Below are 131,139 nucleotides of genomic sequence, written 5' to 3' on the forward strand. Positions count from 1 at the left end.
CTCTGTCTTCTGTAGGAGCAAAGGGCAAACTATGCCAATTGATTATCTAATTTTGCTAGGTGAGTCTTAAATTGTTAAAAAAAAAAATTACATTTCACTTCATTGAGTCAAATCCCGTGCATTTTATTTCTGTTAAGCTACTAAACTGAAAAAGGGGCAATTAAAAAAGCAGTTAAAGCAGTACTGACTTGAACTTTTTGATTTTAGGTTCTTCAGAAGATGATGAGGTCATTCAACCAGGTTACATCAGCCCCAGGTTAGTCGTATTTTTCAATAAAATTTTTTTTGTTGGTTTTGGTTTTTTCAGTTACACCCAGTATTGCTCAAGGCTTATTCCTAGGGATCAGGGATCACTCCTGGTGGGCCTGGATTATATGGGATGAGGGGGATTAAACCCAGGTTTTCTATGTCCAGCACAAACAAGCATCCTACCTGCTGTACTATTGCTCCAACCTCTTCAATTGAGTGTTTTACTTTATCTCTAAAAAAATCGCTAGAAGCATATGGAAAACTTGACAGTCCTAAGGACTGCCAAGAGAATTACTGTATTTGACTGTGCTCTGGATCACTTCATTATAAACTGGTATACCCAACATAGAAGCATGAATTAAATCTTCTAATTCACTTTCTTTCCTCTTGGTTTTGATAGTATTGGACTTTGTAATTCTCTTCTACATTTCAGGCAAAATATGTAATAAATATATAAATGCTCATTGGGATATATGAGAAGTTGTGACTTACTCAATTTTGTAATTCAGACCAAAGTAGGAATTTACAGTACTTGCTGCATTAATTATTCTTTATTTCTTTCTTCATTTGTTTTTGGGCCACTGCTGGCAGTACTCAGGATTTACACCTGGGTATGTGCTCAGGGATCATTCCTGGTGGGCTCAGGGTACTGTATTGGGTACTGGGATTGAACCTGGGTTCACAATGTGCAAAGCAAGTGCCCTATCCACCATACTCTCTCTTCAGCCTCTACTTGTTGAATTAATTTAAAGATTTGGTGCTCTTCATGTGTACATATATGTGTATATACACACACATGCATGTATAGCTAGATAAGTATGCTATATATAAAAATTTATATAGATATATATAACATGGATCATTAACCATTTTTCCAGGGAGTTCTGGAATTTCTCTAATTTGGAAAACTTATTTAAGTTTAATTAAGTTTAATACCCTTAATTTATCTTGCTTTTAATGAATATTTTTGAATTCATTTCTCATTTGACTGCACAGATGAGTTATTTGAACTTTTTGCATTTTTAGTTTTTAAGTAAAACTTTTTTATTTATTCATATTTTGGGGGAGTTTTGGGTCATACCTGACTCTGCTGAGGGACCACTTTTGGCAGTGGTCAGGGACCATATATGGTACCAGGTATCCAGCTGGGGTCAGCAGTGTGCAAGGCAAGTAAGTGCCTTAGCCCAGTATTATCTTTCTGGCTTCAAACAGTTAGCATTTTAAACAGAATTGTTTGGTATACAGATGTGCAATTGTTAAGATATACTGTAAATCCTAGACTTTTTTGCGTATATTCTAATGATAATGAAATTAAGTTATAATACTTATTTTCCTGATAATCTTATTTGATAATGATGTATTACTCCAGCTTTTGACTGGATGAATTTGGCCCTGAAACTATCCAGCTAATATGAAAATACACTTAAAAGTTTTGATCTGACCCAGTTTTACGATCGTTAGCAATTACACATAAACAGATGTCATTATCTTAATAAGCTTATGAAATGTTGAATTATAGAATAGGTGCTAATAGTAAAATAGTAAAGAGCAAAGTTTTGATGAAGCTCTGCCTGATAGGCACTGCCATTTGACATAAGCTACAGTGAATTCTTTGATGTAGAAGGGATGCTCTAATGAGTATCTTGAAAAAGATTCTGAAAAGTTGATACAGTATTTAATAATTTGTTTGGGGGGCCACATTCAGCAGTGCTCAGGAGTTACTTCTGGCTCTGCACTCAGGGATCACAGGGTACATGGGGGACCATTATAATGCTGGGAATTGAACTCAGGTCTGCTGTGTAAGGCAAATGCCTTAACATCTGAACTATCTCTGTGATGTTCTCTCCCCCTGCCCCCAGCCCAACCATCTTTAACGTTGGGTTTTTTTGTTTTGTTTTGTTTTGTTTTGTTTTGCTTTTTTGGATCACACCCAGCGATGCTCAGGGATTACTCCTGGCTCTGCACTTAGGAATTATTTCTGGCAGTGCTCGAAGGACCAAATGGGATGCCAGGGATTAAACGCAGTCAAATGCCCTACCTGCTGTGCTGTTGCTTTGCCCCCACATTTTTAATGCCTTAAAGTAGTTTCTCACTTATCTTTTGCTATCCCCCTGTTCCTTTTCTTCCCTGTTTGCTTCTCCCAAGTAAACCTGAGATAGAACCTGAGAGAGAGCGTAATGAATGCATGCTGGAAGACTTAAGTTTGATCCCTGACACCACATGGTTCTGCATATTTGCAAAGGAAAGCTCTTGAACCCCAAACAAAGAGCCTGGACCACAGAACCTAAGCACCTCTGGGTGTCAACATACCCCTGATACCTCCTCTATTCCCACACTTACCATCCCTCAGCAAAAAGTCAAAATAAATCAAAGTGGAATATTGAAGTAAATACCTGGAGAGATAGCTTAGAGGGCTAGAAGGACTTGAAGAGTGATGTGATCCTGGAGGCTAAGCTCGGATTCCTCCGGCACATCTTGGAGTGACCTTAAGCACTTAAATGGGAATAGCTCCTGAGAGGCATAGCTTCTGAATACACCAGCTATAGTCCCAAAATCAAAATGAATAATTTTTTAAAAGACCTGAATATCTGGGAAGCAGTCTACATTTTTACTTAAATTAATTTTCTTGAGATTTTAAAAAAATTAATCATCCACTTCTTTGGGGAACAGGAAAAGAAATGGGTTTTTATTATTGTGTACAGTTTTTACAGTCTGGGGATATTAGATGCAAAAAAAGCTTTAAATTAGAAAGTATACATGTTAGTATAGGTAAAAATATTTTTTAAGATTCTGATTTATTTTCAAGCAAAACATGAAGCTTTTATTTTGGTGAAATATTATAAATACTTATTGTAAAATGATTGTACTAATCTGTTACTCTGCTAATTAAAATAATTTGAGAAAGTGTTTAGCCACTTCAGAATATATTTAGGATAAGTAATACAATTTTTACTTTACATCTTTATTGGAAAGAAGCTCGTTAAAGAAATTTTTGCTGTTTTAGGTTTTTTTTTTAACAAAAGAAACTACCTACAAAATAATGTTTAAAATAATACCTCCTTTCTAAACTAATTTTGTTGCTTTAAATCTTTGCTGAGACCTGACTGAACAGAAGGAAGTATCTGCATGTTTTTATTTTTTTTAAAATATGGGGACAATATTTCTGGAAATCAAACTATACTGTCTGGATCCTCTAATTTCGTTAATTTTATTTTAAAGTTATGCCTTTGGAAATGCCAAGATAGTTAATAAATTTTGAGTTTTTTCTTTATGTATACTCTTGCCTAAATCTAAATGAATTCTGAAACTTGCTATAAAAATGTTCTAATTGGAAGTTTTAAATGAGAACATTTTACTTTGAGATAAGAAATTAAATGAAAACAAAGTTCTTTTTGAAAGCAAAAACAAAATGTCCCCATGTTTTGAAGTCTATTATAAGTTTAAAAGCACCCAGTCGTGTATTGCTTCAGTTTGGTAATTTCAAAAAAGTTGTTTCACAGTTTACCGAAGTATAGGTCTGGTAGCTTTTAGGCGGGAAACCTCAAGACTTACACTGGAGTGGGTTCCCGAAAACCCGAGTCACCCTTCCCCCTGCCTCTAACCCCCACTGTCTCCCCGACCAGCGGCTTTTCCAGGTTTTCTAGACCCTGCTAAGGGATGTGCAACTTTTGTGTAGCTTCCCGAAGGGAGCAAAGGACAGAGCCTGGGGGTTGCAGACAGCTCAGTTTTGGCATTGATGGGGGAGAATGAGCAAGCAAGTAAGTGAGGAGTGCTAGTGTGTATTCTCATTTCCTCGGGTTTGCATGCGCCTTCATTTTTTGGAGGTTTCAGAGCCTTTGCCATCTCGTAAAAGGATCGAAATGTAAATGATAACACCTAGAAATCCAGTAAAAGCAGAAGATCGTGCCAAGAGGTGCCCACGGAGCTAGAGAAGGCAAGGGTTTCTTTTGTTTGCCGTTCTTAGGCACAGAATGACAGATGTAAAGGTTCTTTAATTCTTGAGACATCTTTAAACAGCTCAGCTTCTAGAGAGAAGGTGGTGATGTGATGAATAAGGGAAAGGTGACAGTAGAGAGAATGAGGAGAGGAAGTCGCTGAGGCGGGAGGTGGAGGGCAAAAACAGCTGGCTCTGGGGTCTTCGTGATTCCGGGTTGTGGGATGTGCTTGAAGATACTGGGCTGCAGAGGCACAGCTGTGGCCGCAAGCCCCCGACCCCCATCCCCCACCCCCTTTTCACCAGTTTATTTTCAGGGAGGCTAGCGCCTTTGGAGTTGCTGGACTCTGTCACAGCCCCTCCTCCTAGTTTTAAGAAGAACCAAAGCATTGTTTCTGCTTTAATAAAAGTCACTAATTACAGTGGAAAACAATCAAGGTGGCTCTGGCACCTCTTCTGAGTCATTACGTGGTTTGGTGTTGGGATAAAAAGGAAAAACGCCAAGAAAATGTAAACTTCGTTGTTTTTTTTTTTGTTGTTGTTTTTCAGTGAAGAAACCTTAGATTGTGATAACCAACAGACATATGATAGGTTATTCTTGATTTCCTCATAGAGTGTTGACTATGCTTTGTAGCTACTTGAACTCATTTTCAAACACATTTTGCATTCACAAGTATAAAACATGCATTTTGAGTCAGTCGCAGACTTTTCTGGCACTAAAAACAAGTAGGAAATGAGAAAAAAATTAAAACCAGAAGACAGGAAGGTGACAAATTGAAAATCATTCAGGGAAATTTAGAGAACCATTTTATGAGAATGAAGCCCTCTGAATTTAAGAGACTGGTAAACTTTTTTTTTTTATAAAAATATTTCGGGATTAATGTGTTGGGAGGAGAGGAGGTAGAAAAGAAATCAAATGGAAACACAAAGTCACGTCCCTGAATTGTTGAGGGATACTGTTTCTGTCTCTTTTCTTCACTTTTTTCCTTCCAAATTTCCTCTCCCTCTCCCTCTTATCATATTCCCTTCCTTTTCCTCCCTGCCTCTGCATGACCTCTCCATAAGTATTTAAATGCACTTCCCTTAAATTCTTCATGAATAAATTTTGGTGAGTTTCTGAGTTCCCAGTTCGAAAAAGCCTTCTCCACAACTTGAAAGGCTGATGTCCCTCTCAGGAAATGAATGAGGCGATAACCTCTGACTCCAGTGACCAGTCCAGTGAACCTTACCTTAATTCCACTAATACTTGAGCCCTCTCCCACCCCCAGATAGGCAAGACTGTGAATTTCATAACCATACCAATCAAATGCAGTTCTTGCATGGTATTTCATACTTTTCATCTATGCATTGATGGGTTTGTTTTCTAATATAGCAATAAAATGAGTGTTTAGAATCTTCTCTGTGGCTTATAAGAAACCAAAACGTTTCCACTAATTAAAATACAAGCTTACAGATAAAATACCGTTTTATAGAAATGTGTCAACTACAAATGAATTGACCCATGAATTTTATGAGAATTACTTTTGCATAAATAAAATTTACATAATTTTATGTTAATTTTTAGTATTTTTCAGATACTTTTGTTACCAAATGTTGCTTTTTAAAATTCTTTAAAATTTTCTAAAACTATATAACTGATTTTAGATTAGTTCCTTTTTAAGTGAAATTATCTGGAATGTCATAATGTCCCATGAATTTTGGTCAATGTGTTTGATTTTTAATATTTTTAAAGATGTCTTGTGAATATAGTTAGTAAATAACAGCTCACTCTTGAGAATCTTGAGCTTTGAAAAATCACTTGGAATTTAACTTTTTTCTACCTGCTGAAACAGTATTTTCCACAAGATAAAGAAAATGAGAAAATTTTGCTGGTTTTCTTGAGAAACAAAAGAAATAAACAGACAACAGATCTTTCCAAACTAATCAGTCTTGACTGGAACTTTTGCCACCAACTACTGAAAATGACGATTCAACCAGTTATTTCAGATTGAAATCAATTAGCATAAATTTATACTTAGTTGTTTAAAATAGGGAGGAGGTTTTTAAAAAAGGTGCAGTTTTTCACAAGTTTTGAGATTAAAAATCTCCACATTTTAGTTTGTATGAAATAGCTGTAAGAAGAGTTCTGAGTTTGGAGTTTGGAGGGATGTTTGGAGAGTTTCGAAGGGTGGTGGGGGAGGGGGTGTTGCGGGTATGGCGGGGAAGGTCAGTTTAGTAACTTTGTTAAAGGGAAGTGGTATCAGTACAGTTTCTTCTTAAACTGCTTGTTTAAGAAAATGGGGGTGGGGTGGTGCAAATAGTGGTGGTGCATTCTGAAGTTGCACAAACCAGTATCTTGCATTTTAAAGGACATAAGCCGTTTTTAGTTGCTCTGTGGTGCATCCTGCCCTATTCCATGAGGGCGGTAATATCGGGGTCATCATCCGAGTAACTGACAATCTTTTGACCACTTTGAAAGGTAGAGGGTTGCAAGCGTTTGAAAGTAAGGGCGGGCCGGGGAAGGAGCGGCAGGAGTCAAACCCATTATTAAATTTTCGTTTTGTTTGCCTCCTCTATCCACCGATAGTGGACTTTTAAAATGAATTTACCTTTTTCCTGCCATTTGCCTCTCTCTCTTCACTCCCTCCTCCCCACTCATCTCCCCCCACCTCTTTCTTTGGCTCCTCAGCCTCTGCCGGCAGCTCCTCTTCACCTCCCCTGCCTGGCGCTCCCCTCCCCCTCCCTGCCCTACATCGTTTTTTGCTCTTGGGGAACAATCGCCACTGATTGAGGTTCACTCTATGTTAGGCTGGAAAACTGGGCTGTTATTTAGGAAGTCATTAATCACATCTCCTCCCCCGGAAAGAGATGGCGGAGAAACCTGTGAAGTGCAATTCCTTGCAGATCCCCTCCGCACTGTTCTGAAATGATAAACCTAAACAGTACAATTTGACTATGTGAAGGTGATAGTGAATTTTCCGGTAGGGTTTTATTTTAAATTTGGAAAGTAAAATTAGGGCATAATTAGGTAATTGTGTGCTTCTTATTGTAGGTGTATGTTGCGTTATCTAAAGTTTCATGGGGATATAATTAGATTTAATTAGGTCTTTTAAAATTATGTATTTTCCTCTAGGAGTTAAAAATTTGTGTTCCGAGCAGGGTTACTGTTACGGGTATTTGAAAGGGGGGAAAAAGCCATAACATCGGTTGCTAGCTTTAAATAGCTTTTCTCCCTAAATGAGATTATTTAGACAGGCTTGTGAGTAAGGCACGCGTGTGCACGTACGACTGCCGGTTTTTTTTCCCCCTGAATCGATTCACTAGGACCCTCCTTTGTGCTTAAGAAGCACGAAATCAGCATTCTGATTTATCGTAAAGAAGCGTCCCAAATTGTCTTTAAGATAACATGTTTGAGTTTTTCGTGTTCATTCATAAATTATTTTGATGTCAGCATAGATGAAATGGCGATTGGTTATCTCTTCCTCCTGCCAGCCCCTTAAGGAACCGAGGTGAAATTAGTAGCAAGAAAGCATGTAATTGACAAAGTCACGTGTGCTCAGGGGGCCAGAAACTGGAGAGAGGAGAGAAAAAAAAAATCAAAAGAGGGAAAGCACATTAGACCATGCGAGCTAAATTTGTGATCGCACAAAATCAAGATGTTAGACTGATGCAGAAGAGCACTCCGTTCCAAAGGGAAAGTTTTCAGCTCACGAGTTTGGAGCAGAGGGCCGTGGGGCAACATGGCCGAAGGTTAATTTTCTTTTCTATTGTTTTACTGTGATTTTCTCTCTTCCTTTCTCTCCCCCCCTCCTCCTCTCCTCTTCTCCTTTGCCTGGTCCCCCTTCCTCTTTTACCCCAATACTGGGCATTACCCCACCCCCCATCGCGCAAGGGGGCTTTCTGCAACCTATTGTTATAGATCTCCAAAAATGTTTTGTACCGCCCACACTGATTCACAACTTGAAAAGCTTTCAGGGGGCTATTGTTTGAATTGTTTGAGTGTGATTAAGCGCAGTTTCAGTTAGTGAGCCCATGAAAACTTTTATACACCTGCCCCTTCCCCCCATTCCATCCCCAACTTTAATTGAAAGTTATGGGGGGGAGGGGTGGGGAACGCACATTGCAAATAACCGGTCGTCACTGCTGCCGCATGTGCATTTACTAGTTCTAACCATCTTCATGATTTCTCTTTCCTTGTGCTTGCCAGAGACTAGTTTCGCTGAAAAATTCTCTTTATAAATGGGATCAGTGTTAAATCAGCAATATGCAAGTAAAGTATTGAAGGCCGTATTATAATAATGCGACTGAAATACGGAGTTTAATGAAAAAGTACCGGAATGTAAAGGAACATGGAAGTTGATGTGATCGATAGAACAGCGCAGCTCCCCCTCTGCTTCCCCTTTTAACCCTTTTCTTTATAGATAATTTCTATTGAAAAGATGGACTCGACCATTTAATAGCTGTTTTTCTGTTTCTGTTTGTCTTTTTTCCCCTTTTTCTCCCACCTCCCTCATTCCCCCACTCCCCACATTTTGTTTCAGTGAATAGTTTGGGAACACAAACTGACTTTTCTGTCCGGTTTTAATCTCAGGCGGGGCTAGCAAAGGTGGTGGAGAAGAGCCTGGGAAGCTGCAGGATCTGGCAGAAGAAGAATCCCAGATTTTGCGCGGAACTGGCCACTGTAAGTGGTTCAATGTGCGAATGGGATTTGGATTCATCTCCATGATAAACCGAGAGGGAAGACCCTTGGATATTCCAGTCGATGTATTCGTACACCAAGTAAGCCGAACTTTCTGTCTATACCCCCCACCCCTACCCTCATCCCCTGCCCCACACACTTATTCCAGCCTTTTTCTATGTGGGGGAATTGATCTTATGTAAATGGACTTGTAATCACATGCCCTTAGGTAACTGAAAGTCTTCATTTTAATATTCAGGTAATTCACTTTTATAGCTGTTCGTATTGGCCTCTTCAAAAATATCATTTGCTACGTAGAAGTGAATAGTTTTGAGATTTTCACTGCTTTGGTACTGGTTGTATTAGCAATTTTCTCTCTTCATTCGACTGCGAAATTGTAGTGTGGCTTCCAATATTACCGTTACAGTATATATGCCTTGTTGCCTGTGTCTGGTGAATGAGTCAGAAACTGAACTAAGAAAAAGTCATCATTAAAAAATAAAAAATAAAAAAAGCTGTTATATGATACATAGGTCCTCTTCATTTAGGTACTTAGTCATGATAGTTTTCCTTATTTTAATCTCTAAAGCATAGTCAATTTTAGATTCAGATTAAAATAATTAGATAATTATTTTCAAAATAATTCCACAGCACAATAAAGTAGAGTGTTGTTTGCTTATTGTGAATTCGAAGAAGAACAAGAGAGTATGTTTGCTACTCAAATGTTTTTGGGATATTCTCATGTAGGGTACAGTTCTAAAGATACTGTCTCTTTAAGAGACTGGACTAAAGCAAAAAAAAACCAAACGGTGGCCAGAGGTAGCTCTAGTTTGTGGTGTTTAAAGTGTGCTAATCTGCTACATGGAGTAAAATTTCACCATTGCTTATTTTGTGTTGTAATATTTTAGGATGCTTAGATACAAAAGCATCAAATATTGCTTCTCATTTTCAAAATTTTAACCCAGAAAAACAAAATCTCTTTTCCAATCATTCTTCTCTCGCTCTGTATTGCTTTGCTGTCTAATACTAAAAATGATATTTTGCTTGACCGTTTGTGTCACTGAATGTAGGTAGATAAATATTTTTAGCAATAAATTCATAAAGTAAAGTGACAAGTTTATTTTGCTTTCACATATAAGAATGAATGAATGGCTAGCAAAGCTACATGTTGACATAGAGGCATGGAGGAAATACTTAATATATTTGCATGAAAATGATGTATTCTGCTTGATACTGCGTTTCATGTTTCCAGTAATATTTACAACCTCCTTTCTCCCTAAGGAGTATCATCTTCAAATTAAGCATATAAACAGTAGAAACACATGAAACCATTCTGTTTTGGTCTGTTGTCCTGTGGTGGTTGGTAGCTTCCTGACCTTGCTGTGTGGTGTGTTTTTTTCCTTTCCTAAAGTCCTGGCCATCATTATTGACTGTTTATATGTAGAAGGATCAGCATAATCTGTGAATTGAAACCGGATTTAAATACATAAATAGAAGTCCTACCAACAGCCTACTGATTTTATGCCATTACATTAAATGACAAATGAAGCCACATTTTCAGCTTTTTTCTTCCTAGACTGACTGAAATTGACTAATTCATTTGTGTTTCCCTGCTTTGAAACTTCTTTAGCTGTTAAATTGTTCTTTACAATCTCATAAATTTGTTTTATAGATAATTAAAAAAATACCTTTTTTCTTTGATCACACCTTTTTGTCAATTTTTTTAATGTTTACTTTTTAATGTATTCAAATTTTAGGCATTTTTGTTTGTCAGTGCTAATGAGGCATCAAATTTAAGCTCTGAGTAATTGTATATTGGTAAATACATACACTGAATTACAAAAAGAGCTTTTTGAGTATAAACAAGCAGTAATATTAGATTTGTTTTAATCTTGTTACATATGTATTCCATAAAAACTTAGAATGTGGCATATGATAAAAAATTATCTTAAAAGATAGAGTCGTATTTTCAGATATCCTGATATATCTTACCATTAAGCATGTAAAAAATCAGTGAAATTTCAGTATTAACATTTTTGTGATGTGAAAAAACAGGACTGTGAAAAGTTCTAAATTCAGAATTAGAAAGTGACATTTTGGGAAATTCCTTGGAATAGTTATAGTTTTAAAAAAATATGTTTCAGTTTGTATCTAGAAAAAAATTACATATTTGTTAATCTTTTTTCTCTAGTTTCTAGGTTAAAGGATTTCTCTCTTATGTAGATTTATATAAATTGCATGTAAATCATGAACAATTGCTTTGAACAAGGCAGTTCTACAGCCAAGCAACTGCAAATAAGATAAATGGTTATAAGTGATATGTGTAGGTATCATATATGCATCACTTTAATAGGTTATAGTCCAGGACAAGTTTTTAAAGTTGTTAAAATATTTTTATGGTCTTAGCTGCTGTTTTTACTGTATGAGCTATTTGGCAATCATATAAGGAATGCTATGTAGTTGTGAATTATATTTTCCCATATTATGTCTATATGGTATTTATATTATGATGGGACAGGCATGTGGATAACTTTGAATTTTTAATGTTTATCTAAACAAGTACTATTCTTTTGACCAATGCTAGTCAAAATTATGACCAGTGCTAGTCATAAGTTTTATATGTTAGAAAGGAACAGTTTTTCATTGACATGAAAAATTGTTCAGAAGTATAATTGCATAGTATGTGTTTGGGGAAATAAAGAACTCACGATTTTAGTTTGTCTAAAACAATATTTAAAAATTAATGCCAACATTCTCAGCATTTTATTTTTCTTTTAAAAACGTTATGAGTAACTGCACACCAAAGAGCAATTCAGTTGCGATGAAATGAAGAGAATGTTCATGTATGTTTGAAATAGAACTGTATTTTCATGGATATGTGATTCAAAATTTGTTGGTAATAATATAATCAAGCTTTTGTCTAGTTTCTGTTATATCTCCAACATCTAAAAGAAATTTTAGGTGCTGTACTTCCCTATCTTTAGGTGCTGTACTTTCCCTATCTTTAGACTTGTTGATGAATGCAGTGAGATTCTGCTGTTTAAGGGTGGTGTGTGACCATTTGGTGATTTAATGACAGTTTTCATTTTACTTCCTTCCCTTAACTTGTGATTTAAGTGGTCATATTTTTATGGATTGATAATGAATAAATGTATTCTAACATTAAAATAAAAACTGGTGAAACATTAAGGATGAATATTTTGCTTTTTAATGTAATAAATTGAAAATTTACCGTATTATGTATATAGAAATAGATATTTGTGAATTTATTTAAATGCTGAATATTTAAATACTTATAATACTGAATATTTAAAGTTGGGGAATTTTGATGATTTTACTTATAAGCAGGATATATTTGTAGAAAGTCCATGATTTTTCAATGCAAAGCAAATTTGTATCGCAGTTGCATTAGAAGTAGAAATGGTTAATATAGATTTTTAAACTTAGTCTCATTTTATAAATTAAAATCAATTATTTTATAAGTGGTACTAATTAATGATTCTTCCTGCTTAATGTTATTAGTAAGTTAAAAAATATTCAGACAGTTCAACTTCACATAAAAAATTTCTTGCAACTTTATGAAATATTACAAGCTTAATATGGCTTAAATATTTGATGTACTTTAGATGAATTGCATGGTAATTAAATATTGGATCTGTTTTGGAGAGGAGAAATATTTCCAAATAACCTGTTGATGCTTTTAGTTATGTTTTTCTTTGCAATGACTTTTGCATTTATTTCTAATAACCTATCCTCCTGTAAAATAAAAATGATCACTTGAGCTTTATTTTGTTCAGGATAAAATCTGTTCTCCTTAATTACTCTTACTTTATTTGTGTAATATTTTTTCCTCATTGGGTAATAATATTTAGAATTTTTCGTCATATAATATGAGGCAAAGAGGGCCAAAAATGCAAGCTTCACATTTGTAATGCCTTGGGTTCAGTGTTTAGTACTTCATCAAAAATTATAATGTCTATAATGCAGAGAATTTTTAACAAATGTATTTAATAATTTTTCACAAGGGGAAGGCTCCCAAGCAAGATTCAGGAGGCTTAGGACCAGTCCTGGTTCTACTTTGCTGAATCAATGATTGGCATCATGGTTTGGCTCAGGGCTAGCAGTTCTAGGGACCACCACCATGACCACTCAGTGTGTGTTCAGAGACCTCCAGGAAGTTATAGTCCCTGGTGCTCTGGGGGTCTGTGTGGGTGCTGAAATGGCTTGATGCATGAAAGACGTGTGCTTCTGCCCTTTGAGAGATATTCCTGACCTCATTTAATAACTTTAGTTATTGAAAGAACCCTTTAGGGTTCTTTTTGTTCTGTTTTGTTTTTGTGTCACCCCCAGTGGTTTTCAGAGCTTACTCCTGGCTCTGCACAGGAATCACTCCTGGTAAGGCTCTGGGAACCATATCCTGTGGGAACCAAAACCTCGGTCACCTATGTGCAAGGCAAGCTCCCGGTATTTTTTTTTTAAGAGAAATTTCAAAATTTCTGCAATTCAACTGCCAGTGCTCATTAATTACAATAAGTTTACATATTAAGTAAATGTAAACATTTGTTAATAATTTGGATCTGAATTCATTCATTTACCTTTCAATTACTGATTTCTCTTGCTCTTAAGTTTTGATTTATAGCTTGATTTTTGTGGCAGATGGAAATAGAATAATAATATTGCAATAGGTGAGGTAAAGTTAAAGCATTTTAGTAATATATGATAGTAAAGCATTTGAAGATGACTAACATTCATTTTATTTATGGTTTGGGGGCCATGTCCAGCAGTACTTAGGGTTGCCATTCCCAGCTTGGTGGTCAGGGGTCACTTCTGGTTTTGCTTTGGGGGACCATGCATGCTAAGGATTGAACTCAGGTCTCCTGAATGAAAAAGCATATGTTCCAGCCTATTAAGTTGTGGTGCCAACTAATACCTAAATATATGAAAACTTTAGGTATGCAATTTCACTGCATGTGCAGAATTAGTATCTTCATAATTTTAATATTAATTGCATTGATTTAAAAATATTTTGTATAATAAGTTTACATGTAAGGGAGTTATTTCATTCTAATTCATTAGCTGTATGTGTACATTTGTCCTAGTTTAACATGAACATAACTTTTGCATGTAGAATAGATTTAATTATTATTCTCAGGGCTGTTGAAAATGTTAATAAAATTATTTAGACAAAGATAAATACTGGAAAAAGTTTTCATGTGGTCATTTAGCAGTTATAGTTTATTTGTTAATAACTTAACCATTTGATTGGAGATGAGGATAGGCAAGACCTATTTGGTGGTCTGGGGGCTATTCCCAGCTTAGTGCTTAGGGACTGTCCTCAGGGAAACATGCTGAGAGGATGGAACAGGAATGAACATGTAAGGCAACCTCTGTACTATCTCACCAACCTACATTTTATTTATTTGATCCAGAGTTTGGGCCACACCCAGCAGTGTTCTGGGGGCTTCTGTGCTCAGAGGTCACCATTTTTGGTGGTGCTTAAAAGAGTATATGTGAGATCTGGGATAGAGCTGAGGTCAGTTATGTGCTGCCGTAAAAACCTTAACCACAGTCTGTCTCTCAGGCCTCAGCCTGCATGTTAATGCCTTCAACATGATCTGCTAAGTTAACTCATTAGGTGCTATCCCAGATGAAATGTTTTAAAGCTATTTAATAAAGTAAATAAGATAACAGTTCAAGTTATTTGTTCTTGATTTGGGACATGCACCTGGCTGTGTGCAGGGATCACTAGTGGTGGTGCTGGAGAGGGATTGCATGTGTCACCTGGGACTGAATCTGGGTTGGCCATGTACAGGGCAAGTGCTACTCCTGCAAAGTCTCTCCAACCCATTTAAGGGTACTTAATTCAGAAATTTTAAGGATTTTTAAATTGTCTTATAAAAGATACTAGATAGTTTTCTGATTTTCAAATATGAGTCTATTTTCAGGTCTGTTTATGAAACTGGAGAGAGAACTTAACTGGGTTTGATCCTGGTGCTGCATGCGCACCCCAACAAACAAAAAAAGAATGATTGGAGACATAGTAGAGGAAGACACTTGACTTGCATATGGCTTTGTCAGCCTTTACCCTTGTTGAAGTTCCCTGCACTGCATATGGTTTCCAAAGCAGTTCCAGGGATGGTTCATGAGCAGAGCCAGGAATTCTTGAACGCCTCTGGGTGTCCCCAAATAAAAAATTTATAAAGAAAGTGAAATAATTGTGTTTTTGCTGGGCATTATATGCGTTGCATGCAGCAACACTAGATTTGATCCCTTAGCACTAAATAAAAAGAACCCACCTTATATGGGATTAGTATAAGAACCAACTGTTGAAACATACTTGTAAAGCAAATAATATAGGTTGGGAGAAAATAAGGACTTAAGTGTTTTTTGTACACATTACTTAAAGGAAAAGAAGTTTGGTTTATTAAAGGAGAAATTGGGATTTGTTTCTGACATAATGGTTTTCTTTTTATAAAGTCATTTTTTCAGAGCTTGGTGCTCATGTAAAATATAGGAGAATACAGGAATTAATTAAATTCCTAATTTATTAATTAATTTCTAATTAAAAACCTGAAACAATATGAGGTAGGCATTTATTTAAAAGATTTTTGTTTGGGGGCTATATTTTGGGGTGAGAGATGAGACTGCTACTCCTTGCATGGTGCTCAGTTGTGCTCAGGGGATACTGCAGTGCCAGGGACCAAATCCTGACCTCTATTGCACTCCCTCCTTGAGTTATTTCCCCAGAACCCAAAGTTAATACTTTTCTTAGCTGTTTTGTTTTTAGTTGTCTTTGGACCACACCTGACTGTGCTTGGGGCTTACTCCTGGCTGTGTGCGCCGGAATCACTCTTGGCAGTTTCTAGGAACCCTATAGTGTGGGGTGGCTGTGTGTAAGGCAAGTGTCCTACCCACTGTACTATCACTCTAGCCCCAGTTTTAATACTTTTGTATAACAAAAGGCTGTATAATAATTGAACCCCTGAGGCTATGTCCAGTTAAGGTTTGGAGTATCAGCAGGCTTTGCCTGTAGGAGGCCCATATTCAATTCCAGGAAGCCACATTTATCTGTATAATTGACCCTAGCACTGAACTGACAGTAGAGTTCACTTGGCTTAGTATTTTCTGAAATGGCAATTGCTTGATCTCTAAGGACTGCTTGGGAGGAAACCCCATACCGAAAGAAGAGAAGAAAAATGGTAATTTCAGAAAAAAATTTTGGTTCAATAATTTAGCTGCTTTCCAACTCTCCCCCATTTTTCTAGAGGTAGCATGATTTACAGTACTTCCCTTTACCAATACCTTGGGGATCCCCTTCCCCCCATCACCTTTCCCCTCATAAGTAATCTCTATTCTGTAGACCAACTGTCTAGTCCTGCTCCCCTTGGCAGTTTGTTACTCCCTTACCCTGATTTTTAAAAGATTGATAATTGTATAAAATGTTGCAAGATTTTAAGAGTTCTTCTCAACTGCTTACTGTATATTCTTTCAGTTTTCTTCCATTTAGCAAACTTTATTTTTGGTTTCTGGCCCCACCTGGCCTGTGCAATGTTCAGGGGTCACTTCTGGTTGTACACTGGGCACCATATGGTGCTGGGATCAACCTACTGCTCTGGCATGCAAAGCATTTACTCCAGCCCTTTGAGCTATCTCCTTGACTCTTAGGAAACTTGTAAGGTTTTTCCAATTGATTCTCATCCTTTTTTAATGCAAGGTATAAAAGCAAGTGATTGGTTTTTCCATGTATTATTCATCTTCTTTTTACAGAGTCTAATTTTATTATAACCTCTGGCCATTTAATTTAAGGTTAACTGTTTCAAAAAATAAATGTTACTTTAAAAAAATTTTTTAACTACTTGTAATGATTTCTTACCAGTTTAAAAAAAATAGTTTTTAGAGTGCATGTGTAGAACTTTATATCCATTGCCTAAAATGTTTCATTCTGTTAGAAATATGTAATTTTTATCCACTGCTTGGATCTTTTGTTAATCTTTTCGAAAATAGAGTAATTTCAAATTATTTTCATTAATTTTATTTTATTTTATTTTTTTTCATAATAAGAAAACTTTTTTTTTTCATTAATTTTAAAGCTGGAGTTTAAGTTCTTAAAAGTCCTCACATTTTCATTGTTTTGTTGTGCCATATAAAATGGAGGTTCAATTTCATGTTAATTTTCCTTCGGCAACCATTTGTTCATGACTTTTTTTTCTTTGGACTTTGTAAATAGTTCTCTTAAGCAATTCCTTTTTGTTTGTTTGTTTTTGTTTGTTTCTGGGCCCAGGACTTAACTCCTGGTTCTTTGCTCAGGGATCATTCCTGGCATTAGGGGATCTAAGCAATCCTTACTGATAGAGTGTTTTCATGATAATATAAAATATAAATTCTTTTATCTTAATGTTTTTCACTTCTGTTATCTTTATCCTCAGTTGAAGTTGAATACATAGGTTATTTATCAATTTAAATACTTGATAATAGTTATCAATGACACATCATTGATTATTGATAATATTGTAAGATTTGGACTGAATTTTCTGACCTTTTCCCTCCAAGATCTGGTAAGATTTTATTGTAATATGGAAATACTGCTTCTTTGAAACTCACTTTAAATTTAATGAGTTTAAATTCAAAATAGACTAAATGATATTGGATGCAGGTACCTAACAGCTCAATGTGTAATACATCTAAAAATATAAACAAAATGTTTTTCAATTTTAACATGAAAAAACTTTTCTCTTTTGAATTGGTTAAGTGCTTGAGTTGGAATTTAATCAGTATTGCCTTCATTTTTTAGCTATCTAATTAAAAGTTTTAGTTGAATACTAAATCTAAGACTGTTGGATTTGCATGTTGGCCCCTTTCACTGCTTCCTCCCGAGGCTATTGAAGAATTTTGAATGGTGAGGAATTTGTGCCCTTTGGCTCAGGTTGCAAGCCCACTTGATCAAGCCGGAGAAGCCGAGTCAGAACTATTCATCCCTTATCTTTTCCTTTGGGCTACTTGTAAATCCTGCCTTTCTACTCTTCAAAAATCTCTTTATATTGGACTTAAATAAAGCCTGGAGTATAAAAAAAAATGGGCCTACTAGTGGACGCTTGATTGAGACTCCACATGTTTATTTCACTCTTTAAGAAAGTGGTTTTTTTAAAAATTTGTATTATAGTTTATTTGATGATGAATTTTATTTAATTACATCATTTTATCAGAGATAACAACATCCTGTTGACTGAGAAAGTGAAGTATGTGATATTCTTTCTCAATAGGTTTTGAAATTTTACACCTTTAGAATTACATGTAAGTAAATTTAATTAGTTAATTTGAATCAGACCCATGAAAAGCCCCAAAGTATTTATTTTGATGTGTTTAATTTCTAGCATTCCTACTGACACTTAAAACTTCCTTGAATCAATTATAGCACAAATTTATGGACTATAACAATGATAGTATAAAGACTTTAAATAAGGCCTAGCTTTAAACAAACACAAAACACTTTGTTCTTATCTCAGCATCCCTTAAAAGTATACAGCCTTGGTTCGGAACCTCAGGACCACCCATCATCCTGGACATTGGATACTCCTATTTATTCAAGAAGCTTGTGAAGTATCTCTGTGCCAGTGGGGGATGGTGTATTTATCACTGTAGGGAATCACAGTTAGGTGATTTTACCCCAACAGAAGCAGTACCGTTGTTTATAAACTGAGTTATGTCCCTATAGCATTATATTGTATAATCTAATTTACACTAAATGCTTGCTATTTTAAATTGTGCTTGCTGGTTGCAGTATTTCACATTGCTGATTCTTCTGGACAGCTAAAATGGGTTCCCATTAAGATTAGGTTCTATGGATTATAGCTTTTTTGGCTTTCAGACCCCACCTTGGATAGCTAATACCAAGCTTTTGTTTGTTCCTGTAGAAAGGAAAGAAAACTGTTTTTCTCTTTCATTATGTAAGTGATGTGACTTTCCTCTTAGTTAAATACAGATAGGTATTTTTTGAAGTATATATGAAAGATGTTAGAGTGTTAGGTTTATATGAAATATCTTAAGAATTGTAACTTTAGGTATTTTGTGCATTAAAATGCTTGTTTTCGAGCTAGATTTTATTTAACATACTGTTTCTCCTCCCCACAAATTAAAAGTTACAAAATATTACAAAATGAAAAAATTTAAACAATACTAATCTTTTTACATGTATCATGGTAGTTTCTTATTTTACTTTCAGTTATCTTGTTGCATTATTTGAGGTTTCTAAACTGTAGCTTATTTCTCAGAACTCAGAGAATAAAGTAGGAGTGGTGGTTGGGAAACAAGCAGGAGAAAAAGGCAGAATGTTACAGGACTGCATGTAAAACTAAAAGGGAATTAGATTAATTTATTCCAGCTCTTCTTCTATTATCCCCTTAATAAAATGTCTTCTTTGCTATTTGGGTAAAAATGTTACCCAGCTCTTAGAACATTTATTTTAATAGAATAGTATTTTATGCTTCATTATGTTAGGTAACAGAATAAATATGGATGCTTCCTCCTAATTTCATGATTTAGCCATAATGTTACAATGTACTATGAACTGTTAATATTCTGTCTTTTAAGTTACTTTACTTGTTCTTTCTTTGCTTTTTGTTTTGGGCCCACACCCCATGATCCTCGGGGCTTACCTGGCTGGGCCTCTGGGATCTCTGGGGGTGGGGGATGCAGGGGGGGCAGGGTCTCTGGGACCTTATAGGTTGTTGGGGATTAAACCTAGTTCCATGTGTAAGGCAAGCTATTCTATCTCTCCAACCCCTGTTTTAATTGTTATTAAGCTGTTTTTCCATACATTTAAATATATAAGATTTAGATCAAGTTTTTGAAGGAGTGGTAGTAAAAGTGGTCCAAAGAATGATATTAGAGAAGGACAACTGCCCTTGCCCCAAGCCCTATAGATAATGATAGGCCTCAGTTTACCCTTCCCCAAAAGTCTGACCCTTCATTTAGGTTTGCAGATAAGATCATATTCTTCAGGGCATCAGCAGGAGGAATTTTTATTGTTCATTCTGGTTCCCTGTAGTCTGGAACCCTTCCTAAAATGAATGTGCTTTCCTCCCTTCGCCCCCCCCCCACCCCCAATTTGAGCCACACCCAGCTGTCCTCAGGGCTATTACTGTCTCTGTGCTGTGGGATCACTCCTGGTGGTGCCTCTGATCAAACTGGGATCAGGTGCATGTAGGGCAGTTGCTATCTTTCTGGCACTTTCTTCTGTTCTCATTCTCTTTAAAAACCTCCTCTTGGGAAATAGCACCTGGCTAGAGTACATGCTTTGCATGGTGAAGTTACCAGTTCATTCTCTGGTAACTCACAACCCCCTTGGTACCATCAAGGGTGAGCTATTGGGTTTATGCTGTCACTCCCCCAGCTCCTCACCCTTTACAAAATAGAAACTAAATTAAACTTTAAAAAGAAAATTACTTGTAACTATTAAGACAAGATGGTTATTCTGAGGGCTTCAGTTTGCCTTCTTCCAACCTTCAGGCTTATTGCCAATAAAGATCTTTCTTGAATAATCGCCTTGTTTCTGGTTTGATTGGCCTTCAAGTGGCTGTGGGAACCAAACTTTCACAGTTCCTATAGCTTTAAAAGAAATCCTGTTATTTATTTTTAAACTATAATGTTCTTGCACATGCAAGTAAGTACTTTTTGTTTGTAAGTACTTTTAGACGACTTCTAAGACTAGGATTTAAAAATGTAGCATGTATTTTTATGTAAAATACCATTTGAATAAAAAATTAATCTTTTACATTAAAAAGTATTGTTCCTTACATTTGCATAATAGTTTTAAAAGGTCAGTGATATTTAATGCTATGGTTTTTCTATCATTCTAAGATAAATAGAAAAGTCCAAGATAAATTTATGAGTATGAAAAATTATTAATATATATTTAAAAGCTCCTTAAGTTTCTTATTACTAGCAGTGCAGGGGTTATCTGGATTTAATACCTAGAATTACAAAGTCTAAGATACTGGACTTTGCTTTCACTGACTTTTAAATTTACAGTGATTTTTTTTTTTCCCCCTGCCCTTCTCAGTGAAATATTTTAACTCCTCTTTATTTAGAAAATGTTTAATGATGTTTTATTTTGGTAAAAAATTTTTATTTTGATAAAGTTTTAAGGATGCTATAAATCTTTCAGGTTTATAAATCTCTATTTGCAATCTTGATATAGAAAGATATTCATAAAACATCAGTTATTAGTATTTGAATCTAGTACTGATACTTATTGTTGAAATAATTCATTTTGTATGTTGGTATTGCGAGCCTGAAAAGATTAATAACCAAAGTAATACTTTTATGAAATGCTGTTGTTTTTTGTATACTAAATGTGTATACTACATTATATATTAAATTTGTTTACTAACAAATTTTGACAAAAGTGAAAATATGAATGTTTTCCCTGTTGATAGCTATTTTTAGTACTTGCAGAAGTTTTCTTCAGGTTGTGTGATACACATTTTTAAGTGAGTTTAAGTGGCATGTTCAGTTAAAGGCCCCCAGGCTCCAGACACTGGTAAGGCTTTCACATGGCCAGCCCACATTTTATTCCCGGCACCTCATATGGTCCCTTAAATCTGCCAAGAATGATCCCTGAAAACAGAGTAAGCACCGAGCAAAGCTAGATGTGTCCCCCAAATTAAAAACGAGTTTTTTTTAAGGGACCAGCCAACCAGAAAGATAGTAGAGGGATCAAGGATCTCGTCTTGTATAGATGACCTGTTTCTGATTCCCAGCACCACACCACACCAGCATTACCAGGAGTCACCTGAGCACTGTCAAGTGTATAGCCCCCCACCCCCACCTCCTTGGTCCAGAAAAAGAAAAAGTTAAAAGTAGAGAGAGGTTTAGTTTAAAAACAAACATCATTTTAGGTTTTGCTGCTTGTTTTCATGTAGGCTATTGTGAGTGTTTGGTTTGATTTCTGCATTTTTTCTCCTGACACAGATTTTATATTTTATATTTGAAAATTAAGTTTTCAAATAGTTGAATTGCATGAACAGCCACAGAAAGGCGGATGTATGTTTAGTGTATATTTTTCAGTTTTTAGGATTGGATATTTATTTCTCATTTACTCATTTATTTCTGGTCTTCTCTGGCAGTGCTCAGGAGACCTGGGGACCCCATTGGCAATTCTCCACCAACCTGTGGAGAATCACTGTCCGGGCCTAAAGATGCTGTGCTGCTCTGGTACACAAGTACAGGGGATACCCTGGCCCTGGCTTCAGTGTTAGCTGTGGTACCTCCAGGGCTACAGTGGATGGTTGTGGGGGGAGGGAGACATGTGGGCCTCGGAAATTAAACTAGGGCTTGCGCATGCCTATTGTACATTCTAACCCCGTGTGTGTATTTTTTAAAGATACTGTGTTCTGTAAAATATATTAATGGATGAGGTTGTGAAATTGCCTTTTAGATATTAACCTCTTTTCTGTCCTATCTTTTCAGAGTATCTAATCACTTTCATACCAGCATGTATTGCTAAAGTCAATATGGAATTTTCCATGACATTTGGATTTCAGCATACGGCAGATCATCCAAGTTTACTTTCTGTTTTTAGAAAATCTTTTAAGACCTAAATTTTTTTAGATTGAGATTTTATAGACTGATGATTTATAATTTTATATTTTTTGTTATAAATAGGAAAAAAGAAATGTTCTGTTTATTAAAGCAATATATTGTCCCTAGAATTTATTAAGTGCTCTAATCTGATGACATATTTTTGTCTTGTTTTGTGCCCATACCCAGCTGTGCTCAGAGCTTATACCTGGCTCTGCTTTTAGGGATGCCTTGTGGAAGTGTTGGGATACCCTTATGGGGTGTAGGGGATTGAGCCTGAGTTTAGTGACATTCAAGGCAAATAAATGCCTTGTCCACTGTACTCTATTTTTAAGACCCTAAGTGGTTTCTCACTTTTATCTCCTCCTCCACTAGTGTGTTCTCCTTCCCCTACTCCCCTTTTGGAAGGAAGCCTGAGGCCTGAGCTTGAGAGATACCAGGAAAAAGCAGTCACTCTGCAAAAAGTGTCTGTCTTTAGCAGAAGTGTCTTCCTTCTGAGAAGAGTGTAGATGAATGAGGTTAATAACAGATCAAAAGAGTTTTATAAATGTTTTCTAAATTGCTTTGTATTTTTTTAGGTACAACTGAATATTGTCATTATGGGGAAGATATATTTGTTTAGGCATTATTAAAGTTAAATTAATTTTAAGTTAATGAATCTAGCACTTTTGATCTTTAGTTTTAACAACTTTTAAATATGTTAGTGCTATAGTTTTGATAGCATTCAAGAGAGGTAAAAGGTAAAGGCCCTCCTGTTGATCATCGATTTGCTCGAGCAGGCCCAGTAACGTCTCCATTGGAGACTTTGTTGTTACTGTGTTTGGCATATCGAATACGTCACGGGGAGCTTGCCAGGGCGAGATACTCTTGGTAGCTTGCTGGGCTCTCCGAGAGGGGCGGAGGAATCGAACTCGGGTTGGCCATGTTGGCTGCATGCAAGGCAAACGCCCTACCGCTGTGCTATCTCTCCAGCCCTCAAGAGAGAATGAATCTCAACAAAAACAATGAATAGTTAGGTAAATAAAGTCTATATGAAATGTTTGATTTTACCTCATCTGTCATCTACAGATAATGCTTAAGTGTCTATTAGATATTTGCCATGAGACATTTTATTTAATATTAATTTTTAATTGAATCACTGTGAGCTACACAGTTACAAAGTTGTTCATTATTGGGTTTTAGTCAATGTTCCATCACCCATCCCTCCACCAGTGTTCATTTCCCATGACAAATGTGCCAAGTTTCCCTCCTGCCACCTCCTGCCTATCAGTTTGCCTCTATGGTAGACATCCTCTGCCTCCCTACCCTCCAACTTTCTCTCTCTCTTTCCTTTTGGGCATTTTGATTTGCAAAGCATGTAGAGTGGTCATTTCCAACTGTTGTTGTCATAGTGGTCTCTTTTCTGTTGAAGACTTTTAAAATCATAAATTAACTCATGTTTATGTAAACATGAACATAATTTATTAAAGGACAGATATAAAAATATTTAGATAGTTGGGTCACATCCGGCAATACACAAGGGTTACTCCTGGCTCATGCACTCAGGAATTACTCCTGGCGGTGCTCGGGGGACCGTATGGGATAGCTGGGAATCGAACCCGGGTTGACAGTGTGCAAGGCAAACGCCCTACCCGCTGTGCTATCACTCCAGCCCCTTGCTTTCTTGTTTTATCTTTTTCTAATACTAAGTTACCACTAGTAACTGTCCCTACTTGGTAGACCCTATTTACCCCCGTTTGACCTGGTTACCCAAGTCTCTGGTATAACTTCCTTCTACAAGACTTCTGTGCTGTTAGCTTTAAAGAATCCTTCTGCAACATCTCATCAGTATTGTAGGAAGGGTGGAATATATAACATCAGCAATAAAAATAGCACATTGATATCATATGTTTGCATGTGCCAAACTGGACTAAGTATTTTATATCTGTTAAGTTTTATACTGATCATGTCATTTTTACAAATGATAAAAATGATTATAGGATAGCTAACAGCCCAATTTTATACAAATGAGCACGCATTAACAACTCCAAAGCAGCGCACTTACATCACAACTGTGAGCGAAACACAGAAAGGAATTCAGGCCTCTTGGAGTTTAAGAAACAGTGTGGTCAAATCATTACTGTATTGTACATCTGAAACTAGTTATGTTACTTGTCACTTATACCTCAATTAAAAAGAAAAACATCATACCATTGAAAATGACTTGAGTAGTTTTATATGAAACCTGGGATTTAGTCCCTGCTATTCTAATAAAAAAACTGTTTTGTGTGAAGGAAAGATCCATGGTGTTATATTATCACAGGTAGGATCCTGATGAAGTCTTGGTGTCAGGACAGTTTCTTCAAGGGTTCAATAAAGAATAGTAAACAAGGGAAAGAGTATTGCAACAGAGAAAGGGATGTGTGTAAAGGCAGGAGGTAAAATGAAACTTTGATTACAATTAGCTTTGCATGATTATAAAGATCAGTAACATCCAGTCCATCATACTTCTTTTAAGAAACTATTTTCTTAGAACTGGAGATAGAGTACAGGAAAGGTGCTTGCCTTGCACATTGCCAGTCTGGGTTCAATCCCTGTGATCCCCAAGCAACACCAGGAATGATCCCTGAGCAGAGAGCCAGGAAAGTCAAGAATAAGTCCTGAGCACTGTTGGGTGTGGGCCCCCTTAAGATACTAATTTCCATAAGCTTAATTAACCCCCTGTTTTTCTCTTGCTGTGATATAAAATAAAACAAAACAAAACACCCAAAATATAACAAGACAATCCATGACAAGTAACCCATTATTTAGGCAGTTTTGGAATTTACACAGTGTTTGCATGTATTGGTTGTGGTGCTTGCACTCTTTGTTGAAGTGAATCAGAAATTGTACACCTGTTGTAGCCGCAGGGCTGGGGATCCCAACTGTCAGTGTTGTTAGCACTGACCTCAGCATGTGGGACAGAACTCACAACTTCTTCCCTGTAAGGGAGATACAGTGTCATCAAGCTATCCTGGAGCCCCAGGATAAAGTATCTACCTCAGATACTTTACTGTTAGGTATCTGAGGTAGAAAACCTTTGGGATCACTCTGCAGACCTGTCTTCAGTGATCGACTGAGTGCTCTAATCCTCAGTGTGGTATGGCTAACTAGACACTTTCAGATCTGTCTGCGACCTCAGGTTGAATAGCAAATTCAAGACCAGTCTCTTCACTCTGATATTTCTTTGTGATTTCATATTTATATTTAAGCAGCTTGCCGAGGGTGTGTGTGTGTGTGTGTGTGTGTTACCACTATGTATGTGAGTTACCACTGTGTGTGTGTGACAGTTACCACTGTGTGTGTGTGTGTGTGTTACAGTTACCACGGAGGGTTAAGTGCCAGGATAAATGTTTGCAGGAATAAAAAATAGGAATAGGCCAACCTGAGAGGGAATTACATAATATAAGTATACAAAGGCCTGAAATGACTTCTTGGTGACATTAGCCAGTAGTTCAGTTATAAGATAATAGATGAGTAGAAAGAACAGGAAGAAAGGGTGTGAGAGGTGGAAGATGAAGCTTAAGCCAAGACTGTTGATGGTTGGGCCAGGCTATCCTTTCTAAGCTCTTTGTGCTGAATGTTTCTATTAGTAAATTTCTTTATTAAATACTCTCCCAGAAGCTTCATTTTTAAATTTTTTTAATTTTTATCATTTTTTTCTGAATAAAATTTGACTGTTTACCTGACATCCATGCCCTTTCTAATATAAAAAAATCATTTAATAATAATTTTAGGTGTATTATGTAATTGCCTCTTTCAACCTTTTTATCTTTTCTATTTATTTTGTGGTTGCAGTGTCAGGGACTATATATACCCAGTGCTGCATGGGTTAGACTTTTGAAATACTTAATACTTTCTTTGAGTTGCTAAGTAGAACCATTACATGCACTTTTGCCTGTACCTTTTCTCTATATTTTTCCTCTTCCCCTTTGCACACAGTGCTGTCTTTACCCCAAATTCCTTCCTTCCTACATTCATTTACAGGAATCCTTGCCATCTTTCAAATTTATCTACAAATTCTTATCCAATCTCTGAGGTGTTTCCTTATCTTCCGTAAGTATTACAGACCTCATAAATTCCAAAACTGTCTAATAGTGCACTGTTATGGATTGTCTTATGTTATAATTTATTTTGTTTGTTTGTTTTCCTAACTAAATTGTAAGCTAAGTTTGAGGATTTGTGTTACTACAGTTTATATTCTCTACAGTACATAGATGAACACCTTTTATATAATTTCTACTATAAAGCTTTTCTTAGACAGTAAAAAAATGTTGTATACAATAGGTGTATTTTCCCCTACTTCTGTTGGATAAGAAATACAGAGTAGGGCTATAGAGATGGCTCATAGGCTGGAGTGTGTATGCTTTGAAAGCCAGAGGCCTAGGTTTGAACCTGGCCCCAAATTGTCCCCTGAACACTGCCAGACAGGGCCCAAACCTCTCTCCTAATTAAAAAAAAAAAAAGCGCTAGCTGCATTCATATTATCCAAGAGATCATATGTGACGTTTGGTTTAAGAAAACCTAATACTGTGTTTGACTGAGAATCACCAGAATTGATCCTTGGTCCCCTGAGCACTACTCAGGTGACTTCTCCCTCCTAATTAAAACCAATTTCACGGGTTTTTTTTTTGTTTTTTGTTTTTTTTTTTGTAATTGGTTTTCAAGATGCACAAATACTATGTTGTAGAAATTAAAAACCAATATTTCCAGATTCTGGCTAATGCCCAGAAAAAAGGGGGTGGGGGAGGGGGAGGGAGACAGAGAGACAGAGAGACAGAGAGACAGAGAGACAGAGACTGCTATAGAGATAGGCTGGGGCAGGGATGGGGGATAAGGGTGGGGTTGGTGGTGATAGGGAAACTGGGGTCTAGGAAATGTACAAATGTACACCCATCCCCTTTACGGGATGGGTATTGGAGCATCCTATGACTAAAATCCAATCATGAACAACGTTTTAATTGTGAATCTCATTGTGATTAAAAAAAATGTTAAAGGAACGTCAGGAAACATTAGGAAACAGTCTTTATGCCCTCTTTAAATGTTCCTTTCTCAGTAATGATTGATTTATTATCCCTTCACTCACTTAGATCTGTTCTATACATTGATGTTCCCCATCTGCATTAACCTTTTCATTTCATATCTACTTAATTGTTGGCCATCCTACTCAATTCCTCAACACAGCCTCTAGAAACGTTCACCCCCGGTCACTGTTAATTTTATTCCTACCATCAATTTCAGTTAAAAAATGTCTCTTGCTATTATTTTTCTACTATGTTTCATGCTATCTTCTCTTGTTTCCTGTTTCTTTTGTCTATTACAAGATACCAAGTACATTTGGGATTGTATATCATGATGGAGTATTGATGGTAAGCACAATTGGAGACCTCTTATTTTAGTTAGCAAAAATACAGTAAGTCACATGGGATACAGAGCATATCCACCTGAATTACAAATTTACCTTAGTTTTTTTAACTTCATGCATTATGTTCTCTCTTTCCAAAACATTGCTTCCACTCATTTTGCTAGCCTCAACATTTTGTCGGTTTTTCCCCACCCCCCTTCTCTTTCTTAACTTCCACCCCCACTCCCTTTTCCTGGTGTAAAGAGCTTCTGTAGGAAATTGATAATCGGTGTCTTTCAGCTTCAAAGTCTTTAACACATAGAGCTGGCTGCTAGGAGAAATTGACCAAGTTCCTGTGATCCTTGTCAGTTTCTCTGTTTAATCAATTTTTCTTTACCAGAGAGGCTGCTTTTAAGGAGAGAAAACTAGCTTGAAATTTCAGTCATTTGTCCATTGCTGCCTAGCTTGTCTCTAGTCTTCTGTTAACTATTAGGTTAGCTTTTGATTAAAAACATTGTTTCTTGTCTTTCAGATTATTTGTATTGCAGTGTGAAGAAACAGTTCTGCGTAATTGTAATAATTAAGACTAATTTTAATATTTGCATGATATGTGAAGCTTTATATATAGAAGACAATGACTGTGGCTCTAAATGGATGTACTTCTTTCCTGATTTTTGTTAACTTTTCTACAAAACCTAATGCAAAGCAATACCAAAAACCTTAAAAGAAAGTTATGCTATTACAGAAATTACAATGCAAAGATATCTAGAAAAACCAGAGAGAGTTACTGTGCTGTTCTTTTCTTGGGATGTTTTTAAAAAAATGTCAAGTATTGTTATCCTTAGATATGGAGTTCAAAGAATTTGTCTTCAGGTCATAGACAAGTTTGAGCAGCCAAGTTGGCCTGAATTTAAGGCTGTAAGATGATAAGGAAATTTACAAATGGTTGAAATGTACTTAAAGTATCTTCAAAGCATTACATAAAGGTGTTTACACATATTTATATTAAATATAGACAAGATTATTATAACAAGGAATTAATTTTAGTGGCCTTTGGCTCAGTCATAAGATGGAATGATGTTGATGCTACAAAGCATGTTTTGGAAATAATAGTTACATAGTTTATTAATGCTTACTCAAAGAAAAGGGAAAAGAAGCCATTGTTCAATGAGTTTGGAAAATTCTTGTTTATATAAAATTTGTCCTACTTCTTCATTTGTTATATGACTTCTTGTGCCTTATACCCTTTACTTTGGTATGCTGTGGCTCTCCTAGAAAATAATGGGGGGGGGGGGGCTGGAGCGATAGCACAGCGGGTAGGGCGTTTGCCTTGCACGCAGCCAACATGGCTGACACAGGTTCGATTCCCAGCGTCCCATATGGTCCCCCGAGCACCGCCAGGAGTAACCCCTGAGCATCTCCGGGTGTGACCCAAAAAGCAAAAAAAAAAAAAAGAAAACAATGGGGATTGTAGTAGTTTTCATATTGTTAAAGACTACATCTCATTTTGGGGAAAGAATTCTCTTATGAGTCATGATTCTAGAGTCAGAATTCATGGAGTCAGGTACTGAGAAATTCTTGGCAGATGGCTAAGAATGTGTGTTAATCATGATTATTACTTTTACTTTTTGGCTTATAATTTATCATTAAATTTAAAAGGTTAAAGATCTTGGGCTGGACAGATAGTATAGCAAGCAAAGTGCTTGCCTTGTGAGCTGCCAACTGGGCATTGCGTGGTTCCCTGAGCACCTCCCAGGAATAATCTCTGAGCACAGATGGGTTATCCCAAATCTCGCTCTTCCCCAACCAAAAAAAAAAAAAGGAAAAAAAGGCTCCTTGAACACATCCTTAACATTTTCAGTGATTTTATTTTTCAAAGCCAGTGACAAATAATTTTAAGACATCAGGAAAAGTAAAATAGAAACATAAAACACATGAGCTAAATGTTTAGAAAACATCCCTGCATTAGAACACCTTAAAAGGAGAGTGAATGTAGTTCAGGATTGGTAAGTGATGATAGTAATGGTTCAGGAAGCTGGAATTTGGCCAGCAAATGTATTGTATCAATCTGTAAAAAGCAGAATCAGGCCAGAATTATAGTACAGTGGGTAGGGCACTTGCTTTGCATTTAGCCAATTCAGGTTTGAGCCTGACACCCCATTGGGTCCCCTGAGCATAAACCAGGACTTTGCCCTGAGCACCACTGGATATATGGATGTACCCCCAAAACAAACAAACAGAAATAACCCATACCAACCCAAACAAACAATGATAAGTGATCCACATTCCTTTTCACTAGCAGCTTCTTGGAATAGCCTCTGGTCTTTAGCACCTGGCTGCCTTTTTCGTTTGTTTGTTTGCTTGTTTGTTTGAGCAATTTTCTTAAAGGCAGCTATCCTATTTTTTTAAGAGTGGTAACTCCAAGTCTTTTTTTTTTAATGATTGATATTGTTATTTTAAAATGTTCTGCTATGGGGCCAGGGAAATAGCTCAGAGGGTGGAATGCATGTTTTGAATGCGGAAGATCTCTGGCACATTTTGGTACATCCATCCCCTGAGCTTCCACTGGTATGACCCTAAAACTAAACCAAAATAAAACAAAGGAAAAGCCTGCTCTGCTGCAAATCAAATAGTTTTGTGCAAATGTTTATCTTAGTTTATATGCTTAATATATAAATGGCTTACTCACTAGTACCTTTCTTCAGGCACCATAACATTGCAGCAGAATATTTTCAATTCTTATCCGGTATCAGCTTGAAAATGTCTCACCACTTAAAAATGTTAAAATTCTTTTTCCTTGGAACTAAACTGCTTTTTCTACAAGGTGAAAAAAAAGCAATTAGAAACTATCAGTGCCTCTGCTTTTTGGTATTTGGGACCATACTTGGTAATGCTCAGATTTTTTTCCAGAAACACTCCAGAGACAATGTGATACCCAGGGTTAATGCAGGCCTCTTGGCACAAAGATAAATACTATTTATTAGTGACTATATTTTGGTAATTTGTGGACCAGAAAGCATTAAAAAAATTTCGGTCTGTCTGAAAAATCTGGAAAGTAATTGACTTTAAATAATAAGGACATAGATCACAATTTACAAATAATAATAAATATATAGTACTCTTATAAATTCCATGTGACAGATTGATAGATTGATTCTTACAGAATGCACCCCCCCTTTTTTTAAATTTTATTAAATCACCGTTAGATAGTTACAAGCTTTCATGTTTGGCTTACAATCACAATGATCAAACACCCGTCCCTCCAACAGTGCACATTCCCCACCACCAATATCCCCGGTATACCCCCTCTACCTCCCCTTTCCCACCCTCCCCCTGCCTCTGTGGCAGACAGTATTCCCCATACTCTCTCTCTACTTTGGGGCATTATGGTTTGCAGTACAGACACTGAAAGGTTATCATGTTTGGTCTTTTATCTACTTTCAGCATATATCTCCCATCCCGACTGGAATCCTCAAGCAATCATATTCTTAGTGATCCTTTCTCTATTCCAGCTGCCTTCTCCCCTTTGCTCATGAGGCAGGCTTCCAGCTATGGAACAATCTTCCTGTCCCGTGTATCTACTATCCTTAGGTGTCAGCCTCATGTTATGTTGTTTTATACTCCACAAAGGAGTGCAGTCCTTCTATGTCTGTCCCTCTCTAACTCATTTCACTTAGCATGATACTTTTTTTAAGCCTTAAAAAATATTTTAATCATTTCATTGACCAAAGAAACTCTAGTTTTCATTTGAAATAGCCAGAATCACATACCATTGTTCTAACATCTTTGATTTGTTTAAATTAAATGCTTAGTTGTTGAAGTGAATATTCAAATCCGTATTTAGCTAGATTAAATTTATATGTTTATTTGGGCAACTGTTCTTCAGAGTTCTTTGATAAACTGATCGTGCCCCTTTGGTATGTGGTTTGGGATAGAGAAGGGACCATTATGACAATGATGGTTAGAAAGGGTCACTCTAGATGGGAGATGTGTACTGAAAGTGGATAAAGGACCAAAGATGATGGTATCTGCACTGCAAACCATAATGTCCAAAGGGAGAGGGAGAGAGGGTGGGAGAGAGGGAGGGAAGAATAGCTGGAGGGAAGAAGGGAGAGAGAGAGAGAGAGAGAGAGAGAGAGAGAGAGAGAGAGAGAGATGAGATAGGAGAAAAGTGTCTGCCATAGAGGCAGGCTGGGGGTGGGAGTGGGGGTTGTATGGTAAGAGGAATATAGGGGGTATTGGTGGTGGGAAATGTACACTGGTGGAGGGATGGGTGTTGGAACACCGTATGACTGAAACCCTGTCATAAAAGAGTTTTGTAACTATATCTCATAGTGATCCAGTTAAAAGCAAAAAAAAAAAAAGTTGTTGGGAAAAGGATGATGGTGGAATAGCTTCTGTCAGTGGACATGGATATAAAGTTACTAACTGCATTTTGTTTCAGTAAGAAAATGCCTAAATTAGAGGTAAAATTATGCTAACAAAAATGGAAAAGGTAATGGATGAAAGTTTTCTTATGGGTACACTGTATAGCACGATACTTTCCATGTCTATCTATCCATTTATAAGCAAATTTCATAACTTTATCTCTCCTAACAGCTGCATAGTATTCCACTGTACCAAAGTTTCTTTAACCAGTCATCTGTTCTAGGGCACTTGGATTGTTTCCAGATTTTGGCTATTGTGAACAGTGCTTCAATGAACATTTGGGTACAGATTTCATTTCTACTGTGCTTTTTTTGCGTCCTCAGGATGTATTCCCAGAAGTGGTATTCGGGGTCATATGGAAGCTCAATTTCTAGTTTTTGAAGGACTATCAACATTGTTTTCCAGAAAGGCTGGACTAGTGGACATTCCACCAACAGAGTAAGAGTGTCCCTTTTTCCCCACATCCATGCCAGCGCTGGTTGCTTTTGTTCTTTTGAATGTGTGCCAGTCTCTGTGGTGTGAGATGAAATCTCATTGTTGTTTTGATTTGTGTCTCCCTGATGGCTAGCAATGTGGAGCATTTTTTCATGTGCCTTTTGGCTATTTGTATTTCTTTTTTGAGGAAACTTCTGTTCATTTCTTCTCTCCATTTTTTGATGGGGTTGGAGGGGTTTTTTTGTACAATTCTACTAGTGTCTTGTAAATCCTGGATATTAATCCTTTATCAGATGGGTATTGGGTAAATATTATTTCCCATTCTGTGGGCTCTTTCTGTATTTTGGTCACTGTTTCTTTTGAAGTGCAGAAGCTTCTTAGTTTGATGTAGTCCCATTTGTTTATGTTTGCTTCCACTTAGAATGCCTTTTTTGTTTCTGTTTTTGGGACATACCCGGTGGTACTCAGACTGACTTACTCAGTGCTCAGGGCTGAAGGGGCTGGAGTGCCGTTTGGGGTGCTGGGAAGGTGTTGAGAATTGATCTCAGTGCATAGGAATAACTTCCAGTGGTGCTCGGGAGACTCTTTGGAACCTGTATTGGAATTCAGGACTCCAGTACAATAAAATGCACTCCAACCTTTTAAGCTATCTCCCTGGCCCTAACATAGAATCCTTATGTTGATTTTTTTCTGAATTCTTGTTCTTGTGGCTATAGATGCTTCCAGTTGATAAAGAAGTATAGTTACTCTTTGAGGGGTAGAGGCTTCATGTAGTGTGTGTGTGTGTGTGTGTGTGTGTGTGTGTGTGTGTTGGGGAGGCGGGGGGTCACTCACTGTGCTGATTGGTGGCAGAGAGGGGTATTCAGTACCAGAAATAAAATTCAGGATCTCCTACTTGCAAGGTTTATTCCTTGCCCCAACAAGTACTTTCTTAGAAAAGTATTGTGTTTTTTTTTCTTTAACAGTGAATGAAACAACACAGATAATATTTCAGAATTTCATTGAGTCACTTTGTTAGTTCAATAACAGTTTTTTTTAAACAGGAAGCAGGATTTTTTTTATTGGATGAAACTTATTTAGAAAGATGTGAGGGGGAGAGAAAGAGCAGAAGCACGCATTCAAGAGAGAACACAGACTTGTCCAGAGTGTAAATGGCAGTCAAATAGGCAAGCAAGCGGAATACATGTTCAAGGTAGAGCATGGTCTTGAAGAGCAAGCCCATATGGCGGTGTTTGAGTACTGAATATTTGAATATTTACTGGATTTTGGAGCTCTTTTCAGTGTAACAACATTGAATACTATTAATTGGCATTATTAGCATTTTTCTATCACTTCCTATAATTTCTAGACAAATACAAAATAATAGATACAAGCCCTGAATTGCAGCAGTTGTCAATTTTCATATGTAAATAGCTCTACCATGACTGATTTCAAGCTATCAAACTGATGTCAGTGAATATGGAGTTGTAATAAAATACCCAGTGACTTCCCATACATAGTACATATTAATAGAGAAGCTCAAGAACATGCATAATAGTAATTGTGATAAAAAGATCAGGAAATAATAGCTGATTATTTTTGCTATTGGATTTTTTTTTGGGTATAATTGCATCTTTTTTATAACCTTGTTATTTTATTGGGCCACACCTGACTGTGCTGGGTGCTCTTCTCAGCTCTGTGCTCAGGAGTTGTTTCAAGTGAGGCTTAAAGCACCTAGTAGTGCCAAGGATCAAACCTGGGCATTCTGCATACAAAGCATGACATGGCCAATTGAGTGCTCTCTCTAGCCTCTCATAACATTTTTTGTTGTTGTTTTTAGTTTTTTGTTCACACAAGCATGTGAATAAGGCTTACCCCTGTCTCTGCACTGTGGGATCACTCTTGGCAGTGCTCAAGGAGACCATATGGGGTACAGTTACTAGTTAAGCCACATTCAAGGCAAATACACTACCTGTTGCATTGTCTCTCCAGCCCCTCCAGCTCCCTATAACTTAATGACTTTTTTGTTATTATTTTTAGGTTTGCAATGCTATTAATAATGGTTTCTCATTGACATAATTCCAATACTGCACTCATCACCATTGTACACATCTCCCTCTTGCAAGAAAACTAGTCCCCTTCCTGCCCACTAATTGTGTGGGTCAGTCTCCCCATTGTGTTGTCTTTGAATCTTTATTGCTACTTTGCTGTGTATCTTAAAGTACCTTATACGTTAGAGATCATTCTATATCTGCCCCTTTCATTCTGACTGACTTTACGTAGCATGATATCCTCTAGTTTCATTCATGTTGCAGCAAATTGATGATTTTGTTTTTTCTTAAAGCTGCAAAGTGTTCTGTCCAATGTTGGTGGGGTTGTGGTGAAGAATGACTATATTTAATAACTGACCCTTGGAATTTCTATTGAGCTAGTCCAAGCCAGCACCAGTACACTGCTGCATTGCCTGCTTCTTGTTTTGCCTTATGAGAGCATTAAAATATACTTTTATTTTCTGAAATATTGTTTTATTACTATTCCTTCGAATAAAGGAAAAGCCTAAAAGGACTGGGGAAATTGTTCAAATAGTTGAGCACATGTACAGCATATGTAAGGCCCTGAATTTGATCCTTACACCCACACAAAACACCCCTTTTCTCCTGTGTCCCAGTATCCCCAAGTGTAACCCTAGTGTCCTCGAGTCGGTAAACTTTGTACTGAGCACTAAACTTTTAGATCCTCACTGCCTGGCTGAGCCCCGAGGTGTGGTTCATATTAAAAATATCGCACTCAAACATTTTTAACAGGATACTCCCAACTCGGTGCTCTGGGGTCATTCCTGATTTTGGATTGAGGATCATGTGAAGGGTTTGATTTCAGACTTCCTGCATGCAAAGCAAAACCATTTTCACCTATGGGCCCTTTGAGCTTAATCTCCTCAAGAATTGTTTTTAACAATTTTATACTGTAAAATTGAAGAACTTTATCTAATAAAATACAGAATAATTTTAGATACAAGATGTAATACAAATTAGTCTGTATTGTAACTGTTAAAAATTAACATGTCTAGTTCATAATTTATAATTAAAGAAGTGATTCATGTTTTAAAGTTGTATAAGAAGTGAGATCTAGAAATGATTTATGTTCACAAGAGTATAATTTAATGATGTATGACTGAAATTCTGAGACTGCATTTCAGTCATGAAAAATTAAGTTCAGCTGGAATAGAGATGTAAAATTCATGAACTTTTTTTCTTTGACAGAGGGTGTGTCGGGGGAGGGCTTTCAAGCAGTGCTCAGGGGGCCCAGGGCCATTTTCCATGACTCTTGGCTAACTAGGCCTGACAATTTAGTGTTAGGACCCTGTACTGTGGTGCTGCTCACCCCTGGCAATGCTTGGGGAAAGAAAACCCGAAGGTAAAAATCATTTGATATCCCATCACATCTCGATGACCTTTTTTTGAAAAGTCATTTTGTTTCTAGTGTTACTATTTGTTATTTTCTCATACAAAAAAAAGAAATGTTAAGTGGGGCTGGAGAGATAGCACAGCGGGTAGGGTGTTTTCCTTGCATGCGGCCGACCCGGGTTCGATTCCTAGCATCCCATATGGTCCCCTGAGCACCGCCAGGAGTGATTCCTGAATGCAAAGCCAGGAGTAATCCCTGTGCAAAGCCGGGTGTGACCCAAAAAGGGACCACGATCACGACCATCCTGTTATTTGTCGATTGCCTCAAGCAGGCCCCAGTAACGTCTCCTTCATCCTAGCCCTGAGATTTTTTAAAAAGTGCCATATTCAAGGCTCTTTCAGGGTTAGGAGAATGAGACCCATCATTGTTACTGGTATGTGGCATATTGGGTACGCCACGGGGAGTTTGCCAGACTCTGCCGTGAGGGCAGGTTACATTCGGTAGCCTGCCAGTTTGTCCAAAGTAGGAATGAGATAATAAGATGTCTTGGCCGTGCGCTTCCGGGAGCTGGGTTTTATAGTCTCTGAGTCTTGGCCGTTGATGGGATTACACGGCGCCAGGGGGCCAGTGGGTGGGTGTGACCCCTGCCTACTGGGTGGAAGATGCTCAGCCCCGATCCGAGAAGGCTTGGAGATCTCAGCCCTGGGACCCGCATGCCTTTGTTCCTCTGCCGGTACCTTCATGCATGTGGAGAGTGGTCTCAGCATGGTAGTGGCTGGTTCTGGAGGTCTTCGGCTGCTGGAGCCCTGGTCGGGGCGGGGAGGGAAACTCAACTCGCTCCCCTCCAAGGGGCCCTGGCGAGGACAGCCAGGCTCGGGGTCAGGAGACTCTGCGCTGTTCTCTTCCGGGAGCTGGGTTTTATAGTGTCTGAGTCTTGGCCGTTGATAAAGGCAGAGTCTCCTGCCCTCGCGCCTGGCTGTCCTTTTACCGGGGCCCCTTGGAGGGGAGCGGGTTGAGTTTCCCTCCCCGCCCCGCCCAGGGCTCTGGCAGCTGAAGACCTCCAGAACCAGCCACCACCATGCTGAGACCACTCTCCACACGCATGACCCAAAAAGCAAAAAAAAAAAAAAAAGAAATGTTAGCTGTTTTAACATTGAGATGATGTTAAAATGTCTCCACATTTCGTATCTCTCACTATTTTTCATTTGAACAACATGTATTTCTTTTAGTGTTTTAAACACAGTAAGGTCATATTTTCAGCAGCCACATGCACCCACCTCTCCTATCCTTTCATCAGTCTTGTAAAAAACTTCTTCATGTAAAACAAAGAAAGAGCTGCTCTGTTGAAGTGGTCATTTCCAGCTCCTCTCCAAATGATCCTTGAAATACTTTCAAGAAAATCAAGGCGACTTCTAATATAATTTAATAATCCAAGTTTGAGAAATAGTGTTTTAGTGTTTGTTGTTGTTTTCATTGTTTTTACAATGCCAGGGATTGAATCCAGGACTTCACACATGCAAATCAAGTGCTCTATGATTGAGCTGTACCCCCAGCCCTAAAAACAAAATTGGCTATAGGGGGCTAGAGAGACAGGTAGGGTCCTTGTCTTGCATGCAACCAACCTAGGTTTGCTCCTTGGCACCCCATACGATCGCCCAATCTCTCTCCAGGAGTGATCCCTGAACACAGCCAGGAGTAAATCCTGTGGGTATGGTCCCACAAAAAAAGAAAGAGGAAAAAGAAAGAAAAAATAGAAAATACATAAATAGAAATTGTCTACCCTGTATAGGAGGTAAGGACAGGGAGTAAGGCACTTGCCTTCCAAGCAGCTACTTCAGCTCCAGCCCAGGTTTGATTCCCTGATCTCTAAACACAGAACCAGGAGTAAGCCCTGAGCATCACTGGGGGACCCACAAAGAAACAAATTAGCACACAGGAGCTAGGAAGATAATGTAGGAATCAAGGCATGGATAAATTCCTGAGTTCAGTCTCTGGCATCATACTACATGTCTCCTTGCTCAGTGCTAACTCCTGGGTCTTTGCTCAGGGATCACTCCTGCTCTGGGGACCATATGTGGTGACTGGGATCGAACCAGATCAACAGCTTGTAAGGCAAAAGCATTACCTGCTTGTCCTGTCTCTGTCTCTGTCGCATCTGTATTCTCAAGTTTTTATTTCATCTTGTTAGAAGTTTTGGGCCTGCTACTGCTCATTGCCACCATCATAGGCAGATGGCAGATAGGAAATAAAAGGATTTTGTTAGATGACCATTCTTATTCAGACACTTTAGGAGCCTGATATGGTAGTGGTGGATTCAAGTAATAATAGTGTTTGTTTTTAAGTAAACTGAGCACACTTACCGTGCATCTATAGTGTCTGTGTAGTCTGATTCTGGGATATATATAAAGTATTTGTCCTTGGAACTTAATACAAATCACAGACTTTTTGTAAAAAAAAGAATGTGAAGATGGCGTTTATTTTGATATTATTTCATGATCCAGACTTATTTTTCTTTCTTTTTTTTTTCTTTTTGGGTCACAACCAGTGATGCTCAGGGGTTACTCCTGGCTTTGCACTCAGGAATTACTCCTGGCGGTGCTCAGAGGACCATATGGGATGCTGGGAATCGAACCCGGGTCGGTCGCGTGGAAGGCAAACGCCCTACCCATTGTACTATCGCTTCAGCCCCCAGACTTATTTTTTCTTTGTCTGCAAAATGTTTTCTTGGCTTATTTATGGTAGTGGGCTGGAGCCATAGCACAGCGGGTAGGGTGTTTGCCTTGCACGTGGCCGACACGGCCGACCCGAGTTCGATTCCTCCTCCCCTCTTGGGGAGCCTGGCAAGCTACCGAGAGTATCTCACCCACACGGCAAAGCCTGTCAAGCTACCCATGACGTATTCAATATGCCAAATACAGTAACAAGTCTCACAGTGTTATGGGCCCGATCGAGCAAATCCATGAACAATGGGAGGACAGTGACAGTGATTTATGGTAGTAACTAATAGTGTCACACCATTTTTTTTATCCATCTCTCTTTTACCCATCCCTCTGTCTTTCATCCATCCTTTTGTTGGTCTTCAAAGAGTCAGGTGGAAAACAATGACCAGAGACCACAATCACTGCAAATGTGCTTCCAGCCATAGAGAGGAAGTTAATTTCCAAAATATTCTTTAGGTTTGAGTGTTAGAAAATTTTGGTTATCAGTAGCCTAAGGGGAAAGAAACCTGTGCAAGAGAATGGAAGAATTTATAAGGGTTGGGGTTAGGCCACAGCCAGTCACAGCCAGTGATGATAGAGGGCCAGTCTCAATTTTGTGCATGGTCTCCTGAACAAAAAAGATGTTTAGAGGACTGTGCAATTCTGGGGATTGAACCAGGGTTGGTGGTATACATGACAAGTGCATTTACCCCTGTATTGTTTCTCTGGCCTAGTAATTTTTTTTTTTTTAATTTGGGTCATACTCAGTAGCTTAGCACTTACTGGTTTAGTGCTTGGATGCCATTCCCGGGTGCTTAGAAAACCATGTGATTACAGATCCAGCCTAGCTCTTCTGTATGAAGAGCAGGTACTCCTGACTTTTGACATCATCCTCTGACTGTAGAAGATAATTTTTCTAAACAGGTATTTAAACAGTAGAGAAAGAAGAGGAAGGATAAAGCACATAGCACAGTCATAAATTGATCAAGCCCTTGTTTTTTTTTTTTTGTATTCTCTCCCTTCCCCAACCCTGCACTGGTTATTTAGAATAATTTATAGTAATGTAACTGGGACATTGCCTTAGATGTTTCCAGGGCTTTATCCAAAACTAGAGTATAGTTTCTGGGAACAAATATTCACCTGAAAGATTTGTGTATTATACTGCTGGAACTCTGCATTGTTTCATGACTTCATAGTACTTTGGGCTACTAAGTTTTTTTCTTGTTTGATCTCTAGCAGTTCTCATTGGTTCATACAGAAATTAAAATTTTCAACTAGAAAATGCTGACTTTTACTTTGTTAAAGCTTTGTTTAAGATTTCTAGAAGTCAGTACAGTTCATTTATCACTTGTACAACTGTGTGTGGTTGTAATGGACATCGGCATTTGACATTTGAACTATAACTTAGAGGTAGGCAAATTAGAATTAGGCACATAGCTCAGTCTGTAGAGGGCACGTACCTGATATGTATAAAGCATTGGGTTATATGTAAACATTTTAGCACTGCCAAACAAATAAAACAGTGAACAAAAGAGTGGAATGGAGGAAGTGGGGGAAGGCTGGGGAGGGAAGGGAAGGAAAGAAAAAGAGGGAAAGAATGAGTACAGGACTGTTGTGAGACTGAACCGTTAATGAAGAAGAATACATTATAGTTGGTGACTAGCATGGACAGACAGTGCCTCCTGGAATCCAATGCCAAAGCATAGACGAGAAGTAGAAGGGTCTCTGGTAAGATTTAGGTCTGTTAATATAAGAAGGGCCTTATAAAGTAATAAGTAGTTTAAACCTTCTTCATGGAACTATGATAACGCATTGACAACTTTTAAACCCTTTATGCTTAGAATAATTCTTGGCAAATAATACTTTTCTATGAGTTTGCTATCACTATTAGTGGAGGATCCAAGTTAGTTTAGTGTATATGTAATGCGTAAGAAGAGTCCTAAACACATAGTAGATTTATACAGTGGGAGCTCAGAGAATCTGGGCTGGGGATACTTTAATGACAGTTACATATAAATAGTAATTGGAAAAAAGAATTTAGAAAAGATCCCAGGGAACACAAATATATTGAGAAGGCAGCCAACATGGGACATTAAAGAATAATAATTCAAAAGACAAGGAAGATGAACTTACGGGTATCTGAGAAGTGATCAGAGACAGAAAAGAGAATTAGGCCTTGGAGTTCCTGGTACCAAGGGCATTGAGGTAATGGTTAATGCCAAATGCTGTTAAATTGCATCAGGGAGATAACAGGGTCAACTTTGTGAGATCAGGAAGGTAACAGGGGCAGCTTAGTGAGATCATTTCTGTGGAGTTTGGTGCAGAGGTCATTTTGCCGATAACTGAGGAATAAATGGATTAGGGCAATGGAGTTGGTAGATTTAGATCTCCCTCTGTCTCTCTGTCTCTGTCTCTGTCTCTCCCTCTCCCTCTCTCTCCCTCCCTCCCTCTCTCTCTCTCTCTCTCTCTCTCTCTCTCTCTCTCTCTCTCTCTTTCTCTCATACACACACCTTTTTTGTTTCTGACTTCCATGTGGTGACACACTGTAATTGTGTTGACATACACCTGATAGTGTACCAGAGATCACATAATTTTGGGGTGCTGGGGTTTAGACTACATGTATGTGAGCAGCATCAGGGATCAAACTCATGACCATATGTTTTAGCCACTGAACCATCCTCTGGGCCCCTCTCAATTTTTTAAAATTGAATTTTTGAAGGTTATTGTTAAAATGTCATATGGTTAAAATAACAGAGTTTCTATAAGACTTTTCTAAGAAAATGAGGAAAACCAATCTGCTATTTTCTCCCCTCCCCCATTTTCACTTTTTCTCCCTACAGAAAACTGATTTTTAAATTATTTCTGCTGATATTCATTAACTAGTTTTTTTCATACTGTGAATTCTTTTTCTTTTTCGACTAAGAATATGTGGACTAGGGGGTAGGGCATGTGGCTGTGACAGCCACAATCCTGGTTGGATTCCCCCTCACCACATGAGCACCACTGGGAGGTCACTCTTGAGCACAGAACCAGGAGAAACTATAGCACTGCCAAATGTGGCCCCCACCCCCCAAAATTCAAATAAATATTTTCAGTAGAATTCTCTCATCTTTTTTAGTTCTTCTATAACCTCTTGTTGAATGCTATAAGCTTTTTGTTTGTTTGTTTCATTAACTATTTTTGTCTCTTTGCCCTTGGAATATTCAGTCACCCCCAGATTTGATTGCAATATTACTATCCCATTTAATCTTTGAGGTTTTTTATGAAAATGTTAATTACAGTTAAGATTTTTTTTCTCCCTTCATTGTCTTATTCTAGCCTTTTATTACTTTTTTTTCTGTTTACATGATTTTCTCCTTTCTCCTGTGTTAAAGTTTCAGATAATTCTTGGTTTTCTTCAGAGTGAATTAACCATTTTGTCATGTGATAGCTTTACCAAATGCTTCAATGCCACATTGCATGGATTGCCATCCAGAACAAACCTCTGATTCTACTCACCAGCCTATAGGGCAATATTATAGTTACTTTTGACTCTCTGACTTCTGGATTCCTTGTCTTATTCAGGATCATCTAAATAAATTCCCAAACTTAATTTGCCATACTACCTTCTTTTCAGATAAAAGTCAGTAAATTGTCTCCTTGCCCTCCCTTCTGCTCACCCTTCCCCCGCTCCCCCCCTCCCCCCCCACACACACATTCACACACATACACACCCCTGGAAATCTTCCTTCTTTAAGCAAACAAAACAAGTGCCTCCCAGTTGCACTTTCTTATTCCCCATCCCAGTATCCCACGTCCCTGGGTAATAGAATCACCCACTTTGTTGAACTCTGGTCTAGATTAAGTTTAGATAACAGTCTCAAATTGCATGACAGACAAAATTGAAGTTTTTTCTTTTCACACTCCTGTGTAGTTTGTAAACCATGCAAAACTCACGGTCATTTCAGAACTTAAACTGAAAAGTCATGTTGCTTCCATTGTTGTTGAGGCAGGAAAGGGGAGTTGATAAATTTTACCTTAGATTTAAAAGCTTGTACCCAAAAGAATCCAAGCCACTTCTTCCACATTTTATTGACCCATGGAAGTCATGTGTCCATGCCTAATTTAAAACATGGTAGGGCGTGCAAGGCTGCAATTTACCCTGAAGGAAAGCACAGCCAGAATAGTTGTGAATGACTTCTGCAATAGCAGACCACATATGCAAGTTCTTAAAGGTTCTAGATATTTTATATACATATGTGTGTATATATATGTTATCCAAGAATAAGATAGTTAGCTTCCCTTGAAATTTCAAATTTTGTGACTTGAATTTAAATACTGCTAGTTAACCCCTGGCAGCTTATTGGAAATTGCTGTGTTTACTGACGATAGTGAGATTAAAAACATTAATACTCTATGAAAGATGGAAACTTTACCAGTAGCATTTTATTTAAAAAAATGTTGAGAAGCTTCACAGAATATAGAATTTTTAGGGTTCTGTCTTTAGTCACTGGGAGTATTTAATAACTTCTTAATATTCTCATATTCTTGAATTACAAAGATTTGTAATTCAGCCTAGTTTGAAGATTTTTAAATAACAAATCCCTCAGCTCACTTAAATGTTATTTCTTTGTTGAAAAAAAATCTGTAGATTTCTAAATAGTTCTTAATAGTTATATTAATAGTTTAATGGGGCTGCTTCCGGTGCTCAGGTACCACCACACCATAGTGCTAGGTATTCAACTCAGGACCTCAAGTATGCTGGGCATGAGCTCTGCCCCTTTAACATTATCCTGAACTGCTAAAGTAAAAATTTATTGTAAATTATTCTCTGTTGTCATTAAAAACATTTCAGTTATGGCAGTGTCTTTCTGTCAAGTAAAATTTCAGTCATGTTTATGTTTTACTGTGTGTGTTGTGTTCAAATTTTGTTTTCATTCTATTGCTGATACTATCTTTGTAAGTCTTTGTAGCAGCTCATAGCTAAATGTGTAAACTTTATCCATTTGTGCCTGTTTTCCTATAATATTCAATTTAGTACATAATTTTAAGTGATATAATTCTATTTACCAAACCATTAAGTTGTGCAAATTACACTAAAATCAGATTAGCAGCTTATTTTCATTCTGCTTTTGAAAATTTAATTGTCTCTTGATAGCAATCATACAAACACTTTGATAAGTTTACTTGAAACACATGCATGATTGGACAGATTTTACTTTTAAAAAGGACTAGTTCTACAGCAACTGTTGTAGATGAGATTTGCTGTCTTTGAATATCTTTTTTGGGAGGGGTGTTTAGGGCCAGACCCAGAGGTGTGCTTGGGCTGCTCCAAGCTCTGTGCGGGTTGTGGGGAGGTAACTGATCACCCCAGAATGCTTGGGGAACCATGCAGTGTTGGAAATCAAACCCAGGCCTCTGGCTTGCAAAGCACTTTGAGCTCCCTCTCTCCAGCTCTGAATAATGATTTTAAGCTAAACTTTGCGTACTAGAAACCATTGAAGAATTCGTTTTTGTTAGTACAATGGAGCTTATTTTACATTAAGTGTAATAACTTGACACATTTTTTTTCCATGCCCTGCTTTTCTCAGAAAATAGAAAACAAATGATAGCTTTAAAGTTTAAGGTGGTTATTTAGCTTTTACATACCCACGTTAGTACTTGTATGAACTCAGTGTCATAACAATATCTTTTGGTTCACTTGTTAGTAAACAGCTGACAGTCACATCATGTGTCTGGATCTTGTCACATTTTTTGCATTTAAACTTTTTGGTGTGTCAATATGCATGTAGGAGCCCAAAGGTGTAATTAAGGGCAACAACACAGCTGAGTGTTAGAAATCAAACACCCAACTTTTAATGCAAAATACAAGTGATGGAAGGACAGTGGTGGAGGATTTTGAACAGTTTGGTGGTGAAGGTGTGCAGTAACTGTGTAGATATGAATCATAATGGAAACACTGCTTTATGCTCCCTAAACTAATGCTTTTTTAAAACCAAAGCTTTTAACACATGCAGTGAGTATATCAGTAGAAGCTACTCTGAATGTGATTACAAATAAAAAGTATAAACCTAGTGACACCAAGAAACATAAGGGATTTCACTGATTTAATTTGGGTATATAATATGACTGCTATATGTGATAGATGTTCTTTAAAGTAGCACTGTAGCACTGTTCTCCTGTTGTTTATCGATTTGCTCGAGCAGGCCCAGTAACATTGTGAGATTTGTTGTTACTGCGTTTAGCATATTGAATACGTCACAAGTAGCTTACCAGGCTTTGCCATGTGGGCGAGATACTCTCAGTAGCTTGCCGGGCTCTCCGAGCTTTAAACTATGTTTAAAAAATAAAAATAAAGGCAACTGTTGATTACCTACTGAAGTGTTTCTCTGAACTCAAAAGGAGTTTTTTGTTCTTACTTGTTTGTTTTGGTTTGGTTCGGGGACCATACCCAGTGATACACAGAACTTAGTATCTGTGGTTAGGGATCATCCCTTGTAGTGGTGGGGGATTATATGCAGTGCCAAGGATCTAACTGCTGTCAGCCACATGCAAGGCAAGCACCATTCTCTCAACCCTGCCTCCCCCAGCACACTTTTATCATTAATTAATCTTTTCTGCCACCTGCTTTTTTAATTTAATTTAATTTTATTTTATTTTGGCTTTTTGGGTCACACCCGGCAATGCACAGGGGTTACTCCTGGCTCTGCACTCAGGAATCACTCCTGGAGGTGCTTGGGGTCCATATGGGATGGCAGGAATCGAACCTGGGTCGCCAGTGCAAGGCAAACACCCTTCCTACTGTACTGTCGCTCTGGCCCCTTTTCAGCCACCTGAACCAAATAATAATAGGGACAAAAGGTGAATGTCATACTGGTCTCCAAACTATTGAGAAAAAGATCAGGTAACATCTATTAGAAAAATGTGCGGTGATGCAGAACATGGTCTTTGAACAACAAGCAGAACATCATTCTCTTTCGCTTCGTGATCTATTCTCATATATATTGTTTTTTGAAACTGCGAAGAGTGTACAGTATAAAATAGTACTGCAAATTCATTCCAGAGCTCTCATATTCATTGTCTCCTTCATTCCTATAATAACTCATTACTGCTTACTCCCCTCATCTTCTCTGTAACACCTTACATGCTTTTTTGTATCATGCAGATATTACAAAATGCCAGACTATAAGTGACTAGATAATTAATTTAGAAAAATTTGTTGTAATGCCCAGTATAATGTCACACATACGCTGGTCATACTAAATACTTGTTGATGTGATAAATAAACTTTATTTATTACTATTTTCAGTTAAATTTAAGTATAGCAAGGTAATGTTTCATGAATGACAGATTCATCAGATACATCTTTTTCCAATGTTTTTAAGTGAAAAATTTGAAACATACAAAGCAGTTGAGAATTTTAGCAGCAAATATCATTATGCTAAACATTAGATTGTAAAATTTTTTTTAAACTTTTTAAACACAACTATACTGGTTATCTATCTTTGAATCCATTTATCTATCTTTTTGATGCATTTCAACAGAAGTTATACACATCAATGCATTTCCTGTTGGAATTCTTTGGCATGCATGTCATTAACTAAAGTTAAATTTCTTTCTTTTCTTTTTTGGTTGCCAGGGATTGAACCTATGCCTGACACATGAAAAGCATGTGCTCTACCACTGAGATATATCTCAACCCCTAGAGTTCAGTATATTTTTTAAAAGTAAAATTGATACGGGCAAATTGTGAATGCACAGTTCAAGAGTTTTGACAAATGTCTACTTTTGTTATAACCTGAATCACTCCTATGATATTGAACATTATCATTCCAGAAAATTCCTTTTTAAATATCTATATCCACCTACTGCTCTTACAGGCAATAGCTATTATTTTTCCTTCCATAGATCAGTTTTGTCTGTTCCAGAAATTTTTTTTAAATAATGTAGGATGTTCCAGAAATTTAAATGAATGAATCAGTCTGTTTTGTTTTTGCTTTTTTGTCTCAAACTTCTTTTTCCCTTTTACTACTGGGTACAATCTCCTGTGGGCCTCTTATTGCTCCATGTTGGTGAGATCTGACTGAAATAAAGGGGAAAAGAATGCTTACTATTCATCATAAAAAATTCACAATTCCTAAGGTGTTTCTCTCTTGTAATGTGTCCTACTGTTGGCAGGTGTTTTGTTTTGGGGTCACACCCAGCAGTGCTCAGGGGTTACTACTGACTCTGCTCTCAGGAATTACTCCTGGCAGTGCATGGGTGACCACATGGGATGCAAGGGATTAAAACCTGGTTAGCCATGTGCAGGGCAAGTGCCCTATCTGCTGTACTATCTCTCCAGTACCCCCGTGCAGAATTTTATTTAGCTATTCTCATTTTACTTTCAGTAATTAGGGGCTGTAGAACCAGTACATACTGCTGCAGCGTGAAATAATAAACGGTCGTTTGTCTCACACTATACTAACAAGCCTTCTATTAGCACCTGAAATTCATCAGGCCAATCCTTGGGTTTGATTTAAAATTTTTTTTCATTTAGGGGCCACACCCTGCTGTGCTCTGGGTTTACTATTGGCTCTGCACCCAGGCATCACGCATGGCGGGGATTAAGGGGACCATATAGGGTTCTGAGGATTAATCCCAGGTGGGCGGCAGGCAAAGCTAATGCCTCTCTACTCTACTATCTCTCCAGCAGTTTTTTTGGTGGTATCATACACACTTGACTGTGGTGTTTGCCAAGTTTTGCATTTCTTTAGCTGTGCTTGTACCTGTGCTTGCTGTGGATTCCCTTCTTTTAGTTTGTGGGGCTCTCTGGTAGTTGCTGTGATGCTCAGACATGTGCTTTCTGGAAGTTATGCTTTCAGACTACAGTGCTCACACATCCTTTAGTTGCACTGTTCCCTATAATACTTTACGGATAAAAATAGCTCTTGCCTATCAAAAATGTTAAAAAGAAATATATTTTAATTTTCATTGTTTTTTTAAACTCCTCAACCTAATTAAATTATGTTATTCCATAAATCTCTTTTATTTTTGTTTTCGGGCTACACCCAGCAGCTCCGCTCTCAAGCATTACTCCTGGCAGTGCTGGGGAGACCATATGGATGCTAGGGATTGAATACAGTCAGCCTAGTTCACAACAAGCGCCCTACCTGTTGTGATATCTATCCAGCCCCAGAAATCTATTTTTTTTAATTATCTATGTCACACAGCTTTATTGAACTTGAATACACTTATATTTTAATTAGATTCTCATTATATTTACTTGGGGAGAATCACTTAAATTTATACTTGTTACATTAGAGAAAGTTAGGGGACTAGAGTGATAGTACAGTGGCTTGGACATTTGCCTTGTATGCAGCCGGATCTGTGTTCGATTCCCAGAATCCCATATGGTCCCTGAGCACCGCTGACAAGTAATTCCTGAGTGCATAAGCCAGCAGTAACCCCTGTGCATCTCCGGATGTGACCTCAAAAGCAAAAAAAAAAAAAAAGAGAGAATGTTAGTAAAATACTAATTGATTTGTTTAACTAATTGTAAAACTAATAATGCCTCTTTTGATCTTCAGAGTTGTCTTACAGCCTTTTCTGATGGTGCACTTAAATCAGTTTTACTGGGCTGGGCCCACAGTGACAAGACACGTGGGGCCTCACGGGATGGGGGTGGAGCCAGCCCTTTCCCCCGTCCCAGTGAGACCCTGAGTCGCCACCCACAAACGGCCTCTCTGGCTCCTGATCAAACTGCTTAACGGCCATGATCCCAGAGACTCAGGAAAAAAATCTCAGAACCCAGCAGGTTTTGGCAAGAAATCCCTCCAGATTTAATTGTTAAAGTTTTGAAATTTCAAAATCACGCGGCCACTACTGCAGCCACGCGACATCGTATGTTATTCATAACCAGCAATAGAAAACAAATTGTCTACTGTTGCCTTTTCGGCAGATCTGAGTGTTGGGGTAAAATCCTAATTTAATAATGGTGGGTCTGGTTTCGAAATATTGAATGTAATCAAAGTAAAGAGAGAGTAATGTGAAAATCATCTGCCCCACAGGTAGGGGGAGGGTGTGGGATGGGGTTATACTGGGGTTTTTGGTGGTGGAGAATGGGCACTGGTGAAAGTGCGGGTGTTTCATTGTATGACTGAGACTTAAAGCTTTGTAACTGCTCTCATGGTGATTCAGTAAATAAAATTATAAAAAATGGGAAAAAAAGTAAGGTGGAGTTCATGCCCAATTCAATCAGCCTAATCAGTTGCTGAATAAATAGCAGTACTCCTACATTAAAAAAAAAACTACCAGTTTTACAAAGATTTGTAATATTCTTACAACATTACTATCCTTTGTAACATTGCGTTGTTTTATTTATTTTGCCTTACCCATTGGTGCTCAGGGGTGACTTCTGACCCTAGTCTGCAAGACTAGTGCCTTTGCCTTATAATCTATCTCTCTGTCCTTTAAAAAAGTATATTGTTAAGTATGAAATGTTTTGCAAAGCAAATTCTTCCTTTCATTTATTTAATATATGATTTGTTTTATTCATGTATTTAGTTTCATTTGTTAGATTTAATATCTAAAGTAAATCATGTTTAAAACCTTTACTAAGGAAAGACTGTCTTTCTAATCTAGTTGGAGGAAGAATTACATACATACATAAGAGAGGTAATTCTATTGCTAGCTGGACCCCAGGGTAGAAGTAACAAGCAAATAAAATATAGTGTTTTGACCACTCTCATGATTCCATCTTCTTCTTTCAAAAGAATTTTTAAGTAATAGTGAGGAGAAAGGGAGTATAGCAAGGAAATTGGGAAAAGTGAATATAAATATAGCAAGAAAATAAAAAGCTTGTGTGTATCTACATGCATGTACACGTATACATGATATAGACAACATGTGTACACATTATATACATATGTATTCAGTGTTTAGAAGCACTTCCATTCTGAACTTAGGGGTCACTCCTAGCATTGCACAGGAATCCATTGTTGGAATTGTTAGTTTAGTTAATGTGTACCTATTTAAATTTGCCAGCCTCATGGTAAGTGCATGATATTTTAGTAAAAAATGTCAGCAAATTCTAGATGCTTTTCTATATGCCCATTCCTTTGTTCATTTAATGACTCAGTGAGGAGACTTATCCCCTATACATAATTGACCTTTATTTTCTACAGAACAAATGTAGATGACAGTGTAGACCAGAACACCAAAAGTTCAGACGTTAGTCTTTTAATATAGATTAAAACAAAAATTGCTGTGAATCTGTATTCTTGGTTTGGATAAGCAGAGGCGTATAGCAATGAGGATAATTAGAAAACATAGCACTGTAGCACTGTCCTCCCGTTTTTCATCGATTTGCTCAAGCGGGCACCAGTAATGTCTCCATTGTGAGATTTGTTACTGTGTTTGGCTTATCGAATATGCCATGGGGAGCTTGCCAGGCTCTGCCATGCGGGCAGGATACTCTTCATAGCTTGCCGGGCTTTCCAAGAGGGATGGAGGAATCAAACTGGGTTGGCCGTATGCAAGGCAAACTCCCTACCCGCTGTGCTATCGCTCCATGAGTAAGAAAAAAATAAAGTAAAATCAAATAGGTCCATATTAACTTCTGAATGGAATTATGAAATAATGTTATTTACCACGGACTGTTACGTTGCTATTAGCTTTATGCTGAAAGTATCATACAGAGTGTCACTCTGGCATTAAAGGTATAAGAAATTAAAAAAAATGTTTCATTGACTCATAATTGGTTTATAATATCCAGGATTTGGGGGGGAGGTTACTTTCATACCTTTGTATTTGTGTAATTATCACCACGCCTATAACCAATGTTCTGCCTTTGTCTTACCACCAAAGAAGACCCTTCTGTTCATTCCTCCTAACCCCTCTCTCTGTTCAGTGGTAGCTATTTGCAGGCAGTAGGCTATGATACTTACCACAATTCCCAGCTCTCAGGGAAAGATACATCTGAAAAATGAAATTAGCAGCAAGACATACCTAGATTGTTGCATTACACAGCAGTGGTTTGTAAAAACTATTCAAAAGAGTCAAGTGAATGAAATAAGAGAAAAATTCCAGCTTGAGCATTTGAGGCTGATTGCATAAAGGATTATTTGGACTGTGCCTTGAATCTTAAGTACTGTTTTGATACCAGGTATGGCTAGTAGAATGCATTCCTTCTGGCTTAAGTTGGAGTACAGTAATGAGGAGGCTTTTAAAGTAGGTCTAAGGAAGAAAAGGTAGCTGGTTTTATTAGTGGAGAAGTTGTGTATCAGAATAATGAGAAGGAAAGTAGAAAATAGAACTGGAAGCAAGATTATGAATGATCTCTGCTGTAAACCTAAGTATAATATAGATTTCTGAGATAGGAGACTAATACAGTAAGATGTATTCAGGGATAACATTAAGTTGTGAAAAGACTATGGAAGAGAGTTCATCAGAGATCAGGAAAGAACATCATTATTTGTTTGGTTTTGGTTCTTAGGCCATACCCTGCAGTATTCAGGGCTTATTCCTGGCTCTGTGCTCAGAGATGACTCACTCCTGGCATGTTATATTTTAGTGGGTTTTTTTTTCAGGTTTTTGTTTTCATTTTATTTATTTATTTATTGGGTGCACGCCTGCCAGTGCTCACGACTTAACTTCTGTTTCAGTACTCATATGTTACTCTTGGCAGCTCTTGGTAGACTTTATGGGGTAGCTACTGGGAATTGAACCTGGGTTTGTTGTGTACAAGGCAAGTGCCCTACCCACGGTACTCCTTTCTAGGCTCCAGTTTTTTTGTTTTACATTAATATATTGTTACTCAAGTACGAGATAGAACCTGAAATCAGGCTGTCATAATCCCATTAAATGTTTGGGGCAAGTTTAACAGATTATGAAGCAAAAAATGCACAAGGTTCATTTGAGAAATATCAAATAAGGTTGACGAGATATTACAGAGATTAAGACACTTGCATACTGCTGACCTCAGTAGTATTCCTGGCACCTCATAGTTCCCCGGCACCTCTGGAGTAGCCCCAAAGCATAGAACCAGAGTACCCCAGAGTACTGCCTCTGTTCTCACTCCTCCAAATACTCTGAAGTCAGAGAGGTTTATTGTTATAAAGAAATATAATTTTTCATCTTTTAAAGTTTCTCATTATGTAGCAGTAATTTTATTAGAGAAAGAAAACTTGAATACATGATAGGTCTATTTAGAATTGCTGACTTAATAGACAGAAGAGGTAGTATAAGAAGTAAGGTACTTCTTGTACATGCAACTGACCCCAGTTAAAGCCCCCCTTGTATTTGGTTCTCTAAGCACGGCCAAGAAGCATTTCAGAACAGAGAGCCAAGGATAGCTCTTAGGACCACTGAGTAGGCCCAAAGTGTCCCTTCCCCCAAACACACACACACACACACACACACACACACACACACACACACACACATACCCACCCTTTCTTGAGCTGGACAGATTGTTTATCTTTGCCTGTCTGGAAGCCTAGAGTTCCATCGTTCCATCCCGAGCACTGCCTGGTCCCCTGAGTACTACTGGACCCAGCCCAGACATTAAATCCGACTTTTATTACTGGGCTGAATATTGCTGGCAGTGGTCCTTAATGGGGCTCTCAGTACTTCTGGGGGACACCCCCAAAACACCTGCTTGTGTATTTTTCCTCTATATTTGGTGGGAGTGCACCCCTTTCCCCACCAAAGCAGTTTTAGGAGACCAGGTAGCTCACTCTGGTGAAGACCAGAGGAAGGGGCCAAGATACTTTCATTTCATATTTCATTTCATATAGTCATCATTTGTACTTAGAAATAAAGGTCTCAGGGCTGGAATGATAGTACAGCAGGTAAGGTGTTTGCCTTGCACTCAGTAGACTGGGTTTGATTCCCGGCATCCCATACGGTCCCCTGGTCACCGCCAAAAGTAATTCCTGAGTACAAAGCCAGGAGTAACCCCTGTGCATTGCCAGGTGTGACCCAAAAAGGAAAAAAGAAAGAAAGAACGGTCTCTGGGATCAATTAGATCAGGAAATTGCTATGTTAAATGTAATTAAACAGTAATTAATTTTATTAATTTAATTTTTATTTCTTGGAGAAAAGTCCTTAACTTTTGAAACTGTTAAGTGCTAATATGGCTCAATTAAGGAGAAAGATTAAGTAACATTTTAAAAATTTACTTGAAATGTACTTGAACACAAAGTTCTTATATCTTGAAGATATTTTTTGGAAGCATTGTTCTTTAGAATATACATGTGGAACCGCAAACTTCATAAATTTATGGAAAAGCAAAGAAAAATATTTCTCATTCAAGACTGTTACACAGGTGTTTATAGAAAGAACTGGAGTAGTCTTATGTCTTCTATCATATTTGGTTTTGCTCCCTTTTGTCACCAAATTCATGATATTACAAATTAGATATGTCAAATATGCAGAAGAGGGTTGAAGAATAATAAAACTGATTAATTTTAGTGTATTAAATTGACATTAGACTTAAAAAGGAAGTTCAGAAGAACCAAGTAATATTTGTAACCAAGGCTGTATTTTTTTGCAACCAGGAAACCTTTTGTTTTGTCACCTTTAAAATTATTAAAATCTTCTTTCAAATTATACAAAGTTCAGACACTATAGTTTATGATGTGCTTTTAGTTGTTCCAAAACCCATATCTAAGCCTGGTGTGTATCTTTACACAAATGAACATGTAAGTTTAAATTTTTTTTTATGTAGGTGTTATTCTAGTAAGTACGTTACTCTTTACCCTTCATTTTTAGCTTAACAATATTGTATATTTGTCTTGCCAGATTTATCAGGCAGTTTGTCTCCCACATTTTTTGCCACACCCTGCTTTGCTCAGAAACCACTACCAGCACTTCTTAGAAGACCATGGGGTCACAGCACTTAAATCCAGGGTCCCACATGCCAAACAAGAATTTCAGCCCTTTGAGACATCTCCTAGCATATGAAATTTTTAATGGCTGGATAATGTTGCATTATGTAACTACAATAATTACATTTAATCCTATTTTAATTTTATTTAATTAAAATTTAAATCTAGTAAGTTAATTTTATTCAATACTTTTTTATTTAATAGAAATATCTTGAAGTCTTCAATATACTGCTATTTTATCAGCTAGTGCTAGGCCCTTCTTCGAACACTTGTGTATGTTTATGGATTACTGGAAGTGGAATTATTGGTCAAAGAATACATTGCACATTTGCATTTTTACAGATATTTCCACATTGCTTCAATGAATTACTTTATTGTTCCAACAAGTTTTGAAATAGAAACCTGTTTGGAGGTTGGGAGATTTAGCCATACCCCAAGGTGCTCAGGGTTTACTCCCCTCTGACTTCAGGGATCATGGCTGGTGATGTTCGAGGGACCGTATGTGGTTCTAGGATTTTTTCTGGCATTGGCCAAGCATGCAAGGTAAATGCCTAAACTCTGAAGTATCTCTTCAGCTTCATAGGTCTCTTCTTGTGGGTTTTAGGGGTTACATGTTGCTCAGGGGACCATGTATTAATTGGCTTGACCACAAGCAAGGCAAGTGCCTTTACCTCTGTACTATCTCTTGGAGCCTACAACAGAAAACTTTAAAATGGTGTAAAATACTTGAGCTCCTAAAAACTTACTCTATATTTTATAATTGTAGCAGAATATCATGCTATGTTAAATTTGAAATTATGTAGATAATATATAATGTATAGGTAATAGTGATCACTTTCTGTCCTCTCTTTTTTACAGAGCAAATTATTCATGGAAGGATTTAGAAGCCTAAAGGAAGGAGAGCCAGTGGAATTCACATTTAAAAAATCTTCCAAAGGCCTTGAATCGATACGGGTAACAGGACCTGGTGGGAGCCCTTGTGTCGGAAGTGAAAGAAGACCTAAAGGGAAGACACTACAGAAAAGAAAACCAAAGGGAGATAGGTAATCATTTTACTTCATTGACGTATTAGTTTATTGCACTTGAAAAACATTTCTACAGGTGTATTTGTATTCTTAGTTATGTTACTAAACTTTATGGTCTAACCAATTAAAATAGAGCCCTATCACCTTGCTGTTGAATACAATTTATCAAAAATATGGGCTGTCTTGTAGTTTGAACCATCTGCAGAATATAATGAACTGAACCTTGAACATTGTGTCCACCTGATTGTTCAGAGACTACAAATAAGAAGTTGAAGCTCCCAGGATTAGGGATGTTACCCAAGTGGAGAGTATGTAACTTGCATGTTCAAAGCTTGCATGTTCAAAACTCTGGAATCTGTCCCTAGCACAGCATGCCACCCATCCCATCTCACAACACCATCAGATGGGTTTTGTTTTTTGTGGCTATTGTTTTGGACACCCAAGTTTTTAGTTCTGTACAGAGATGGCCTCCTGTGTATCTTAACAGCACATTTTTTCCAAATAAAAGTTTTTATTTTGTCTGTTTTGAAATATGTACAGAAAGACACAATTCATGCAAAATTTAAAAAACTAAAGAAGTAAGAAAAAAAATCTTAAATTCTTACCTATAGGGAAGAATCATAATAGACACACAAGTTGTTTTTGAGCCTTTTTCCCCCTCACTTAGCATCATATCTTAGAACATTTCATACTAGTCATTAGCACCTACATAGCACCTACAAATTTCTGTTGTGTGAATATACAAGGTTTAAATAAGGCTATCTTAAATTAATTTAGTTGTTAAGTATAGGCTATTTCCAATAATTTTAATTGCTAGAAACATTATGGTGAATATTTACATGTACAGTTTTGAAAATTTACTAATTATGGCATTGAAATATGTACATGTAATAGTGAAAAATCTGGATTAAACTGTACACTTAAGAAATTGATATTTTCAAGTTGTTCTCTAAAAATTAGTAAAGCCTATACATACACTGACACTGATCATTGAATGATATCTTTTTAATAATTTTTTTTTTTTTTTGCTTTTTTGGGTCACACCCAGCGATGCACAGGAGTTACTCCTGGTTCATGCACTCAGGAATTACTCCTGGCCGTGCTTGGGGGACCATATGGGTTGCTGGGAATCGAACCTGGGTTGGCTGTGTGCAAGGCAAACGCCCTACCTGCTGTGCTATTGCTCCAGCCCCTCTTTTTAATAATTTTGAAAACAAACCAAAACAAAAAACAAAAAGGGACCAGAGAGATAGTACAGTTAAAAGTGCTTGCTTTGCACGTGGCCAACTCAGGTTTGATTCACAGCACCACATATGGTCCCCTGAGCACCACCAGGAGCACAGAGCCAGGAATAAGCCCTGAGCACAGTTGAGTGTGAGTGAAAAATAAAAATAAAGCAAATAAAAAAGATCGTTTACTTAAGTAGGTTGATGTACTGCTTGTTTTTTCCTTTGAACTTTTTTATTAGAGACTAATTGTCTTTTTATCTTCATTTTTATTTTTCCAATGGATTACATTTTTTATTCTTTGCTAATTTTTCTTTGAAATGTCCATCTGCTATTATTGATTTTTAAAGTTCTTTTTATATATCTAGGATGTTTACTTTATATCTGAGAACTGTCTAAGAACTGTCTTTTTTTCACTTACAAAATATATTTCAGTTATAATAATGTCTTCTTAAAATAATATTGAAGTTTGAATTTTTATACAGATAAATTTGTGCTTTCTCCTTAATGTTATCTTTATTTCTATCTTTTTTCCTAACCTAGAAATATATTCATTGATAGTTTCTTATATAATTATTATTTATTTTTCAAATTTAGTTTTCTCTTCTCTTTTGTGCAATTGACTTTGAAGAGAAGGTTAGTAAGAATCTAGTTCTTTCCTCTTAAGTTGCCAACTAGTTTTTTCCTACCATATTTATTGTTTGGGGCTGGAGCGATAGCACAGCGGGTAGGGTGTTTGCCTTGCACGCGGCCAACATGGCCGACCCGAGTTCAATTCCTCCACCCCTGTTGGAGAGCCCGGCAATCTACCGAGAGTATTCGATATGCCAGACACAGTAACAACAAAGTCTCCAATGGAGACGTTACTGGGCCCGCTCGAGCAAATCGATGATCAACGGGAGGGCCTTTACCTTTACCTTTTATTTATTGTTTATTCCATATTTTTATACTTGTTTGGAAAACCAGCTGTAAGAAAATTACGCAGTTTTCATCTCTGTTTTTAGAAGTTCATTTCATATAAAAGAAAACCCATGAAAATGCCTGAAAGTTTTCTGCTCCCAGAGAGTATACTATGTTTACGTGTATTCACAAGTACGAATAAACAAAACCAAAGAAAAAAATTCTTTATTTTCCTATGATTTTTAGGATGTTGAATAATATATTTATGGCATGTCTTGCAGATACGTGTGCTAGATTGGAAGCAGTGAGGGAGAACAGTGGTGTCTAAGAGCAGAGAAATAGGATGTTAGGACATTCAGTAAGACTTTGCCAACTATTATAAGGATTTTGATTTGGGGGAAATGAAAAGTTATTAGAAAATTTTAAATTGAAAAGTAACCTTTGATTTACCTTCTTTAAGTATCATTCTGACATCTGTGATGACAATATAACATGGAGAGGCTAGAATTGGTGTTGAGAGACTAGGAGGCAGTTCTGATAATGTAGAAAAAAGGTGATGGTGGGTAGTTCCAATTGACATGTTAGTATAAGAGTAATTGAACAGAAGACCAGATGTATTTTGAAAGTAGGAGGATGGGATTTATAATTAGGTTAAATGTGGACTATGTGCGAAATTGAAGCATTGAAGATTGATTTAACCTGAGCAGTTGAAAAGATGGGAAATCCATTTATCAAGATGCAGAAGACTAGGAAAGGTGAAATCAGAAGCATGGTTTCAGACATGCTTAGTTGCAGTATATAGTAGGCATCCCATTGAATTTATAGATTTGTCAGATCAATGATTGAGTGGCATTCTAAGTTGAGAGATAAAACATTGCAATATTCAGCAAAAGGAATGTATTCACAACCATAAGATTGAGTTGAGATCATGACCAGAATGAGTATACATAAAAAAGAAGAGAATTGAGGTGCGTAACATTTCAGTACTTAGGGATTAAGGAGGGTAGAAAGAATGATACGGACAAACTTAGATGATAACAGAGATGTGACCATTTTGCAAAATGGAAGTTAATAAGAACAAATTCACTGAATTGGAAGCTCTAGTGAGTTCAACACAGAAAGAAAGGAAAAACATTATATAAGATAATTTTTTGAGTATGTAAATGGGAGCAGAAAAGTGGAACAGTAACTGATGAGAAATTGTAGCATGTTCAGGTGTTGATGGGAATGGTATGGGAGAAAAGGAAAGTGATTTTTTGGGGTAGGAGAAAAGATGATTATTGAAAGCACAGCTGGGAGATCTAGTCATATATTTATATGAGATTCATTCTTCAAAGTGGGAGATACATACCACTGCTTGTAAGTAGAGATGAGAAGGTGAATTTTTCATTTCATTTCATCATCCTGTTAATCGTCAATTGCCTCTAGCAGGCCCCAGTAACGTCTCTTTCATCCTAGCCCTGAGATTATATTCACGGCTCTTTAGGAGAATGAGACCCATCATTGTTACTGGTATTTGGCATATTTGGTAGGCCACGGGGAGTTTGCCAGACTCTGCCCTGTGGGCAGGCTACATTCGATAGCCTGCAAGTTTGTCCAAAGTAGGAATGAGATAATAAGAGAAATGAGATAATAAGATGAGGAGATAAAATAATGAGGGATTTCCCATTTTTTTCTGTGCTTTCTTTTTTTTCCCCTAGTGAAATTTGAAGCAAGGCCAAGAATTCTAAGTAATTGTAGAAAAGAAGGTTTGGAGATATTTTTGTTGTTTTGTTTTGTTTTTTGGACCACACCCAGCAGTGCCCAGAGACTGTATGTATTGCTGAGGAATGAATGAGCTTTGGTTGGTTGCACATAAGGCAGATGCCTTAGCCCCAGTGTTCTTTCTCTAACTCTGGCTTTGGACATTTAAAAGTGAAGAGATGTTAAATAGAAAAATAAAAAGTGAATACATTCTGGACGCATTTGATGCATTTTGGAATGTGTCAAAAATTCAAGTTAGTGGGTATGATTTAAAGTCATGTGCTATTTAAATGATTGTTTTTTTTTTTTCTCGAACCTCTCTTGACTCCATGGCTGTAGTTGTGAGATAGGTAAAAGGTAAAGGTAAAGGCCCTCCCGTTGATCATCGATTTTCTCGAGCGGGCCCAGTAACGTCTCCATTGGAGACTTTGTTGTTACTGTGTCTGGCATATCGAATACTCTCGGTAGCTTGCCGGGCTCTCCGAGAGGGGCGGAGGAATCGAACTCGGGTCGGCCATGTTGGCCGCTTGTAAGGCGAACGCCCTACCCGCTGTGCTAGAATGATGAATTTAACTTGAGTTGGGACTTTCCTAGTTGAAAATGGCAAAGGGACAGAAAAAAAAAAGCAAGGACACTGAGAATATGTGCAAGGAAACAATTATAATGATGGATCATAAACTATGTTTTTCTATTGCATTTAAAGTTTGGACACATGTGGCATTTAATAATTTCTAACTTTCTATTTAGTTCAAGATATTCATAAACTTCATTACTGGGATTATCAGTTTTTCACATGATACTTGATTTTATAAATTAATTGCAGCAAAATATTCAGCTAATCAAATAAAGACCTATATAGAAACTTGAAAAATAAGAGCAGTATTAGGTAGTTGAATACATAGAGGCCCTGTATTCAATCATTCAGTCCCCAGCACCACATGGGCTTGCGCACTGCCAGCCATGGTTCTGGTTTTGTAAAGAAACCAAAACAATGAGAAGAGGAGACTTGGCAGTATCACCTGATGACTGAAACAGTAACCAAGGTATTGATTTTTCTTCTTATACCTTTCAAAAATTCTAAAGATCTTTGATAACTTCTTGATTTCTGCTGTGACTACTCAACATATCTACATCCTGAGATTGTTTTAATAAGAATAAATAATATTTGATCCATATTTTGATGCTTATTGCATAATTATTTTTAAAATCTTAAGATATTTGGCATTTTTTCTAGTTATTTCTCATTGCCAATTTTTCTTCTGCTTGAGTATTTTATTGTATTTTTAAAAGACAGTTCTTAGATTTACATCTATTATGCTATTTTTCCCCCTAGTTCTTTCTATGCTTTTTTTTCTTATTGCCTTCCTTATTTTAATTTTTATTGTATCAGTTTTCAAAAATCAACACAGTAGAAAAAATGATATGAGTAACACCCATATAAAAAACATTTGAATTATTTATAGTGAAGATACTAAAGCACTGTCATATAAGTACCTTTTATCCCTATTAAAATAAATAGTACTTTTGTGTTTGTTTGTTTGTTTTTGGCTTTTGAGCCACACCTTGTGGTATTCAGGCTTGCTTTCTTTGTTCTTTGCTCAGGAATCTCCTGGCAGTGCTCGAAGAACCATATGGGATGCTGGGGATCAAACCCTGTTCAGCAAGGCAGGTGCCCTACCCCCTGCACTATCTATCTAGCCCTGAAAACAATGTTTTCTTAACATTGGTACCCAGTCCATGTTAAAATTTCCCCAGTTATCCAAGAACTGCCTTTAATGACTGTATTTTCAAAATAGATTCCACTTAGCCAACATGTACTTTAGTTTTAATGTTTTTCTCTGATTTACTTCTCAGATTTCTCTTAAGTGCCATCCATGTTGTTACAAATGGCAATCCTGCCATGTTTTATGGCTCAATAATATTTCTATTTAAAATGTGTGTGTTCTAATATATGTGTCTTTACTCACCAATATATTTTGTTCATTTATTCAATCACAAATGTACACTTAGTTTCTTCTTAGTCTTAGCTGTTGCATAATGTTGTCTGAACATGAGGGTTTAAATACCTTTTAAAGATAGTAATTTTGGGGCTGGAGAGGTAGTACAGTGTGTAGGGAGGGCACTTGCCTTGCAGTGGATTTGGTTTACCAGAATTTGGTTCCTTGCATCCCATATGGTCCCCTGAGAAACACTTCAAGGGATTCGTGAGTGTGGAGCCAGGAGGAGGCCCTGAGCCCAGCTGAGTGTGGCTGGACGTTTCCATTCTGTGACTGAGTCAGTTCACATTTATTCCGTAGTGCTCTAGATTCCTTTATCTCTGCATTCTGTTATTTTGAAGCTACTCGGAGGATGCTCAGGTTACTTCTGGCTCTGCACTGATCATCACTCCTATCGGGCTTGGTTCCCATACGGGATGCCAGGGATTGAATCGTGGTCAGCCACATGCAAGGCAAGCGCCCTTCCTGCTCTACTGTCACTCTGACCCCTCTCCTCATTCTTGTTATTTGTAAAGCAAATAACAAATACTTCATTATGGTTTTGATTTGCTGTTTCTGATGATTAGTGGAGTTAAACATCTTTTTGTGTACCTGCTTGACTTTCGGAAAACTTTTTGTTTAATTTCTATGCCCAGTTAAATATTAGATTGAGGTTAGATTCAGTTCTATTGTACTGAATGAGTTCTCTATGTATTTTGGATATTAATCCCTCATCAAGTATATCATTCACAAGTGTTTCCTCTCATTCCACAGTTTGCCTTTTTCATTTTATTGATTGTATTCTTTGTTCTAGAAACTTTTTATGTTATGTTGACCAAATTGGGTTTTGTTGGTTTTTTTGTTGTTGTTGCTGTTGCTGTTTGGTTTTGTTTGAAGGCGGTTTTCCTTTTTTGTTTAATTCTTGGTTTTGGAATTTGATCATATCTTGTGATGCTTAAGGGTGCTTTCTAGCTCTGTGCTCAGGAGTGACTCCTGGTGGTACTCAGGAGACCATATGTCTTGTTGGAGATTTAAACTGGGATCATGAGCACTGTAGCCACATGCAAGGTAATCACCTTAACCCCCACTCTCTCTCCAGCCCCTGCTTTGGGTTTTGCTCTTACTGCTTTTGCTTTTGGTGTCAAATCAAAAATTCCTTGCAGAGATTGATGGAAGTGGCCTACCCTCCTACATTTTCTTCTAGAAGTTTTATGGTTTCAGGTCTTACATTAATATGTTTTGTTTTGTGTTGACCTTAGCATATGGTATGAGAATTAAGTTTCATTTTTCGTATTGTGACTATTCAGTTTTCCAAGCACTACTTATTGACAAGACTGTTATTCTTTATTGAATACTTCTGATTCTTCAGTCATAAATAAATTAATCTTCTTTACTTGTGTTTATTTCTGAATTCTCTATTCCTATAACCAAACTGTTGATTATTATATCTTTTAACAAATTCTTAATTAGGGAACAAGATGCCTCCAGCTTTGTTGTTGTTCTTTTTTTATTAATTTGAATTTTTTTTTATTATTGAATCACCATGAGATACATGTTGTTGTTCTTACTTTTAGTTTTGATTTTTGGGCCACACTCAAAAGTGCCCAGGGCTTACTCCTGGCTCTCCACTCTAGGATCACACCTGACAGGCTCAGGGAGCCAGATGGGGTACTGGAGATAAAATTCAGGTCGTTCAAACTCCCTGTCCACTGTACTTTCTTTCCAGCTCCCTATTATTGTTATTCTTAAGATTGTTTTGTCTATTTAGATTCTTTTGTGGCTCCAACATTTTTACGCTTGCTTTCTCTATATCTGTGAAAATCGCGATTCGAATTTTGATAAGGATTATGTTTGAATATGAAGATGTATCTCAAATTTCATTTGCTTTTGTTAGCAAGGCCTAACATGCATAAAATAATTTTTTGTCTTCTCAGTTCCTTCCATGGATGTCTTATGGTGCTCAGTGTATTGATCTTTCATTTCTTTGGTTAAATTTATTCATGAGTTTTAATTTTACATTAAGTTAGCCTCTTGTTAGTGGATGGAAATAAAATCAATTTTTTGTATTGATTTTGCAAACTACAGTGATACTGAATTTGTTAATTAGTTCTAACAGTGTTTTGCAGTCTTTGGAGTTTTCCCTTATATTGTCATGTCATCTACAAATGCTTTAAACTCTGTTTAATTCTTTCTTTCCAGTTTGGATGTCTTTGTTTGATTTTATTTTATTGCCTGATTGTTTTGGTTAGGACTTATAGTCTTGCATTTAATAAAAGTGGTGAACATCCTTGTTTTATTACTGATTCTGGTGAGAAAAAGCTTTCAGTTTATCACTGTTGACTATGATGTTAACTCTGGCATATATACATGATTGAGGTATGTTCCTAGAAGGGAGAGGTGGATGGAGATTCTCATACCCAGGTCTCGAAAGGTCTAAGATGTGGGATGGCAAAAGAATATGCCAAGAGAGAGAGATGATTTAGACAGAGCATAGTGAGTTTATTAAAAGAGAGCATAGTGGTCAGACTGACACAGCGGGAGGCCTCCAAAGAGAGAGTCCACTTACCACAGTCTTGGGGAGTCTTTTATGTGTCTCTGGACTGCTTCGGCAGGAAACTTCTGTTTTCCATAGATTAGTTAGTCCTGGGAGGGGGTAGGCAGGAGATGTGAACTAAATTTGGTGGAGGAAGTAAATTACATATAAAATATTCTGAGCCAATAATGTAAAGATAATGCAATGTGCATGATGTAATTTAAGCTTACCTTGGGAAGGGAGTAATGTGACCAATTCTAGGAACTTGGATGGCAGACGCATAAGATATACATCTTGCTGGGCCAAATTGGTAAAGCAGGGATGTATAGGCTAGTTCTGGTAACTGTGGGGCAGGATGGAGCAATGTGGGCTGTCTAAGATTCTTCTAGACACAGCTGGTTATTTCAGTAAGGAATTTCAGCCTGTTAGGCCTTTGAAATAGGAACTTACACTAGGTAGCTTTATTGGGGACTTTTGTTAGACCACTTCATTCTCTTTATTATAAGGGTTTTAAAAATTTTTTTCATGAATAGATGTGAAGTTTTGTCAAGTGCTTTTTCAGCATCTGTTGGGATTATTTTACAATTTTTGTCTATATCTGAATAAATCCCATTTGATCATGGTGTATGATTCTTTCAATTTACTATTGATTTAAGCTTGCTAGTATTTTGTTAAGAGTTTTTACATCTCAGGCTAAGCCAAAAGTAAGCCTTGAATGTTAGCTCTGCCAGGAGTGATCTCTGAATACAACCACATATGGCTCCCAACCAAAAAAAGACAAGTATATTGACTTGTCTTTTTTTTTTTTTAAATAACCTAGTGTTTGTATTAAGGTCATACTGTTCTCATAAAATGAGTCTGAAAGTATTCCTCTTTGATTTTTTTTTCTTGAAGTCTGAAGAATGATTTGGTATTAATCCTTCAAATGTTTTATAAAATTCATGGATGAAGCCATCTGGTCCTCAGACTTTTGTTTATAGAGAGTTTTTGTTTCTGTTGGGAGGTTTTTTATTATTAGTGCCATCAACCTAATAGTAATTGGTGTGGTAAGATTATTTCTTATGATATAGGTATATGTGTACCTAGATATTTGTTTCCTAGGTTGTTCAGTTTGCTGATGTTAAATTTAAATTGTTCAGAACTATGAACTTTTGTTTGTTTGCTTGTTTATTTTTGGCACCATGGTCCTTCATATGCAAGGCACAGGTTTAACCAAATCTTTGGCCTGAATCCTTTGTAATGTCTCCTCTTAATAATTCTAATTTTCTTTAAGTTCATTCTCTCCTTCTCTCTCTTTCTCTCTCTCTCTCTCTCTCTCTCTCTCTCTCTCTCTCTCGTTAAAGGTATGTTCATTTTTTCTGTCTTAAAAAAAATCTTAATTTCACCGACTTTTTTTTTTCCCTGGTGCCGGTCATACCCAGCTGTGCTCAAGACTTACTCCTTTTTTTTTCTGCCTCCCTTCTACCCTTCCTCTCTCTGAGGCTTACTCCTGCCTCTGTGCTCAGGGGTCACTCCTGATGGGGCTTCAGGGATCATATGTGGTGCCAGGGATCATGTTTTCTTTTTGAAGTGCTTTGTTTTGTTTTGTTTGGGGGCTACACCTAGCTCTGCTCAGACCTTACTCTTGGCTTTGCATTCAACGATCACTCCTGGCAGTCTTGGGAGACTATATGGGGTCCTGGGGATCAAACCTGGGTCAGCCACATGCATGGCAAGCACCTTATCCCACTGTACTGTTGTTCTGGCCCCTCCTTGAAATGTTTTTGTTGTTGTTTTATAAATAGATAGTTTAATGTAATTCCTGTCAAGTCAGGTTTAAAAGATCAAATTTAGAAGTTTTGTTGTTTTGTTTCATTTGGGGACAACACCTGGCGGTGCTCAGGGCCTATTCTTGGCTCAAAGCTTGATGTTTTTCTTGATGGTGCTCAGCCCATGTGATATCAGATATAAACCTAAGCTTCCTACATGCAGAACATACCAGAAATAATTTCCCTGGTCTAGTTTAAAGTTGTTACACCAAATTAATTCATCAACACATTCAAATGTTAGTTCCTCCAGCAGAGAATTTTCAGCTTTAAAAAAAAAATTTTATTAAGGCACCAACTATGATTTACAAAATTACTCATAGAGAAGTGGTAGACATACTATGTTCTAGCACCAGTCCCACCACCAGTGTCTTCTTCCCTCACTAGGGTTCTCAGGTTTCCTTCCATCTCCTACCTCCATCCCAGCCTGTCATCTTGACAGGCACATTTTTAGGTTTGGTTGTTGACATTTGAATCTCATTTTTCAGTGTTGTTGACCCTGTGGTGTGTATATTTAGATATATTACTCCTTTTTTACCTCCCTCAAAATCTTTATTTTATTAAAAGCATCATGAATCACAAAGTTATTCATAGTTGGATTTTTGACTTACAGTGTTCCATCACCAGTCCAGCCACCAGTGTCAACTTCTGTCCACCAGTGTTCCCAGATTCCCTCTCTTACCCGCTCTACCTCAGCCCCAGCCCGCCATCTTGACAGGCACCTTTTAAATTTAGTTGTTAAAGTTTGGGTCTCATGATTTCAGTGTTGTTACTCTGGTTTGGATATTGAACTCTATCATTGCTTAGCACCACTAGTGTGCATTAATCCCTTTGTTCCCTGACCCCATTTCTTCTCATCTATCTCTTTTCCCCTTCCCTTTCACTCTATTTCTTTATTTCTTCCCTATACTCTGTGGCCAAGGTGATCTAGGCATCCCCCCATTAGTGGAATTATATATAAGAATTTTAGGAATTCTATAATAATTTTGAGTAAACTGTTTTTAGTTACCTATAATGCTTTTATAATAAAATGAATTTAATATTGATCAGATATTAAGAAATTTTATTTTTCTTAAAGATTGGTTTGTAACTGGCACCTTTTTATTCTCTAAAAATAATATGAAAAAATAAAAAAGTATGATTTGTTATAAAGAAGAGTAATTTCTTTTTATTTTATTATTTATTTTACAAAGCTGTTCATGATTGGATTTCAGTCATATAATATTCCAACACCCATCCCTCCACCAGTGTACATTTCCCAGCACCAGTGCCCCAGGTTCCCTCCCATCAACCCCCAACCCTAGACTGCCTCTATTGCAGGTGCTTTTCTCTCTCTCTCTCTCTCTCTCTCTCTCTCTCTCTCTCTCTCTCTTTCCTTGTGGACACTGTGGTTTGCAATATTGATACTGAAAGGTTATCCAGAATATCCCTTACCTCCTTTTAACCCTCAGAAGAAGAGTAGTTCTTAGTGCAGTTTTTGAGAAAATTGATAGCATGATTATTTGTCACTTAATTTTGCAATTTGAATGAAATAATCATGTCAGCCTGTAATATAGAATGAAATCTGTTATGATATAAATTTAGTTTATATTAACAAATGTGTTAGATTAGTAAAAAGGATTTGCACTAAATGATCAGGAAATCTTTATAAGTTATTTAGATGCTTTTAATCATTATTTGTAAGTTTATGATTAAAAATATAATTAAAAACTTTGAAATATCTATATACGATAATTATATGTAATGGACACATACTACAGCTTTGTATTTTTCATTGTTCATGTTTTCTTTTTTATTCTATTTTTTCCCCTAGGGTTGTGACTATCTTCTTTGTTCTCCGTAACCTTCCACATCTTTTGACCCAACTTACACAGTCTAAGAAGTACTATTCATAATGATGCAAGTTCTCTTCTAATAATGTTGACTTTAGATTTTAAAAATAACTTAGACAAGAATACGAAAATACTACTGTTCTTGTTCTGTTTAGTGTAGTATTTTATTTGCATCACTGCATTAGCATGAGTAAGCTTTTTGACTTTCTATATGAGTTAAAATTTTGCTTTATTTAGAAGCAAATTTTGTTTTTAAAACTTTTCCATATTATTCCTTTTGTGCAGAGAAATATATTTTATTTGATCACATTAGAAAGACCAGTTAATTTATCATTTTAAGGTATTCTTCAGTTAGTCTACAAGTTAGAGTTTACTATTAAAATGAAACATTGACATATTTTGTGATTTATAATAAGAAAAATCAAAGTTAACAAAGCAGAATCTCTTGTGATATGATTTATTTTTTGGTACAAAGGGGCTCACTTGTCTTTTTATTTTTTTTCCCTTAAGATATTTTTGGTCTTTACCTATTTTGGCTGTTTTGCTTGCCTCATTAGAGGACTGTATGTTTTCATTTTTTTATATATAATTAATTTCATCACTCACCTTTAAAACAAGTAAAAACAAAACTATCACTCTCACCCATTTATGTTGATAGCAGTGTAGCTTCTTTCAATCTTTATCTTAGTAATTTTCCATGTACTTTATAATTAGGAATTCTACTGGCTATATAAATTTCCAGTTATTTTACAATTATAAATTACTGTGGCTATGTAAATTTGACATCTGCATAGTATTTCTGAAAATAATAGTATAGTTATATTTTTGTAAGGCTATATATTTTATTTTAAAAATCTTTAAATTTTATTTTCATAATTATTATATTCCTGAAACTGCTGCCCCCCAAAAAATATCTCTTAGATTCCAGAGATGTTTGAAAATGAAAATGTATATCAACAATTTTCAATGAATAACTTTTTCCTTGATACTTGTGTGATTAGATTTAGGAATTTGCTGTTTAGTAGGTTCCTATTGTGGAAGAGAAATCTCTCAGGCATGAATTGATAGTCTAGATCCTTTGAGGTCTCTCCGTTCTGACCTCTGACCCCTATTCTTACAAGGTCAACATCTGAGGGCAGGAGATTAAGGCAGTTTAAAGACCGGAATGGTAAATGGAATGGAAAAATTAGCCAGCACATTTTGGGTGCAAAACATCAAAGTCATCAAATAGTTTGCTTATTTTAAACCTGGCTTATGGGTGTAACATGCTAATTTTATTGTGTTTGTTGGAATCAGAAATTTTTAATTACCACAGTTCATTTTCAAGATTTTAACTGTGTAGTACAGACTGTTAAAACTAAATCTCAGAATATTAGGAAGTACAAAAATTCTTATTTTCTTCTTTTATTATACATTGATGTACAGTATCAGTACATATGATTTTATTTAATCATGTGGCCAATTGGATTTTTAATTTTAGATAGGAGAAATATTTGCTTTAATTTTTGCTATGAAGTATTTTAGTTTTTTATTAATGTATGAAATGTATATATAATATGTTGTGTAATAAATTGAAGTGACTGAGGATTTAGTTGTATTTATAGACTTAAGATAAATCTATTTTTAAAAGGCAGAATTGGAAAACAAAAGAAATGGATTAGTCTGAGACAGTTGTCTTTCTGAGACTTTATTTTTTTATTTTACCTCTTTTCATCTTAAAGTGTTCTTAATGCCTTTAATTATATGCCTTTTATTATAATTTAAAAACCTGCACCAGTAGATAGCCATTACTAGTTTCTAGATTTTAGTCCTTTCTAATTAAATCTTTTCCACCCTTTATTTTATATTTGTTTGTATTCTGGACAGCTGTGAATTTGGGGCTTCTGCTTTTTACTGTGACTGCAGGACTAAAGTTGAGTACTGAACTGTTTGTTGCATCTGAGTTTTTATGCATCCAGATGTAAGGAAATTTGAAAAAACAATAGAATATCCACATCTTTTAAATTCTTCAGCATTTTTAAAATTGTGTTCCAAAATTTTTTTTTATTGTGGATTTAATTTTAGGGTGACTTTTCCAAGCCTTTTCCTCTTGTGATTATTTGGCCTGAGATCTCTTAATGAGGCAATTATGGTTGTTTCCTTCATTCACATTATCTTAGCAAATGCTTTCCCTGCTGTGACCTCTGTTCAGTTCAGGCAGACAATGTGCCATTCTCATCACCCTCTGCAATACATTGTGTGGAGCTGAGTTTCATTTGGTGCTGCATAGGTCTCCTAAGATGCCTCATCAGAATGGTCAGAAGCCAAGTGGCAAATATGACAGTTTTAAGTTGATTACCTGATGATTACTTTATTCTAAGAAGAATACAAAGTAAAATAATGACAAAAGGAAAGAATTATTCCAGAAACAACTCTGATATCTCAAGAAGAGATTGAGGTTTAAATGGTAACTATACATGGTTTTCTCCCTTTAAACTATGATCTTGTTGAAAATGAAGTCAAAAAAGTATTTGTTATGTATTTCTAATACAAGGGATTATGGAACTGGGTAATACTGTAAAACATTGAGATCCTGTTTAAAAGGAGGTGGTCTTTTAAAGTTCAAAAATTAATTTAGAGTTTAATACTGAATTGGAATTTGTTTCTGTTTCGGGGGGCCACACACAGTAAGCTCAGGGCTTTCTGCTGTCTTTGACCAGGAATCACTCCATCTGAGCCTTGGGCTGGTGATCCAACCCAGGTCTGCGTGTATAAGGCAAGAACTTTACCTGTTGTACACTCTCTGTGGCTTCTAGATAGGAATAGTTTTTAATGAACATGATAATGTTACCTTTAAATTTTGAAACATAAATATCTGTGTTTGCATCTCCAATCTGTTCTTTCAAAAACAATGACATCAAGATGAATGTAATCAACAGAAAATTTATGTCTTTGCTACTGAATCCCCATACTTGAAACACTAATTCTGCCCAAGCCCAAGTAATTATCTAGGGAATTACTATTTAATAGCCTCCTGTTAACTTTCTTTATTAATAAGAAAATACAAATCAAATTCAATTGTAATGAATTTTTTTATGTTTTATTTTTGTGTCACACCCAGTGATGCTCAGGGGTTACTCTGGCTCTGCAGTCAAGAATTACTCCTGGTGGTGTTCGGGGGACCATATGGGATGCTGGGAATCGAACCTGGGTTGGCTGCGTGCAAGGCAAACGCCCTACCCACTGTGCTATCGCTCCAGCCCCTCAATTGTAATGAATTTTAAGCACCATGCAAAGATTCTTCTAAATTTACTCTGGAATTTTGATTTTTTAAAATTTGAGCAGATAAAGAGTTGTGATTGAATAATTTTTATCTTAAAGTTTTCTTTCAGTGATATAAATTAGGCTTACATTACTTAGAATATAAAAATGTATAATAAGTTATAATACACATAATATATATGTAAAAAGTAATAATTTAGTTGAACAGGTTCCACTTTTATAAAATTAGATTGAAGATCAGTGTTTCTATATAAATTTATAGTTTTGTATATTATAAAATTTAGTTTTTTCATTTTCGGAAGGTTTGCTCCATGCCTAGTAGTGCTCATGGGTTACTACTGGCTTTGTGCTTGGGGATTGTTTCCAGGGTGGGTTGTGGGATAAGCTCTTTATTATTTATTAATTCTTAATAATAAAACACCAGTGGAAAAGGTCAGAGAGATAATACAGTGGGTAGAATGCTTGCCTTGCTATGTGACCTGCCTGGTTCAATTCCTGGCACCAAATACAGTCTCCCAAGCCCAGTAAGGAGTGATCCCTAAGTGCAGGACCAGGAGTAAACCTGAGCACTACTGGTGTGCCCCCACTTCAAATATAACCAACATCAGGAGAAAACAAAAAAATGTGTATTCTATATATGACCAATAAATACTGTGGAACTGAACGCATCAGCATTATCACTACTACTAAGAAGGAATATATTCTTAGGAATTTAAGAATGTTTCAACTTCGTAAAATCTGTAAATATAATTTATTTTATCAATGATCTAAAGTAGAAAAGTATACAATTGCATTAGTAAATATTAAAAATACTTTTGATATAACCCAAAAATCATCAAGCATAAAATTTTTGAGCAAAAAGTGGAGGAAAATGAAATAAACACTATTGATTGGAAAGCAATAACCAATAGATAAAATTTGAAATGAAGCCTTTTTTCCTTTTTTTTTTTGGCTTTTTGGGTCATACCTGGCAATGGCTCTATTCCCAGGAATTAATCCTGGCAGAGCTTAGGGGACCATATGTGATGTGGGGATTGAACACAGATTGGCCATGTGCAAGGCAGACACCCTCCCCACTGTACTATTGCTCCAGCCGTGAAGCCATTTTCACTAAACCAAATGCAAGGATTTCTTTCATCAGCAATTTTCAACACTTTTTAAGGAAATTCTAGTCCATTCCTTAAGAAAGAAAAGAAATAAACGGGTATAACTTTTTGAGGAGAGACAAATAAAATTATCTTATGGGGTGTGGCCTTGGTTATGCTGGTGGCACTGATAGCTCCTACCACTGCTAGACACAGACTTCTAGGTTCTCACCACTGCCCCAAGTACAGAGGATAAGCCCTTCCCTGCAAACAAAACAACAGCACGAAACACCCTGGGGGAAAAATTCAATCAGTTACATAAAAAACTGTAATACCTAAAATTTAACATCATAAGAATGATATATAATCTACGTAAAGATACAAAATAACCTGAAAAAGTAGTTTATCAATCACTTAGTTTAACATTTCACAATGACCAGTCTATAGACTAGTATGGTCTTCAGGTGTAAGGTTAAAACTAAGGTATATCAAGAAAGGTTAAAACGAGAAAGGTTAATACCAAGGTATAACATCTTGGATATGTATAGTTGCCACCTCTGGACCAGTATGCAGAAGTTGTGGCTGGTCCACAGGAATGAAAAGGTTGAAGAATGGTGATTTATATGCTTTCTAATCCTACTTTCCAGCTTCTTCAGGATAAGAACTATCATGAACACATGATCTAACATGTTTTTTATATTTTTTATCACACATAATTATCCTTAGAAAACATGAAATAGAACTGGTACTTTTTCCTTTAAATTTATGTTTTGGATTTTGGACCACTCCTGGCAGTGCTCGGGGAACCTATACAGGGTACTTGTGATCCAACCCAGGTCAGCAATATACTAGACAAACATTTACCTGAGTTGTACCTATTTATCACGCCTGAACAACACTGGTAGTGTGTTTTTTTTTTCAATTTTTATTAGTGAAACACCATGAGGTACAGTTGTAGACTTAAAGATTTTTGTGCTTGGGTTTCAGTTATACAATGATTGAGTACTCTTCCTTCCAACATTAGTAGTTTTTAAGTTAATAAAAGTAAAATTAATAAAAATGGAATCACATTACATGGATCATATTACATGGATCATTCTGTAATTTATTTTTTAATATTATAATGGACTTTAAATGTTTTTTATTTTAAGCACTTATTTACAATACTGTTAAAAATATTTCATGCATAGAAGTTTCCCAATACCATCGTCTACCACAGTCTCAGTGTTCCCTCTCATACATCTTCCCTTTGCCCACTTCCACCCTTGGTAAGCTGGGTTCTGCAGACCAGTTATCAAGTTCAGGGTTTTTTTATTTTTTTTTTTAGATTTTTATTAGTGAAACACCATGAGGTACAGTTGTAGATTTATAAATTTTTATGCTTGGGTTTCAGTTATACAATGATCAAACACCCATCCCTCCACCAGTGCCCATTCTCCACCACCACTGATCCCAGTATCCCTCCCCCCCCCCCGTCCCCCCCTGCCTCTGTGGCATGGCATTCCCCACTTGTTCTCTCTCTTCCTTTCGGGTGCTGTGGTTTGCGAAAGAGGGGTTGAGTGGCAATCATGTTCGGTCTAAAGTCTACTCTCAGCACGCATCTCCCATCCTGGGAGGATCCTCCCAACACCCTTTATTTGGTTCTCCTTTCTCTGTCTGAACTGCCTTATCCCCTAGCATGTGCGGCTGGCCTCCAAGCCCTGGAGTCAACCTCTTGCTACTTATCTCTGCTATTCTTGGGTGTTAGTCTCCTATTTTGTTACTTTATGTTTCCCAGATGAATGCAGTCTTTCTCTGTCTGTCCCTCTCTTTCTGACTCATTTCACTTAGCATGATACATTCCATGTAGTACCACTTGTATGTAAATTTCATGACTTCATCTTTTCTAACAGCTACATAGTACTTCATTGTGTAGAGGTACCAAAGTTTCTTTAACCAGTCATCTGTTCTAGGGCACTCAGGTTTTTTCCAGATTCTGGCTATTGTAAACAGTGCTGCAATGAACAAACAAGTGCAGACGTCACTTCGACTATACTTTTTTGTCTCTCTGGGATATATTCCCAAGAGTGGTATTGCTGGGTCAAATGAGAGCTTAGTTTCTAATTTTTTTTCAATTTCTAATTTTTTGAGAATAGTCCATGCTGTTTTCCAAAAGGGCTAAACCAGTCGACATTCCCAGCAGCAATGAAAGAGGGTCCCTTTCTTGCCACATCCGCGCCAACACCGGTCCCTTTTGTCCTTTTGGATGTGGGCCAGTCTCTGTGGTGTGAAATGATATCTCATTGTTGTTTTGATCTGCATCTCCCTGATGATTAATGATGTAGAGAATTTTCTCATGTGCCTTTTAGCCATTCAGATTTCTTCTTTGAGAAAGTTTCTGTTCATTTCGTTACCCCATTTCAAGTTCAGTTTTTTTTTATTTTATTTATTTATTTATTTATGCTTTTTGGGACACATCCAGTGATGCACAGGGGTTACGCCTGGCTCTGCACTCAGAAGTCACTCCTGGTGGTGCTCAGGGGGAACATATGGGATGCTGGGAATCGAACCTGGGTCGGCCATGCAAGGCAAACGCCCTACCCGCTGTACTGTCTCTCCAGCCCCTCAAGTTCAGTTTTAATCCTTTACATATAATGGGCTTTTAAAAAATTGTATCGATAAAGGTAATCCCAGTCTTCAGTCATTATCTTGTTACTAGACATTTAGATTGTTTCTAATGATTATGAAAAACAATAGTATAGAATAAAAATAGAATAAGATGTACTTTAGAATGCTGTAGTTTGCATGTATACAACCCTGGTTTTATCTTGGATGCCACAAATAGTCCCCAGCACTGACAGGTTACTTCTGAGCACAGAGTGATAGCTCCTGAGTACCACCAGGTGTAATCCCCAAACCCTAAAAATTAAAACAAAAAAATAAAAGAATACTGAATTATTTTTGTACAGTTCTATGTATAAGTTATATACTTTAATGATTGTTGTATTCTTACATTAATTGTAATATTGTTTCTTATAATCCATCAAACTAATTTAAAAATCAAAAAACACTAATTGGTTTCAGTCCATAGTTTGGAAAGCTATTTGGGCAATTCATCTGTAAGTGAAATAAAAAAAATATAAAAAATAGCACAGCGGGTAGGGCGTTTGCCTTGCATGTGGCCAGCCCAACCAACCCGGGTTTAATTCCTCCGCCCCTCTCAGACAGCCCAGCAAGCTACCAAGAGTATCTCACCCGCACGGCAAAGCCTGGCAAGCTACCCGTGACATATTCGATATGCCAAACACAGTAACGAATCTCACAATGGAGACGTTACTGGGCCCACTTGAGCAAATCGATGAACAACGGGAGAACAATGACAGTGAAAGATGTTACCCTCTAAAATGGTTGTGTCTGGAGCGATAGCATAGTGGGTAGGGCATTTGCCTTGCACGCGGCTGACCCTGGTTTGATTTCCAGCATCCTGTATGATCCCCAAGCACCGCCAGGAGTAATTTCTGAGTGCATGAGCCAGGAGTAACCCCTGTGCATCACTGGGTATGACCCAAAAAAGAAAACAAAAAAAAAGTTTGTGTCAATTCAAACTCCCATTTGTGCCATGTACCAAGTAATAATATTCACAATGCTTGGTGTTGTCAGATTTTGAATTTCTACCAATTCACTGGCAATCAGTGAAATGGTATTATTGAAATTAGTAATGCTGAGTAAGTTTTTAAAAGATATTTGTTTCCTTAAATTAATACTTGTATTTATGTTGGGATTTACTTTTTCAATTTGCAACCCTTTATGTTCTTACTGACTGCATGCTTTATGAATATTTCCTGTCTTTGCAAAATTGCTGCTGGACCAGTAGGACAAGAGAACAAATTTGTACTGGCACATTGCTTATTGCTGGTAACTCTTTCCCAGAATCCCTTTCTCTGGTTTGTTCTATGTCAGATTCAGTCAGTAGAGAAGTATGGAACATAAAAATGAAGCAGAAGCCATTATGCTTTAGAGAATCATCATAGTTGGTAATAATATAGATCTGCACACCAGGTGCTTCCAGTTTCTTCTCATTCTCTGGTGCTCTGTGCCCAGTCTGTCTTCCTTGTGCTGGTCGTTTTTACCAGTACCAGTCCTACAAGCCTTGTCTGCAAGCCTAGAGAGATTTTACCAATGCAAAGACAATAGTTTCCATTGACTCTACAGGGTGTTCCATATAGAGTTCATATGAACTTAGTAAATATACTTTAAAATATTTTTTTTTCTTTTTGGGTCACACCCAGGGATGCACAGGAGTTACTCCTGTTTCATGCACTCAGGAATTATTCCTGGTGGTGCTCGGGGAACCAAATGGGATGCTGGGAATGGAACCTAGGTCGGCTGCGTGCAAGGCAAACGCCCTAACCGCTGTGCTATTCCTCCAGCCCCATACTTTTAAATTTTTTAAAAGTTTTATTTTCATAAAGTTTTACACAATAATTGATTACACTCAATGTTTCAACAACAATCCCACCACCATTACACCTTCCCACCACCAGTATTTTGAAGTTTCCCACTACCACTCAAGCTTGCCCCACAGGTAGATGCTAGATAATGTATTCTGAACTGCTAGTTATAAATTGTATAGGATGTCTGTAAGGGTCTATATTACAGTGATTCAACAACGACAACAAATAAAAGTATGATATATTGTGCGGCGCCGCAAGCTCCTGGGATCATAAAAATTTAAATAATTTTGGTCTGCAGCCATCCCTATAGTGAGCTGCTAGGTTCCAAAATTCATATATGATTTCGTAAATGTTCATTTTTAAAAATGCACTTACTAGTAAATAAAACCTAGTTACAATTGAATTGCTAAAGAATGTCAGACCTTTGTTTAGTTCTCTGAAAGGACTCTAAAAGGTTTTTTCAGATTTTGCAGCCATTGACTTCAGTGTTCAGGGCTTATGTGACTGATTTTGTGACCAGGAATCATTTCTGATTGTGCTTGGGGAACTTTTTTTGGTGTTGGGAATTGAAACAGAGTCATCTACGGGCAAGACAAGTGCTTTAACCTTTGTGGTATCCCTCGGCCCCACAACTTTTTAAGTTTCAAATAGATTTATGTAATATAAAGAGCTGTGTGGGCCATGGACCTGCAATCTGAGTTCTTTTTGACTTGTAAAGGTTTCAGATTGTTGTTGGTACCTTTAAGTCGGTATTCTCTATTCATTATTGTTTATATAGCTTCAAGATCCTACTCTGGTGTATAATTGTCCTATAAATATTTACTGGATACATGAGTATCCTCCCTTCAATACATCAGGATCCTCCGTGAGCTGTATTACGGATTCACTACCAGGATCTTACCATTCTACAAGGAAGTGATCATCCATGTCAAGAGGGGTTTGGCAGGATGATACCATTTCACCGAAACTCTTCAGTGCTGCCCTCGAGAACGTCGTGCGACAATTGGAATGGGAAGGAATGGGAGTGAAGATACACAGTCGGCAACTACACCACCTCTGCTTCGCTGATGACATCCTTCTAATAACACCAAACATTAGTCAAGTGGCACAGATGCTGGCTGATTTTGACTGTGAGTGTGGAAAGGTCAGACTACAGCTGAATCTCAAGTGGCACAGATGCTGGCTGATTTTGACTGTGAGTGTGGAAAGGTCAGACTACAGCTGAATCTCACAAAGACGATGTTTATGAGAAATGGTCTCAGTCCTGACGCTCCATTTGCTCTCAATGGAACATCTCCGAATGCAACAGTTATGTGTACTTAGGTCGAGAAGTCAACATAACAAATGACCTGGCACCTGAGTTGTGCAGGAGGAAGAGAATGGCTTGGAACGCCTTTAAGAGCATCGAAGAAATAGGTAAGAGGATGAAGAACCTCCGGCTCCAGGTACATCTCTTCGATTCCAGTGTTCTTCCTGCATTAACATACACCTCAGAGACCTGTGCCCCACGAAAACAGGATAAGAATGCTATTTGGGTCTTCCAAAGAGGAATCAAAAGAGCTATGCTTGGAGTATCACGCTTCACTCAAATGAGAGAAAGAATCCGGAGTTCTGACCTCCGTTGATGATCAAGAATCAGGGACGCTGTCTGATTTGCCAAGGCATCGAAAATCACCTGGGCTGGACACGTAATACGATTTGGAGATGACCGCTGAACTAGAGCTGTTACTGACTAGATTCCATGGGACGTCAAAAGATCACATGGCTTCCCATCTACGAGATGGTCAGACTTTTTCGTCAAGTCCCTGAATGACCGGCTTGAGGCTCTTCATGTTCTTAGAATAAGCAGATTCCATTGGGCAACACTAGCACGCAACAGGGATGAATGGAGACGTTACTGGCGCCTGCTCGAGCAACTCGATGTGTAATGAGATGTCAAGTGGTCAAGAGATCAAATATTTCATGATGAAGTTGCTGTGATCTTGGGCACAGTTGACTTTTCCTATGTCTCTGTTTAAGGCATTGAGACACAGTTCATTCACTCCATTTCATCACCTTTTGTTTTGTGTACATATTATAGGCTAAGCATTGTTCTAGGCACTAAACTATAGCAGAGATATATTTAAAGATTTTGTTATGTGCAGCAAACATTTTAGTCATGCAGTCAGTAATACAAACAAATGAATTAGCAGTTTGAGGGACTGCAGACTGGTCAACATGAGAGTGCAGTGATTGGCAGACAGGCAAGATGAGAATAAGAAATTGTCAGTTACATCGAGCCTTTTTTTTAGGCCATAGGTGTTTATGACAATTACATTTTATTCTCGATGAGATGAATAGCTCTTGAAAGATTTTGAAAAATGGGGTGACATGACAGTTTGTTTTGCAAAAAGCCACTTTTACTTTCTATAAAACCAACATTGGTGAAGCAAAGATAGAAGCGACAAAACCCATTCTGGAGGCTGTTCCAAGAAAGCATGTAAGTGAGAAGTGGTAATGGCCTGGATAGCATTGTGAGTATGAAAAGAAATTGTCAGATTCTGGACATGATATGAATAAGCTGACAGTAACTACTGATAGGGTCGATGTGGAGTGTGAGGGAAAGAGGAATTATGGTGACTCTTATTTCTTGCGTGAGAACTTGGGTGAAGGATGGTATCATTTACTCAGACAAGGATGGGTGCAAGCAAAATGTGGAAAATTAAGAATACTGACTTAGATATAACATTTGAGCTGCCTGCCTCTAGAACAGTAATGTTAAATAATGATTTAGATGATTCATTTTGAAGTTGAAAGTGGAGATAACAACTGAAAATAGGAAATTGGGAGCCACTAGTGTTTAAATGGTATTTTAAGCCATGGAACGGATGCGAGCATTCTGCAGGTCAAGGACTGAGAACATTTTAGAAATTGAAATTAGAAGGTACAGCTAAGTGTATGCAGGGGATAGGAAAGCTAGGAGAGTGGCTTCTCACAAGTAGTGTCAGAAAGGCTTCAGTGATTTTTGATTCAATGCTGAGAAGGGAAAATGAGAAGCAGCCATTCCATTGGCAGGAAGGTCATGGGGATTTAACAAAGGGGTGTTCCTAGTGTGTATAGGTGAGAGAGTTGGATTAGATGACTAGCAAAAAAATAAATTTGATAATAATTTTTGTAGACATGCTCTGTGGTCTTTTGTTTTAAATTTTGGGGGGAAAGATTGAAGTAAAAAAGCATTTAAGTGTTGAAATTTAAATTATTTGTGTTGATTATATTTCCTGAACCTCTCCACTCTTCAGATATTTGATGTTAATATTTAAGTTTTCTGGAGAAATTTTGGTGCATAACATTTCACCAAATATAGCTGCATTTTGTATGCTCTGACAAAACTGTCTTTAATTTATATCTGAAACCAGTTTTTCAAAGAAGTATTAAATGAGCTTGTTAAAGGACAGAACAAACTCCCCTCCATGTCACATTTAATATGGCACTCACTAATAATGCATATTGTTGTCCTCTACTAGATTTTAAAAAGTATGTTTACAGAAAATAAATACAAAAAAAAGTCTGTTTACTCCTAACTTGGTAAGGGATTTTATGCATTTTCCAATAATGAATAAACATCTCATTTGTATTGATATATGTCTGATCAGTTTCCTTTTATATCCAGAGATTTTATTGCTATCTTTTATTTATTAATGCAGACACTTAAGCAGTATCTACAGTATAGTATTTTTAGATCTAAAACCAATATTCCCTTTCTTAGGATAAAACACTTTGTACTTTTGTAGGCCTATTAATATTTTCCCACTTAAATTTTCTTAATTCTTTTCACTCCTGCTGAATTTTACATTTGTTGGTTTTGCCTATTTCAAGGAAACTCTAAAATATATTAGCACAAAAAAATAAAATAAATAAAATAAAATATATTAGCACAAAAATTTTTAAATAAAAAACTTTATTTTTGACAGGGAAGACATAATAATTACAACAATAAGATCCAAGTACAAAATAAAATTTAATACAGTATATTTTAGATACCAGAATTGAAAACCTACTAATTGAGAGAGAATAGGCAGTATTCTGCCTATCTTGTATTAAATGATTTGAATTTATTACATAAGTTAAAATCATATAGTAATCAGTCATCACAAATTGACTTTTATTGATTTATTTTCTGGTAATTCCATTTGCCATTCCTTTACCTTTTGTTGGAGTAAATAATATGAAGTAAATGTGTTATATACCGACCAAGAGGGTAGGCTGGGGCCAGAGGAGAACCGTGGACATTGGTGGAGGGAAGGGACATTGGTGGTGGGATTGGTGTTGAAACAGTGAATGCCTGAAACAACTCTGTTATGAACAACTTTGTAAGTTACAGTGTCTTAGTAAAAATTAAAAGAATTTTTTTAAGTGAAGTAAAGTATTTTGTATTGAAAGAAATACAGAGAAATGTGAATGGCAAAGAAAGAGAAAGGGGAGAAAGGGAGGGAAGGAGGGAGGCATGGAGAGAAGGAGGTCTTCAAGATTTCTCCAGAGTGCGAAAGGTCAAGAAAAAAAATTAAGTAAAAATAAAAGTTGTTTTATAATTCTGATACTTCATATTAGTGAACATTTCATTGTGAAGACATTTTGAATTGGTAAATAATACAATTTTATTTTAAAATGTTAAAAAATGAAGAGCAAAGCAAATCCCTGCTGCCTAATACAATCTAGTATACATGATGCAGTCAATAACAACAAACCATTTCCACCGTCTCCCTTTTCATTTTCTCATGTTATGTTTTTTAAAATTCTAATCTGATCATCTTTATATAAATTGCTTACTGTATCTCTACTTAACTGTAATAGCTTAAAATTTTCTAGAAGTTTTATGATATCTGTTCAGACTAGATTTTTCTTTGCTTTGTTCCCTTTGATTCTCCTTTCTACTTTCATTTGTTGATGATTTAGCATTATATTTCAGCATTTCTCCTTCAGTTCAGAGGTTCACAATGACTTATAGTAGTTCCAATATAATTCTTCAAGGTTATATGGAGTAGTAAAGTCTAAAGTGAGTCTGCAACTTAACTACGGCAGATATTCAGAAATTGCACATTAATATAGCCATACTGTTTATTGTCCTTTCTAATTGTTTAGTACTCATGGTGTAATAGTTATTAAATATTTTAAGCATTACTTCTGTTCTTGATTTCATGCTGTCAAATAATGATGATAATGCAGATAATAACACACGGAGTGCTTATGTTTCTATTTCTGTTATAATTACTCTTTTACTCTGATTCTATTTATATTAGACGTTTTATGTTGCTTTTTTTTTAACTTTTTTATTGAATCACTATGAGACAGACCCTTACAAAGCTGTTCATGATTAGATTTCAGTCATACAGTGTTCCAACACCCATCCCTCCACTGGTGTACATTTCCGAGCACCAGTCTCCCCAGGTTCCTTCCCATCATCCCCTACTCCCCGCCCCCTGCCTGCCTCTGTGGCAGGAGCTTTCTCTCTAGCTCTTGCTTGCTCTCTCTTTCTCACTCTTGCTCTCTTTTTTGGCATTGTGGTTTGCAATATTGATACTGAAAGGTTATCAAGAATATCCTTTTACGTACTTTTAACACTCAGATCTTGTCCAACGTGATTATTCCCAGCTATTATTGTCATACTGGTCTTTCTCTATCTTATCTACCCTAAGCCCCACATACGCTTGTGGTCAGTTCCAACCATTGAGAGGTCGTACTAACCCCTGTTTTTCTGGCCTTGGATATTAGTCTTCAATATACTGCTATTTTTTCTTATAAGCCTACCATAAGGTTTTACTGTTTGTATTTATCACTTTGAAAACTCAGCTGTTTGTTTTGTTGATCTTTTGAGTTGGATTATTTTTGTTTATCTGTAATTCAGTTCTTTCTACTTGGATTTTTATTTTCTTCTTTCTGAATATTGGGTTTTCTTGGTATTCTTTTTAAAAATGCTATAACTCTTAGCTTAAATTGTTTATAGGTGATTTTTACTGCTTCTATAAATTGAACTATATCATTAGTACCTTCCCTCTACTACCATTTTTGCTACATCACACAGATTCTGATAACTTTTTTTTTTTGACTTGTCTTTGGATACTTTAAAATAGCTGCTCTGGCCTATTGAACAAATGGATACAAAAAATTATTATTTAGTTTTCATATGCTTGAGTTTTTATGGTTTTTTTAATGAGGATGATACCCAATTTTATAGCACTTGATCTGGAAACTACTTGGTATAATTTCTGTCGTTAAGTTTACTGATTCTTGTTTCATGTCCCTAAAATGTGCAGTATTCTTTTTTTTTAATGTAGGATTTATTTAGTCACTGATTAAGCTGATTGAATTGGGCATGAACTCCACATTACTTTTTTTTTAAACTGAATCTCTGAGATACAGATACAAAGCTTTCATGTTCGAAATTCAGCCGTACAATGATCGAACACCCATGCCTCCACCAGTGCACACTTTCTACCACCAGTATCGCCAGTATATCCTCCCACCCCCGCCCCCGCCATCCCAGTCCTTACCGTTCCTCCATGACAATTTCCCCAATACTCTTTCTCTCTACTTTTGGGCATTGTGCTTTGCTTGAATTTTCCCACCACCATTCAAGCCTGCCTGCCAGGGTCAGATGTTAGATCATTTATTGTCCATTGCTCATTTTGGACTGGAGCAATAGCACAGTGGTAGGACATTTGCCTTGCACGCGGCCAACATGGCTGACCCGAGTTTGATTCCTCCGCCCATCTCAGAGAGCCTGGCAAGCTGCCGAGAGTATCTCGCTTACACGACAAAGCCTGGCAAGCTACCCGTGATGTATTCAATATGCCAAACACAGTAACAACAAGTCTCACGATGGAGACATTACTGGGCCCACTCGAGCAAATCGTTGAACAATGGGAGGACTGTGACTGTGACTGTGCTCATTTTGAATATCTTGGGTGCTGCAGTCACATGCTTCTGGAATCCTAGATTATAAATGGTTGGGTTTCAGAGACATTTCTGTAGGGCACCAATCCATTTTGGGATTCAGTTGATTGGTTGGGATTCTTTCAAGATTTATTTGTGGGTTTCTGAAGCAAGGCCAGTAATAGAGTTTACAGGGTGGCGCTGGAGTTAGTTTGTGGGGGTTACTGCCAGTGCTTCCATGTGTATTGGGAAGCGGGGGGAGATAGCCCACCCCAACTCTCTGAAAGTTTGGAGATTTCAGTCACAAAACCTGCATACCTGAATTTTCAGCAGATTATATCTTGGTGAGGTCTGTTCTGAGATGGTGGAGTCGGGCCAGGGAATGGCGGCAATTTTGGATTGTGGAAGTAAGCAGCTTCTGGGGGCTCTGCTTGGGCAGGCACAATATTTACCCCAGTCTGTTCAGCCATGTTCAGGTCCAAGATTAACTGTGGCTTTTGGTCTCTTTTGAGATTTATCTATGGTTCTCTGAGATAAGGCCAATAAATGAGCTTGTATAGCTGAGCCAGGGGTGGTACGTGGGCATGGCTCCCACATACCTAACTTTTGGCCTTTTAATTTCTTGGTAAACTTGGTTCCCAATTGTTAGGGTCCAGCCAAAGGCACAGCGGCAATTTTGAGGTGTCAGGAAGCCTGAAGGCACCATCAGGCTGCTGTTGCACTTGTCCCGCAGGTATAGGTTGACCTGTTGGCAGCATCATACCTCCTGTGATGTATTCTTAAAAATGTTGCATGTGCGCTTGAGAAAGATGTAACTTCAATTATTTGGTATGAAATGCTCTACGTATGTCTTTTAAACCCATGTAGTTTGTCATTTGTGAGTAAAGTAAGTAAAGTAAAGGCCCTCCTGTTGATCATCAATTTGCTTGAGCGGGCCCAGTAACGTCTCCATCGTGAGACTTCTTGTTACTGTGTTTGGCATATCGAATATGTCACGGGGAGCTTGCCAGGCTCTGCCGTGCAGGCGAGATACTCTCGGTAGCTTGTCGGGTTCCCCCTCCGAGAGGGGTGGAGGAATTGAACTCGGGTCGGCCATGTTGGCTGCGTGCAAGGCAAACGCCCTACCGCTGTGCTGTCGCTCCAGTAGTTTGTCATTTATTTCTTTACTCTCTGCTGGTTGATATGTGTACATTTGTAAGTGGGTGTTAAAACCTTTAGTATTATTGTATGATTGGCTACACGCACGGCAAACACCTGCCGTGGTATCTTGCCTGCTGGCAAGCTCCCCGTGACGTATTCGATAAGCCAAACACAGTAACGACAAGTCTCAAAATGGAAACGTTACTGGGCCCGCTCGAGCAAATCGATGAACAACGGGAGGACAGTGACAGTGACATTATTGTATGAATGTCCATAGCACTCATTAAGTCTGATCCATAATTTCTGTGTGTGTTTTGGTGCTCCTTCACTGGTGCTTATTCATGTTTTGTTTTTTGGGGGGCCGTACCCAGCTGTGCTTAAGGCTTACTCCTGGCTCTGAACTCAGGGATCACTCTTGTCAGGGTTCAGGGAACTTTATGGGGTGCCTGGAATTGAACCCAGATCAAACATGTGCAAGACAAATGCCTAACCCACTGTACTATCTAATTGGTGCATACTTATTAATCACCTATTATCTTATTGTATCAAACCCTTAGTCATAACAGAGTGTCAGGTCTTAACTCTTACTAAATTTTTAGCTGGAAATTCATTTTATATGGTTTTATATGTGAACATAGCTGGAATGTCCTCATAGTTTTTGATTCATTCAGCCGTTCAGTGCCTTTTAATTTGAGCATTCAAACCATCACTTTGAGGGTAATCATTGAAATATAAGTATTTACTGTCACTTGATTATTTTATGTGTTTTGGATTTTTTTCCCATTGCCTCTCTTGTGCTTTAAGTTCCTTTTCTAATTTCATTTTTCTTCTAATAATAGGGTTTTTTTTTCTTTTTTGGGTCACACCTGGCAATGCACAGGGGTTACTCCTGGCTCTGCACTCAGGAATCATTCCTGGTGATGCTCAGGGGACCATATGGGATGCTGGGAATCGAACCTAGGTCAGCTGCGTGCAAGGCAAATGCCCGAGCTGCCATGCTATCACTCCAGCCCCTCTAATATAGTTTTAAGTAAGGTTTATGTGTGCCTTATATTTCCTTCTCCTGCTTTTCTTCCTCTTCTTCCACTTCCTCCTCCTTCTTTTCCTCTTCCTCCATTTTTGTATCTGTTAAGAAATCTAAATTCAAATATTTATTATTTTTTGGTTTTGGGGCCTCATTCAGCAGGGCTTACTCCTGGCTGTGATCAGAGATGACTCCTGGCCAGCTTGGGGGACTATATAAGATGCTGAGGATGGAGCCTGAATTCAGGTGTATGCAAAGCAAGCATCCTAACCCCTGTACTGATTCTCCAGCCCATGAATTTTTCTGTTTCTTCATCCTGAGTTTGTATATTAACTTGGTTAACACAGCTGTTTTTCCTTAGCCTGCTGTGTAGGCCTTATGTCAGGATTATCAGGATTATATCAGGTCTAGAAGCAAATTCCTTTGGTTTCTTCATTTTCTTTTTGAGGTTGTATAGTAACTTCTGTGTGTAGAGATAAATAGCTGTTTTTCCTTAGCATGCTGTGTACATCCTGACCACAAGCTATTTACCCAGAATGCTCTACTTTTTGTTTTCTTTATACACGGATACTTCTACACTAGCAGGAAGTGAAGTTACTCTTAGAGTATATCATGAATTTAAACGTGTCTCAGGACGGCCTCTGAGCTAAGAGAGGAATATTTGCATCCATCTTCTCTTCTAGGCTGGTGGCATGGTCAGAGCTTTCCCAGCTTATCATTTATCCACACCTGGGATTTTGTCCTGATCTGTAGATTCTTGGTCCACATCACCCATGGGGGTGTACATAAAACGAGAGTGATGTAGGAGCTGTGGGTCAAACTATCATCAAACTGCAATCCCAGTAACTGGCACTAGAATCTTAAAGAAGGATGACACTTTAAGTCAGTTGCTGCTGGCATTAAAAGTTTGATTTTTCTTTTCTATTTTTTTGTTTGTTTTGGGGCACATGTGGTGATGTTCAGGGTCTACTCCTGGCTGAGGAATTAATCCTGGCAGTGCAGTGCCAGAGATTGAACCCAGAAGAGCGGTGTGCAAAGCAAATGCCCTCTCCACTGTACATATACTTGAATAGTGATGTTTTCACCTCATTCTGTTATTATGGTAGATTAATTGATTTATCACCAATAGATGTGTATTTCTGGGATAAACTCCAATTTGGTCATGGAATTCTGTTTATGATGCTGGGCTCTTTGCTAATGGTTTGTGTTGATATTTATGAAGGATATAGGTGTACGATTTTTATTTTGCAACGTATTTATGAAGTTTGGGTATTAGGATTATTTCACTTCACTTAATCACTTAACTTCCCGTTAGTCGTCGATTTGCTCGAGCGGGCGCCAGTAATGTCTCCATTTGTCCCTGTCGCGTGCTAGTGTAGCCCAATGGCATCTGTTCGCTCCGGGAACATAAAGGGCCTCAAACCGATCGTTCATGATCTTGACGAAGAAGTCTGACCAGCTGGTAGGTGGGCGGCCACGTGGTCTTTTGACATCCCGTCTTTTGACATCCCGTGGAATCCAATCAGTAACAGCTCTAGTCCAACGGTCGTCTTTAAATCTCATTACGTGACCAGCCCATCTGATTTTCGACACCTTGGCAAATGAGACAGCGTCCCTGATCCTTGATCATCGACGGATGTCAGAACTCCGGATTCGTTCTCTCATTTGAGTGAAACGTGATATTCCAAGCATAGCTCTTTCTATTCTTCTTTGGGAGACCTGAATGGCGTTCTCATCTTGTTTGCGTAGGGCCCAGGTCTCTGAGGCATATGTTAATGCAGGAAGAACAGTGGAATCAAAGAGATGTGCCCGGAGCTGGAGGTTCTTCGTCCTCTTAGCTATTTCTTCGACGTTCTTGAAGGCGTTCCAGGCCGCTCTCTTCCTCCTGCGCAGCTCGGGTGCCAGGTCATTTGTCATGTTGACCTCTCGACCTAGGTACACATAGCTCTTGCATTCGGAGATGTCGTTCCATTGAGAGCGAATGGGGCGTCAGGAACAAGGCCGTTTCTCATAAACATTGTCTTCGTAAGATTCAGCTGTAGTCCTACCTTTCCACACTCACGGTCAAAGTCGGCCAGCATTTGTGCCGCTTGGCTGATGTTTGGTGTTATTAAAACAATGTCATCAGCAAAGCGGAGGTGGTGTAGTTATTAAAACAATGTCATCAGCAAAGCGGAGGTGGTGTAGTTTTGGAAGAGCCTGGCAAGCTATCCGCTGTGTATTCAATATGCCAAAACCAGTAACTACAACTGGTCTCATTCACCTGGTAGGATTATTTAGATCTTATAAATTATTTTACCTCTCATACCAACAAGGTTTTCAAATATTGTATTAATTTTTTATTTAATATTTGATGAATTTCTCGGTAAGATCATCTTGAAGAGTCCTTTGTGGAAAGATTGTTGTGGCTAATAGCTTATAGGGAGTCTGGATCTTTACAAGGTATTAAGTTTTGTTCAGGTAGTTAATTCGGAACTAGAGATTTTTATGCTGCATCTTGTTTTTCTCTAGGCCAATGCATCTTGTTTTTCTCTAGGCCAATACAGATCTCCTCTGTTAAGATACAGCTTCTTCTCTTGGCTCTGGTTGTTATTTTCAAAAGCACATGTTTATAGAGATCTCAACTGAACATCCAAGGTGCTAGCTAGGTATAGATTCAGTGTGGTCTCACCACTCTGGCTTTGTAGAATTCCAGTATCTCCCAGAACTATTTGTCATTAGGTTTCTGCTTATCTCTCCAGCAAACAGCTTCTTTCTGCTATTCTTTCCGGTGTTTTTCCCTGTGTATGTACAATTTATACTCATGTACTGTTGGGGTGGTGTTTGAATTATTTGACATATCTCTTCTCCACAATAGTCTCTCCTATGAATCCCAGCTGTTTTAGAAACCCTGAGCTTAAATGTGCCTTACTAACACCAAGGTGATGTGCTGGGGTTCATCTCCTTGACTCTTAGTTCCCAAATCAACATAGAAAATCAGGATAAACAAGAACCTTGCTTACAATGTATCCCATCTCTAAAGCCTCACTGTTTTCCATTGCCCCTGGCCCCTTCATCCTAGTAAACAGTTACCTTACATATCTCTTTCAGAACAGCGAATGGAGGAACAGTCTATCTTGGTGAAAACCTATGTATTTTTTATTCTCTTGCACAGGAGATAAGAAAATTGTATTGTAAAAATTGCACATAGAATTTATTTTGTGAACTCCAAGTTGTTTTTCAGTCTTACTGTTATACTATCTATAGATACAATTTCTTAATTCATATTGCATTTTGTTTCTCAGCCCATCAGTTTTTCCTCTTACCTATTAAGCAATCTGGTCTCTAATATCTTTTCATATATTTGGCATTGAATTTATGTCTCAGCATAAAATTAAAAATTTTATTGTAAAATTAAAAAATGCATAGCCTAGTTTTTATACCTTGTCACTATCTTCTAACATTTTAAATATGAGAATTAATTGAATATTATACTTACAAATAAGGTCTTGCTCATTTGGAGCTTGTTTGTTTCCTCATTTTTGCATATTGATTGTTATAATTTGTTTTGACATTTTTTGTTTCTCAGTTAATATGATTTCCTATCTGTTATTGTATGGGCTTGCATTCCTAGTAGTTGTTATTCTAACTCCCCTATACCTCTTTTATTTTGTTTTCTTGGGTGTGTATTAAATGCTTCTTTTATTATTTTGTTTCCCCTTTTTGAGTCATACCTGGCAATGCACAGGGGTTACTCCTGGCTCTACACTCAGGAATTACCCCTGGCGGTGCTCAGGGGACCATATGGGATGCTAGGTATCAAACCTGGGTCGGCCACATGCAAGGCAAATGCTCTACCCTCTGTGATATTGCTCCTGCCCCTTAAATGCTTCTCTTAAATAAAAATTTAGTTATAGACAGCCACAAACCCAGATAATTTCATCTTGTTTTCTTTGAGTTAATTACTGCATTTTAAAAATGAGTATTATCTTTTTTTTTTAATGTAGGAGTATTGCTATTTTTCCAACCATTGATTAGGCTAATGAAATTGGGCATGAACTCCACCTTACTTTTTTTTTTCCTTTTGATAAATTTATTTATTGAATCACCGTGAGATACAGTTACAAAGTTTTTGGGTTTAAGTCTCAGTCATACAATGAAACACCCGTCCCTTCACCAGTGCCCATTTTCCACCACCAAAAACCCCAGTATATCCCCCATCCCACACCTCCCCCTACCTGTGGGGCAGATGATTTCTACATTACTCTCTCTCTACTTTGATTACATTCAATATTTCAACACCAGACCCACCATTATTATTTGGAATTTTACCCCAACACTCAGATCTGCCGAAAAGGCAACCATAGACAATTTCTATTGCTAATTATGAATAACATATGATGTTGCATGGCAGCTGTAGTGGCCGCATGATTTTGGAATTCTGAAATTTAGCAATTAAATCTGCAGAGATTTCTGCCAAAACATGCTGGGTTCCAAGAATTGTTTCTGAGTCTCTGGGATCATGACCATTAAGCAGCTTGATCAAGGGCCAGAGAGGCCATTTGTGGGTGGTGACTGGGGTCTTGTTGGGGCGGGGAGGAAAGGGCCAGTTCCACCCCGATCCCGTGAGGCCTCACGTGTCTAGTCACTGCGGGCCCAAACCTGACTGTCCAATGGCCTCTGGAGGATGGTGGCCACTGAGCCGCCAGGGGGAACAGGCCAAGGCGCGAAATCTATTCCAGCCGGGGGTGGCCCAGCACCATTAACCTACTGCAGAGACCGGACCCATTTCTGCCAATAGTTGCTGGATTTTGAGATTTGTTTCTGATTCTCTTGGATCATGGCCGTTAAGCAGCTTGATCAGGAGCCAGGGAGGCCATTCATGGGTGGTGACTCGGGGTCTCGTTGGGGCTGGGAGGAAAGGGCTGGCTCCACCCCCATTCCATGAGGCTCTGCGTGTGTTGTCACTGCCCGCCCAAACCTGACTGTCCAGTGGCCTCTGGTAGATGGCGGCCACCGAGCCACCAGGAGGAACAGACCAAGGAACGGAACCTATTCCCCGATGAGGTGGCCTGGCGCTGGTAACCTACTATGGGGACCAGACATATTTCTGCCAAAAGCTGCTGGATTCTGAGATTTGTTTGAGTCTCTGGGATCATGGCTGTTAAGCAGTTTGATCAGGAATCAGAGAGGCCTTGCCTCCAATTATATAGGTGAGTCGGAGGTGGTTTGTGGGTGTGTCTCCCACATACCTAACTTTTGACTGTTTACTTTCTTGATAAACTTGGCCCCAAGTTGTTGGGGTCTAGCCAAAAGCACAGCAGCAATGCTGGGGTATTTAGAAGTCTGAAGGCACCATCAGGCTGCTGATACACTTGCCTCACAGGTACAGATTGACCTGCTGGCGGCACCATACTCCCTAAGTATTTTCTTTTAATTTTTTCTACAATGGTGTGTAAACACCAGGTGGCAAGGGAGATGCAATGGCTCTCTCTAGCCACCTGCATTTAGTGGTCTCGAGCCACTTCCCCTCCTTCCCACCCCCCACCCTCGGGATGGCCAATGCCAGGGGAGATGAAGGAGGAAATGAGGCCCAGGCTGGTTGATGATCAGTTGCTGTTTATTCCATTCTCCCCACACGCCTGTTCCAGTCTCCCTGAGCTCCCCATTCTAGTCTCAAACTGCTCCTTATTCCTGTCTCCTCCTGTCTCTCCCGCTCATCTCTCTGCCTCCCTGTCACAGCCTGGTCTCACGTCTCTCCACGCGCCTGCTCCTGCATTCTTCCCCTGCATTCTTCTCCCTCTGTCCCCCTTGCTAGTCTTTCCGCACTCCATCTTGCTGTCCTAGTCTCTCTCTCGACTCTGCCTAACTCCAAACCTTGACGGTCACAACCACACACCCAGGTCAGGTAGCACAATGAAAATGTCAAAGCCCTTCCTGATCACAGATCAGGTTCAAGGGCAAAATACCACTTAGGGGTGTTTCTCCTCTTCTTAGTCCAATAACTTAATTAACATCTTAATTCTACTTCTAAATATTAGTTATTTTGTATGAGGACATCTTGCCACAGACTCACACTACAGTGCTTAGGCTGGATTAGGACCTAGCAGGGTGCTACTCCAGTTATTACTTTTTGGATTATGACAGACTATGACCATGACCATGCTCTTAACTTATAGTTAAGCATTATGGCACTTTTGCCAGGGTAGCTCACAGTTTACCCTGGGTCCATCCAGTCCATTGTCGGGACCCTGCTTTTGGGGATCTAGGAAGTTAGGGCAACTGAGGCTTAAGTTGAGAGAACAGATGGCCAAGGATGAATATCATTCAGAATCAATTAACTACCAAGTTGCAAAAGCATAGCATTAACTGTCTTCCTGAGTCTATACAAAAAGGACATTGCTCTGAATTAATTATGCAAAGGACTTAAGGAGAAGAGAAAAACAATATTTACAAGTTAACAGCACAAAGAAAGAGGTTACAAATAAACACAGGAATGAGAGCACTGTGATGGGAGTAACCCAATAAACATAAGCTCCCTGTGGCAAGGCAGAAAGGACAAACCAAGATTATCCTATACAATGGTACCAATATTCTTATTTTATACTTGGCAGTGCTGCTACCCCATGCCCAAAACCAGAATGTGAAGATACCTCTCACGGTCCCCTTTCCGCACCCTCCCACCTTAGTATCTTCAGAGCATATTCTCTTGTCCTCATTTCAGGGTTTGTTTTGACTGGGATTATCTCATTATTGTTTCTTTATACTTTATATGTGAGCTAAATCATCTGGTTATATCTTTTTTCTTTCTGACTCTGTTTAGTATAGTTTCCTCCAGTTCCATCCACGTTGCAGCAAAGTACAAGATTTCATCTTTTCTCATTCCTGAGTATGCGTGTACCACAATTTAATTAGACATTCATCTTAGTTGGGGGTCAGGAATTGTTTCTAGACTCTGACTACTGTAAACAATACTGTGAAGGACATAGGTGTGTTTGTCCTATCAAATTAAAATACTTATGTTTTGGAGTAGAACCCAGAAATGAAATTGCAGGGTCATATGGAAGCTCTGTTCTTGCTTTTTTTGCAGCATCTTAAAACTGTTTTTGCAAAGAGCCCCCACCAGCAGTGAATGAGAGTTCCTTTTCACCACATTCCACCAGTTCTTAGAGTCTCTGGTCCTTTTGATAATAGAGAGTTCTCACTGGTGTGAGGTGATATCCCCTTGTTTTGATTTGCATTTCCTGATAATCAGTGATGATAAACATTGCCTTTTGGCCATCTTTATGTGTCCTTGAGGAAGTATCTGTTTATTTCCTTTCCCCATGTATGCATTTTGTTGTTGTTGAGTTTTGAGAGTGCTTTATATATCTTGGATATTGTATGGGTGTGTGAATATTTTCTTCCAATCAGTAAGGGGTCTTTATTTTGGATTTCGTTTCTTTTGCAGTGAAGAAATTTTGTTAAGTTTGATGTAGTCCCACTTGCTTCTGTTTTTGTTTTTTCTTTGCCAACAGGATAATACCATTTAAAACTGCTCTCAGATTACTATCAGGGGGAGTTTTGTCTCTGTTTCCTGTGTATTTTCTAGAAGCAAGTTTGATATGGATGGGTTTTTTTTTAAATTCATTTTGAGTTAACCTTTGTGTTTGATGTGAAATACAGGATCTGATTATTTATTTGTTTATTTATTTATCATATGTGCTGCAGTTTTCCCAGAATTATTGAAGAGACTCTCCATTTCATGGTGGAGCAGTTCATTTCTCAATTTCATGCACTTAGTTCCTGTGTCATACATTAAGTAAATATGCTTATCTGCGGATTTAGTTATGGACTCTGATTACTGCTTTTTTTTTCGGGGTGGGGGGCAGTGGGCCACACTTGGTGATGCTCAGGGTTATTCCTGATACTGTGCTCAGGAAGCACTCATGACTGTCCTTGGGGGATCGTATGGGATGCTGGGAATCAAATCCAGGTCAGCTGTGTGCAAGGCAAACACCCTACCCACTATACTATTGCTCCAGCTCCTGATTACTGCATTTTAAAACTTAAATGTATACCATTTTACAGGACAGAAAGTAGTACAAAGATTAGGGTAATAACGTTTCATATGGCCAACCCTGGTCCGATCTCTGGCACTGCATAGTGTCCCATGAGCACCACCAGAAGCAGCCCCAACTCTGCCCCCTCATTAAAATAAATGAAAAAATATATATATGTGTATATATACATATGTAAACTGGAGCGATAGCACAGCGGTAGAGCATTTGCCTTGCGCGCAGCCAGCCCGGCCGAGCCAGGTTCAATTCCTCCGCCTCTCTCAGAGAGCCTGGCAAGCTACCGAGAGTATTCAATATGCCAAACACAGTAACAAGAAGTCTCACAATGGAGACGTTACTGGGCCCGCTCAAGCAAATTGATGAACAATGGGAGGACAGTGACAGTGACAGTGATATTAAGAATTATTCCCATGAAGAGGGACTGGAGCGATCGGACAGCGGGTAGGGGGTTTGCCTTGCATGCGGCCGACCTGGGTTCAATTCCCAGCATCCTATATGGTCCCCCGAGCACTGCCAGGAGGAGTAACCCCTGTGCATTGCTGGGTATGACCCAAAAAGCAAAAAAAAAAAAAGAATTATTTCTATGAACATAGCAAGACATTTATTTTACTTTCTGAATCAGATCAACCCAATATCTGTGGTCCGATTCTATCTACTGTAGTACCTGTTGTCCTATTTTTTTTTTGGTCTCTTACTACTTTAGCCTGTTATATTTTATAGAATTCTTTGACTTTTGGTTTGGAAAAAAATTTTTTTTTCCCAGGGTTGTTTTGGTATTTGCTTCATTATGTGCTTGAAGGCATACCAGCCAGAAACTGTTCTCTAGTGAATTCTCTAGTGAATTTTCAATTTATGCCATTTTCCTGCTTTAGAGGCAAAAGCAGTGTGTGGAGATTTGTTTTCTTTTTGCATGTCGTTTTATTTTGCAGCCAATATCATACCACTTTTCAGAGCAAGTTTATTTTGAGAGGCCAAACCTGGCAGTGTTTGGGGGACCGTGTAGTACCTGGGACCAAACCCAAAATTCCTACATGCTAAGCATGTGCTTACTCCAGGCCTTTGAGCCATCTCCCGGACTTGCAGGCTTCTTTTAAACTTATCTTTAGTTATTTTTTCTTAATTTTATTTTAGACACTTTGGTTTACAGTACTGTTAATGATTTAAATAGTAAGTGAAGTTTGCTGGTAAGAAGGAGGGGCAGAATTCTGTTAAGATTCCCAACTTCCTGGCATTTCCTGGGCTTTGTTTCCGATCCTTCTGTTTTATCACCTTCTTTACAAGGTCAAACCTTAAGGTTGACTGTGTTCTGTAAATACCTCCGGGTGAGTCCCTTTTACTTCCCTACTAACTTACAGAGGTAAGTATTTCTGCTTTCACTTCATTCCTCACAAAATGCCTTGCTAACTGGTTATCATTTCAAAAGGTGTTTTTAAAATATTGTTATCAAATGTTTTTAGTACTTCCAATGATATGATCTTTCAGAATATTTTTTCATGCTACTTGGAAAAGAATATAATATTGGTGTATGTATGGTACTTATTTAATTTTTATTTTGTTTTTGGGGGGGCCATGCCTGGCAGTACTCAGGTCTTAGTGCTGCCTCGGTACTCTGAACCCCTGATGGAAATAAGGGGACCATGTGGGATGACAGGTATTGAACCTGAGTTGTACACATTGAGTGCCTTACCTACTATACTTTTTCTTCAACCCTGATGATACTTATTTTATTTCTCCTTTCCTTTTTATTGTAAAGTTGGGGGTCACACGCATGCGTGACTGTGGTACTCATACATTTGATGTGGACTTTCCAGGGGTATGCACACTTTAGCTGTACTTTTGCACACCTGGGTGCCAGGGCTTCCAGGGCTGTATTCCCCTTGTGTGGTCAGCACCAGGAAGGAACTCACATTAAACATCTTAGCCATACAACCACCCTATGGGATGGAGTGAAAAAAAAAATTAGGGGCCAAGGGTCTTTGAAAAGTATTTGGGTCATTTAAATTTCTTTTTTGGATGAATTTCTAATATATGCCTTCCTTCTGTTTTTCTGTTGCATTCTGGTGATATTCAGTCGAATAAATAGTGTACTGCTTTCTTTGTCTCCACTCTAAAGATGTCTATGGGAAGATCTGTTGCCTAAAACTTGCATACCTTTGAGGAACATTAATTTGATGCTAGCATTGTAGTTCAACTTTTGTTCCTTGATTCTTCTGCAGACTTTCTTTGTATGTTCCACTCAAGATTTTTTACTACCTCCTATTTCACATATTTCATCTCCTTTGAACACTATTAACCACTTTCTCGGATATTAAACTATTTTCTTTTTTACCTAGGGAAATGTCTCCTTTCTTATTCTACTATTACTCTATTAGTTACAACCTCTATCTTGTAAAGGAAAAATTTTCCTCTATCTTGTAAAGAAAAATTTTTGAAGGAAAGCATCTCTAGATTAAGTTGATTTTTTTTCTCTTCCCCACCTACATGAAAGCCTCCTTTGCACTGTGCCCCGTGCCCCACAATGGATGCTGGGTGCAGATCTGTCCGTGGCTACTGGGAGCTAGGTAGATGAGTGCGGAGTGCCAGGCCTGGCACTGTCTTTGGGATGTGGCCATCTGGGGCCTCACTGCCACTGCAACAGGGGCAGCTGTGCAGGGGCAGCTGTCTCTGCCTGACAGCCCCTAGCCTAGTACTGCAAGTGCTGCTCTATCAGCTCTATCAGCTCTGTGGACTCCGTTTAAGAATGCTTTGTTTCTTGTCACGCTTCCCACTTGCAGGTTGACCTTTGTCTCCTGATTCTGACTACCATCTCCCCTTTGAATGATGTCTCCCAAATCAGTGACTTCAATCTTAGGATCTCCTCTAATTAGATGAGCAGCATCTTCAAAGATTCACATCGACATCTAGTTAGCATTTAGTTCTCTCGTTACTACTTCTTTGAAGACTCCTCATTTTCAAGTTACAGAAATGATCAAAATTTTTTTTTAAAGTTTGTTAAAAGATAACTTGATAAAGGTAAATTGAACTCATTTATTTGTTTTTGCCAGTGAGCTGAATCTTCTATCTTAGGGTTATGTGCTAGGTCAGTGTTCGGTGAGCAGCCAGGTGCCTATTAGTTATGTTGAATGGCCCACCCAACAGTAATATTTAGTCTACAGAGCCAAGTATCATAGGTAGGAGTCCATGTTTTTATTTCTTTATGACATTAGTCACTCAATTTCATTCACTTTAGTGTTAATTCTTTTTGTCATCTAAAATCTCCCTTTCCAGATATAAGCTCTAATAGCACATAATGGTTTTCATTTTGTTTGTTTATTCTTTTATTGCACGTCTACGGGGGGCCTCCTAGCTAGGGATCCTTAGCCAACCAAACAGGCAGGCAGTTCAATTCAGAATCCTGGGTGTGTGGAGTTGCAAGAAGGCTTCAGGGTTGGATGTTCAATAATCCTCAGGGCTGCACCTAGTGATGTTGGGGGATTGATTGAAGTAGGGTGGGCCACATGCAAAGCATGCACCTTAACGTCCTTCCCCCATACTATCATCTCTCTGGCCCATATCACACTAGTTTTTTAAAAAGCATAGGAGATAACTGGCTTAATAGTTTTTCTTGTTTCATCTATGTTATACAAGGTAATTATACTAAAATCATCGTTACATGCGCTAATTAGGTTCTTATCATATACTTACACACAAAATACAGGTGATTGAGTGGGCTAGGCAAGCTGATAGATTTATCTGAAATAGGCCATAATACGAGATCAGGAATCTATACCCAAATGGACAAGAAAATGAGGAGACTGCTCAGAGATATCAGAGAATTGACCGAAGAACAAACATTGTTTTAAAAGGACAAAAAAGGTAGTGCAGTTTTAATAATAACATCCTGTTTCTTTGAGTAAACCAAGTAATGTAACAGTAATCACTATAAATGCAGTGATGAATGACAGAACTTGTCAGAAAATCAATCAATATTAGAAGAGATTTGAAAATTGGAGGTGAAAATGGCTTTGAGGAGATAAATTGAGTTTGGGATTACAGGAAAACATCAAAGAAGGAGTTACTGCTGAGTGATGAATGTAAGAAAATAGTTTATTTACAGGAAATTGGTGAATTTTTTAAAAGGAGGGGTGATATACAACTTTATATATTGATGAAGCCAGGCAGATTCTGAAAGTATGATAAAAAAAATCAGAAAATGAGCACATTCTTTATACTCAGAATTGTCTTCTGCCCAGGTATTTTGATAATTTTCTTTATGTAAAAAATTTTACAGTGGAATTATCTGAGATTTTGTTTTTAGGGGTTCCCAAATCAGGAAATAGTTAATATTTGACAATGAACTACATGCATTACTATGTATGTATTTTTTTTCTTTATTAGTGAAACACCATGAGGTACAGTTGTAGACTTACAAATTTTGGTGCTTGGATTTCAGTTATACAATGATCGAGTACCCATCCCTGTACCAGTGCACATTCTCCACCACCACTAATCCCAGTATCCCTCCCACCCTCCAATCCCCCAACATCACCCTGCCTCTGTGGCAGGGCATTCCCCATTTGTTCTCTCTCTCCTTTTGGGTGCTGTGGTTTGCAAAAGAGGAATTGAGTGGCAATCATGTCTGGTCTATAGTCTACTTTCAGCATGCTTCTCCCATCCTGGGAGGATCCTCCCAACACCCTTTATTTGATGCTCCCTTCTCTATCTGAGTTGCCTTTTCCCCTAGCATGTGCGGCTGGCCTCCAAGCCATGGAATAAACCTCCTGGTACTTATCTCAGCTATTCTTGGGTGTTAGTCTCCTATTTTGTTACTTTATGTTCCCCAGATGAATGCAATCTTTCTATGTCTGTCCCTCTTGCTGACTCATTTCGCTTAGCATGAGACTTTCCATGTAGTACCACTTGTATATAAATTTCATGACTTCATCTTTTCTAACAGCTACATAGTACTCCATTGTGAGGATGTACCAAAGTTTCTTTAACCAGTCATCTGTTCTCGGGCCCTTGGGTTTTTTCCAGATTCTAGCTATGCGTACATGGTATCTTCAATAAATAAAATTAAATTACTGTTATCAAAATGCTAAAGTATATTTGCCAGCTTAGTAGAGGTTTATTGTTTATAAAACATTTTGAGATACTTATTTGACACCAACAGATAAAACAAAACGAGTGGGAATGACTTTTTTAAAAAATCATTACTGGGGCCAGAGAGATAGAGCAGCAGGTAAGACATTTGTCCTGCTCACAGACAACCGCCAATGATCCCTGAGCCTAAAGCCAGGAGTGATCTCTGAGCACAGCCAGGTGTGTGCTTCAAAACAAAAAATAAATAAATAAAGATTCCTGAATGATAAATTTTATTTATAGATGAAACGCATAAAGATAGCTCAGAGGTCTGGGTTGCATGCTTTGCATGCAGGAAGCCCTAGGTTTGATCCCCAGTACCTCATGGTCTACCAACCACTGCCAAGTATTCCCTCCACCACAAGCTTTGAGCTTGAAGTAATCCTGTAGCCCTGCAGAATATGGCCCCAAAACAGAGAGAGAGAGAGAGAGAGAGAGAGAGAGAGAGAGAGAGAGAGAGAACTTAGTAGTTTTGGTTTCTGCTTTTCCTTTCAGCTTTCTAACTTCTTTTACTACATTTATTCTTCAATTTTTCATTGTTTTCTTATTCATGTCTTATATTCACTTGGTATGTTTTCTCACCTATGTAGCCCTTGACTCATTTTAGAACTTTAAACTAGCTTGTTGTACCCACATCAAGTCCTTAACAAAATCATTCCTATTGGCTATCATTAATTGTGATTATCTTTTGAAAACACATGAGTTCCAGTATACCAAAAAGAATAGTCATCACCTGAGTACAGTTAGATCCTGTAAAAACATTTCAGATATTATTTTACTTTTTTTTTTTTTTTGGTGTGTGTCGGGGGGTGCCACATCAGAAGGTGCTCAAGGTTTACTCCTGGCCCTGTGCTTAGGGATTACTCCGAGAGGTGCTCAGGGGATCAGGGGACCATTTGAGTTGCTAGGGATTGAATCCAGGTCAGCCGTGTGCCAGGCAAGCACCCTACTCGCTGTACTATTACCTCAGCCCCCATTTGTTTGTTTTTTATTTTCGGCCACACCCAGTTGTGCTCAGGGCTTACTCCTGTCTCTGTGCTCAGGGATCACTCCTGGAGATCTTCGGGCGATGTTACGGGGTGCCAGGAATCCAACCCAGGTCAGCTGCATGCAAGGCAAGCACTTTATCTGTTCTTCTCTCTCAAGCCCCTCAAGTATTTTTATTTATTTTTTTTCCAGATATGTAAAAGTACATTTATTTATTTGTTTTTTTAAAATGTATTGGCTTACCCTATGCTATTTTTTTAAATTTTTATTACTGAAACACCTTGAGGTGCCTCAGTATTTTTAAATAATTTATAGATAAAAAATTAAACGATATGAAAAACAACTATATTGGAAATTAATAAAAATGTTTAATGTGACAAGAACACATTTTTTTTTCTGATGTGAATATGCACATTCAAAATGGGCAGTATCCTTTGAACACAACTAATTGCTCATGGATGAACCCAGAACACACCCAGAACTAGGACACTTAAGTATATCTTAAAAATACTAACTCAGACCAATTTCATGTATATGAGTGTGGTGGTCTACTTTTTTTTTTTAATGAACTCTGATTATTCTTTTTTTACTTGTATTTTTAAAATTTAATACTTTGACATTTGTAAAAGGTCATTTTGTTGAAGACAAGACATTTGTAAAATGTTGAAGACAAAAGACTTGTAAAATGTCATTTTGTAATTTTGTTGAAGAGATGGTGATCTTTTTCTAATATGTAGTAACCAAATACTTTGATTTTGCTATGTATTGGAATGATCAATGAACATTTTAATTTTTATGTTTTATTTTTTTAAATAAAAACTTACACTTTTTTCCACTTATGAACAAAATAAAGCAAATTTCCTAGCACAAATGATGAAAAATGAAATATGCATATGAAATTGTCACAGAATTTTTTGTCCCAAAATACTACACAGTACATTCTCCCTAACTGAATGACAATTTGGGGGGCCTTAGAATATTGTTTACTGATGGATTTTTTGAGTTCAAAATAATCTATCTAGGATATTATTCTCTAATAGTCTTATATCTCACCTAGTGATTTATATGGTGCTTATCTACTGAATGAGAAAAGGTAATTTTTGTGAAAGATAGCATCATGTTTCTCAAACACGAGCAAGTGTTAAAGATTTTAGTTAACTCAATTAAGTGAGAGAAACAAGTTTAACACATTGATACCAGTGTGCATCTCTGGTGGCTAACACTTGAATGTAGCTTAATTAACACTAATTGCAGTGCCAGCATCAACATATTAAAGGAGAATCCAGGGGTTATAGTAGAGTACATGCCTTACAAGTGAGAAGGCCCCAAGTTTGATCCCTCAACATCACTGCGTCTACTCCAGGTGGCTTCCGAATACCACCGTATAACCTTGGTAATCCTTAAGGCTGCTGGGCCAGGCAGTATCACATAGTCAGGTCTACACCACCTAGCCAGTTACCACTGGGAGCATTGCCCAAATCCTGGAGTCCCAGTGACAAAGACCCTTTGAATACATGAGAGAATAGTTAATAAATGATACTCAAAGAACAAACATACAAGTAGTCATAAATATTGAAATTAATAATAAAATGGAGAAAAACAGCTTCCTCCGTGGTGGGAAAGGAGTCAACATAACCTGATTCTGAAAGGCCAAGTTTTCTCCTCCATGGACAAGAATACATGAAAGGCTGTTATCAGACACACTTACTCAGTTGTGGGATATATGAATTATTAAAACAGATAAGCTTTTAAGAAACAGCAAAACTATTAAATTCAATGAAACTATGGTGACTGTCAGAGGGAAAAGGGAGGGAGGGGAGAGGAATGAAGAAAAGGCTCTTTTTGGAAATGGCATGGCACTGGAATTTTGGTAGAAGCAGTGATCATATTATAAAGTCAATAAATAAAATATTATAAAGTCAAATAAATTTTAAAAAGCTTTGCATTGTTTTCAGTTATCAGCAGGGTTTTTTTTTTTCGAATAAATTTTTTTTTTTAAATCTCCATCCTCAGCTTGACAATTGCCTTTTAATAAAGAAAAGAAATATAAGTGGCTTTGTGTTCATAGGGTTGGACATTTCCTTAAAATAATTCAAATAGAGAATAGATTCCTTAAGGGATTGGTGATCAGAGAAGAAAATCTGCAGGGGTGCCATAGCAGCTTGACCATCAAGCTTGAGTCACATCAAAAGCTAGATGACACAAAGGCAGCAAGTAAGGGTGAAAAAAGGAAAAAGAAAAGAATTGCTATGAGACCAAGAACATCTTACATGATTTTTCCTTAAGCTTTAATTTTCAAGACCTACATAGAAAGAAGATAATGTCAGTTTATGGAGGTTATCTGAACATAGTGGCAATTTTCCTTGTTCAATTTTCACCTACCTACCTATGTGGTGAACAATTTCAGAAGTGCTGATTCTTGCAAAGGGCAATATATAGTTAGTCACGGGAAGACCAATTGCATTCGGGAGAAATGGACAGAGATTATTTACTTCTCATCTGTACTTCATCATTTTCTTTAGCAGTAGCTGGTGCTGGAACAGGAGATCAAACTTATCGATCATTAGAAGGAAGTCTTTCTTTGGTGATTTCAGCAGAATACTTTTAACTCTTTCTGACTCCAGAGTAGCTAGAGATGTGAAACTAGCAGTCAGTCTTCTTTTGCCTCTAATACAAAATTTAATTCTGAGGGTACATTTTGGGGAGATTGCACAGGCAGCATGCTTTAGAATAGTGAGTCCTAGCTAATGATTATATTATTATTATTATTATTATTATTATTATTATTATTTTGCTTTTTGGGTCACACCCAGCTTTGCACAGGGGTTTATTCCTGGCTCATGCACTCAGGAATTACTCTTGGTAGTGCTCGGGAGACTATATGGGATGCTGGGAATTGAACTTGGGTTGGCTGAGTGCAAGGCAAATGCCCTACCCACTGTGCTGTCGCTCCAGCCCCCCTCTCTAAATATTTTTAATGCTACTAATTTAAACATTATCAGAATGAAAGTTCCTACGGTAGTTCTTACTAGTTCAGTTATGTAGCAATAATTCAGTATCAATAATCAATATCATATAGAAAAATGTTTGAAATTTTCTTCATAAAATCATATACTCAAAAGCAACTTAGTCACAGTAAGTTTCAAAGCTCTGAATAACTTATGACAAAATAATACTAGTAGCACCAACAGTAATAATTCATTTGGCTAAAAGTTGAGTACTCTTTTTTAATCTAGTCCTCTTTTTGCTTCCAGCTTGCAAAAAAGACTATTAATCTGGAACTGCTATCTAACCTTCTGTCTTCTGTGCAGTTCATCAGTCATGCCTCTGAAATTGATTTTGGCTTCTTTACATCTTTCCTTTGAAATTTCTCTCATGCTGTCTTTTCTATGTTTTAACCAGAGGTATGCAATAAAAATGAACTCATCCGTGTTTCATTTTTATATAGCTCAGATGTGTAAGATGCCTTTTAAATCTTTCATATGTGACTTTACAAAATGGTCATACTGTTATATGATCAAATACACATGATGAGATTCTTTTTTTAATTGTTTTGTGCTTCTGGACAAGTTTTTTATGAAAAATAAAATGTATTGGTACATATACAGTAGAGCTAGCATTTTAGAGAGGCTTCTCAAAAAAAGGTCAGCCATAAAAATAAGGCTGGTTTATAGAGCCCAGACCTAAAATATTTTTTGATGAGGAAGGAAAAAAGTATGAGTGTTGACACACAAAGGCAGTAGTAGAATTGTATTTCTTCAGACTGAGCAGATGCTTATTTACAGCAACTGTCACACCTCTGCTGCTGGTGAACATGCTTGGCTCTACTTGTGAGAGCAAGAAGAAGCCTTGGGGCGAACATTTCCAGCAAGACTGCAAGAGCAGGCTCACAAATCAACATTTTTCAGAATGCATATTGTAATCTGTCTCCTCCATCTAAGCAAACTCCTAATTTCACTTTTTTAATATAAGTTAAATATAAAATATCTTTACCTTCATATTTTATACTATACCTAAAGGTTAGGGTGACCCAAATAGGGTAACCCGAGCTTGGCTTCAGTAAGAATAAATCTAAACCAGCAGTTTGGATAGCTACAGTATTATACTGCAAGAATACATGTGGCACTTGGGGGGGGGGTGGGCAGTGTGTGTGAGTCTACACACATGCGCACACATTCTGTTTTTCTATATTGGGGTCATACCTGACAATGCTCAGGGCTTACTCTTGGCTCTACACTCAGGGAAGGGAACTCTCCTGATAGACTCTAGGGGACCACCTGGGGTGCTAGAGATTAAGCCCAGGTCAGCCATGAAAGCATTGTTGATAGAGAGCCCACATAGGTGATTCTGGGTACAATTTCATAAAAAACTGCTTTTACTCAAGAAATTTAAAAAGTATTACATAATCTTCGAATAGATCTTAATTCTGAAAAACTTTTCCATCAGAACAGATTACTGTTTGGGATGTTTATTTGTTACCCAAAAGAGATAGAACATTTCTATTTCAAATGCAGTTTTAACTAATGACCTAGAATTCATCATTATGCTCCTCTCAAGTTATGGTAAAAAGTAATAAACTCTCAACAAATTATTGTTGTCCCAGGAAATCCACCAAGTACTTTCAGAGAGAAAGGAATGAAATATACAAAGAACTGGCTTATAAATGTCCTTGATTGAAGTGTCCTCACAATTAAAAAAAAGCTTCCTTTATTCCATTTTCTACAAGGATTTTTCTCCCCTTGCATCTTTTGTCTTAAAACACTGCATGCTACACCCCTATTTCCCTTGATATCCTGTACCATAAAACCATTCATCAGTATATCTGGCCCCTACATTTTCCACCTTAACTTTCTAGTGTTTATGAGATTTAGGAGGATTGTGAACAGAGCCATTATTACATTTAGCTTGTTTTCAAGATACTTAAGTGCATTTTTAATTGACATTACAATGTGGATGACAGACCGTGACATTAACTAGAATGTCCAAAACTAATAAACTTAAGATCAAGCAAAGACTCAGGAGATATCAAACAAAATACAATAGGTAAATATATAAATTTTCTTCAGTTAACTGTTCACACACATTTCATAGTATCTAGTATAGTGTTGTACATGTAGGAGATACTAAGATTTTTTGTTCTTATTTTTATTTTCACGAGACTTTATTAAGATAACTGAATGGGTATTATAAGTTGTTAAATCTGTTAATAGTCACAGTGTCTAGATAATTTATCATCATAAAGCAGATGATGAACTTTGTCTTATACTGAGTTCTTTCTCGGCTGGGTTTCTTTTCCTTTCCCTTCTACTTTTCAATAAAACTTTTTGTGAGATTTATTTGGTTCTAAATAGCATACCTTATTTTTGGGATTGCAGCATGATCTTTGGGTAAAATTGTCAGTCCTAAACCAGAATTCCTATGTAGCTGTGGTGCTCAAGTAATCGCTTGCTGTCACCTGGGAAGCTTTTAAAAGCTACAGTTGAAAGGCCAGGTAATAGCTCAAAGGAACAGGAGTCCATGCTTTGTGCACATGAACCCCAGGGTCTGTCCCCAGCTCCTCATGGTTCCCTAAGTCAGGAATGGCCCATGAGGCACCAAACCAGGTGTCACCCCTGAAAACTGTTGCGTCTGACCCCAAAACAAAAGTAATGCTGGACACACAGGGTGTGACCCCCCAAAATAATTTGTATAAGTACTGAGACCAGGCCTGGCAGATTGTCCTAGTTGGAGAGCAGGTACCATGCTAGCTATGGACATTATGGACCCTGAGCTGCCCTGCATGTCAACTGCATGGCCCCCAGCACCACTGGACCTGAGCAAAATTCACTCCTAGACCCTCTGTGCTCTCCAACCCCAGTGCCCTCTGGATTAATCTGGAGTGGGTCACAGAAACTTTTAAAAAAATCCCCTCCCTTTCCTTCTGTCTCCTCTATCGATCCATGTTACATAGATCCTCTGTCCGTCACACTTAGGCCTGGTTGAAGTCATATATCAGGTTGTGGTGTTAACACGCTCAGGTTTGCAGTGCTTACCAGGTGTTGTTTCTGGCTATAAGTCTGGCACGCCTTTTGTAAGCTGTGCTTGCCATTAGTCACGCACCCTTTAGCTGCAATGTTCAAAAACACCTGACTGTGGTGTGGCCAGAATTGTGGCAATCATACAGACACTGATGAGTGTGACACACGCCCCCCCATGGGTTTTTTTTTTTTTTTAGTTTTTTTAAAAAATTAAGTCCAGATTGACTGTTCTTATCCTCAGTTGTAAACAAATTTTAGGTAAAAAGTCATATTTGAAGTCTTTTTGTTCCCCTGCTTTTCAGGGCCTCACATATATGAGACATGTGCTCTAATGTTGACCCATATCTCTTGTTCCAAGAAGTAATCTTTGTAGAATGTGCTAGCTCATTATATTTGAAGTACATACTCTTGAATATGTGCATACTTCAAATCACATATCTCGAATGTACATATATGCTTCAAATCTAATATGCTATACACATATGAAATAATTTTATAAACTCGATACAGTTACAAGATTTATCTGAACATTTTAATTTATTTTACATCTTACGGGTTTTTTTGAAGGGGGCACACCCAGCAGTGCTCAGGGACTGCTCCTGGGTCTGTGCTCAGGGGTCACTCCTAACAGTTCTCAGGGGGACCATTTGTAAATGGGCCAGGGATCAAATCAGGGTCAGCTACATGAAAGGCAAGCGATTTAATCCCTATACTATCTCTCCAGCCTTTATCTTATCTTTATGTTTAATTTAACATGTGAAAATGTCTTTTGCTATTGGTTTATCATTATAAAATATTTGACATGAATTAAATTTTACTTTTGATGTTGGGCTATAAGAATGCATCAGAATTGTGGTTATTATTACTATTATCATTTCGTAGATAGTCTTATGACTCACTATCCTTTTATTATTATTTGACCATTTATCAATCTATTGCACACTGTAAAAGTCTGTAAATTCCACAGTGTAAATAAGTACATTCAGTGTCTAAATACATTCAGCTGACTTGGAGAGGTATGGAGAATACCTTGTAGAAATTGTATGGAGTATATGGTATGGTATCTCCAACACATGGTGGTTGAACATTTCCTTTTTTGGTATCATTCCCACGAGAAGAAAGAGATTTTATAGTTGGGTATGTGATTTGTAGTCTTAGAGTGATTGCCATTCAATGATTAAATAAAAGGGGAGAATAAATACCATTCTTCCCTTTTTAAGGCTTAAGGACATATACACAGAATGAATGCAAATCTTTTCATTGTGGAAGGCAATTTGGCCTACTGATAGCACATATATAAACGCGAGTGGAAGTCAGTAATGGTGCATTAACAAGAGATCAAAATGCAGGGAGGTAAAAATCTCAGTATTTTTCAAGAAATAACTTTGAAAACAAAATATAATGGAAGCTACACATGTAGAAAATGAGGAAAATCCTTTTATGAAAGCAGAATCCTGATTTGTTAAATGTCCTTTGGTAAGTGAGTGGACAAAATGGTTTCCTGAATTGGCTAGCAGTGCATTCCACAGTGATTGCTAAAATGATGTGTCCATGGGAGAGCTTACTCTATCACTCAAGTTAACAAACTATTTTTTTTTCTTTTCAAAAATGAAGTTCTACATGAATGTTATCCTCGCAGGTATGAATTTAATTCAAAAGAAGGTATTTTGTAGATGGAAAAATTAACTATTCACTTGTCCTTAATAGAAAAGAACTGTGTGGAAAAACATCATCATAACTGTCACTGTCACTGTCATTCCGTTGTTCATCGATTTGCTCGAGCGGGCACCAGTAATGTCTCCAGTATGAGACTTGTTATTACCGTTTTTGGCATATTTAATATGCCACAGGGAGCTTGCCAGGCTCTGCCATGCGGGCAGGATACTCTCGGTAGTTCTCCGGGCTCTCCAAGAGGGACAGAGGAATGGAACCCGGGTGGGCTGTGTGCAAGGCAAATGCTCTACCTGCTGTGCTGTCGCTCTAGCCCATCATCATAACTAATACAGTTATTTTTTTTTTAAAGATGCCAGTTTGCAGTGTTAATTTGCAGACTTGAATTTCAACCGTTAGTGATATTTATTCTTTGATTTTGGTTATATCTCAGAACACCAATTAGAGCAATGAAACTATCGAATATTTGTTATAATATTTTGCTCTTTCATATGAATTCTGTGATTGGGCAATAAACAATTTTATCAGAAAAAAAGTACTTCTTTGATTTCTTTAAGTTTTGAAAACATAATGCGTTCTTTTTTTGGGTAAATGCTTGTTAGTTATTACATAGAATAAAGCCCTTATTTTAAAATACATTTTAAAATATAGAAAATTACATTCATAACTGAAACGGGATAGTTACCTCCATTTTATCAAGAAAAAATAATTCACTCTTGATAAGTTAACACAGGAAAGATAGTAGTAAGCATCCTCTAGTTCAAGAATTAGTCACAGTTTAGTAGGTTATCTTTGAAATATAAGGCTTTATAAGTTATTATGCTTGCTATTCTTATGCAGACACAAATGTAACTAACTTGTTGTCATTATGGCATTTGCCTTGCGTGCAGCCAGCTTGGCTGAGCCGGCTGCCCCTCTCGGAGAGCCCGGCAAGCTACTGAGAGTATCTTGCCTGCACAGCAAAGCCTGGCAAGCTACCCATGACGTATTCAATATGCCAAATACAGTAACAACAAGTCTCACAATGGAGACGTTACTGGGCCCACTGGAGCAAATCGATGAACAACAGGAGGATAGTGAAAGTGATGGTCTGAAGTTAAATTTCACTGCAAATTTCATTTTCCTATCATTGTTTTTCAAAAGTTGAAACCTATGATTTGTTTATACATCATCATGAGTATTAAGTCAAAATGTACCTATGAAATAAATTTGAAATAGCTCTTAAAACATTTAGTTTGGAAGCAAACTATTAATCAGATTCTGTATTAGAAAATTAAAAACCTTTATAAAAGCAAAATTTTATTTTGTCCACTATATGATTGATGGTTTTATTGTTTTCAGTGTAAAACTGTTAAAGAACATTGGACTCATTGTGCAATATGTCTTTCATTTAATTAACTTGCTCAGTTTTCATTAGCTTTGTCAAGTTTTCAAATATCTAGTTCAAAATTATGCCTCTACTGTGTATTCAAATATTAATTAAGTTGGATTTATTTTCAGTTTAGAAGAACTTACTCTGTAAGAAAATTAATTCTTACAGAGAAGAAAATAGTTCTTCCCATGAATAAAATAGCATCAAACTTTATTAATCTTAAGTATTTAGAAGTTTCTTTATAACATTCTTCTGATTTGCATACTAGCCATTTTGTTCTAAAGTTACTTGCTAATTTGCCAGTTATCGTTTACCGTCACTGTCACTGTCCTCCAGTTGTTCTCAAGCAGGCCCAGTAACCTCACGACTGTGAGACTTGTTGTTACTGTGTCTGGCATATCGAATACATCACAGGTAGCTTGCCAGGCTTTGCCCTGTGGGCGAGATACTCTTGGTAGCTTGCCAGGCTCTCCAGGAGGGGCAGAGGAATTAAACCCGGGTCGGCAGGGTCAGCCGCGTGCAAGGCAAACGCTCTACCGCTGTGCTACTGCTCTAACCCTATCATTTACCGTAGATGTCTCAAAGCTTATCAAATTTCACTGCACTGCTTAATTTGGACAAAGCCCCCCTTCCAAAAAAATAAATAAATAAAAATAAAACCCAAACCTCATTTAGCTGTTTTTCACAGTTAAAATAATTAGCATCCACAGAAATTTAAACTCATAAAATTCAGTCATTCTATAATTTTTCTAATTACTAAGTACATCAACATTGTATATCAAGATACCTATATTTTAAACTTTTCATATTAGTTGGGGTTTTTTAATTTTTTTTTTTTAGTTTGTTTAATATTGGCTGCCCTCTAGTGGGGTAAACTGTTCTTTTCAAGTACACTAAAATCTGAAAAAGTCATTTTCATTTGGAAGTTGTTTACCCTTTTTCACTTATTTCAGTTATTTACAAGAGTCTTAGTACTCTTGTTTTTATCAGCTGTTGTACTTAATACAATTAGTTTTATGGCTTTGCTAGAGAATTTTAGTCATGATGGTTTTTTAAGCAGCTGTTGTAGGTTTAGCATTATATTCTTAATAAGACGCATTAAAAAAAATCTGTGTTTTGATAGTTCTTATATTTTGCTGTCTTTTTGGCTATGACCTGTCATTTATGCTGTGTGTTCCCAACTTCTAAGATGTTCTCATTCTTCCCGTTGCAGATGCTACAACTGTGGTGGCCTTGATCACCACGCTAAGGAATGTAGTCTACCTCCTCAGCCAAAGAAGTGCCATTACTGTCAGAGCATCTCGCACATGGTGGCAAACTGCCCACATAAAACAGGTGCGCAGCCGCCTGCCACTTCTCAGGGAAGACAGGAAGCAGAATCACAGGCGTGTACTTCAACTTACCCAAGGGAGGTCTTGGGGGGCCATGGCTGTGCCACGTCATCACCGTGTCCAGAGGCTAGATCCGAGATCACAGAGTGGCCGGGCAAGTTGCCTCAAGAAGCTTCCTTTGCAAAGTCATCCGCAGCACCAGAAGAACAGAATAAAAAGGGGCCTTCCGTTCAGAAGAGGAAAAAGACATAACCCTTCTCAACCTACCGTTTTCTTTCCCCAGTTGGGAAGTCTACCTCATGCAAGTACAGGGGAACAGTATTTCATAAACAGCAGCTGACCTGGGATTTTAACTACTGTTGAGGAGCTGTGAATTTTTTTTTTAAGACAAATCACTCTAAGCAAATTACACTTGAGCAGGGTGTCATGTTTTAGGTTATTCAGAGAGGAGGATGCTATGTAAATTGGTATGTGTATGTATGAGCGGTGAGTCTGTGTGTTGGAAGATTTTATATAGAAACATAGACATATATATAAAGAGGGTTTGTCTTTATATACGTGTATATGTTGACACAAGCACACACCCTCCCACTCAAGAATTGGACATTCCCAAGATGTAAAAGTCCGCCTGAAGCATTTTAGATACTTTTGAACATAACCCCTGGAGTTTTTCTTGAAATGCCATTCCCTTTATATTATAAAGAAATAAACACATGACTTACTTTTGAGTGAACCAAAGGATACTTCAGATCTCAGAGCTGCCAATCATCTGGTTTCATCAGGTTTTTACGTCATTAGTTCTCTGGTGTTTGGGATTGCCTCTTTTTCTTGATATTGATAGAATATTTCCCTCCCCATCCCAGTCCCATTTGAAGGCAGTACCTTAACTCCATATGCCTCTGACTGCCATAATCTTTTTTTTTTAATGTGGTATATATAAACTCAAGAAGACAATGAATGTGTGATTTTTGATGTGGATTCATATGATTTGATTGTAAATTAGATGCCTAGTAAGGGAAATGAAGGGGACGGCAATGGATAAATCCAGTTGCTTGATTATATTCAGTGGTATTTTGATACCAGCTCATTATAACCTTTTTAATACATGAGGTTTTTAGCGGATTCTTACAACAGCATCTTCCCTAATCTGCATCAACCTTGTAGCCATCATTTTCAGCAGGTGAGCATCTTTTTTTACTACTGAAGACCTTGGAGGAAAACTCCAATCATTTGGTATATGTGGCTGTTTTTTATCCCCTCCAGAGAGTTGGTTACCAGCTTCTATCTAAAACAAACAAAACAGCACTGATGTTAATAAATCACTGCCATTGAAAAGGAAAATCAGTGAATGCTCACAATTGCCCGATGCCAGTGATCCTCAAAAAGGGCAGCTATGGTGGCAGACTAGTAGAGTGAACCTGGGGAAGAGGTATGAAACCTCTCCTAGCAGAGAACTGGATATGTTTTGTATAATTAGATTGATCTTAGGGAAGTCACTTCATGATTCTTGCTGAAGTAACTAACCTCTGTGGTGGATTCAGGAGGAACGCTGAGGGGGGGGGATAGAAATGATCAGGTTGGTCCTCAGTTACATTAGAAATGGCTTGGGATCATCGTGCTGTTCCCTTTCGGTTTTAGTCTTGGGGAAAAAAAAAACAACTCCAGTTGGTGCCATCCTAGTTCTTGATGTTTTAGGTAAATTTCAGAAACATCACTAAGAAGGTACCAATTAATTGTAATTCTTAGAATCCTCAGTACTTGTAGTTTGTTATGAGTGTTGGTGTAAGCTCAGATAATCAAAAAGAGAAAATAGCACGACTCAAGTGAGATATCCCCTGCTGAACCATTTCTGCTCCTTGCCCCACTTCTCCTGCCATGGGAGACTTGTGCAGTTGCTGCGGCTCCAGCAAACCACCTCTAAGGAGAAAATGCCACAGGCTGGGCCACCAGACCTAGAGTTCAGCTGGAATTCCTAGACAGTGTTTTTTGAGACTCTCCATGGCATATTCCCAGATGCCCATGTGCTGTGATACAAAGCTTACCTTTGACGATATTGAATGTGATATAGCTGTAGAGAAGTACTTCCTTGCCTTATGTGAGGATTGTAAGCTTATTTAAATTATGTAGACAAATCAAAGTGGCATTGCTTCGTTTTTTAGCAGGTATAATAAGCAGGTTAACAGCAAAAATGCAAAACACATTACGTCACTTTGAAAATTCAAACCAAAGTTCCTTGACCTTATATAAACTAGGAAATTATGGACTTGAGAATTGGACATTCCCTGTTTACGTATAAGACAGTTTAGAGCTGAGATCATGGTTTTAAAAAAACAGAAACGTTTTATAACTCTGTACCTTCCTGGTGCAGTTTGAATCATTTTAAGTATCTTAACCAGACTGAACGAAGAGCACATACCAAACCTATCTTATGATTAAAAGTTGGGGTTTATTTTTTATAAAAGAATATTATCACTATTACATCACAACTCAGGACAAAGAATTTTGCTCAGGGAACATATCATATAATGTTGTTATTGTTTCTTTACAGAAGAGTCTACAGTCCTGCTTACTCAAAACCAAATAACTTAGATCTTTATATAAGTATTATGTACTGATGTTAGTAACTACCTCTGAGTTTGACATGGATCAAAATTTCCAAGTCTGTATCAGTTCTCCTGTTTTTATTTCATGTAAAAAGTACTTTTAAAGCAGAATCCCCAAACTCCTTGCATATGTGAATATCACTGGTGTGAGCACAGAGTCCATTTACATGGGTGAAATATTATTCTGTTTACAGCAAAAGGCTACCTCATCGTTGATGCATAGCACACCTTCATGCTGCTGCAGCCGTCCAGTGGCTGGTAATTTTCTCTGGTACAGAACCTTTTTATCTATATTATAGATAGATTCACAACTGCATGTTTCTGACAAACATTTGTGAATAATGAGGCATCTCTTTAGCAGAGTCTCCGTGCATTTCCTTCAAGTTATCATGTGTTTTGTGTGAAGACTTATGGGCACTCTACCACTTAAGCAAAACAGCCATCTTGGAAATAGCTGCTTTGCTCCGAGGTTGGCGGGAGGGGTAGCAAGAGGAGAGTTTGGTGTATGAGTATTTCATGCTGGGCGAAGTGTGTAGGGCGTGCCAATCTCCTTCACTGTGTCCGTCCTGCCCTGAAGCCGAGCGTACCACAGCCTGCTTGCCCCAGGCACATAACGAGCACTGGCTTATTGAGGAGTGAACACAGAGTGAACGTGCAATGCCATTTCTAGCTACTGAGGGAAAGGGTCTGTGCGAAGCAGTAAAGCATCAGTTTACAGGGGTTACCAATGGTGGGGCAGGAAGTCTGTGGGCTAGTTACCCCTTGACCTCACACACCCCACCCCCAAACAAAAATGTAATTCCTAAAAAAGATGCACTACCGATCATTTGGCCCTTTGACCTATTTGTCGCTGTGTGGCAGATTATAGTAGAAACATTTTTATACTTGGATTTCTAGTTTATACTAGAAGACTTTGGATGTATTTTTAAAAATAGAAAGATTTAGAAAGATTTTTACCTGCTTGTAACTTGCAAGTTTGGAGTGCAATGTAGGGGAAAAAAAGATCAAGAAACATCAAGTTATTAGCGTTGGTCCATCTACAAATACAGGATGTTTTTATTGCTGATTTTCTTTTTTCATACATGCCGGCCCAGTTTTATATTTTGCACCAGTGTGGCCCCCAAGTTACTGTTAGCTGTATTTAGTTTGTGAATAGAAGCCCATAAGTGTTAATAGACTTTGTAACATTCACTGTGAGATGAATTATACAGGACATGGGAAATCTCATTAAGTCTTAAAGTTAATTTAAATTAATTTATCTGTTTTCGCTAAGAAATGTTTATCATAAAATATATATGTATTTCCCCTTTGGTTATAAAATTCGGGAAAGTATGTACAAGTGCAGCTGCACTGACTTTAATTTTCTAGATGTCTTAATGAGATTTATTTGTTTTAGAGAAGAACAATTTGTTTAAAAGCATCAACTTCTGTCTTACATACCTGTCAACAGTCTATAAGATGTGGTGGTTGTGTGATCTGTGTCATAGTTGTTCAGTGAGAGTGAGAGGTTGCCCTGTGATTCATTTTTAAGTTTTATATTTGGAACAGAGCTGCATAGTTATTGTAAAGTACTGTACTGTGAGAAACTATTATGCTATTTAACACATCTGTGGCTTACCACCCACTAGAGTTACCAGCTTGAAAATGATGGTGTTGACTACCTCTTGAATTGCTTACATCTGTCAACCTTTGGCACCCACCACCAAGCTGGCTTTAATTATTACTATGTGTTGCTTTTTGGTATTATCAACTCTTAACCATACTAGAGACCAAAGTGAACACTGATTTCTGTATGTCTTTAATATGGTGTTTTATCTAGTGTTTTTAAATTATCCTGTGTAGTATTTAGATGGCCTCATTGTCCATTTTGACTCATGTTGTTTACAAGAGAAAATAAAGACACTTGAACTGTATGTTTCTAAAGGATAAAGAAAGGGGTACATGTCTGGAATGTCATTTCACTTGTGTATATTCATTTTGGTGGACTAAAGTTCTATTTGCCTTTTGGCAGGCTGTGGGTTTTATATTCTCATTTCATGCCTGATGTCTTATTCTGTCAATTATGGATATTTTGAGGTTAATGAAAATAACTTGATTAAAAATAAAGCATATAACATTGGAATTTATAATGCGTGTTGGAGTTTTTTTATGGTTTGTATCACTAAAATGAATAGAGAAAAGATCTTCTAGGCAGTATTTCATAAATCCAACCATGAATAGAATAGTTTTTAGCATATCTTCAGGTAGTGATGATTATAATATGGAACTTCAGTTTAAGGAAAAGTCAGGCCCTGTCATCTTTAGAAACCATCTGCCTTAGCTACCAACAATGGTGAGGTTTGTGAATCAAGCGGCTGTAGTGAAAGTATCAACCCTTTTTGTAGAAACCATTTTAGAAATTTTCCTACAAAATCTCCTAAGAATTTTTACATATCTGAAAAGAGTAATCAAGACCAGGTTACCGGGTACCAATGATCTCAAATACTAATATAGGTTTTCTAACTGCCTTTGCTGTACTGATGGGGCATAAAATAAATTTGGGGGGCCATACTCCACGGTGCTGAAGAGTTCTTAATCTATGCTTGGGGTTCATTCTTGGAGATGCGTATGAACCTGGTCCTCCTATTCATTTACTCTGCACATTGAGCTATCTTTCCTACCCTTAAATCAATCTGATGAGTTCTGTTAGCTAATCACACAATTAAATTCATTTTCATTTCCACTTTGTGCTGTATAATTCATTTTTATTTTTATGGTCTATTATGATTCCTACATTTCCTTTTTATTGTGTACTAAAACACATAATACTTTTTCACTTTTTTGGTTTTGTTCTTGGGCCACACCAATTCCTTTTTTATTTTTTATTTTTCAGTTAAATCACAGCGGGATACACAGTTACAAAGTTGTTCATAATTGGGTTTCAGGCACATAATGTTCCCACAGCCGTCTCTTAACCAGTGTACATTTCCCAACACCAGTGTTCCCAGTTTCCCTCCAACCCCACCTCCTGCCTGTTCTCTCTGTCTTTTTCTTTTTCTGTCTCAGTCTCTGTCTCTCTCTGTCTGTCTCTCCTTTTTAGGTTTTATGGTTTGCAATACAGATACTAAAAGGTTATCAAGTATATCTCTTTACCACTGTCAACACTCAATTTCTGTCCAAAACTAACATTTCCAACTATTATTTTTATACTGCTTCCTTCTCTATCCTATGTGTCCTTTGACCCCAGACACTGTTGTGGCAACCTTCCAGCCATTGACCAGTCCTCCTGGTCCCTGTTTTCCCTGACCTTGGATATTGGTCTCATACTATATCTCCCACAAATAAATGCCATCTTTCTATTTCTGTCCCTCTTCCGCTGATTCATTTCACTCCACATGATACTCTCCATGTCCATCCATTTCTAAGCACATTTTATGACTTTATTTTTCCAAATGACTGCATAGCATTTCATTGTGTAGATGTATTTAGTATCTTTATCCAATCATCTGTTCTTGGGCACTTGAGTTGTTTCCAGATTCTGGCTACTGTGGATAGTGCTGCATTGAACAATAGATGTGGAGAAAGTATTTTTGCTGTGTGGTTTTGGGCCCCGACGGTATATTCCCAGAAGCTGGGTCAAATGGGAGCTCAATTTCTAGTTTTTTGAGGAATGTCCATACTGTTTTCCAAAATGGCTGGACCAGTCAGCATTCCCTCCAACAGTGAAGGAGAATCCCTTTCTCCCTACACCCACACCAGCACTGGTGTTCTTATTTTCAGTCTCTGTTGTTTGAGATGATATCTCATTGTTTTGATTTGCATCTCCCTGATGATTAGTAATATAGAGTGTTTTTTCAAGTACCTTTTGACCATTCGAATATCTTCTTTGAGGAAGTTTCTGTTTATTTCCTCTCCCCATTTCTTGATGGGGTTGGATTTTTTTTCTTAAATAGTTCTGTCAGTGTTTTGTGTAACTTTGATACTAACCCTTTATCAGATGGGTATTGGGTAAATAATTTTTCCCATTCCGTGGGCACTGTTTCTTTTGAGGTTCAGAAGCTACTTAGTTTCATGTAGTCCCATTTGTTCATCTGTGATTCCATTTGCTTGGTCAGTGAGCCACCCCAATTCTTGTGGGCTACTCTCAGCTCTGTGCTCAAACTCAGGCCTCCAACATGGAAAGCACATGTTCAGCTTGTTTTCTATCCAGCCCCCATCTTACCCATGGCTAAGTGTACAGTTCAATAATGTTGGGTTCATTCACAGTGTGTACCAGGGGCTCTTACATTGGCTTATTTAAAAATGTAACTTTGGGTACTGGAGATGTGGCTTGAGTGAATGTGGGCTTTCTATGTTTGACCCTGGGTTTTGTCCCTGGCCTTAGGGAGGGAGAGGGAGTAAGAAGTCCTACTGGTGGCCCCTAAACACCAGAAGTGACCCCATAATAACAACAGAGATTAAAAACTTGGTTATAACAATAGCATTGTATTTCCTGAGAGAACTTAGGAGAACCTTGAAAGAAAATTAAGATAGTGCATAATTTCATCACCTAGAAATCACCAAATATAATATATATATTATATTTCAGGTACAGAATTCCATCTCTGTACACATAGCTACATAGTGCATGATCCTATCACCTGAAAATGATTAGTTTTATTTCTTTAATTTTAGATACATATCTTAGATATATATATATCACTGTCTCTGTCACTGTCCTGTTGTTCATCAATTTGCTCAAGCGGGCCCAGTAACGTCTCCATTGTGACACTTGTTACTGTGTTTGGCATATCGAATACGTCATGGGGAGCTTACCAGGCTTTGCCTTGCGAGCAAGATACTCTTGGTAGCTTACCGGGCTCTCCGAGAGTGGTGGAGGAATCGAACCTGGGTCAGCCAGGTCCACTGTGTGCAAGGCAAATGCCCTACCCGCTGTGCTATCGCTCTAGCCCAGATATATATGTATATATAAAATATATCTTTAAAAATACATAATCCAATCACATAGGAATAACCATTATTTGTATGTGACATGTAGATTTAAGATATAAAAATAACTTATCACATATATGGTTTGGAACCTTAGAGTTTTCCTTTTACATTAGTGTAATATGTTTTTCTAAAGCAAAAACTGTTCAGAAAGAACGTTTTTCAGAAATGCACAGGTGGTTTGAAGAAGTGAGAATCGTTGGAGTGGAGCGTTGGGCTTGACTTGATAAGGTGAAGGAAGAGAATTTAAGTCAGAAGAAGCAGCATTAACAAAAGATCAGAGTGGAGACCAGGCAGTGCATATTCATCAGCAGAAAAGAGAAGTTTGCTGGGAACCACTATGAGCTGTCTTGAATGCAAGTGAACACCACCAGTGCTGCCAGAAACTTGAGGACTAACAGTCTTAAAAGAGATGAGCACATTCACAGCGATTTTCACACCCATCCACCAAACCCATCCACTGGGTTTCCTTGATGCTTTCCAGTCCCCAAGGTGTCTCAAAACTATAGGACCCAAGAAGTGTTCGGTTGGTCTTACTAAACTGAACAGTGAGACTTGGGGGGTTGGCAGAGCTCCAGGAAATTGCACAATGCCCAGAGAGGAAGGCTTACCAGGATGAGTCCCTTATATCTTCAAGCAGGTTAAATTACGGTTTGAATCTTAAAACTCAGTAGAAACCAGCAACTGACCACATGGACCCAATTAGATAAGGTAAGAGCGGTGTCTGAGAGAAATTTTTGCTGAGATGCTCCTTTCAGCATAACTCCCTGCTCTTGTTCTCACTTGATGAAGCTCAGGGAATGAAGAAATTTCTTCAGTCTTCTGGTGTTAGAGAGAAACTTAATCTGAAGCCTCAGATTTACATGGGCCTTGGTAAATAACTTGGGCTTTATTCTAGTCTGTCATCCTCAATTTGGAAGTCAGCATGTTTCTCAATGTTGTCAGTCAATGTTGGGGTTGAAAGGGGCATACCCAATGGTGCTCAGGGTTTGCTCCTGGCTCTATTCTCATGATCACTCCTGGTAGACTCGGGATCATAAGGGGTATCAGGGATTAAACCTGGGTTGGCTGCATACAAGGCAAGTGGTGTGGTCTCTGTATTACCTCTCCAGCCCAGCATGTTTCTCTTTTTAATGTCCATCCTTCTCTCCTTTTACCCCCGACACCCTCACAATTTTGGCGACCTTTCCATAAAATGGTAAACATTTTATATATATGTGGCATACCAGGCATGTTAATACAATCTCATTGTTTAAGATGTTCCTTATCATTAAGATAAATGTGTAGGTGTTTTGATTCTAAAATGATTCCAGATTTCTTAAAGATACAAGACGTTTTCTGGAGATCCAAAACTAGGTTATTGATGGAGCGATAGTACAGCAGGTATTTGCCTTGCACATGGCCAATCTGGGTTAGATCCTTGGCATCCCATATGGTCCCCCAAGCACCACCAGGAGTAATTTCTGAGTGCAGGGCCAGGAGTAACTCCTGAGCATTGCTGGGTATGACACCCCCCCACACAAAAAAAAATAAAAACTAGGTTTCTCTTTTTGATTATCGTGTATAGCGTCTGCATGCTCTGGTTTATAAGAATTCTTCAGAATTCAAGAACTTTTGAATTATGGGATGCTTGGTGTTAGCTTGAGCTCCATTGTGAAGGAAACTGGCCTCTCTCCTTGGTATTATAGTAGTAGCAATGCCACCAAGTCAGAGTGCAAGCAAAGACTATTTTGAGCTTAAATATAAATAGGTTTTGATGCTTGAGTTGTCATGTGGTCTTGTTTTTCCACACTTTCCTCTAGAAGTGTGGCCTCTCCGTTGGCATGTCCAGATATTTCAAGTTTCATCACTTCCCTTTTTTTGTTTTGTTTTTGGGCCACACCCAACTGTGTTTTGGAGTTTTCTCTCTGCTTGGTCTCGGGGGTCCGTACTGTGCTGAGAATTGAACCTAGGGCTTCGCACAGGCAAGGCAGGTGCTCTACCACTGAGCCGCATCTGGCCTCAGCCTCACTTCCTTAAATATCGATCCTTCCAATGTTCTCATTTCTTCATGAAATTAATTCTGTACAAATAACTTTCATTTACTCATCCTTACGTGTTGTGTCAGATTTTCTTGCTGCCACTCAACCAAAGCAATCCATTTAAAATAATAATAATGCAATCTTACTACAACCATCTTCAGGTCTTCTCATAATAGAAAATTTGAAAGCCAAAAACTGGCAAGGCATGAGATACAGTGTCAATAAACAAGTGTTTGCTTAATTCCTTTCTTCTCTTTCATTAATATTGCACAGCATTCATGGGGAGAGTTAGCAGGTAATTCAGGAATTTTTAGCTGGGAAGGATTCTGTAATGTTATTTGGCCCAATATTCTGTCTTCATTAGAGTAACACCAAATTGTCCTCAATGGCTATTCTCGAACACCTGTTGGTAAAAGTTCAACAAATTTGAGGCCTACGTGATAGTACAATGGATAGTGTGCTTGCCTTGCATGTAGCTGACCCAAGTTCAAGCCTCAGCATCCCTTATCGTCCCTTGAGCACCACCAGAAGTGATTCCTGACTGCAAAGCAAGGAGTCACCCCTGAGCACTGCCAGGTAGGCCCCCTCCCACCTCCCAAAAAAGAAAGTTCAAGACATAAGCAATCAGTAGTGGGCTAGTTTGTTTTATTGGAAAGTTCCTATTTGTGCTGTTTTGACAACCTACCATGCTGCTTTTTAACAAAATAATACACTGTCCTCTAACTTCATGATACACTGTCCCAACTAAAATTTTCTTTAGGTGTTTTTTTTTTTTTTTTTTTTTTGGTGGAGCGGGGAAGGGTCTTTGTTTTCTAGTGACACCTAGTGGTGCTTGAGGCTTACTTCTAGCTCTGCACTCAGGAATTACTCCCAGTGGTGCTTGGGAGACCTTGTGGGATGCCGAGGATCAAACCTGGCGAATGTCTTCCCCACTGTACTGTATCTGTGGCTCCTCTTTAGCTTTTTTACATTTAAAAAATTGCCTATGGGGCTGGAGTGATAGTACAGCAGGTAGGGTGTTTGCCTTGCATGCCGCCAACCCGGATTCGATTCCCAGCATCCCATATGGTCCCCCGAGCAATGCCAGGAGTGATTCCTGAGTGCATGAGCCAGGAGTAACCCCTGTGCATCGCCAAGTGTGACGCAAAAAGCAAAAAATAAATAAAAATAAATTTTAAAAAATTAAAAGTTGCCTAATGCAGTCTTAGGTTTCCTGAGAAGTGAACCTAGGGCTTCGCCCAAGCAAGGCAGGTGCCTTTAAATCCAATGGTTAAAATCAAAGTTTGGGATGTGTCTCAGCTGGTGGATCACAAACGCCCTGCATAGGAGGTTCATGAGTTGGATCCCTGGTCCTACGTGTCTAGCCCAGTACCACACATGGCTGTCCCTGATGGCTTGGCACCCCCGTGCCACGCTCTGTGGGCAGTACAGGACCCCACCACTACTGGGCAGGGTCTTGCAGAAAATTAAAGACTGACCTTTATACCTAGTGAAATTTCAGGGGAAAGACAAGCAGCCACATGAATTTACTCATGTAGCATATAGAGAAAACAGCAACAAAAAAAATGAACTCCACAAACAAAAATAAGATTTTCCACTATCAAACCAGATTAGGAGTTGCCAGGAGGATAGGGGAAGGAGAATTGAGTAAATCATACCCTTCCATGATGAAAGAATTGGGATTTAGTGGTAAACTTAATATAGTGTGTACACGAGTTAGTTTACAATGATGCACACCTGACTCAGATAATGTCAAAACGCAAATATTAGCCTCATAAAAGGCTTTTTAAAAAAACTTGTTTTACTCTAGTTTAATCTAAATTCCTATGCAGACAGTTACAGCATAGTACCACTAGAGGGCACTCTCCACTTTCTCTCTTAAACCATTGGCGCTGAGAATCTCAGAGCATCTGAAATATCTGAATATTTTTTGCTTAGTAAATTTACATATGAAATTTATGGATAAAATATGTAAGTGTAAGTGGTGGCATTGTGGGTCCTTATGCTGTCAGTAGGGAAGTTATAGGGATATTGCTATTAGTAATTTGTAGGAAAAAGTATTTTCTATTTCTAGGTCTTATAGGAAACATCAAACTATAAATAAATGCCCATTTGAATGAAATGACCATTGTCACACTACTACCCCATAAATTCCTCATTCATTTTCAAGCTATCATAAATACAATATCATAATGTAAAAACTTGTGCATCCCCTCCCCAACACACACACACACACACACACACACACACACACACACACACATTTTTATTTAGACACTGTGATTTACAATACTATTAAGTCCGGGCTTACCGCGTCTAACACCATACCCCCATCAGAGAGTCAGCATCCCGCCAATGTCTCAAGAGCCCCTTCCCTTCCCACCCTTTTGGGAAACTTATTGACTCTTGGGTTCTACTGTTTTTGTCCCTTGTTGCTCCCTTATGGTGTTTATATGTTACATATAAAGGATCACTCTGTGTCTGTCCCTCTCCTTCTGGCTGACTTCACACGGCATGATAACCTCCAGCTCCATCCATGGAATGGCAAATCGTATGATTTTTGTCTTTCCTTATAGCCTAATAGCATTCTACCGTCTCTATAAACCAGTTTCTTCATCCACTCACCTGTTCTTGGACACTCAGATTATTTCCAGATCTTAGCTGCTGTGAATAATGTTGCAGTGAACATAGGGCCACAAATGTTTTCATTTGGGGGGGGGGGGCTGCTGGAGGTAGATGCCTCACATGCTTTTTACTTGGATTGAGGGTGGGGTGGGCAGGGAGGGTTGGGCGACACCCAGCTGTGCTCAGGACTTACTCCTGGCTCTGCACTCAGGGAATCACTCCTGGTGGCTTGGGGGACAATATGGAATGCCGGGGATTGCAACCAGGTGAGCTGCGCGCAAAGCAAATGCCCTCCCTGCTGCGCAGTCGTTCTGGTCCTGACTTGGACTTCTTGATAGGTTTGTCCATTCTAGTGTTTCTCCTGCTTTCTGTGTGCTAAAGTGAAAAAAAGTGTCACGGTGAATCAAACCAGTGCGCTGTGGGGTGCCCACCAGGGATGCCAAATTTGTCTTTGTGAGCACCTGCTGATTTTGTGGTAGTCCTTGTGAGCAAGAGTGTAAGATTCACATCTGAACACCAGGTCTGAACTCCAGGTCTAACACCGAGTCTTCCCACGCACCCCTGCTGCTGCTTCATCGGCCTCTCCTTCCCCACCTGGGATCTCACCGTTGACCCACCTTACCAGAAAACCCCTGCTGTCTGCCTCCTTCTACAGTGGACGCTCCAGAAGCTGAGAGGGGAAAGGCTATAGCCATAGAAAAAGGAAAAGTGGAAACAGCTGCAGAGGCAAAAAAAAAAAATCAGTAACAGTTTAAACCTCTACAGTGCACTGTCAGCCAAGCACCACTGGGAATAACCCTGAGCACTGAGCCAGGAGTAGCCCCTGAGCATGGCTAGGTGTGGCCCCAAGACAAAAAAAAAAAAGAAGTGTGTACTCCTGGAGCTTAAAGACACCAGAACGGAAGATTCCTCAATGGATTCAACCCATTTCATGGGTGAAACTGAGGCCAAATAGATGGTGTCACCTGACCAGTGTCTGAGCATTCCTTTCTTGTTTTTTTGTTTCATTTGAGGGCCACATTCCTGGGACCACTGCTAACTTGGTGCCTGGGGGATTGAACCAGGTGCTTTCTCAATGGAGCAAAGCAATCCAAGAGGGTCTGAAACCCATGTCTCCTGAATTCTTTAGAATTCCCTTCCCACATTCCCTGGGTTCTAGGTAAAACATGCTCTGTCCTTCCTGTGTGTCTCCCACATATCTACCCTCAGCTCACACACATGCCATGGTCACCGTGGAGTCAAGCATGTGCATTCATTCAGAATAATAATTTAAAGTTTTGCCACAATGTAATCCTGTTCTTCCATCTCTTCGCCTCCTGGAGAGCATCATTTAATGTAAAGCCATTGTTTCACACCCTCTGGTGACTACAGAAAGGTGCTACATATTTCTTCCTCAGGCTATTGCTTTACTTCTTTGTGTGGGTGTGAGGGGCCAGTAGCCACCACCCCTGACTCAGGGGCTACACCTGGCTCAGTGCTCAGGACTTGCTCCCAACTGTGCTTGGGGATGACACGGTACCTGGGCCTCAAACAATAAAGCAGGGGCTTGGGCCCCTTGAACCATCTCTCTGGACCCTGCCTGCTGATTTCTGAGGCCACACGTAATCCTCCCTCAGTCAGGACAGGCGTGTGAGCACGGTGCTGCCCAACTAAGAGACATGTGCTCTGCCACCGGAGCCTCATTCCTGACTTCTGATGCCGTGGGGTTTTGAGGCCAAGCATCTCAGGGATCATTCTTGACTCCGTGCTCAGGAGTGACCCCTGGTGGTGCTTGGGGGACCACATGTGATGGGGGGAGTGTCTGTAGCAAAGCAAGGTAAATGCTTTAACCCTTATAGTACTTTGGCTGTAAATCATGCTGTTGATTTTATTTCTTTATATTTATAATTGATATGAAATGGTGATTTACATTGGATGCTAATAAATTTTTCTATTTCAGCCTGAATACTCCTGGGAACCCACAGTGCCGCAGTGAATGAGAGACGGTGGGGCAGCTGCATGGCTTCCTGAGAGGGCTGCCCAGGCAGGGGCAAGAGGGCCAAGACGCGGGTGCCCAGAAAAGTAGCAAGGGGCCAGAGATTTGGGTGCGAACTTCTGGCTCTGCACTCAGGAATCACTCCTGACTGCTCAGGGGACCATATGGGATGCCAGAGATTGAACCCGGGTCAGTATTATGAAAATACTCCATCATGCTTTGGGATTGACAGTTTTGGGGGATGAGCTGGTAAGAAGCCATGTGGTGCTGGGGATCGGACTCAGGGCCTTGCAAGTGTAGGGCATTGTCCTGTCACCTGAGCCATACCCCCGCCCCCCGCCCGGCCCCCAAATCATGCGCTTTCTTTAAAAATTTTTTTTAATTTTATAAAATAGTTCACAATATTTGATTACATTTACTATTCAAACACCAATTCCACCACCATTACACCTTCCTATCACCATATTTTGGAAGTTCCCATCACAAACCCCAAGCCCTGGCCCAAAGCACAACCTAAATACTATATTTTGTGTTGTTTGTTATAAAAAAAAACCACTGAAAATGCTACAAAAATTTCCTTAGAGGAGTGTGAAGGTTGTTGTATTTCACCCAGGGGCCATTAAACCCTTCTATAAGAGATCACTAGCATGTTGTTGAAGGTTAAAGGTTGTTGTTAAAGGTTAAGTCGTGTGTGTGTGAAAATATATATATATGTACATATATATATATATATGTGTGTGTGTGTAGGATGGAGCGATAGCACAGTGGTAGGGCATTTGCCTTGTGCGCAGCCAGCCCAGCCGAGCCGGGTTCAATCCCTCTGTCCCAGCAAGCTACCGAGTGTATCTCGCCTGCACAGCAAAGCCTGGCAAGCTCCCCGTGATGTATTCGATATGCCAAACACAGTAGCAAGTCTCACTATATTACTGGGCCCGCTCGAGCAAATCGATGAACAATGGGAGGACAGTGACACTATATATATATATATGTATATATATATATATATATTTGTGAAAATATTTCCCTCTAAGATTGTTTGCCTCTCCTACTTTGAACCCCATCAAATGTGGTAATGTGGTGCGATACTCTTGGAGTATGGGTCAGTGTGTGGTAGGAAGTGTTCAGGAATAGGTTTGCTTGTGGGTGAGGTTCCAGCCTGAGCGTGTGGACAGCAGCTGTGAGACTGGCAGTGGTTGAGTTCTGGAGGTTTTTGACTGCCGGGGCTGGGTCCCTTGGGGTGAAGAGGGATCTCACCTGCTCCTCTCTGGGGCACCCTGAATGAAACAACCTGGCGCGAGGTCCGGTGGCAGAAATCATGCACTTTCAATGACTACAAGTCTCTGATAAGTTATAAGTGCTCCGAAGCTAGCTATTATGACCATGTCACTTAACATTGTAGTTCAGTCTTACTAGCAAAACAGACACTGGGACCAGAAAGAGCAGACGTGGGTTATTCATGGCCCTGCAGTCAGCCCACCAGAGGTCTATCCCTGGAACCACAAATGGTCCCCTGGACACCACCAGGAGTGATCCATGAGCACAGAGCCAGGAGTAAGCTCTGAGCATTGCTGGGTGTGGCCAAACCCCACCTCCCTGCAAAATGTTCACACTAATAATGTGTTAAGGGAGATTAGATGAGAATCACAAAAATAATGGAAGCACATTGGAAAAAGATGGGACCCTCAAGAAAATAGAAGCACGTGAAGAGAAATAAGCTGGGAGCAAGCATGTCTCTGGTGGTTGTGGTTCTCGTGCAGGGAATGAGCCTGAGGTTCTCTCCCTCCTTCCAGCCCTGTGTGGCCCCAGTGGGGCTCCGTACACCCCACAAATCATATGCAACCACCAACAGGCCAGAGCAGCTTGGTAAGTTTTCCTCATTTTCACAGAAAATCACGAGTAAATGACTCTCATTCTTTCCCACTAAGCCCAGGCAGGCTTCCGTGTGGGAGTCCTTACATCCAGGTGTCAGAGGGTTTTGCTTGGTTTAAAGCCCCTCTCCTTCTACAGGATTAACAATGCCAGGACTTGAGTGAAACCCTGCAAAAAGCACCCCATTCTCTAGGAAACAGGAAACAGTGTGGGGGGCCTAACATAGAGGGGTAGAGAGATGACAAGGCTTAGTTGAGGTGGAAAAGAGGGTGCTCTTCTTGGGACAGGAGGAAGGGGAGGCTGGGAAGTTGGAGGCTGTATAAATATTCACAAATGAAGTTCAGAGGGCTGGCTATCTTTGCTTCAGCAGGAGGTAGTGAGGGACTGGCCCACAACCATCTCTGCCATGTCTGGCTTGTAAGGAGTTACAAGTCTTTGTGTTCATGCCCAAGCCCTGTCAGTCTTACAGTTTGGTGGGTTGTGGCCACATCTGAAACCTCCAAGTGGATATGAATGGAAAATCTTGGGTCTTCTATACAGCCTTCAGGGAGAACTTGCCCCAAAGTTAGTTTAACAAGTTCAGGGCTCAGGAGTAGGTTGTTACATTTAGCTGATGTGACTTAATGAGCAACAGTCATTCTTTTTATGGGAGTGTAAGATGCTTCTGACAGTTGGATCTCATCTTGGAGCTGATTGGGGCAAGTTTGTAAGCTCCAAAGACTTGCTACTAAAAGGCTGAGTCAAGTTCTCATTCTGATACATAGGACAACTGATGGAAGAAAATAGTTTACTCTAAAAATAGAAAGATTAGTCCTCCTTGCTTTGTCAAATAGACCCAAGGGAGATTACTCTGTCTTCCTCATGTGATCTCTTGCAATGCTGAACTTTATGAAGCTAGCAGGAGATATTCAGACACCGTAAACAAAACACAGAAGTCCGGATATCCCTACAGGGAAACTCAAAGGTTTCTTAATTGCTGAAACAATCCAAACTGTCTACATAGCCTTGAATACCTATCCACAGCCAACGGGATGGAGCTTTAGACAGAAATAACCCAAAATTATTCCCCCCATGGGTCTTCTTAGATGACCTGAGACCACAATTCCATAAATCTGAAAGTGATGGACATAGTCTAAGCATATCAATCCTATGTGAGGAATGAAATTTAAAAAAACACATATTTTTGGTGGTGGGAAAATTCGAGCAAAATATAATGCCCAACAGAAATGCATCTGGACTGTGCATTAAACTACGGTGCCATGCCATCCCAGGAGGGGAAGGGTGTTTGTCCGCCTTTCCCTCCTAGAGGTGGCAGCATGGTGGCCACCATCTTTCAGAGCCCAATGGAGAGCCATGTATGAGACTGCAGTGATGAGGCACGCAGATCCTTATGGGATGGGGAGGTGAAACCAGACCTGCTCCCCGCCCTGACAAGGCCCCAAGTTGCCGCCCACAGATGCCTCCTCCAGTTCCTGAATGACCATGATCCCAGAGGCACACAAACCAATCTCAGAACCCAGTGACTTTTGGAAGTAATCCCTCCAGACTTATTACTAAAATATCAGAAATCCAAAATCACATGACTGTGATAGTGGCCACGCGCCATCATATTCTTTTCATAATGAGCAATTGAAAACAAATTGTCTAATGATGTCTTTTAATGATGTCTGATTGTTGGGGAAAATCCCAAATAATAATGGTGGTTCTTTCGTAGTGATGTTGAATGTGATCAATGTAGAGAGAGAGTAAAGTGAAATCTCCCACACAGGTCGGGGAGGGGCATTGGAGGGGGGTATACTGGGGCTCTTGGTGGTGGAAAATGTGTATTGGTGAAGGGGTGGGTGTTTGATCATTGTATGACCGACCAAGACTTAAACTGAAAGGCTTTGTGGCTGTTCTCATGGTGATTCAATAAATAAAAAATTTTTAAATTAAAAAAACATATTTTTGATTCAGAAAGATAGTAGAGTGGGAAAGGTGCTTGTCTTGCACACGGTCAGCTTGGTCTCTAGTAACGCTTATTTCAGCTTGGAGAGAGCTCACAGGGTGACTGCGTTCTTTGCTTGCTAACAATCCCCAGCCCTCCAGAGCCACGAGAAGTCCCTGAGTGCCACTCAAAAACCAAAACCAAAACCAAGCCAACAACAAGCACCTATTTTCTAAGTAAGAAATTTATTTGCTCAAATGACAATATATGAGGATTATTTTAAACTCTAAGGATTTTTTCAGACAAAACATAAATACAATGAATGTTACCAATGTAAATTTACCTAAAACAAAACAATGAATTTCCTACATGCCTGTATTCATAAAATGATTTGTGCTTTTAAGTCAGATTGTGAGTGTAACAGAAAAGCTGGGAGGCAACACTTAAAAGTAGGTTTTTTTTTCAATGACACCCACAATAAGTCCCGACACACAAGATGTTGGGGGTTCTGTGGCAGTCACAGCACAGCTACCATGAGAGAGAATGCATCCAGGAGGAGCCAACCCGATGCTGTAATTACACTCCAGACCATAGGTCCCGGGCACAGTCTCAGTTGCTCTGCCAGCCCCAGGAATCTGAACTGAGCATTTCCACTCCCTCTAATTGCAGATAATTAGAAAGAGGTTAGAAAAGTCGGTTTGGAAAGAGGGAGGGAGGGGACGCTAAGACACAGCAGGATTTGAGGTTGCTGGGATCCGCCATAGACATGACCACAGTCATGCATTTGAGCAAACAGACATCAGAAAGCCAAGGAGCTGCACCCAGAGCTGTGTGGGGCGGGCAGAGCAGTGAGTGAGCCAGGCCAGTCACCAACCCACACTGACATGCTCTCTGCCTGGCGAGCCCAGTCACACCTGGGTGGCCAGGCACAGGGCAGAGTGTGGCAGCTACACACTCTTTAACTTTCCTTAGGGGCTTTATCCGGTATGCACGTGACTCAAGCTTAGGGTTAGGACCTGGGAGGTGGCAACTGGCATCTCCAACTCCTACAAGCAGACAACAGAACCAGAAGAAGACAAAGTCTTTGAGTGCACAGACGGTAGGCAGTAAAGCACAAAGATGTTTGAGCATTACAAGGACAATGAATTGGAGGGCTCTAAGGGGAGGATTCTAGAAAGGCAAGGATGAGAACTAAAATATAAATGCTAGAATACCAAGCACTCACTTAAGATCTACCAACCTTATGGAGAATCCATATTGTACTCTGTCACTATCACTGTCCACCCGTGGTTCATCGATTTGCTCGAGCGGGCCCAATAACGTCTCCATCATGAGACTTGTTGTTACTGTGTTTGGCATATTGAATATGTCATGGGTAGCTTGCCAGGCTTTGCCGTGCGAGCGAGATACTCTTGGTAGCTTGCTGGGCTCTCTGAGAGGGGCGGAGGAATCGAACCCAGCTCGGCCGGGCTGGATGCGCGCAAGGCAAATGCCCTACCGCTGTGCTATCGCTCCAGCCTATCTAGTACTCTATAAATGTACATATGGAGGTGGGCTTTCAAGATTAAAAATGACATACACATTCTGGAGGGTTATACCCCAGACTCCTTTGAAAGCCTGGATGCTTCACTGCACATCGTAGATGATAGAGGTTATCTATGGAATACACTTTATAGGCTGTGCCGTGCGCATTAGTCATGCAGCGAGACGAAAGCGGAAAGCATAGGAAGCATCTCACTCGGGACTTGGCAGTGGATGTATTCTCAATCTATGCATGTGTGCTGCACACAAAGATGAATGTGCTCATTTGTACAGATGAGACTTTAATCCACAGGAGATCTTCTACTTAATATTCCTTTCTGCTTTCTTATCTGCTCCCTTGCTTTTGTGGCTTCGTGGGAGGGCTGCTCAACGGCTGGCGGCTCCTGGTCTCGGAGCCCCATTGTCCTCCTTAGAGATGGGAATTTAAAAATAGTTTCATGTTTCCCTTTCAGGATAAGTGGCCCTTTAAAGAGTCCTAGTCTTGAGATTACAATTTTGTTATCAATGATACTGATGCGTGTGGTGTGGACACACATTTAATCAAGACAATAAGTGACTTGATGTCACTTGCTTTTAGGGTGTGTTTATAAAAGGGGTTATTTCCAGTCTACTTTAGCAGGGCACAACTTTGGAACACATCCAAGGCTAATCTTTAAGAATGACCCTCTTCTACCTATATTGCAAACCATAATACCCAAAAGGAGAGAGAGAGTAAAAGGGAATGTGCCTGCCACAGAGGTGGGAGGAGGGGGGAATGGCAGGTAGCTGGAGGGATACTGGGGACATTGGTGGTGGAGAATGAGTACTAGTGAAGGGATGGGTACGCTATCATTTTATGACCCTCTTCATTGTCTGAGGTTGACACTGTGAGATAAGGTTGAAGATGGGAAGTTAGGAAACCCCAAAGTATTGAGGACTCCACAGAACAGCCAACATGTAGACTAAGAGGAACCAAAATTTTTTTTCTACTCAGGGAAGAAAGTGATATCTAATAGCTCTGTAGCATGAACCTGTGAATTAGTCTTATGCCAGGGTTAACTAAATGGTCTGTAATAACCTTGCTTCATATCAGCTCAAATGAGGAATTCATTTCAAATAAGAAAAACAGTTGTGACACCGTTAAAGTCTTGCACGTGATCTCAGGCAGAGATAGAGTTAAACTAACCTAACTTTACAGTCTTGAAGCCAAGTCCCAGTCACTTTCCTTTGCTTCATTTCCGCCAAAGAAAACCTAATTTAGCAAACTGCCTGGAACATACTTGTGGGAAAGTGAGACAACCTTTCCACTGTGATGTGAAGAAGCAGACATTCGATGGAAAGGTGAGGAACTGGGTTTTCAGTTTGTAGAAATTTTCTCTCTGAGCGATGTATTAAGTTCAATTTTACTTTAACTCAAGTGGAATTATTGAAATGACTGGGTCCAAAAAATTTAGGAAGGGGGGGCCAGGGTGATAATACCATGGGTAGGGCATTTGCCTTGCATGTGGTTGACCCAGGCTTAGTCCCCAGAATCCCATATGGCCCCCCAAGCACTACTAGGAGTTATTTCTGAAAGCCAAGCCAGAAATAAACCCTGAGCATTGCCAGTTATGCCCTCCTCCCACTTACCCTTCCCTCATCCCCCTGAAAAAAAAAGATTTGGGAAAATGAGGTGAGCCTGAGTATAGACAGCATCACTTAAATGGCGATTAAGGTATTGGAAATGTGACCTTTAATTTTTAATTTAAAAAAATTAGTCACACCCAGCAGTGCTCAGTGCTCACTCTTGGCTTTGTGGTCAAGGATTATTTCTGGTGAAGCTTGAGGGACAGAACCCAGATTGGATGCATGCAAGGCATATGCCTCACCTGCAGTACTCTCTCCAGCCCTAACCTAAACTGCAACTTTGAGTGAAACAACATAACCAAAAGCAGGTCATGGAAAACATCCTTTTATTCAAGAACCTTGTTTTTGCTCATCAGTGTGGGAAGAAAATGACACTGAAATGAAACTGCGTGAGGTCCTGCTCTAACTTATTTCTCTGCTTTCTCTAACAGAAAACGCTCATGAGCAGCAGCTACTTTCTGCTCAGCTCACCTGAGAATGACTTCACCTGGAACATCACTATTTAACAGAACAGAGCCACTCAATGTTGGTTAGGCTGGAGGAAACAAAATAAACATTGAAGTGGTATGTTTCATGGACCAGATGGATTATGATGAAACAAATTTATTTTCCATCAGCCAAAGCAGCACCATTTTCTACAGCACAATTCTAGAGATCTGGAATGAAGGTCCTCACACTTGTCTGGGTTGGGTGGCCAGGCACAGTTCGTGCTTTAAGCTGGAGCACATGGCACACATGGAGAAATTAATGTCTTAGGGAGAAACCTAAAACCTCAGGATGCCAACTGCATCCCTTTATTCTGTGACCACCCTATGGTCCCTGGTGTCTCCCTGTCTTTCCCACCCCAAGTGTTTCTCTCCCATTAAGCCCCATGCTCGGAATCCCAGGTGATCTGGATTTAGATGAAGATTGACATCAGCCTCTGAATAGCTTTCATCTGTCTTTCCAGCCCTGGGTTTCACACCAACTTATAGAGAGCATGATAGAAAGGCTTTATCA

At 38.4% G+C, this 131,139-nt stretch overlaps 1 protein-coding gene across 1 annotated transcript; it reads left to right on the forward strand.

Moving 5' to 3' along the window:
- Positions 1 to 219: 219 nt before the first annotated feature.
- LIN28B (lin-28 homolog B) lies at positions 220 to 109,463 on the forward strand. The gene is made up of 4 exons (XM_056125328.1): positions 220 to 256; positions 8,754 to 8,941; positions 54,434 to 54,618; positions 108,888 to 109,463. Exons 1-4 carry the CDS (start codon positions 220 to 222, stop codon positions 109,255 to 109,257), a joined length of 780 nt encoding a protein of 259 aa, XP_055981303.1. The 3' UTR covers positions 109,258 to 109,463.
- The last annotated feature ends 21,676 nt before the right edge of the window (positions 109,464 to 131,139 follow it).

This window comes from Sorex fumeus, unplaced genomic scaffold, assembly GCF_029834395.1.
Source record: "Sorex fumeus unplaced genomic scaffold, SorFum_2.1 ptg000054l, whole genome shotgun sequence".
Classification (NCBI taxonomy): Eukaryota; Metazoa; Chordata; class Mammalia; order Eulipotyphla; family Soricidae; genus Sorex; species Sorex fumeus.

Coding starts and splice junctions, on each gene's coding strand:
- LIN28B (XM_056125328.1), top strand. CDS start 220: ATGATGAGGTCATTCAACCAGGTTACATCAGCCCCAG. Junction 257..8,753: donor CCAGGTTACATCAGCCCCAG/GTTAGTCGTATT, acceptor TTTTAATCTCAG/GCGGGGCTAGCAAAGGTGGT. Junction 8,942..54,433: donor TCGATGTATTCGTACACCAA/GTAAGCCGAACT, acceptor TCTTTTTTACAG/AGCAAATTATTCATGGAAGG.